This window comes from Cebidichthys violaceus, unplaced genomic scaffold, assembly GCF_023349555.1.
Source record: "Cebidichthys violaceus isolate CVI_PGR_0920_01 unplaced genomic scaffold, fCebVio1.0.p SCAF_5, whole genome shotgun sequence".
In the NCBI taxonomy this organism is placed as follows: Eukaryota; Metazoa; Chordata; class Actinopteri; order Perciformes; family Stichaeidae; genus Cebidichthys; species Cebidichthys violaceus.
The window spans coordinates 19206769-19350947 of NW_027176705.1; the positions used below are offsets into that span (position 1 = coordinate 19206769).

The window sequence follows — 144179 nt, forward strand, 5'->3', positions numbered from 1 at the left end:
GAACCTTGTAAAAGCCCTTGTAGGTGTGAGGTCAGGCCCAGCTAAGTACGTGTGTTTTCCTCTCTGGAGCTGGGTCAGAGGAAAGGAGCGGTGGTTTTGGGGAGCTGTGCTTACTGAGACACACTGTTATGTTCTCCAGACAGAGGGGGAGGAAAAGGAGGAAGGAGGAGGACGAGAGAGGTACAGGCACATTACCCCAGATGAATCCCAGTGAGGAAGCCACGCTCTGGGTAATGCTTCAGTTTCTGACATGAAGTTCTGTCTGGATTTGTGCCTGTCGATCTGGAGTGAATCCATCCTTTGAATCCTCTGCTTGCATCTCCGCTGCAGACACGGTCTGAAAGACAGCATGATCGACTACGGTGAGTAGGACTTCCACTCCAAACGCTGACGGCTTTTTAACAGGGATGTTTATCAGTGTTTTTAATTATTGGAACCGTGTGTCTCTCAGACTGGTATCCAAGTTATCCATTAATGACTGTAAAGCTGTATGACAGCAAAGTAAGAGAATGTCTGAGCAGAGCAGGGAAGTGTAGTGAGGCGTTTTTTGGCCTGAGGGCTGTGTGAGTGTAATAAGTGTGTGTGTGTGTGTGTGTGTGTGTGTGTGTGTGTGTGTATGTGTGTGTGGATTGTACGGGCTCACTTGCACACAGAGGTCCTTTATGAAAACACAAATTACATAACATTGTGTAGGTTCATTCCAAGGCGACCTTTAGAGCACAAATAGCTCAGTGAGGCCAGCAGTGCATGGGCAGGGCTTCCTTTCTGCTCTCCCCGCAGCCACACAGAGGCCCACTGGGCCAGCTGACATACAACCACATGGCCCTGGAGAGGGAGATCCTTCGCGTAACAAGAATTCAAGATCTTCGTTATTGACTCAGCCCACAGATGATCTCAGTGATTGTACACGTTGTGAAAGTGGTGGATTATTCGTAGAATGACTCGCTTCAGGTGGCTCTCTTGGCTGTCCTCTGAAGGCCCTGCTCCGCCTCACAGACTGGAAAGAAGAGTCCTCAGTGAAAACTCAGAAACAGCACTCACGTTGTTCAGCTGAGCAGCCGCCCCGCCCCCTGCTTTCTCTCAATCAGGGTCTGTTCCGTCAGGCTGGTCCTGAGTCACCGCCTTTCTAATGCTACAGGCAGTCAGTGTTTCTGTGAGGATGTGTACACACACACACACACACACACACACACACACACACACACACACACATGATTATGCAAACACGTGTTTATTCAGCCTATCCTAAACACACCTTTCAACGTGATTCCCCCCCCCCCCCCCCCCCCCCTTCCTCTTAGTCCAAGTTTTGATTCTAAACAATATTACTATTGTGTGCCATCACATCAATAGAATAGAGAGTGTGTCAAAGGGAACTTGGACTCTTTCTGTACTTCTGTTGACGTCACAGGAGGCAGTCAACACCTTCAAGGCTCTTTTGGTGAAACTTTAATTATACACACCAACACAAAGCCTACATGGAAGGGGCTTTGAAGAACTCTTACTTTCTGGATAACAGTGGCTGTCCTGGTTGGACAGGCCCCAATGAGTCTTGACCTCTGCAGCCCGGGTTCAGGTCCAACACGCAGCCCATTGCTGCATGGAATGAACGGGTCGTACTTGCGGGCAGTGCTTTTTACCCCTTCACCCCCCCCCCCCCCCCCACCAGTTTCAGTGCCAGCCCTAAATCTGCAGCTCCAAAACTTTAAATTTGTAATTTCATACTTTTCATATTACTTTTCAAGTATTTTCATACTTTGTCAGTGAATTTACCGCATTCAAAGTAGTAAATATATGGGGTCACCTTGTGTGATGTTTACAATGCAGTTCATTGACATTAGGTTTGGGAATATGAGTCATTTAGTGCTCCTAAACCTAGTCCACACATGTACAATGCAATTGTGTTGGTGTGATGTCAAAGTTTGAACCTGATCCAAATCTTATCCCCTTATTGTCCTGGTGATTATTTTGCAGCTAAAAAAAGAGAAAAATGAATGGCTCTGATCTGACATCTGACAGTCTGTGCATATCCAGTCTGGTGGCTTTTGACCTGTGACCATCTTGGGCCTGGGGGGGGGGGGGGGGGGGGGGGGGGGGGGGTGATATTGAATAAGGCTGCTTGAAAAAATTAAAAGAAATTGCATTACATTGTTTTATAAAATGTACTATTATCTTACGCTGTAGGGATCAATTGTGTCATTACAAATGTAGACTGTGTTTACATGGACATGAATAACTCGTTCATGAGGATTATCCAGGTTATGATCAGACTCAGAATATGATGTTTACATGAGCACAGAGAAACCGGGTTATTCATATACCCATAAACATCATAAATACTAGTAACCCGGTTGCTGGTTACTGGTTACTGGTTACTGATGACTGCGTTGTATTCATGCAGGTGATGTGATGTTCACTAAAACAAATATTAACACACTGTACATTTACTACCACTTGATGAGTTAACTGCTAATGTCTTCTCATTGTAACCTATTTGAATCACCAACAGCTGTCTGCTCTGAGCACATCCTCCCTCTCTCTCTCTCTCTCTCTATGGACTGAGCTAGTCCTGAAAGCAGAGCAGCTAAGTTTCTCTGATAACTCAGTCCTCCACGGCGGAGTCAGACTGTCACTGTCACGTAGGACAGGGAGCAGCTTCTTTCATTACAGAAAGACAAAGTCAGTTTCTTCGTCGCTCCAGAAGTGAGACGCTTTATCTGCAGCCATTGTTTGTGTTTCTGATACGTCACTTATCTGATGCTGCGCCTGCAGATAGCCGATGGCGCTCAATAACGTGCAACGGTATCCCAGTTTCTATCAGAGTTCTTCAGCTAGCATATTCAGGTTTCTCATAAACGGGATGAGGGATACCTTAAAACCCGATCATGAACCGGTCACTCTTCTTCATGTAAACAGACTCAATGTGATTTTGAATAAGGTTTCCTTTCAGGAACAGGACCATTAATGTCCAGCATGGACAACTATCGAATAGTACACAAGATTATTGGTAAATATTATTTACATCCCGCAGCTGCTAATTGGGGCAGTTGATGTGAAATATTTACCAGGGAAAGACGTTGGAGTTAGTCAGTCCTGATGGGCAGGTGGCACCTTGCATGGTAGCCCTGTCATCAGTGAATGGATGAATGATGACATGTAGTGTAAAAGCGCTTTGAGTGGTCCGAAGACTCGAAAAGCGCTATACATGTAAATCCATTTACCATTCAGATGAATGCATTGAAATATAAGGGTGTACAAGTGTGAGGTCTCCCAAAATGGTAACACTCTTCTACGTGTTTTGTCATTTAGTGTGGCGGAGACCCTCAAACATCTCCTTAAAGGTGTTTTGGGTGTAATTCGTTTTTTTTGAGGTTTATATATCATTCTGTAGCTTCCCAGTGGTGTTCCTTATGTATTCAAATCAGAACATTCAGCACCAAAATGCTATTTTCCAGCGGCCGACTAAAAACGTTTTCCAACGCGACCTGACATATCTTCATTATGATGCTACTACATGTAATATATACATATATACATATGTGTTTATGTAGAAATATCTGACATGCTCCCAGTTTGGAGAGGCAGGCAGGTTAACACAGAAGAGAACGCTATAACGGCTTCAGTTCCCCGACAGTCCGACGGCAAGATCAAGCTGTGAAAATCTTCCTACTACAGCGAACACTTAGGCGGCTAAAACGTGTTTTCCCTCAGCTCCAGTCCAGCCGTTTCACCTCTCTGTCAGAAAACCATCTTCAAATTGGAGAACTGAAGCTGTTATATCTCTTCAAAGCCACCGGACTTTATTGGGAAAAAAACTAATTTTACCTTTGAAAAATACATAAAAACCCCACTTTAAAAAATCCAAACTAACCCTTTAAGTTATTTCCAAACTTAGCACAGTTAAATGTTGCTCAGCTAGTGCTTGCGTTCACATGATTCATAACCGTATTGATTAGCTTACTTTGGTAACCTTTTTGCCGAGCATTTCCATTTGAAAAACACTGTAAAAGAATACTGATAGAGGAGAACTGTGCATCAGTAAATGTACCTCTCAAACTAAGATGCACTTTTAGAAGCGTGCAACTTCTAGTTGGCTGCTCCAACATAACATGTGTGCTAGACATTCGATACTCAGCTCCAGCTCCAGAGCTTTTCCTCCAAATTCAAAGACCAGAACCGAGAACACAGACGGTTGCTATGGTGCTGCAGATTTGACCTGCCTTTATCTAAATGCACATTTGCATTCATACTCAACTAATGCACACAATGAATATAATGTTTGAATATTTGGAGATTGATTTGAGTCCTACTGCTGTGTGTGTGTGTTCCCACTGTGCTGGCCGTCATCCAGGAGTGTGTATGAAAAGGGAGGAGAGAGGGAGATCCATGTCTCTGTTTCCTGTATGTCTGGTCAACACATAAGCAGACTAATGCGCCTTAATTGCTAACACACTTCCAGGATCAGAGCCACCGATTCACCAGAAAAGAGAGTCGGCCTTCAATACTCACAGAACCTGTGGATTTTACTGGTTCATTTATTTATTCAGCAAGTTAGATATGTATCTGATTAACTGTTTGATCAGGTATTAAAGATAAACTAATGTAAAGGTAAAACTAACGTAACTAATAACTAATAAACTTAATAACCTTTTTTTTTTTTTCCATCAAATCATCTATTTTTGAACAATAATGAATCATTTGCTTTTTCTTTAGTTTTAGTGGCTGAGCTGAAGATAAAACTGAGACTCCAACTCACTGCCTTGTGGTCAGCACATCATATAGAGTACATTTACTGTTTGAAGAGCTCTGTTATATTCCAGCAGTTTATGCTGGAATATTCACAGCACAGAGAGGCATTTGTCAGCAGGCTGCTCCATCGCTGAAACATATACATTCATTCAGCTCAAGCTCGAACCAGTCTCTTCCTCCACTAAACTGGGTGAGATTTACAGACAAAGTAGTACTTTTAGCACATGGCAGAAGTTTTCCTTCAGGGCTTTCAGGAACCGGTTTAGGCAACAAGCTTACCTGGTTAGGTTTAGGAAAAGATCATGTTTTCGGTTAATGTAAACCCTGAAGACAAACTCGTCCTGTGTATTTCGGATGATATGGATACCATAGCACACTGTACACGTAAAGGCCTTTTATGGCTCCTACCTCCACTCATGCAGACTCCGGTATGGACCGCAGGCTGAGACCTGAACCAGAGTAAGACCCAACCTCACTGAGCTCAATCGCTGTTGCAAAATGTGACATCCGAACCAAACCTGGAACAAGGCTGTATTTGACTTTCATTTTCTTTATCTCACTTTATCTCACTTTTCCTTGACCTCTATGGAAAACGTCATGGGGTCAAGGAAAGCAACCGTGGTGTTCAGAGAGTCCGACTCCACTTTCACTAAGCTACGTCATTGTGATGCGATGGCGGATGTCACTGACGGAGATCTGCCATAGAGAAACTACGACACAAAGCACAACTAAGACATGACCCCATGAAATGTGTGGCTCAGCACCATGCAGGCTTTATAAAGAGCTTCTTCTGTGAGACGCTGCTTCACTCGTGGTGTGAAGGAGAGAAACCGGAGCTCCTTCCTTCCTGCTGCTGTCACACAGCAATCAACATGCTTCAGTAGAAACAATTCACTCGTGTCAGTGAAACTGTTCAATATCAATGTTTCCTTTGTGCAATAATGTAGTTTCAACATTATATTTTGCTTTTTAACAGTTTAATAATTTATCATAGGCCTAGCTTGTTTTGTTTTTTACTTATTTGTTACATGTTCAAAGTAAATAAATACATATGAAATGAAACTAAAGGACTGTCGCTGTCTGTTCATATTCCTCAACATGAATCCCATTACTTTATGACTGTATGAGTATGATTGTTAAACCTGTGTAAGATAAACACATCGTTTGTTTTCATGGACGGCCGAATGGTGCGTCACTTTAAATGTTGCCGCCGCAAGGAATTGTGGGGCGGAATTATCTTCTTTCCCTTCTTTAAAGGAAGGTCCAGTGTTTCCTATGCTAAAGGAACTAATAAAGGAAGCATTGAAGCACCTTTCCTTAGAATTTAGAGAATTCAAACAGCTGTTATCATGGCGGCCGCTTAGATACTTCCGGGTCATTTCACTCAGTTAGGAACCTTCCTAAGCAAAAAGGACTATTCGACTGCAGCCTAAGAGAGCAGAAACAGCACTGGTTCCCAATGTGGGTGCTGCGGCGGCCTTGAGGACAGGCCAAGATGTATCGTATCATTGTTCATTTAATGTGCTTTTCACAACAAAATTCCATCACATTAAACAAACACCAAAGCAAGAAATATCAAAGTTCAATACAGCATTATGCCGCAACAAGTGACAACCAACGTCTGCTGGAACTAACATGCTTTCAGGCTCTGGAGCTCAGTGCTCAGAAAACTAGTGACGGTTTTAAAGCAAGCTGTGGAAAGATTTGAGACGGTAAACAGAGCTCAAAGAAATGCTGAACCTTCTCAGCCCTCACACAGTCTGAGACACCTGGATCTGAGTCCACCAACAAAACTCAAATCTGACTCGAAACTACCCGACAAACGGCTTAGCGGACAGGTGTTGGCTGCTAGTGGAAGACCAATATATATCATTGTAATCTGTCTCCTTGCATTAGAGAGTGTGTGCATCAGTAGGCTCACATGCCACATTAAAATACATGCTTCCTTTTCATCTTTTGTTTGTGTGGCCTTGTTCTGGGGTATATTTAGTCTGTTCAAATATCAAATTTTTTTGGCGAATGAAATATTTTCCTAGTAGCAAATCTTCCATAGTCAAAGAGAAGTGCATCAACATTAATATGTTGAAGAGACTTGCTTAGATCCAAAATGTTTGTGATCTAAAATCCCCACATGAGTAGATCTGAAAGACGAGGACACTTCACAACATAACCTTCTGTTGCCTACTTCGACAATTTCTAAACCTTGACATTCACCACATGATGTTGTTGGTTGTGTCAAGCGAGAACCATAAAGTCGTTTTTTACCTCCTTCCCGATCACCTATGCATTTGTACAAATGTTAAAAGAGGGCGAGCTACGACTGATCAGGGTCCAACATGTAGCCTGCTGTCTCTCTCTGCCAAGCCACTGCGAGAAATTGTGACTCCATGATCTCTTAATCTGAGACGGTGACCATCGCTAAAACTTTTGATCGTTGACTCAGTTTATGAGGGGCCTATTACACATAATCACTAAAAACGAATGCTACAGCAGTCACAACGGTTGAGCTAATTAGTATTCAGGTAAGGTGAAATGATACCAAGCAAATATGTCTAGGGCAATCCAAGCACTAACATGCAGCTGAAGAGCTGCTCAAACTTTCTGAGCCAGTCGGGCCCCGACTGTGAGGGGAAGAGCAAGATGGTGATGTCAGACCAAAGTCCGTATGGGTTTCAGTGAAAGAGCCTCTGCACATTGTTTACTAAGTGTTCAAGGCAAATGGGAGAGGCCATCTCCACTAGAATGTATAATGCATACGAGGGTCTTCCTATAGTGCACTCTAGAACGTGAAGCGTTGATGCGTACAGACCGTTACTCGCTCCAGCTCATTGATGGGACCAGTACAACATGACTAACACCATTTTCTGCTTTCACCCAGTAGATTGAGTAATTTAAAACATTAATTATTGGCAGTGAGCCTCTACTCCTCACCAGCTGCTCTTATTGTGTTCATGTTCCATGTGCTTTAGTCATTTCACACTTTGCATGCCATTGTGTGTGTGTCTGTGTGTATGTGTGTGTCTGTTTACACAGTCACATTGTGGGGACATGCCTTCCTTTTGGGGACAAAATGCATGTCCCCTTAATGTATATATAGCATTATATATTAGGGTGAAGACTTGGGTTACGGTCAGGTCACTCTTGAAATGAATGTACGTCTGTATGTACTAATGTCCTCTAAGTGAGAGAACATGACTGTGTGTGTGTGTGTGTGTGTGTGTGTGTGGAGTGTGCTTCTCTCAACACGTCTGAGCCTGATTAAGCTGAAGTCACGAGGACTGAGGAAAACATTGCTATTTTTTCAAAGCAGGGAAAGAAAAGCGTTTTTTTTTTTGTATCTCCACTAGTCTCCTCAAATGCCTCAGCTGTTTCTCAGAACACTTACACACACGGATGCAGTCAGACTGTCCTAACTCAGTTTTCTAATTGCCCTCCAGAGCGTCCCTCTCCATTAGGCTTCGGGCCGGCTGGGAGGAGTGTGATGGTTCCCGAGCTCCCGCCGCACACACATACACACACGCTGACGGCCATGCCTCAGAGATACTCCCACCAGAGGAGGAGAGCCAGCACAGCAGCTGCTAGGAGGATGGAAAGGAGACGCAGGGACCAGGAGGAACGCCGCAACAACCCAACCAGCAGCCACAACCACCGCTCCAAGAAACTGGCCATGCTCTCCAGGTACCAGCACCACTCAAAGGCTTACAACCAGGGCTGCACAGTTAGGTTACCCTTTTTATTGGCAGAGTATGTGACCTTCTTTCCAGGCTGGAGTCAATCTTTATGATGAAAAGAGATAGTTTGCTTTTCTTTTGTTATTTCTTTGTGTGAATTATATGTTTCTCCAGAACAAAAATACATTTACATACGACAAACAGCATGAATGCATTCGTACAGACAACATGTGTGTTATTGTGATAATATGTCTTTTCAACACATTCTCACTGCCGTCTCGTCAAACAGCGACCGCCAGCAGCCCTATGCTTCAAACTATGATGCTCTGTAGAGCTAGCTTCAGTTTTGGAGTGCCACTTGTTACATGCATACAGTTTATTTTCAAAATAAACTTCCAAAGTAGGTTAACTTAGTCTTGAAGTTTACTTTGTTTGGATTGTGGTTTGGGTAAAAATAAGTCTGTTAGATACGTAAAATAAGTATGCTAGTACTTAACTAACGTTGCTTAGTTACATAACAGCGTAACGTAACAAAACCAAGGTAAAATAAGTCAACATTGACTTAGTTTCACATGGGACATGAACAGCTGCCTCCTGGGTGACAGCCTGTGTTTGACTCAACCATCCACCCAAAGGACTTTCCTGCTCTTTATACTTCGTTAGTTGTTCTGAGTGTCTAATAATTACATGGATGGATTTACAGTACATTGGAGTTAGCTGAAAGCCTGGTGCATCTCATACAGACACTAAATGGTGCCTTGTTGGCATTTGACAAGTTGTGAGAATGGGTTGGCCTTTTTCCATCTAAGTGTCCTGTATCAAGAGTAGAGTGAAAAACGGGTCGACAGGGAGGTCAGGGTCATGTGCTGCATGCAAGTGATAGCTCGTGGTTGAATCACTCCAGTTGTATAGTCTTGCTATCAATTCAATCCAATTTTTAATTCAATTTATGTAATTTAATGCCGAAAATTAACGTTGTGACTTTCACCGACTCTGTCCAGGTCCCTGATCCTGTGTCACTCTAAAACTAATGACGACTGTCCAGAAGAGAGGCATGCCGTGTCAGATGGGCGCAGGACATGGGGCCCAGGCTGCAGGGCAGACGTGACTGGTGGGGATCAAACGCGGTGCAGAGATACAGGGAACGGACACTGGAGGACAACCCAGCAGTCAGCTCTGGAGAAGAGAGGAGGCACTGAGTCAGATAACCAGCTGCATCATACCGCCACACTCAGGGAGAACAAAAAGAGCATAAGGAGGGCTTTCAGCATCAAGGTACGGCAGCAGCCATTTGTGCTAGTGATCATTTGCTTATAAAAATAATCAAAGCATATTCTGAGACTGATGAACTTTCTCACCCATCTTCTCTAAACTGAGGAAGATCCTTGTTGTTGCCTGTGCTCATTGTAATTATTTGGCCATACTAGCGGCGCTACTCTTGTACTCTTGGGATGACAATAGGCCGGTCGGTCAGTCCACCACTATGGTCCAGACAGAAATAACTCTTGATTGGGTTGAAACTTTGTACAGCGATTCATGGTCCCAAGAGGATGAATTCAGTTGACCTTGGTGATCCCCTGACTTCACCTCTAGCGCCATCGGCAGGTTGACTCACAGGTCCAGAATCCAGTACGGAGGGCTTTATAGAGGGTGGATTGGTAGCTGAGGAGGTGCCAGTTCGCCTTCGGCCACGGAATTGATCAAGGCACCATTGTGTGAACGCACTGATGAATCTGCGAAGATTGGGTGGAGATGGGGAGGTGGAGGGGTGCATAACAGCAGCAGAACGTACTGAAGGTAGAGTGACAATCATATCTAAAAGAGACAGCAGCAAGATGATAGGCTAACAATTAAATTGTTTCATTCTGCTATTGGATAGAAGAGCTGATCTAAACAGCTGATATCATGACTGACAGCCTCAAACAATGACAGCAAGGAAATAATGAGTGAGCATGCGAGAAGAAAGAATGGCAGATGTATGAGAAATAAACTATAAGCCTAAGCGTACAAGAGGATAGTCTTCCTGACTGAACTTACGCTAGAGCTTCATTAGTAACAGTAGTAGCAGACTTACTGTAGTAAAGCAGTTGTAGTAGTAGAAGTAGTAGTGAAAGCAGTAGCAGCATTTGCAGTAGTGGTAGTAGGAGTTGTACTAGCAGTAGTAGAAGTAATAGCAGTTGTAGTAGAAGCAGTTGTATTACTATTAGTAGTAGTAGTAGAAGTAATAGCAGTTGTAGTAGTAGAAGCAGTAGTATCAGTTGCACTAGTAGTAAGAGTGGCAGCAGTAGTAGTAGCAGTTGTACTACTATTAGTAATAGCAGTAGCAGTAGTAGCAGTATTAGCAGTATTAGCAGTTGTACTAGTGGTAGTAGTAGTAGTAGTTGTAGTACTAGAAATAGTAGCAGCAGTAGTAGTAGTAGTAGTAGTAGATCTAGCAGTTGTACTAGTAGTTGTGGTAGCAGTTGTACTTGTAGTAGTAGCAGTGGTAGCAACAGTAGCAGTAGTAGCAGGAGTACTAGTAATAGTAGTGGTGGCAGGTGTACTAGTAGTAGTAGTAGCAGTTGTACTAGTAGTAGTAGAAATGGTAGCAGCATTAGTAGCAGTTGTACTAGTTGTAGTAGTTGTAGCAGTAGTATGACCAGTAGTAGTAATAGTAGTAGCAGTAGTAGCAGTTGTATTAGCGGTAGTAGTAGTAGCAGCAGTTGTACTATTATTAGCAGTAATAGTAGCAATGTTAGTAGCAGTTGTAGTAGCAGTGGTAGTAGCAGTGGTAGTAGCAGTAGTAGTAGCAGTAGCAGCAGTTGTATTAATAGGCTCGTTGGAGACGAGCCAGTCCTGATCAGAATCGATCAACGGCCATCGGCACACAATGCATGCTGGTTAGATTTGTGTCTGACTTGATCCCGACTTGTCTGACGTCATGAAAACGTGGTCAACGATAACCTCACGAGATCGAGGCGGCCACAGATTTTAGAGCCAGGCGCCGCAGTTGCTCACAACCGACTACATGACCGAGGGCATCATGGGAAATGCCTGGCTGTTGCCGGATCAAAGAGCTGATTGGCTCTTAGATTTGACAACAAAAACCACGTTTTGTTGAAAATCCTATTTTTCTGTGTAATTGCAATATTTAATGCTAGATTGTTGGCTATTAGTCTCATGTTGTGTAACTAAGGTTTATTCTAAAAACATATGCTGTTTTATTAATAGTAATTTATACAACACAACATATCAAAATGAGCAGCAACGTGTTTCACAGGCAGACATAAAAAGAACAAAGGATAACATACAATGCAGATACACGTACATTTCCATATAAATATATATTTACAAACACACATGAATAAATCCAAACGAGGTCTGTAAACTACAAGTAGCCTACAGATCGGATCAAACAGGTTTCTTTTACTTCCTGTTTATTGTTTGAAGGCAGCTGGAAACTGTCTGACTTGACCACAGTTTTTTGTCAACGCCCCCTGCTGCTCATCTCGAACAAGCCTATTAGTAGTAGCACTTGTACTAGTAGTAGTAGTTGTAGCAGTAGTTATACAAGTACTAATAGTAGGAGCTTAAGTAGTAGTAGCAGTAACAGTAGTAGCAGTTGTACTAGTAGTAGTTGTAGTAGAAATGTTAGAAGCTCTAGAAGTATTAGCAACAGTTGTAATTGTAGTAGTAGTAATGGTAGCAGTTGTACTAGTAATATTAATGGTGGTAGTAGTAGTCGCAGTTGTAGTAGTTGTACTAATACTAGTTGTAGTAGTAGTAGTAGCAGTAGTTTTACAAGTAGTATAAGTAGCAGTAGTAGTGGCAGAAGCAGAAGTAGTATAAGTAGCAGTAGTAGTGGCAGAAGCAGAAGTAACAGTTGTACTAGTAGTAGTAGCAGTAGCAGAAGTAACAGTTGTACTAGTAGTAGTAGCAGTAGCAATATTAGTAGCATTTTGTAGTTGCCCAGCAAAAGGTAATTCATATTGTCTAATGACCTGAAACATCTATTTAACACACATGTATAAGTCAACTCACATATTTACCAATTGTCATTTTTGACAGAATAATATGTACAAATGAGCGTTTGTTGTTTGTCTGTGCCAAGCCTGACCACACAGTAGTGTAATGCTGTGCTGTGTGTTGGTGGTGTGGTAGGTTGAGAGCTGTGACTGACCTGAATGTCAAACATTCAGACAAAGACAGGGTTTGTTTTACTGTGCTGTTTATACAACATACATCAGTACTGAGCTCATACTAATATTTATTTATTTAATTTAGTGTAATTATGTTTCTAATAAATTGTTACGCAGTTTTAAACGGATTTCTGAAAAATCTAAATAAACATTAAATTTGCCCGTAAGCTCGTTCAGGCAGTCCACCCCTAGACACATACCTTTTTACTGCAGCATAGATCTAGCGCACCCATTTTCATTAGGACTTTACATTGTAGAACTCTCAGTATAAAGTTTAAGAATTTTTTTCCAAAGTATCACAATCGATGCAGGACAATTAGCGATATCGTCTTTGTTATTCCACGCATTGAAGAAGATACAGCTTACGTCTTTTTTTAACACCAGTAAACCTGATACATCAGGGCGTTACTTTGCTGCTTCCCACCTAAGATTGCTTTAGACCAGTTTAGTGAATGGATAAGTATAAGTATATATAAGTAATAAGTATATTAAATGTCTGTTTCGATGAAATCAACTGTCTTTAATGTATATAACTCGTCGGTTTTGTCAACATAAATAAAGTAATGGCGTCTTGACTGATTTTACTTTACAACGCTCTCGGAATTGAAAATGTATGGATCACTTGAGTTGGAAACAATCCTACACAGCCACCACTGAAATCTAATTCTACACATAGTATAAAGTATAATGCTAATAATAGTAGAGTAAACAGGCCGCCATTGTAAATAACAATGTATTCGTAATGACTTGTCTGGTTAAATAAAGCTTAAGTAAAATTAGACACTGTGCACAAATGTCTTTTAACAGAACATGACCTACTAAGGAACCACTATTTTTGGGTGAGGACTGGAAACTATATATTGTGAAATACCTTCATATAAAGACTTTTGTATAAATTATCCAGTAAGTGTGTTAATAAGATTTTAGTTATACATGTGAAACTCTTATATACATTAGCCAACCTCAGAGCAGACAAATCCTAACCCACCCCCTGTGATCATTGGTGCCCCTTTGAGGGGGGCCCTGACCCAGGTTTGGAACCACTGCCCTACAGCATCTCAACTTGTTGGAGTAGTAAAGACGCCTTTATTCCAAAGTTAACAATGATTGTGCCAACAGACAAAGTCACACAGCTGAAGAGCATACTGTCCTAGATATGGGAATAAATGAGCCATGCTGATCTCCTGGCCATGTTGGAAGTGTAATTAGTCATTCTATGTTGTGTGGTTATGACAACACACTCCAAAGGAACCTTGGAACAATGTCATAGTAATGTATGTTTTCTATTACTATTAACAAGAACATATGCTGTACAGCTGTAAAGCAGCATTACATACACATCTGTTTAATTTATTTTCTATATTGCTTGCCATTTTTAAATGAGGTAGCTAAAAGTTAGACACTTTATATTTCCAGATTGGACATTAAATGCATTGTGTTATCTACATTTGCTCATTCAGTCTAGAGATAGTCATTTACTTAATTCAATTCTTAAGACATTTGTATTTATATCAAGCAATCTCCTATTGAAATTCATGATTTTTGTGCATGTTGTCCTCCCAAGAAGCTGTGGGTTTTGGACTTAGTGTTATGGTTTGCTTATGATAATTAATTGTATCAATGGATTATAATAATAAACAAATTTAAGTGACTGCCTGCTACTTAAAAAAAAAAGTTACCAACTCTGTTAAAGCATCCACAAATTGACATGCTAACATGCTCACAATGACATTGTTCACATAACAACCTAACCTGCTAAACAACCCTGACATGGAGCAGTGCCCCTCTGGGGCTGATTCCTAAACATCAATCATTCTTAATCACCTACCAGACAGAAACTATACCAGAGCCATGTCCATTTGAAACCTCCTCCTTTACACTACATAGAGCCATGTTGTCATACAGAGATTCATTTCAAGAACTCATGCATGCTCATCATTTATTGGTTTACTTTGTTTCACATGGTTACATGTTCACATTGATTGATTGAAGTAATTGACATAAAGGAAATACATGTATACCCATTTAATAATCACAGCCATTCTGTCTGTATTATATCATTTAATAATCACAGACTGTCCCGTCCCCAGGCCATTTAATGGCTGGCTTTCTACCTGCCTGTATAGAGGTTCCCTTATGCTTGTTCACTGTGTATCTCTGTGTGTGTATATGTGTGTGTGTGTCTGTAGGAGAGTAGTATCTGGAGGATGTGTGTAGCCACAGGGCCCGCTGAGGATGTGTGTGGACCACAAATGGCTGATAACAGCATCCAGACAGAGGAAAACGACTCTAAAGTGGAGCCAGGAAATGAAGGGAACCTACACAGGTAAAAAAAAAAAAAAAAACAGTACCACAACTCTAAGTGCTGGAAAATAATGGTGAAATCTGAATTTGTGTAAATATACAAAAATACATGTGTCTTATCAGGATAAATGATAAAGTGTAGCAAGAAAGAAGAGAATGCAATCATCACTAAGAGAGAAAGCATTGATTGACATTTCCTCCTGCTCTTAACAATAATCTGCATCTGGATATCCTATGTAGATCAGGAAAAAATGCATTCACATAGAGAACATTGTGCACTCAGAATGGCCAGACCTCATCTAAAAGGTTTAGAGGTCTCTGTGTAAATGAGATCTATACAGTTTGTCTCCTCAGAGAAGGAAAAGGAGTAGAGTTACGTGATGGACAGGGTCCAGGTGAACCAGCATCCGCACTGGAACTGATCACTGTCTGTCCAGGCGTCCCAAACCTGAAAACAGGTTGCTCAGAGAACAAACAGAAACCAGAGCGCTTCTGAAAACTAAAATCTAGTCCCATTGCCTTTGGTCTATTTATAGAGATTACTGAAACACTGGTATTCTACTGAAATACTGAAACCTGCTTTCACACAGCCAAACTTAAAGGTGCCATTGGGAGCTTTCATTTAAACAAAGTAAATTTATATTCACTTCCAAGGTTACCAAAACGCACTTAGTGTATCCTTGAGGTCTAATAAATGTGTTAAGTGCATTTGCTTCCTCAAATAGTACCTGTAAAACAGATTTTTTTTTAAATATTCTATTTTGTGCATTAAATAAACTCTGTCTCTGGTGATACCTTTAATCTGATAAGTCAGTAAAAAGACCTTCAGTAATGTGGGCTTTAGTGTTCCACCAAAAACAAATGTGCAAATATATTTGATTTTTAGATAGTTTTGGCGTAAATAGGGACTTCTAAATCCCGTGTCGGTCTAACTGTAATAGTTATATCATGTTTATCTGAATGAGTCACGCAGTGAGGTTTGACCCTCCGGTATCTTTTCTCTCCAGAGGCTGCAGCTTCATGAGCCCAGACAAGCTGGCACCCTTTAACGGACAGTTTCTAGACGGCGGTACTTGGATGGCAGGGGAGAGGATGAGGAGCGTTCACATTAAAGCCTACAGTGAGGTAACAGCAGCTGACGCATGAAACGGTTCCTCTTTTCCTGGTTCTTTCAGAGAACACAGCCCTGCTGTCTTCTGTCCAATAAAGCAGAACACTGCTGTACCATGACGACGATCAGCAGACACCGTTGACCTGTTGATGCGAATAGATGCATGTTGTGTGTTACATGTTGGTTAATGTGTCTTGAATTTCACTATGTCATAGTGCAACCTCTACTTCCTCATATCCTCAACTTACTTTTGGGGCACATGATTTTTCATACATTTGATTTGCTCCATTATTATCAATATTGTGTATTATGAGAAATTTTCCAAATTAAAGATGCAAAAAGGTGAATAGTCTTATTTTGACACATAATCACAGTATTCTAGTAGGAAGTAATAAAGACATGAATAAGTTTCACTATCCTGAGTACTCATGAGCTCATTGAATGAATTTAAATATATGAATTGAAAAATTCAGATGAACGTCTCAATGAGCAGATGCATGCCCGACATGGCTGAGCACCCTGAGACTACATGTTTCTCGTGCTGCAACCTCCAAGTCTTCCCACACACACACACACACACACACACACACACACACACACACACACACACTCAGACACAAGGCTCTATGGAGCTCAGTCAGAACAAAAAAACACAAACACAAAAAGGAATGTAAAGAATTTGGTCAACAAGAAGCATAATGTGAGAAGAAGAAAATGTAGTCACATGTATGTCATGTGGAGGCTTCACTGTGCTCGTGGATTTCTGTAATAACAGACACGGAGTTCGCTACATTCTGACATCATTGACAGGAACAGCAAAGTTTCTCTTCAGCCAGTCATGGAGAGTTGATGAAACGTTTTGTGATTTCACATCAAGTCCTCTGTAAAATCTTTAAAAAAGTTGTGAGAAAACAAATGTATTCTTTATGTCATATCTTTAATCATATATAAAGAGTGTTAGCTTTACTCCTGGAATTGCGTCAACGAGAAAACGAGGAGTCCACGCTCACGGATGGATGTGTCACTTTGGAGCAGAGGTGTTGTACTGAGCTGAGCATGCTGTGTTTCATCGCTCCTCGGGAGCCACAGAGGCAGTAGCCTAGGCGACGAGGTTTTAATATTGTTGTCGCTGTGGGAGCCATCCTGCTGGGTAGTGAACGCATCATCACGCTGCCAAATCTACTTGAGTCACTTTTAGGAGGCTGGAAAAAGCTGAAGGAGAAAAGGAGAAAAGGAGCAGCAGGAAAGAATGTCTAATCTGTGACGACTGGGCTCAGCTGATTCTGTTTTCAATACTGTCTCTGTTTGATTTGGATTTTTTTCATAATGGCTCCCTTCAGTAATGAAACGCCCCCTTTCACGTGGTCCCAAAGACTAGTTCATGATAATCCAGATGACATATAGACTGTGTTGTCACGGATAGATGGACCTTTAAAGTTTGGGGATTTACTTAAAAATGTCAGCTATACAACTCCACCCATATAAAGTGTGCTAACATAAACCACCATGCAGTGAGCCACTGGTTAAACAGGCCAACTCGGTACGGAGCAGTAAAAGATCTGACTGTATAGAACTGCACTGTTTAGCTGCTTATGAATTAAACTACACTGTACTCTACTACCTAAACTATATTATACTACTCCATTCTATACTGTACTATACTACTGGTTACTACACTGTACTCTACTACCTAAACTATATTATACTACTCCATTCTATACTGTACTATACTACTGGTTACTACACTGTACTCTACTACCTAAACTATATTATACTACTCCATTCTATACTGTACTATACTACTGGTTACTACACTGTACTCTACTACCTAAACTATATTATACTACTCCATTCTATACTGTACTATACTACTGGTTACTACACTGTACTCTACTACCTAAACTATATTATACTACTGCATTATATAATGTACTATACTACTGGTTACTACTCTGTACTCTACTACCTAAACTATATTATACTACTCCATTCTATACTGTACTATACTACTGGTTACTACACTGTACTCTACTACCTAAACTATATTATACTACTCCATTCTATACTGTACTATACTACTGGTTACTACACTGTACTCTACTACCTAAACTATATTATACTACTCCATTCTATACTGTACTTTACTACTGGTTACTACACTGTACTCTACTACCTAAACTATATTATACTACTCCATTCTATACTGTACTATACTACTGGTTACTACACTGTACTCTACTACCTAAACTATATTATACTACTCCATTATATAATGTACTATACTACTGGTTATTACACTGTACTCTAATAGTTATACTATGTTATACTACTGGTTCATCAGTCAGTATGTATTATGAACAGCTGGATAACATTTTTGTAACTGGGCCCCTCCTCCCCGCCCACTTTAGGTCATCTAGTTTCATATGGTACCATTATCTTCACTCTAGCTATAAAACAGAGCCCCCAAGAGCAGCTGTTATTGGCTGGTCTCACCTGTCATACCTGGTGCTTCTCCACACTTCTTTTGGACAGAAATGTCCCAGTGCCTCTCTGCTCCTCTGGGTTCCTTCGTCTCTATGTCCCAGATTGCACATCTGTCCACTTTCAACCGCACCATTGTCACAAAAACAGATGACAAGTTGAAATGTGTTTTAATGATAACATTACATTTATGTATCATGTAAACACTTAGAACTTGTATGGTCAGTGATATAAGTCAGTAAATTGTTTGTCAACCATAGACCTTTGCATGCCTGGACTCTACTCTACCTTTACTCTGCTCTACTTTACTATACTAGTAAACTACTTCTATCATACTATATGATACTACCCTGATTTATATTATATCACACTAAACTACCGTATACTATACCGTACAACTCTACCATACTTCTTAATATTACATTAAACTTCACTTGACTCTACTACTTTACTATACTACTACCCAATATACTATCAACACACTAATGAGCTACATTACATAGCTCTGTATTAAACAATACTGCTACTACTATAACTACACTATCATACTACTCTACATGATACTCTCTTATACTACCCCATGCTAGAGTTTACTATAACACAGGTTTAAATGATCGATGGCCTTGTCTTGCCTTCTATCAGCTGAGAGCAGTTAAAGTGTCCTGATAAATGAAGTTGTGATTATAGCTACGGTTCAGGAACAAGACCACGCTTCTCCACCACTAATCTGATGACCCATGTCGTGTTGATACCTCCACCTGTGCCTCATTAAGTCAATCACCTGTGCAGACCTCTTTATGTGAGTCCAACCCCTTTCACCTCCGTTTTACTAAGTTCTCCTGACCGGGTCCTCTCGTTCAGACTGACATGCTAACTCTTACTCCAGTTGTTGTCTAACAGTTAGATTGCTTACCGCACTAGGGACTACCAGCTGAACCCCAGACGCTCCCGCCACAACGAAGACCTCGTCCATCCCTCTCCTCGACCCACCGTCATCAAACCAAACATGACCCTTAAGCAGTCTTTCCTGCGTCGTCCAGCCATTTCAAATTGTTCCTTACCGATGGCGTGACCTTTGTAGTACAGCAGGGTTTAGAATTGCACTGCTTTGCACTGTACAAGCAGAATGTGTATAGAGGACCATGGGAATTAATTAATGAATGGCTGAAGTGGACTTTAAAGATACATTCTGCCATTGACATGCCTCATGACTGGTGTTTTTGTGTACTTACAGGACACTTCCACATGTGAGGACACTCTACATTCACAAAGTCTGGCTGCAAACCCAGCACATCCGGCTCTCATTTCCCCATCTGATCCTCAGTCATTGCCCGGATACACAGATGAAGAACTTCTTGCCAACAACAACCACCTCAAGGTAAACTGATCTGACCCACTGTTATATTTATATGTATGCCATCATTTAAAAAATAATCTCATTTCACATTGCAATTTTTTTCTGTCTCTTTGACATAAGTGTGTGTCCATATGTGTGTGTGCTTGTGTGTGTTTAGTTCTCCATCCCAGAGGTGAATGAAGAGAGGTGCTGGGACGCAATGGAGACTGAGCAGAGCCCACCAGGACAGGTGGTCAGCAATAGGACACGCTCCAACTCAACCAGTGTGTATCATACAGTTTTCAGTCAAAAGTACAATTAACAATCACCTCTCATCCACCAAAGAGGAGCGAGAACCGTTAACTCGACCGTGAGCCGGTCGGATCTGTGTGGGAAGCTGCACAAACAGGAGGAGGCTGCTGTTCTGCAGCTGAAGCTTTTAGAGTGTAAAGTAAAGACAGATGATGTAAGGAGAGGGACGGTGATGGGAAAATTGGTTCTAATATGTTTATTGTCTTCAGGGAGGTGTGGGGCCAGGGAGTAATATCCTTTTAGAACCAGGAAGCCACACCGCTTATGGGAAATGTGGTCCTAATTGTGAGAAATGCATGCACTTACAGTTCCAACGGCGTGAGATTGGAATAAACGGATTGTAAATCTCAGTGTGTATTTATCATCATACAAAGTATAACATATACTCTCGGAAATCAGGAAAACCCCTCTACGTTGTAATCCACTCCAATAGATCGCTTCACTTTTGATGGCCACACAACCACAGTCGGAAGATTTTGTTTTCATCTGCGGCATGGACAAAAGCATTTGGTACTCAATGTCAGCAATGGGCAGGCATAACATATCAAACAATTCATAATAATCTCAGGATTCCTAGAGGTGAACAGTGGGGAGCTGCATGTATTCCAATGCAACATGCAAGAATTTGAAATTAGGAGGCAGAGTTCAGAGTTCTTATTGTAGCAGGACAAAGACTGTTGTTGAAACAGGTGTTTCAACAACAACATGTAATGCCTTCCAGAGAAACAGATAGTGAGCAGTGGCGACTGTGGCTCAGTGTTTGAGCAGTTGAGTGGTTCGACCCCCGGCTCAACTAGTCCATGTTGATATGACCTTGCATGGTAGCCTCTTCCATCAGTGTGTGAATGGGTGAATAATGACATGTAGAGTTAATGCGCTTTGAGTGGCCGGAAGACTAGAAAAGAGATATACAAGTACAATCCGTTTACCAGTGTGGGACGGGTCGGATGTTATTGTTATCGCATTAACCAGCAGCGACGGTGAGTGGCTGGTATTGTTTTCATCTTGGGAGTCATCATGACAAATTGTGGTCCTGAACATGGGAACTACCTCAGAGGCAGTTTCAGGTAATTGTCTGTCTGTCTGCGCTGGATGTAGGGGGGGTAGGAAGTGGAAAAGGGGTCATTGCCCCCCCCCCACTTGATTTGACGTTGTAGCTGGTGTGATCCCAATATCTGTCAACAGGCAGAGAGAGTTCCTGTGTTCCTGTGGTAGTTCCCGCTAGAGGAATTTCAACATGACAACACGCACACAGACTCACAAGGTGAAAACAATACCAGCATAACCGTCATGGCTGGTAACTAAACTCTTTTGAGAGTCATAATGAAGACCTGGGTCAACGTCAATGCTGGTCTAAATGCTGCTTTTGCTTCTTTTCTAACCTCTAACTTGATGTTCATCCTGATGACACTGTGTATAACCAGGTGTCCATCCTTACTGGATTGGGGATCTGGACAGCATCATCATGAAGACCCCAGAGCTGTATACTACTCAACCTCATGGGAATGGGGGTTTCTATGGAAACAGGAAGTCTCTGTCCCAGCAGCTGGAGTTTCCTCATACCACTACACAAGTATTTGATTTTTCTAATATTCTCAACAGAATGCATGAAAGATCACACCTGACGACCACACATAAATATTGTTCACTTGTGCTCGTCCTATGAAGAAGAGAAAACCTGCAAGGCTAAAGTCAAGGCAGGTGCAGAAAATCATAAACTGACACAAACAAAGTTTTATATATTCGTCCATTTTAGTTTGGTTAAAGAAGTTGGTATTTTATAGAATTAACCCACAGCAAATCTGGGGCCAGTCGCTATTCCAGAAAAACGGAGAGTAGGAGGAGTCTGAAGTTTCTGTAATATGGAGCCGCTAATAATCCAGCCATGACTGACTGGAGCAGGAAACTCACAGCAGTCAGTCTGATCAGTTTGGTTAAAGAGAACAGTCAACAGGACGGACAGCAGCCTATAATAAAAAGGTTCTCTCACTCATTAAGGACCATCTGGGATTCTTACAGTGGGGTGTCGGTCAAAGGTCGGGTGTCAAAGGTCAAAGTGCCACTACTTCCTGGGAGTAAAGAAAAAAAAATGACATAATCCCCTGCTGTGTGTGTGTGTGTGTGTGTGTGTGTGTGTGTGTGTGTGTGTGTGTCCAGCCTGTTCAGCGTCCCTCCCGCTCTCTCAGCTCTGCCCAGCTGGTACACTCCTGCAGCAACATGCAAGCCTTCATAATCTGTAATGTTGTGCTGATGAAGGGCCATGGCAAGGTAGGAGCCACCCACCGCCACCACAACTTGAATTCATCTCTGAATTTTCTATCATATTGTGAGCAAAAGTGTTCCCACCGGTCTTCTCTCCCTTCTGCTCCTCAACACCTGTATTATACTCCTTGCATGCTCTTTAACCGTTAACTCTACCTATACCCACCACCCGAGTCCCATACCTCACGTGTAATTTTACATGTAATTATTATTTATTACATTTTATTCATTGCTCTTGATTCATCAACTGGCTCACTTCATTTGTAATTCAGCAATACACTTTGATTGTAATAATTTGTATGGGATGCAAATAGTGCCTCTGGTCTTTATTTCATTTTGTTATTAGTTTGTGTCTACATTGTAGGTTGTTGATAGCGCTGTTGCTCATACACACAACAACTTAAATGTCTTCACACTACTTAGTGTGATTGTGAGCAAACTCCATCATCTTCTATTCATTACACAAACTACTGTTTCCCAGGTCAAGAATGAACTTTCACACTCAACGAGTGTTCTAGTCTTAGTTTACTAAGACTAGAACACTAGTTTACAATGTGAAACTGTTCCTACTTTTATGACTATGATTCCAATTATGATTGTGATTATATTGCTGTTGATGTGAATCATTGCTAATGCTATTGATAATATTTCTGCTGCTGTTCCCAGGGTCTGGGCTTCAGTATAGTGGGTGGGAGGGACAGTATGTATGGACCAATGGGGATCTATGTCAAGACCATTTTCCCTGGAGGGGCAGCAGCTGCTGATGGAAGGCTGCAGGAGGGTAAGGGACCACATTCTGTCCATGAAGCGCATACACTCACTTTAGGACAAGTGTTTGTGTAATTTCTCACAGTATTTTTTTCTATAATTGTCACCCGGGCGCTCTCTATTACTAATTATTGTAAAACACCTATTTCTTCTGACTTATTTCCAGACATGTACGGAAGCCCTGAGAGTGAACGGAGATGATAAAGCTCACCTGGTAGAAAACATGAACGCTTTTAGTCCTCTTTAGAACATGGGATAGTGGTGCTCTTCAGCCTCTTGTGGCAAAAAATTAGTATTACAACAAACAACACTTAATTCTTAAAATTTAGAAAGATTATCTTGGCAAAACATTTTTTTTCTTAACTTATCATTACATGAGAGAAACATATTTCGGTCAGACATAGAATATGGATCCCCAGAACTTTTTTTCTCTCACTTCTCTCTCAGGGCTTCTGTACCCAGCAGTAAATAAAAGCAGTTTAACTGTCTACTGAGAAATGCTAGTTGAAAGGTAACCAGACGTTAATGAAAGTGTAATAACAGCTGTTGAAATCTCTGTTGAAGTGGAAGCTCTAGAAGTTGAGGAGCAGGAAATAAAAGCAGTTAAGATTTAGATTAATCTATTAATAAGTAAATTAGTAACAATGCTGTTGTAATGAAATCTTACAGAGTGTAAATGTATTAGAAATGATGGGAACTCTTTTCCATAAGTCTTATCCAGTTCAGATGTCTAATCTGTGTCAGTTGGCATGTCACTGAGAAGATGTACGGACCTTAATGCTCTGAGATCTTCTGTCGTCTGCACAGGTGATGAGATCCTGGAGCTGAATGGAGAGTCACTACATGGTCTGACTCATGATGAAGCCCTGTACAAGTTCAAAGTAAGACATTATGATCTTAATAACACTACTGCCTTTATCTGTATTTTGTTTTAATTTTCTGCATCCCCAAACCAATTGCCTAAAAGTAACCATTTTTGCCATTGTTTTCTGCCATATCAGATCTTGCTATACAATATCGTCAAATCAAGGATAGCATTATCAAACGTATTACGATTATCCTGAGACTCTTTAGCACTTCGTTGAGGTGAAGATCACGTTCTGCTTTAATGAAGTCCAGACTTTGAATGATAACGGAGGAAGTTGTACAACCAAAACACAGAGGTGTAAGTCCAGCAGCACTCTTCAGTGAAAACACATGCGTGGGTGAACTATGGCTGTGCAGGGCCTTTAAGATTATACATTACACAAAAACACAAATGATCAAATATCTTTATGAAATATGAAATATGATGCATTGATTAAATGAACACGATGATATGTGTTTGACATTCGCTCCAACCCCACCAGCTCCAACAGTAAAATGCTCATGCTCACCATGCATACTAAATACTTTTACTTACAAGTACACTTTTCTAATAATATGTATGTAGTAATGTTTTAAATGCAGAACTTTTACTTGCAACAAACTATTTTTACGCTGAGGTATTACTATTTTGACTTAAATAAGGCATGTAAATACTAATTCTGCCACTGTTACATATACAGTATATGAGTGCGTGCATGTGGAGGGCACACAAGTGGAAAGACAATACAAACAAACAAGTGAAGGGAAATGAATGAATGAATGCATGAAAAGAAAATCATGTAGGTAGTAAAATATAAAGAGAGTTGTGAGTTTTGCTATTCCACTAGCATAAAATGTTTCTTTTACCAATAGTTATTACCTAATAACTATGACTTTGGTTTAAAATGTCTTTCTGTTTAAATGATAAAATTACTGAGTTTATTAGGACGACACACAAAATGTATTGTTACAGATTAAATTATCAACTCATCATATTCAGTTTTTGGCGGGGGGTTAATAGGGGCTCAGAGATCAAACTCAGCCAGCAAAACATTTCTACAAGCATTTAGCATTGATTTGAAATATTCACTGTCTTTGTGCAGCAAATCAAAAAGGGCCTGCTGACTGTGGTGGTGAGGACAAGCCTGCGTGTGGGGGCCCTGTGCGGTCAGTCGCAGGTAGCTCAGCTGTGCAGGTCACGCTCCCTCAGCTCCACCACAGGCATGGCCAGGGCCAGCGCTGACATGGGAGACTACAACTACCTGAACAACGCGTGCAGTAACACATTGAGTGTCCCGGGTCAGCCTGCTAAGCCCAGAGACCGCATCATGATGGAGATCATCCTGCAGAAAGGTCAGACGCAGGGTGACGGGGGGGGCTGCTACAGGGGCTGGACTCTGTCCTAGCATTCAGAGAACCCACATTGGAACGCTCTAGCGAGTGTGCCGTGTGCAGAAGAAATGGACCTTTTTTTTTTTTTTTTTACTTAATTAGAATAATTCAGGACATTATCGGACATATCGGACATTACAGGACATAATTCAGTCCTCGGTAGAATTGGAAGGACCCTTGACATTAGAGCAGTTCTTCGGGGGATTCAATGGCGTGCCGTGTTTGAAAACTGTTGAAGGATCCTTCTACGAGCTTGAGAAACACCCATTAATTAATCGTTGACATCTTTTTGGTATTTTATACTTTTATAGTTTTTATGATGGGAAGAGTTGCTTGCTTTTCTGGGTTTCATCTGACAAAAGAACATTTAGGAGGTTTATTATTACAGGTTTTGTTTTTGTTACTGCGGAAAAAAGAAGCAATTTTAAGATTTTACAAAAAATGGTCAAAAGATGGATCCTGCATTTGCCGGATCCGCAACCAATAGCATCTTTTGGGTATACCGTCCTGGTAAATAACCACATCTTTCAAAGACCAAACTGCCAGGTTGTGATTCAGGCTTTCTGTTGCACACAAGTCAGTCTTCACAAAGGTCACGATGGTAAACTGCATGTAGTGGTAAAATCAATTGTGTTCCATTTTTAGACATCACTCCAGGCTCTGGTAACTTATGATAGCCATTACTCATTGTTGATTTTGCATTTTACAGACTAAATGATTGATTGATCGATCAATAATGAAAGCATGTATTAGTTTCAGCTCTAAAAGACGGATTTCCAAGGCTCTGATGTGGTTTGTTGGGGTGTAAATGCTAAATCTCTTTTGAAATCAAACCTTTAATTATAGACAGTATTATCATTATACATGTTTATATATGCATGTGTAATTTCCTAGAGGCTGGTGTTGGTCTGGGTATTGGACTGTGCTGTGTTCCATCTGGTGACGGGTGCCCAGGGATCTACATCCTCACCCTCTCTCCAGGATCGGTGGCTCACATGGACGGTAGACTGCGGTAAGCATTCATTACTGCAGCGCAAACATGTCTCTACTGTAATGGAGTGTGTACAGTAAGTTGGTCAGTAACGCACAGCGTAAGAGTTCTCCGGTTCCCAGTGAAAAGGAAAATGTGTGCGGTGTGCAGTGAATCAAATCCTTTGCATTCGATTGGGCTGCTAAAAAGTGGGCGGGTTTAGAATAGAGGGCGATACGGAGCTGCAGAGGATCACCGTCGATGCTAAAAGTTGCAGATTGATTGATGGATGGATGTCATGATCGTATTGGTTGGAATTGTTTGGTACTAGCTTACATAAGCACACTATTCATATTAACATAGTTTTACAGGGAGAAAAGATGATGAAGGTAGAGAGATTGGATATTTTGATATAAAAATACAAAGAAAGGTTTTTTTTATATATATTTTTTATATTTTTTTAAAATATTTGTTTTGTGTGACTTCAATTCAATTAGGAGTATGTTTTTAAATAATGTACTGTATATGTCATTTGTCAAATCTTCAGTGCTTAACAGATCATTAGGTTAACACCCATTGCTACTAAGTAACAAGCTGAGTTTCACAGCGGCCCTCTGGTAGCACCCGGCAGCAGAGGAAGCGTAGGTGTGTGTGAACCGTGTGTGTGTCCTCAGCGGGCGACCTGCTGCTGGGAGGTCCATGCTGGCCCTGGAGAGCCAGTGTGGTGGTATGATGAGCTGATCCTCGAGAGTGCCGCATCCAAAACTAGAGGGTGTTTTTTTTCCTGACATTTTATAGACCAAACGTTTAATAAGTGCACATGCATTCACTTTAAGGTAGCAGTTTTCCTCACTTGGGCTTCAATGATGTGTCCACAATAGTTTTGTGCCATTACAATGGAATTACATTTTCTATTTCCAAAATATACTAAAAAGATTTTGTGTTCTTCTTTGTTTCTTTCGACATATTTTCCTGAACTTTCCCTCCCTTCCTTCAGATGCGGGGATGAGATCATGGAGATCGACGACACTGTGGTTTACAACATGGTGCTGAATGACGTCTACACAGTACTGAGCCAGTGCACACCAGGTCGAGTCCACGTCATCATCAGTCGACACCCCGACCCCAAAGTACGCAACGCATATCCACCTCATTCACCTCAACCAGCCTGTGCTGCCTCAGTGTTGATGTGGCTTCATGGCTTACACTGCAGGCCTCTGTGCTGTCAGCATGGATTGTAAAGAAATCACCTTTAAAAAGTGCAATACAAATATTGAACAAAAATTCAAGCTGACTTATTCATTCTAATCTTCTGTGTGTCACAGGTATCAGAGCAGCAGCTGAATGATGCTATCGCTCAGGCTGTGGAAATCAGCAAACTGAGAAAGGATAAGAGCCAGTGGAGCATTGATGGTGAAATATGTATTTGGTTATTATTAATGTTCCACAGTCACATAGGACCATGGCATGGCTGGGTCGTCAGCTGCCCCATGTTTATCTGAACTCGTTGCCTTTCTCCTGTTGCCTTGCACACTTATTAGCTTTCTTTTTTAGCTCAACTGTGATTTAATAAATGTTTATGCTACACGTACTGCACATTACAATTATGCAGCTATTTGATTACATTTTTTATAAAATGTATCTTACAACTTACGTGCTACAGAAATATTCACATGTCAAATAGTGCATACATCTTTGTATGCACTATTCTTTTCTTAGAAATAACTCTTGCACTTACTATACTATACTATAACTTTAATGATTTGATTTTGTTGCACTTCCATAAAGTAGAGGGACACACCATAAACGGATTGAAAAATGGTCAAAATGTATCCAGCAGAAACCGAGATGTGGTGAATTTTAGATCCTTATGGGGTCTATACTCCAAAAACTTTGGATCCTACACTTCCCATAATGCAACTCAATCGAGACATTTAGCAACTTATTCAAACCATCAGGGAAAAGGTTAGAGATACATTCAAATAGTCTTTATTTAATTGTACTTAACTCCCAGTGGTGCTCACAGTAATCTCAGTCTTTTCTGCCAACAGTATGGAGACAATGACTAAGCTTTAAGCTAATCACCAATATGCAAATGAACACATGACGCCACCTGGCTACCTTTAGCAACTTTTGCTACTGCTAGCTACTTCTTTGGAAAAGAGTTGGCAGCACTTCTGCAGGACACTGCATTTGGTTGTTCCACTGTCCACCATTACTTTTGTATAGTAACTATAAAACTCACATTAATACTCTTTGGTAACTGGGGATAGTTATCGCTAGCTTCAGGGGAAAACAAAAGTACTATCTTGTTTTGGTTGGACAATAGTCCAATAGACGCGCTTCCTTTGTGCAGTGATTGGAGCCTTCATTTTCCCTGAGATCAGAGCAGGCAGACAGAACTGCACAGTGAAAGCAATGCTTAAAGGGAACCAATCCAAACGCCGATGGTGAAGTTCACTTCTGAATGAGAAGTTTAAGAAAAAAAACTTAAGCCACATTAATCAGCATCACACACATTTTTCTCAAAGAATGGGTGTCTAGTTTCAGAATTGTATAATAACTTTATTTCTTTTTTTTAATTATAATTTTGTATTGAATCCCAGGGCTGCGTAGACCGGAGTCTTGCTCTCACAGCCGGCACAGATGTGAACGTTGTCTGGAGAGGAGTTTCAGTCAGCTGATGGTTCGACGAGCCCAGAAGACCATGACCCGCTCCTGCAGCGACAACACCAACGGTCCCAACCACAACCACTGCCTCACCATACACAGCCTTCACAACAAACAACATAACCCATCAGCCCGCGTCCACAGCCTAGACACACCCAAGGTAACCACATATGCGGCAGGACGTATTGAGAGGGTTCCTATTCAAGTTTCTGGGATCAAATGAATTCTGGGAAATCTATCAGAATCCAAGTTATCTCCTGTTTTGAAATGATGTTTTTCTCATCTTATCCCTGTCCCGTTCTTGTTGTATAGTCTATGAGAGAGACATGGTCTGACAAAAGACTGTCAGCGCCTGTGTATCCTGATGAAGACTATAACCTCCCGTACAACTCTGCTGCTGCCAACCTGTCCAGTCAGCAGGTCCTGGATCTGGCCTCAAGGGGCTTTAAGGTAGCCCATCCATCCATCCATCCATCCATCCATGAATCTATCCATCATCCATCCATCCATGCATCCATCCACCATCTATCCACCCATGCATCCATCCATGCATCAATCCATCCATCCATGCATCCATGCATCCATCCATCATCTATCCATCCATGCATCCACTCATAGAATCATCCATCAATCCATCCATCCATGCATCCATCCATCCATGCATCCATCCATCATCTATCCACTCATAGAGTCATCCATCCATCCATCAATCCATCCATCCATTCATCTTTCCTTGCCTCCATCCACTCATGCATCCATGCATCCATCCTTACATTCACTCATCCATCCATGCATCCATCCATCATCTATCCATCCATGCTTCATCCATCCACCATCTATCCATCAATCCATCCATCCATTCATCCTTCCTTGCCCCCATCCAAAATCCGTCACATATCACACAGCATTATGTCAGCACTACTTCTTGAAATTCTTTTAATACATGGTTACATTTCTGAATGTTTAAATAGAAATTCTGGCCAGATACTGCATGCTGCATATTTAATGCCTGTAATAGAGCTGTTGTGTCTGTAGTCCACCTGCAGGGTGCGTGCTACTCCACGTCGGTACTGCTGGCCTCAGGATGTGACCAGTGAAGAGGGTTATAATGGAGACTCCAGTGGCTCCAGTAGAGAATCCCCGGTTAGAGATGGAGGACTGGAGTCCTCATCACACACCAGCTGCCAGGTACACCACTCTAAATACAGCTGCCCTACACTCTTGTTCTTTTTGCATATTTGCTAGTATTTACTCTTGATGATTTTATTGTTTAAAAGCTTTCATTTTTCTACGATTGTACACTTATCTACTATGTCACACATTTTCAATTGTCCCTTGACTAGTCAGGCATTGCTTTGAGGGTAAACTGTGGAAATTTGACAAAACAAATTTGTTTTCATCCATTTTGCTAACTAGCAACTTGCTGTTGCATTGCTACATTTCTTTGCTGTTAATCAGTGGGCATTGTAACATGTGCATGGACGCAGCCATCTTTCAAAGTTAGGGACTGAAAAAGAGAAATTAAATATTAGATTTGAAAATATCCCAAACCAATCCAGATCCAGATCCTTCGTCTGGATCTGTCAGGTGTAGGTCGGATAGCAAAACTTTTGTGTTATTCCAATGTTTGCCATTTCAGTGTCAAGATGTACAAAACACATCTGAAGAAAATACAAATCACTATCACCCTTCCATCATTTTCCAATATGTAGACATAAATATATAAAACTTGCATCTACTGGATTGGAGAGCTGGACAAGATGCTGCTCCAATCAGGATCCTTCGGATGCTAATCAGGAAGTGGGATGGGCATATGGTAACCAATCTAGAATGTTCTACATTTAAAAGAAACTAAGAGGGCGAGACACTGAGGGCATTGGCTGTGGCTGTAACATTTCTTTCATCAATCAGTATCTCAGTTCAGTGACCATAACAAGATTTTAAAATGATGTCTGAGACCATCTGCATCAGTTTTTTTTTTCACTTCCACGCTGAAAGATGACAGGAGGAGGGATTCTGCTATACTTTCTCGATGTACTGATCCCCCATATATTAATCGTGTTTCCATCAATGTATCGTGCTTTTTCTGAAAAGAGTGACATGTAACACGCTGCTCTCCTTCCACTGCCGGCAGTTCTTCAGCAGTATGTACAAGGCCTTGAGAAAGATCTGGAGGTTACTCTCAAGGAATGTATGTTAAGTGATGTGGCTTCCAGTGTGTTGGTGGTGAATGCATGCTGAGCACCTTTGGCTTTTTTAGGATTTAATGAAACGTAAAGCTGTCAGCCTAGTGTGTGAGCGTTAAACTGGCAATACTCTAAAAAAAAAAGCACCCCTTTTATTGGTTTATGAATTGGATCCAAGGGCTTTAAAAAGGATAAATGCTTTATAAATCAGTCATAAACCATTTGGAAAACAAATTATTACTTACTATCTTGTGGAAAGCTCACAATTACACGTGGTTGTACAACCCTATCAGAAAAGAACATTGGGCCTCCCAGTGAGTACCAACCAGAATTTCAACGGTGATTGTTTAAAACTGGGTTGCATAAGGTCTGAAGCACTCTCTTATTTTACATTAATGTAAAGAACTGCTCCTGTACGATGTCCTGAAAGCTTCTTGTTGGCAGCACACAGTCTACATAGTTTCATGTTTATGCAATTTTATAACAAAAACATGTAATGCTTCTTCATGTAGACCACATTTTGCTGACCAGTATAATATAACGTTGGAGGAATACGTTGGAGTGCAAACATGTACACAACACTTCTGGCCGTGAAGTACAAGTGTGTGTGCATCTCTGTATACAACCGGCTTTGAAAATTCAGGTGTTAGAATATAATATGCTTTCCTAAAATACCCATTTTATGTTTCAGTCGTGCTTTTCATGCATGCATATGTCTGTGTGTGTGTGTGTGTGTGTGTGTGTGTGTGTGCATGTCAGCATGAAAGCAGTGCATGTCATGTGCTCTGCCTCCTGACATTCAGCGTTGCAGCTTTGCCAACTCTCACATTTGTTTGTTTGTTCTGCCGTGTCAAGTGGATTACCACAGGGAGATTTCACTTTTACCACTTTAATGCAATTATATTTGCAGCTGTCCATCACATTCAATAAAAATGTTTGCTTCATCTACGTGACCAATAAATAAAACAATTACAAATTTGAATATTCTCGCTTCACCTTAGTGGCATCTGGTCATTTAGATAGTTGCATTCGATTTGAGATATCTCTCTCCTGAATTCCACCAATACAATGGTGCTGAATGGAATTTATTTTGTGGTACAGCTTTAACAAAAAAATCTCTTTCTAAAAACGGTGCCATTGATACACTAGACAAAGCAAAAAGGCTACAGTTTTCATTGGAACAACTTCCTACTGACGCAATAGTCCCCATTAAAACCCACCTTGACTAAATCCCCCAGTCTCATTGGACAAGGCCTCCCACTCCTCAAAAAAAGCTCATTTTGACCGCTGGTTGTATGCATCACGCTTGTTGCTTTCTTTATGGGCCTGTTGCTCACTCAATCAAAGCAGTAGCAGTTCTGCGGATGAATGTCTGAGCGGAAGCAGGGTACGTTATTGCACCTCTCTGTGGTCGATACAAGAGAAGCTGTTGTGACACACATACTTCCTGTTTGTGTAGCAGGAAGGAGAACGAATAAGAGAAGAGTCAGAAGGGATCAAGGAAGATTTCACTCAACCTGTAGCCTGCACCAACGACAGATTACACACAGGTAGGAGACGTACTATTATCTTACATTTCAGCACCTGAATGCAACTTCAGAACTAGCAGATATTGGTGCTGTGGTTATCAGTATTTCAGTGGAGAACAACTGAGGTTCTACTTCCTGTTTGAGGCCGGGTTTTTACGTGTCAGTACATAGAATTCAATCAGACGACAGAGCCCAACACACACACAGTGTACGTTTCAGCAAACCATGGATGCATTGAATGTGGCCATTTCTGCATTTGCTAATAGCAAGGGACGTAGGTTGTTGTACTATGTTGTAGTTGGTGCAGGCTGCAGTGTCGGGATGAGTTGTACTAAGGCGTAGTACAACGATAAGTGGTATAATACAGAGTAAAAAAAAGCCCACTATAGGCGGGTGGGAGTGGTGGTGGATTGGTCAAACAAACCCAAAAAGTAAATGTGGACCATTATATGCCAACAGCTGCTGTTATTTATTAATGGTAATTATATTATTATGTTATTACATCATAATTTGAACACAAACTTTTTCTTTTTCTTTTATTTCAAACCTGATTCAAGTAGTAAACCTAACCAATCGTTTCACAACATTAACCACTTGATATTATATGTTTCCACAAGCGTGATACAAGGCTGATATAAAACGTATTTATGGAACATATTTTTGGTTCAGAAACGTCATAAGGGTACAACGCCAACATTTTTGCCGACTCGGTTGGCAGCAATGTTGACGATAACTTGCTTTGGTTAGACCAAAGTTGTCTGGACTTAAACATGGCTGGTGACTAGTGATACTAGTATTGTATTGTTTTACTTCCATGATAACCTGTTTTGTTCTAATTTGGTTTTTAATGGTTTGATACCTTCATTAATACAAGCAGAGGCCTGGATGATGACTATTTCAACTACCATGAAGTTCACAGACAGTAATATCTATTCGTAAGTTTGAGACATGAACATGTTTGAAACACACCTCTCAGACTTTTCTACTTCCCTCTGTGTTGCGTGGACAGGTGATTCATCAACTGTGCTCTGCTCACAGCCGAAGAGAGCAGCTCTGAGGAGGCAGGATCGTATCGACCGACACGCCCAAGAACAGCTTCAGGATCCTTGGGTTCGCCTTTCAGACAGCTCCCCTGAAGAGCTGACCAAGACCCACCATCATCACCACCACTGTGCTGCAGAAAGAACACAGCCTATCAACGTCCACAGCAAGCCCGCCACCATGAGTGACGAAGAGAACATGTCCAAGCTCAATAGCTCAGCCGCTGATGGAACTTCAGATCCTCCGTCCGACATGACCCCTGAAAACACATCAGAAACTCCTTCAGCAGCAAAGTCGGGGCCCCCGGTGGCACCCAAACCTGTCTGGTTTCGCAAGAGTCTGAGGAAAATTCGGGATGAGCAGGACCAGAAGATGCAAGCGAAACCCGCAGAGCAGAGATCCTCTGTGGGCTTCAACAGAAGCTTCGGAGTCAGATCTGCCTCTTCTGCAGCCAACCTGTCAATCAAACAAAAGATCCACTCGTTTGAGACTTTTTCCAGTCCAGAGGGTGCAGAAAAGGGGGGTAACAGGAGACCTATGGCCCCTTCCAACTCTCTTACTCTGGAAACGGAGTCCAAGAGCCACCCTGACTCACATGGAGATTATGGGAAGGTCAAACATGAAATCCCAGAAGAGATCCAGGCAAACCAGTCTGCATCTGTTAGGGAGACAAACAACACAAAGGAGTCTGCTACACCCTCTGCTATCACCTTCTCCTCTTCTGTAGCTTGTAGTCAAATACCAGCCAAGTCCTCTGATGATGAACCTCCCTCCATCCAATCCCCCACAGATCTTCCATTTTCTGACACCATCAGCATTGATCTGGACTCAGAGACACATGATTCTCATTCAGCTCAAGTCCACGATGACAGGAATGTCTTTCCAACAAAGCAGTCTGAGTCTGAGCTAGAAAGAGTGGATCTTACCAGGCCCACAGAGTGCAAAGTCCTGCCCCCTGCGACACCTATGAGAGCCAATAAAGTCGAGGGGGAAAGTCCTCCAGAGGGGACAGAGGAAGATGGAGCAGAGAGCCAAGGAACGCTGCAGAGCACAACTCTGAGTGCTGTTACCCCCACAGACAGTAACCCTCTGGGAGGTCTGGAGGGAGAGAGTATAGGGAAAATCCTCGCCTTCAGTAACCAGGTAATCTGTCATGTGAGGAACTATAGATAGTCATGTCCTTATGTGACATGTGAACATTATTTAAATGTATTTATTGGACTTATTTTAATATAGTTTTGTGTACAATTTCCAGGAACATGGCAATATAACAAAGCCTAATGGGTCAAGAAACACAATTTGTGAAATCACAAGGTTGTAAAAGTAACAATTGATCCAGATTATGTAGACCACTGTATGTGGAGGTAAACTCACTGACATACAGGCAGAACCTCTGCTTCTGAAAAGTGAAGCTAATGCTTCATGTCTTAAACCCGCATTCCCTCTAATGTCCATCACTTCTCTCTTGATTTATTACCTCAGTAAACATTGTAAACATGTGTTTATGGTCTCAATCTCTAGTTGGTTTGGTTGGATTGACACGTCTGTACCACGGCGTTGTCTGGTCTGAAAGTTTTCCTCTTACAACTTGAATCATTTCACGCTGTGTTTTCACTTTCAATTTTTTAACAACGTAACTAGCGTAAATAAATAACAATTGCCCTTCGTGGACTTTCTAGGGTAACAGGCATAACCACTTTCAGTAACAAGCGTAAAGTAAATGTCAAGTGGACTGGAGACAGCTGTTCATGTCCCACGTCCCAGTCTCCAGTCTCCAGTCCTGTGATTGTTTGACCATCGATCCATCATTTGTGGACTTAGATAAAACCGTAGTCTACCCACCAACGGGTGATGTCACGGAGACTACGTCCCCTTCTGTCATACAGGCCATGCTGCAATATGATTCTATATTTTCATAATCCCAGTGAGTCAGTGAGTAGTCAGTCTGTAAACTGTTCTGGATGTTTACAGTGGACAGCTTGGCTTATAGTTGAACCTTAATTTCATTACTTGATGAGCCCAATGTTAATATTGCTGGTAGAAGTGAGAGCAAAAACTACAAAAATAAGATTTGAATTGTATCTTTCTCCATTCTATGTTGTTTTTGTTTTAGGTCTCAGAAGCGCTGATGCGCTCTCTACCCACGCAGCCCTGCCACGGAACGCCTCACTCCCCAAACCTGCAGGACTCCTCTGCCGGGGATATGACTAACTGTCAGTGGTCTGAGCTGGCCCTGGACAGCCCCAACGGAGGGTTCTCTGTCAGGTAAGACCTGCACTAAGAGGTCTGGCTTAACATGACATGCTTCATTATTTAAACAGGGACTCACTACCAGAAGGCATCCGGGACCTGTTTTTGCATTCATAAGGAAGTGGTTCAGGTTGATAAAAAAAAAATTTAAAAAAATCACTTCCTGTTTTACCAGAGAAGCAGTTACAAAGTTTTGAACCGTCAGAAGAGATGTTGAACGCGGCTCAGTTAAACACTTACTGGCATGCACAATGATCAGAGGTGTGTAACTTCTCTGATGTGTTTTCATCACGTCGCACACAGCTTGGCCACACTGAGGGAGTGTACCATTGAGCGAGGGGAGGGGGGGTGTCAAGACGACGCAGCAGTCACTTCCGCTCGTGCTCACTCTGTCATCTCAGCCATCCCGTCAGACGAAATAAAGAGGATGATCCAGGAAGTCAAAGGTCTGGACGAAGAGACGCTGAAGGTAAGAAACCTCACGGAACTTCAACTTGTTATGAGACGGCTTCACCAACGTTCTACACAGGTTATACAACTGGATATGTATGTTTATGTACAAATCCCCCAATTTTAAACATACAACCTCATCATCGCACACACATCACATGTATTATATTTGATGGTATTTAGGATTATAGAGATCAAACATATTTTATATATATATATATATATATATATATATATATATATAACACACACACAATACAAATAAATAGTGACATATAGTATATAGATTGAATGACATTTATTATATACACACAAACCCACTCATGATATGACATGCAAGAGAATGTCCTTAATGATATCATAATTTGCTTATATATTATATTATTAAGATTATAGCAGTTGGATTGGATGCAGCCTACAGTTCAGATAAAATCAAAGTGATATCAGGTGAATGCCATGAAGGAATGCTGTTAAAGCTTTGATGAGGAGCTACACAAACTGGCAGAACGTTTGATTTAAAGTTTAGATGTAGTGAAATATTTAAACATGTAGATGTGAACAATGCTTGGTGGTAAAAAGAGAGTTAATCTGAGCGGATCACATAAAGAATGAATACACTGCAGTAGTAACTGTGCCTCTTTTTCCTTAGCAACTGGTGAACATCCATGTTGTGATCCTACATAAAGAGGAGGGAGCTGGTCTGGGCTTCAGCATCGCTGGAGGGTCTGACCTGGAGAGCAAAGCTCCCACAGTGAGCAGCACTCTCTACAGACTCACACTCATACTAGTGATCATTCATTCAAGATTGCACTAATAGCAAGGACACACACACACACACACACACACACACACACACACACACACGTGCAATTCATGCACAAGTTAGGATCTGAAATGGTTTTAGAATGAGAATTCCTTTTGAACGCAGAGCTGCACAAATAATAGCAGTTGTAGTCCATCGGTGCCACACAAGGACAATTTGGCAAATTAAAACCATTTTAGTTATTGAATATATTGTGGTTTTACTGATTTTCAGCTGATCAGGAAGAAGCCTGAGATCCAGTTCTCAACCACAGAACACATAAATATTTACTTTGATCTCACGAGAGCCTGTCCACTGAAAAAAAAAAGTTCTCTTAATAATAAATAATAAAAGGCCTCTTTAAAAATAAGGAAATGTGAAAAATGGAGGGTTTCAATAAAAATAAACCAATAAGCTAAATGAAGGCATAAACCCAGTGAGCATTTAAAAAAAGATTGTGTACTATTATATATGGATATTACACATGTATATTTTTGGGATCTTTATTCCTGCTGCAGATGTTTAAGGTGGAGCTCAACTCCTTTATACATTGTTGTTCAGTTTGGGTAGTTAGGAAGGGTTTAGTAGCTAGTAACTAAAGCTGCCAGACAAATGTAGTGGAGTAAAAAGTACAATATTTCTCTCTGACATGTAGTGGGGAGTGGAAGTACAAAGTTGAATAAATACTCAAGTAAAATACCTTGAATTTGTACTTAAGTACAGTACTTTAGCAAAACTACTTAGTTATATTCCACCACTGATCATAATATTTACTCTTACCACTCACAGCTTATCAAAACCATACTGCTTTTTATAAAGAAGTGGAATAATATTGAGCAGGATTGGGTTCAGTGTACTGTATATGTCGAGGGATTTGATTGTAAAAGGTGAGCACATAAGGTGTGGATCTGGTCTGCGCTGCCTTTGTGGGTCTGCTGGGGCCTCCACGTTGTTGTTTTACTGATTAAGTTAAACTCAACTCGTTCCTTGCCTGATTTGACGCCTTTATTCACGGTGCAAAACTCAGAAACAAAAAAATATCCCTCTTTTTCACCGTGTAATATGTGCGTTTTGTGTAAAAGTATACAGGTCAAAAAACAACAGTTCAAAGTATAATCACGAGCATATTCATCACACAACAAAACCCGTAACCGGTGTATAAAGGCACAAGTTGTTTACCGTTCAACCATTGCTTTTCTGGTAAATATGAGAAGGCTGGAAGTTAATTTCTTAATACTGAGTTCACTCTTTACAGTCAGCTCAACAGCAGTCTGTGTGGACTAAACGGTGAATCACTTTCCCTGCTTTTATACAAAATACATTCAACGACCACATCTTTCAAAAAAACAGTTTCCTTTCTCAAACTCAACTCAAAGAGGGTATTTACACTCCATTTTGGTTTTGTGAAAACTGTAAAATGTATGTTGAATACATATCACAAAATGACGTTCAGCCTCGCTGCCTCTTTTCTGCATGTCATATTGTTCATTCTTTACTGTTTTACGGTCTTGCGATCGTATTCCTTTTCATTCTTTTAAAGCACTTTGTGATCCTGCCGTTTGAAAGGTGCTATACTAAAATAAACTTCACTTAGGGACAGACACTGTGCACACTCTCTCTGCATCTCTCTGTGTGAGACACTCATTGTCTTCGTCCAGGTCCACAGGGTGTTTCCCAGCGGCCTGGCAGCTCAGGAGGGCACCATTGAGAAAGGAGATGAGGTGTTGTCTATAAACGGACAGACGCTGCGCAGCGTCACGCACGCCGACGCCACCGCAGCGCTGCGTCAGGCCCGCTGTCTGAAGCAGGCTGTGGTGGTCGTCTGCAAGAGAGCAGAGGAGGAAGGAAGAGAGGGAGGAAGCTGCAGGAGCCAAGAGACCAACCCTGCAGGTGAGTCCCAACCACTTTGCTTTCTCAGGTCGAAAATAAGTCCGGTGGCTCGTCACGTAGGCCTAAAAAGGTTCCACGTTGAGGTTGTAAGTTGTGTTTTGCTTCGCAGCGGAGGAGCAGGGAGCTCCGCTGAGTGTGGAGCTGGAGAAAGGAGCTGGAGGAGTCGGCTTTACTCTCGAGGGAGGGAAAGGCTCAATCCACGGAGACAGACCTTTAGTCATCAACAGGATCTTTACAGGTACACTCATGATGTCATCTGATTTCATTCGATTTACAATCAACACATCCCCCATACATTCAAACGGAACCAGCTTTACTCAGACATCTGGGGTTTTAAAAGGTGCTTCTGTTTATTTACTGAAGGGGACAGAAAGTTGAAGTCGAAGTCACAGACAGGAGAGACAATTCCAATACATTGATTCTCGCAAAAGGTCGAGAGGATGTGATTCATTACTGGGGTGAAATTATTTTCAAAACTGGGAATGGAGCCTGAGGAATGGAAGCTGCTTCAGGCATGAGTACTAGTTCACGTCTGTAGCAGCAACTAAACAACTGTAAATTAACAGTCTTATCCTCTGCTTTGTTTGGCTTTTTGTGAAATAAAAAAAACAAACAGGTCTGTAGAATTTTTTTTTTTTGTGTGTGTGTGTTTCAGGTGGAGCGGCAGAGCAGATCGGTCTGCAGCACGGAGATGAACTGCTGCAGGTCCAGGGAATCGGTCTACAGGACATGACTCGTTTCGAGGCCTGGAACATGATCAAGGCCTTACCTGAAGGACTCATCACCGTAGTCATCAGGGGGAGGCAGGGCGGAGTTGAATGACAGCCGGGAGCTGCTCGCAAACGAAGAGGCCAAAGAAATGAAAAGCCACAATAGCACTTGGGGCACACAGATGTTGGCCTTTTATTTAAGGCAGTCAGTGTGATCCACCTTTGACATGGTGGACAACTTCCAAATACATTTTTATTATATTTAGATAACATTTAAAATAGTCAATTCACCTAAATCCTCCCAAAGCCCACTTACTTTACCATGCCATGTCCTAAATATGGAGAACAATCAGAGGGGAGGGGGGGGGAGGGGGGGGGGGGGGGGCTTCGGAGACTACGTCCAAGTTGTATTCACTCAACAGTTAGCATATCAGTTGGATTCTATGCTACGCTAGCTACTGAAGGTATACTGAATGTATTTGAATGATTGTAGCAGTGAATAAAGATCTACCCAGCTTTACAGGAACACCGTTGATCCTTTTTTTATTGTCTTCTGTCTCGATCGTCTGGTGATGTGGCGGCTCACTGATGTGGTGGCTCTGACAGCTTGAAGGAGTAGCAGTGTGGGGGGGGGGGGGCCGCCTTAGCCAAGGCACAATTAGATGCCAGTGGTGACTGCTAGGATTGTTTGTGATCCAAAACTTTTCCCAATAACTCCAGAGCGTTGTTAAGTCCAAAAGTCAAGATTTACTGAAACAATATAGATTGAATCACTTATCACCCTGGATGGATGTAAAATGTCTGTCTGACTCAGTTCAGACATTTTGCACTCATCTGAAGGAGAAGGAAAGGACTACAGGAGACCAGGCTCAATAACACACACACCCGTCCAGAGCAATGCAACCCACCACACCTGTGCTGCTGTTGGACATCTGTTTATTAGGTGTTGTTTTTAGTGCTCCTTTAAGTTTAGTCTACAATGGTACGAAAAAGAAAAAGAAAAATGCGCCATCACTCGTAAAAGAAGAGAAGTGTGTACACCGGAGTAAACGTCTATTTTCCCAGCAGCATGTCAGAAGAATCAGAAGATCAAACAGTGACACACTTCTGCTGACTCGGCTTCGACTTTCACCCTTCTCTTATCTGTCAAACCAAACTCGACTGGATTGTATTCGTGTTTCAATTCTGAGCGTGCGATAGGGCATCTTGAGCACAGAAGACGTTTTTGCATATTTATTATCCTTTTGTACAAATGAAATGAACCATTTGCACAAACATGACCTATCCTGGTACATGATTAAATCAAGCTAATGGTCAGTGTGGGTGTGGCCTGTGCCATTACCCTTTTTTTGTCACTTCCGTTTATTTGAGTCAAAGGGTGTTGGGGATATCAGCTGTTCAGTAACGTTAGTCTAGTTGGAGGAATGGAAGGAGAGGGAGGGAGCCTTGTTTTTTTTTTATTGACCGCTATTTCCACGTTAATCACATCGTTATTGTCGTCGTTGTTTGACGATCGCCTGTGTGCACCAAAGGGGAAAGCGAGTTTGAACACGTATGTCGCCAAAGTCTGTTTGTCGTCCACAAATAAACACTCAAAACTCAGCCACTGGATCCGTAAATCATTTACAGCCACAGGTTTAGTCTCCCCTACTCAGCCTCTCGGTGACCAATTGAAAGCTGCTGATGGTCACCTACAGTCAGTGTGGACGGGCTCCTGTCCAGGTACTATATGTGTCTTAGTGGAAGTACAGTCATTATATACAATCCCACTTCAAGTTCCACAAGTACTTCTCCCATTTCTTGTTCCCCCAATATACAACTAGTAGCATTCATTTGTACTTCATGGTACGCGTCAGTGTAATTCTACTTTCCACCACTGGGATCTGAGTTGAGAAACCTCAAAATTCACGAATGCTAGCTAGTTTAGTGAGCATTACATATACAGTATCAGAGGTCTCCTCCATCACTGGGCCCATAGAACAAGCGCACTGGCGTTTCCTTTAACCCCGCCTCCCAGCCCTCAGGCTCATTCACATGGACAGAGGCAGGGACATAACTCTGCATTTTACAACTTTTAGAACCCAATCATTTAAACAAGGGCCATTCAAGTGTTCACACTGGGATGTCGATTCACCTCAAAGACAATTATCCTCTGAGTTACAGGTGTCTCTTTTCTGAGTTACAGGTGTCTCTTTTCTGAGTTACAGGTGTCTCTTTTCTGAGTTACAGGTGTCTCTTTTCTGAGTTACAGGTGTCTCTTTTCTGAGTTACAGGTGTCTCTTTTCCGATGTAAGGCCACAAATGAAAAGCATGAGTTTTATTTTGTACAGAAAGTGTTGCCAAACACACTTTCTGTACAAAATAAAACTTGTGCTTGTCCCATTGCACACTCAGGATTAAGACGTACATATATATTGCCAGGATGTTTTTGTATCCTGGCTTTTGCACAAATATTATCAATTATGGTACACAAATATATCAATTAATAAACTGTTTATAGTCACTAATATCTGCCTTAAGAATTCTAAACAACTGTTAAACTGAGTGTGTGTGAAGTGTCATTCTGCTAGTTTGTAGGTGGCGTATGAATACTTTGAAGTGTGAAAATGAATCTGTTCTATAAAGAATAAGAGCAGTGGTGGACAACAAGATCTTAATTATTTTAATGCTGGTGAAATACAAAACCAACAGGGTGCAGAACAGTACAAGATAAACATTTTCATGTGTTCTGACTAGACATGTACAAAAGTAAAGAGTAGCCGCTGTCGCTTTCAGTGAGAGGAGTAGATTAGAAACAGCTGACGCGTGTCATTTCACATATATTCTGTTACGCCAGTCCATAAATTGCCTAGGATGTTGTGTAACACGGGAGACAAATCATGACTAAAGTGACTGTTGGACCACAAATGCAAAACTTTGGAACCTTGGGACACTTTGGACTCTGTCTCTGAACCTCAACCACAGAAGAGTAAATCTACTCTGGCTATCTGGTCTCATTGGTGGTCTTCACAGTCACCATTTAAAGGGTTTAACTGGGACTATTGCCACAGTTGCTCTTTGACCACTTTGTCAATCTAAACGCGGTGAAACGTTTGTAGGTCAAAGTTCACAGAGCTGACTCACGTGCCGCTGCACTGGTCCGTCCGAGTTCAGAATGGGATGCATGTTTCATTGTTCGCTGTTTGCATTTTAACAAACAAATATAGAGCAAATTTATTTTTTAGTTTTAAAGCAAAACATATTACCCAAACGATGAAACGTTGTGTTTCCTTAACTAGAAACTACTGGAGGTAAAACATCTAATGAAACAAGCTACTGGTGAGATACAAGTTCAAACTGAAGACGTCCAGCAGGTGATCCCAACGGCTCCGTTTGTGTCGATTCTACTTCAGCAGCTACCTGTGTGTACATCGAGATCATTTCACACACGAAAAAAACAAAAAAACACACGTTCCATTTCATAAACGCAGACATGAAAAAGCCTTTGGACCCACGAGCCACCTCAAGCACACGTGACCCGGAAAAAGGTGGTCTTTCATTAACACGACCGTCTCCACTGCGAGGTAAAAAGATGTTGCAGGTAAAGTGACAAAACCCCGTTCAAAGGAAGCTCGATTCTCCCGAAGAAAGACTTCAACACGTCACTCTGTGTGTCTATCGGACACATGGAGGCTACAACAGTTCACCACACAAAGCAGATCCTCCCTCCAGCCTTCCCCCGACTCAGGTGCACGTCTTTATTCATACATTTCATAAAGAGGGACGCATAACTTAAGGGACCTTAATGAAGAGGGGATCAAGGGAAGGCTTACCTGGTGTCTTTTCACACCACGGCCAAAGTGAGTCTGAGCCTATGAGGATTCAAATGAATACAGTACATGTATGGTCTATTTTATTCTCAATACCTGAAGAACTTACTGGCAGTTGTGGAAAAACCTACATGTGTATATTTTGTACATGTATGATTATAAATACAATAGCAACTTATATATTGTTGAGTTATTAAATACGGACATGATTCGAGCTGTAAGCTTTGATTTTGGTGTGCAGTAGTTCACGCCGTCTGTCTGACCTGAACACGAGTCCTCGCGTTAAATGACAGGAACACGCGATTGAAATCCGGCTGATGGTCAGTGTGGACGGGCTCCTGTCTGGGTTCTACACATGTCTTAGTGGAAGTACAGTCATTATATACAATCCCACTTCAAGTTCCACAAGTACTTCTCCCATTTCTTGTTCCCCCAATACACAACTATCATGAACTACAATGTGTAGACAGTGAGTTGGCCTGAAGAGAACCTGGACTGATAAATACCGTACTGGTCCTGGTCTTTGACAATTTACAGGCGTCTCTTTTCCAATGTAAGGCTGCGGTAGAAAAGTCCAAAAAATGACCCCCTAACGTCTATCCTAACCACTTTTCCTTGACCTCTATGGAATTTACTGACGCTTGTTATTGAGAACAATAATTTCTTCGACAGTTCTCTATATTTACTGTTCATTTTATGTTGTGTTCTGTTTTATTCTTATTTGTTACATGTTCAAAGTAAATAAATACATATGAAATGAAACTAAAGGACTGTCACTGTCTGTTCATATTCCTCAACATGAATCCCATTACTTTATGACTGTATGAGTATGATTGTTAAACCTGTGTAAGATAAACACATCGTTTGTTTTCATGGACGGCCGAATGGTGCGTCACTTTAAATGTTGCCGCCGCAAGGAATTGTGGGGCGGAATTATCTTCTTTCCCTTCTTTAAAGGAAGGTCCAGTGTTACCTATGCTAAAGGAGCTAATAAAGGAAGCATTGAAGCACCTTTCCTTAGCATTTAGAGAATTCAAACAGCTGTTATCATGGCGGCCGCTTAGATACTTCCGGGTCATTTCACTCAGTTAGGAACCTTCCTAAGCAAAAAGGACTTTTTCGACCGCAGCCATAGGCTATGAGGAAAAGTCACGTGACCGACCCAGAAGTTGTAATTCCACCGTTGGCCACTATGTCAGGTTTGCCACAAAGCCTGGCGCTTTTCCTGGGGACTTGGTCCAAAGGTGACAAGAGCAGCAAGATTAATGCACGCTACCAAAATAAAAGCTTACCTCAAGTTTGATAGACACATTCGCCGAGGAGTTAACTGCTCAATAAAGATACTTGTCTCTACATAACGTACGCTAAACTACCTATAAACACACTTGAAAATATAATAAGTCTGTTTTTTCAATGTACTCTAAAGGGTTCTGATATTATTGAGACATCTCTATACAATAATCAAGTCTCCTTTACATCACTCTGCCAGGTTACTTTTGACTTATGTATGTCTGATCTTGACTCCTCGCATTGCTCATAATTATGCCTTGGAATAGTGTCATTTTAGTGATAATACTGACTTTTACAGTACAAGCTACTGAAAGCAGCCTGACGTCTTGGAAAAAAAATCAGCTTATAGTGTAGTTTTATTTGTTCTTCTTGTGTCTTAAAACATGTGACTACACCACATGTTTTTCATTAGGAAAGTTCTGGTGACCACCTTTGTGAGCCCAGTTAGTCAGCTGGTGGGGTTCTAATCTTGAATCTGCGCGAGGAGTTTCAGGGACTGTATATGAAGAAAAAAGAAGAAAAAAAAAGCTACTTGGAAACTGATGCCATGGAAGAAAAAAAAAAAAAAAAAGGACACTTTTCTGCTCAATAGAGCAGCATAAAACATGCCCTATTCACCCACCTGTGCTCCAGTGTGACGGATTAAAGAGGCAGATAATCACGGTTTACAGGTGAGCTGGAGATGAGCAAACGGCAGTTCAAGTACAACAGAAACAACTAAACATGAGGTATGAGCCAAAACTCCAAACCAACAACCTGATACCAGCATAGGGTAAATAAGGTCCATGCAACATGCATGCTTACAGTACACACTGAAGTATGCGATAAGAAGAAGAGGAAATGTCTAGTGTCTCATCAGCGAGGTAAAAAGCACACGTGTTCTGTCACTAAACACATGTACAAATATAGATTATTACTTCTATATTCATTCTTCAGACTGAAGGAAATGAATTCATCCCACTGACGGGGATGTAAAGAGACTGGAGTTTGAAATGCAGGGTTAGTCAAATGCAAGCCCTCATTCTGATTTTGGGACATCTCAGTACGTAAACTGCTTTCAATAGGAGGGTTGACTGTTGGAAGATTCACTGGATTCCTCCTGTAGCGACACGGGACTATAGGAATGTACTAATAAAAATCGTGGGTTGGTTCAATTTGAAGTCAGCGGTGGATAATCTCAGTGTGCTGATTGCTGTTGAGTTTGGACTATTTCAAAATACAACAAACCTGACCAGGAGTAGGGCTCAGGTTTGAAGGTCCATGTCTCAACTCTTAGTGTCAAAAGTCCTTGAGGGATTTGACAACCTTGGCCAGGTTGCTGTAGAACTCAGCCATGCTGGAGGGGAAGAAGGAGTCGACCACGGAGCGAGGGAGGAGGCCACCCAGGTCCGTCTGGAAGAAGCTGAACACCTGGGTTTTGTTGGGCTCTCTAGAAGAAACAAAGAGAAGGTGTGTCCTACAGGGGGGAGAGGAACTTCCTCACAAACCACACACTGGACTTGCTTGCTGTCACTCACCCTGAGATGGGGACGCAGATGCAACCACATGGATGGTTGAACCCTCTCACGTAGCCAGACTGGGGCGGACAGCCCGTGTGAGTCACGTTGGTGGCTGTTGGAGAGGACGCAGAACACACACACATTTGTCTACATTATGCTGATATTGTGAGATATGTGGCTCTGAACCATGAGAGCGCCAAAACTAAACAAGAGTGGCGGTAGAATGCATTCAAATGAGACGCTCCAGAAACAAACTAAATGTATGCACAGATCAAATGTTGAGACTTTGGGCTATTTGGCTGCTTTCAGACTAGTGGAAAGAAAACATCCAAAATACATGTCTATGTGAGTATTTAAACAGAAAAGTTGTAATACAAAAAAATAACTGTCTTAATGCAAATAATCAACTGAGGAAGTTTCATGGTGAGATGTATTAGTTAACATGTGGTTTGAACTGTAATGAATGTTTATAACGGGACACAATTTTACACTTTCTCTTTAAAATAAGTGTGGTTTACCTCTTCCTCTCATCAGCTTTTCTTTTATAAATCCATCCATATATTTCATATTTACTCTAAATCAGCATTCCCAATTAACTTATTGCTCATCAGCACAGCTCATCAGGGGCAGTAGTGGTTCATCAGTCACCACAACCGATCACACCATGTGATCCAGCCGTTAACACTCACCAACCGTTACGGGAAGCCGTACAATAATAGGTGGACATTTGATAACACCTTATTTACAGTTAATATATATTATTGCCTTGATCAAGTTGCCATGTTACGTACATTACATGTCTGCACATGGCTAATTATAGCCACGCTTTTACCAAAATCATTTTGGAGCAACACCAAATGAACTCACTCTGTAGCAGAGCTTTACTCAGATTTATTTTTATTATATATATATATATATATATATATATATATATATATATATATATATTTTTTTTTATCGGTGTATAACATGGTGGTGGTAAACCCTAGTTCATTTAGTACGGAAGACTTATCAATAGGTACTAACTTAAGACTTGAACCAGGTTCCTACAGTGTGAATGCAGGTTCAATTCTTGAGTTCCTATTAATCTGTCCATCCTTAATGTGTGACATTGAATTGATTCTGCTCATGTTTGTAGTGGATCTGCAACATAGCTAAACCTCATGCAGCCTCGTCACGGTCACTTCCACAGGTGAAACAGTCTGTGCAGTCCTCTGCTGCTGCACGGCGCAATGAAGCTCAGCAAGCAACAAAGGAAACAAACACAGGAAGTAGAGGAGACGGGAATGAGTCGCTACGCACCATTGGATGAAATGGTGCCATCTTCGTATTGCTTCACTAAAATAACATCTACAAAGTCTCGTGGAGCGATGATACCCATCGCTGCTGAGGGCGTGACTGTTCGGCAGATAGAGATGTCCTGGAGAGAGAGAGAGAGAGAGAGGGGGAGAGACAAGGGAACGGTCTCAAAGACTGGGTCGAGCAAAGCAAAAGCAAATGAATAACAACTCGAGTATCACATGTATGCATTTAAAGCTGGACCGGGCTACATGTTCTGTCTTTTCTTCTTATTGAGTGGATCTGTTTGGAGCTGTAGCTGTTGGGTTAACAGCAAAGCTGATGTAGTCACCGTGACACCAAGGTCCACAAGAAGACAACATCCAGCATTTCACTGACTGTGCCACAGTCAGTGAAACTCCCCCCCCCCCCCCCCCCCCCCCGGGCATCCCTCTGAGGCGGGCCATGTAAGAGGAGAACACGCTCTGCAGAGGCTCCACCCCCGTGGCACCGTTTGCTTCTGTGACGGAGTCTCGCAGCCAGCGAGACAGACGCCGTTTGGACTGAGCCACCGCCACGCCGTCTCCGATTGAAAGGCGGGGTGAACTTCGGCAAAGCGCTTTGGCGAGCGGCGTTTTGCCCCCATTCTTTACTCATCGCAGCGAAAAATAACGTGGAGCTAGAAACTGTCATCTCACTCAAATGAACATGATTGTGACTGGTTGTGGGATGAACCTCCATGACACGTCACATGTCTGCAGAGTGGAAGACATCTCACATGACGGTAGAGTAGGCGTCTGTGAGAGCCACCACAGCAGCAGGCTCCTGGCTGTTTCCGGCAGCCATGCTGGAACACCTGCACCGTTTGTTGATATGTGCTGCCGCTGTCATATTTCCTGTCCTCACCATGTCCGTTTCAAACAAAGTGGTTCTGCACTTTCAGCACTGTGGACAGCTCCAGACAGTGTACATGGAGGGATGGAGGACTCCACATCGAGACATATCCCATCCGTCCAGAGAGGGACCCGTCTTGCGCACACCGATGTGTGTGTGTGTGTGTGTGACGTCACCGTCCCAAGGGGAAAACCACAGAGTGCCAGGTCTGAGTGCGTTCAGGGAGGGACAGTCACCATTCACCTTTTGTGCCAAACCGGACTGAGGCGCAGGGGCCCCCGAACGACCACATCTTTCTTGTTTGGAGGAGTCCCAGGGGTCAACCGATACGGTTTGTGGACATCATGCCTAGAGGGGGAATCACTAACAGCACCGTCACCACTCTGTGGGACAACAGAGAGTTTAGCGCATCCCGCTTGGCTGGATACAGCTCTGCCCTCATGGCGACCAAACGCATATCCACACCCAGGTGAATCAATGACCCCTTCTGCCAGTTCATGGCTGGACACCGTGTTTGCAGAGTAGTAGGACTTCCGCTGCACCCTTTTCTGGAACTAAGTACGTTTACTCAAGTACCGTACTTTCCTACATTTTTAGATGCTACTTTCTACTCCATTGCATTTCAGAAGGAAATATGTTTTACTTCACTACATTTATTATAGTGAGTAAATGAAAAACAATGCTTTGTTTCACCGTATATTACGCCAGCCAACAGTACAAAAATGAATACAATTTGCATCTTACATGTTGCATCAATAATAATGATAATAATAATAATCTATTATAATCATACATCTTTGATTCAAATCAAAAGAAACCTGGGTTAACATATACAGAATGGTCATGACAAAGAGAGAACTTAGTAACACACCTCTGTGATTTGTTCCAAAAGCTCAAACCTTTTGACATTATTGTCCCACTTGACTCGGAGTCCATTGGGTACTGGTTTGAGACACTCCCACACTTTCTCTGGGCTGCCACCGACGACCCCCTCCCCCTTATAACTGCAGAGGAAGACAGACGAGGACACGGTCAGGAGAGCGCTCTATCTGCTGCAAACGAGATCCATACGTTATTGGACAGGCACAGGATTTGGACCACACCTTCCTCAAACATAACACGGTCAACTGATAGCTAATTCAACTTAAACAATGACATTCTAACTCATGTTTACCAATTCAAAAAGATTTAGAAAAAAACTATAGAAACGCTATACATTGTGTTATTTTAACATTAGCTTGTGAAATAATGACTTTATAAATGATGTATTGTATCTAAGCTGATAAACGAAAAACAATTACGCTTGAAATTTACCAATTTACTGTTAATGATTACAAAATGAGGTGTAAAGTCTAAACATACACAGATATGAACTACTGCCAAGGTATTAACTATATAAATAATGTTTATAGATGCTTTACAAAGCATTTATTCACCATTTTACCAGGCGGTTGAATCATTAGTTGCTATTTTATGGTAGCCATCCAATTTATAAACGACTTACAAACCATTCATTAGCAATAACTGGGAGGCAAACAGCTGGTCCATAGTGTTAGATATTTTACAATCGATTTCTTAAAGGGTTACAAATCATTTAGTAATTATACAAAAATACTTAATACAGTCTATACAATGCTGTGTGCAACAATAGACTGTTTAAAATAACATTAGTAAACATTCATTATAATAATAATACATTAACTATTAATTACACAGTTAATAGTTTGTATAACAATGTTATAATAAAGTGTTACCAGAAAAAATAGCTACATAATAAAACATGATTTACTGTGACGCCATGAATACAAGAGCATGGGTCTGTCATCCAACTACCCGTCTAGATATTATAGAAACCACCGATGTTCTTTTGAGCCGTTCTTTAATGCTATTTGATGTTTCCTTGGATTTCTAATGACCGAGTTCAAACTTTGAGTTGGCTTATCTCTTGTGGGATTAAAAGGTGTTTATGGAAGAGTTATGGTTCATTAGCACAGCCACTGCTGTTTGAATGTTTATGATCAGTGGATCTATAGCCTGTCCTGTATCAGAGGTGGTGAAGTTAACGTTTGTGTAGACAATCAGACACATGATGGTGAGAGCTATGCCTAATCACAAGTGTTTCCTGATAGCTGGTTTTATGAGGCAGGGTGATTTATTTATTACGACTTTAGACTTCATTCTCAGAAAACATTTTTGAATATGAGCAGAAATCTTGCTGACACACATAAGAGCTACTAAAGTCCAGGGATAATAAATAAATTACAAGGTATCCATTGAGGTGAAGAAGCGTCACATATACATTTAAATGTCATTGATCTGATAGACAGATCTGTAAAACATGGTTTTCTCCATAAAGTTTCTTACAAAAGTAATAATTGATAACATTCTGAATGGAAAAAGACTTGTTGGTGAGCTGATGATGGAGCCCTCTTCTTCCTTCTCAACAGCAGAGCCAAAGACTAACCCGGTTAGTCAGGGGGTTGTGGGAAAATAATATAGAAGCAGAACTTGTAAGGCAATGCTGCGAGCATGGATACTTTTGAATCAAAAAGGAAAACCAGGTTATTACAAAAAAAAAAACCTTCATCAGTTATAGATGAATGTAGCTTTTAAGATTAAATAATGCAATAACAGATGAAGGACTATTCATCAGTTTGTTTCCACCCTTGAAGAGGAAACATACAGTTGCACTCAAAATGATTCAACCCTCATAGCAAATGAGGTTTATCAGCTGTTTTCAATGAAAAACTCAAAACAAGAACAATTTAAATAGCTCAACACAACCAATACTACGAATGGTTTCTCCTAATTTAACACAAAGCAAAATGACTCTAATGACTACTGCGGTCTCAAAATGATTCAACTTCTTCGTGACGAGCATCTTCAGTACTTACAGCGACCTTTCTGCTGTGATGACCTGATGCAGAGACAGACTCCCAGGTTCTGACAGCGTTCCTGATGGATTCTCAGCCCACACCTCATGGGCAACGGCCTCCAGCTCTCCAACACTCTTGGGTGTGCGTACTTCCTTCTCCAAATCCCACCAGAGATGTTCTATGGGCTTCAAGGCTGTGATGGCCACTCTAGAATCTTCCAGGACTTTTTTTCTGAAACCAAGCCTTGGTGGACTTTGAAGTACGCTTTTGGATCATCGTCTTGTTGGAAGGTCCAATGACGCCCAAGCTTTTTTTATTTTTGTTCTCCTAGGATTTCCTGATACTTGATGGAATCCATCCTGCCCTCCACACACACACTGCAGGTTTCCAGACGAAGCAAAGCAGCCCCAGAGCATCACCGAGCCACCGCCATGCTTCACTGTAGGCAGGGTGTTCTTCTCAGCTTCGTTCCTCCTCCTCCAGACATTACCGCTGATCCACAGAACAGAATCCCAAAACCTCTGTGGCTTATTAATATGGTTATGAGCATATTGGAGCCGACGTTTCTTGTGCTTTTGGGTCAGTAGTGGTGTACGTCTTGGAGTTCGGGCCTGGAGACCTTCAGCGTTTAACTGAGGACACTGAAACCTTGAAACACCTGAAGTCTTGCTGCAGGTCTTTTGCAGTCACTCAAGGGGGTTTTGGCTTCCTGCCTCCTCAGACAATCTGGTGGCAGTTGTTGATAGCTCTTTTTAGACAATTCTCTTGACTTACCCATATTTCTAATATGCAAACAAACGTCACTGCCAGTCCAGGTATTTGATGTGTTCCATCTCAAGCACACCTGATGCAAATAATGAGGCCCTTGATCAGGTTTGCGTGAGACAACACCCAATAAGGGATTCTATGAAAGGGATTTTAATAATTTTAAGTCATTAAAAGTGGCATTTTGTGTTGAATTTGGAGGAACCACTTGTAACATTAGTTGCATTGAGCTATTTAAATTGTCATTGTTTGAGTTGTGTATTGAAAACAGCTGAAAGTTTGTACATTTTGCGCCAATAAACCTCATTTTTAATGGGGGTTGAATCATTTTTGAATGCAACTGTATGCTCCAACAATACAACAGTGGTTTCATAGTTCAGATTAGAACTCGTTCCCTGTATCTCAGAAGTCCACTTATGGCTAAAGAAGTTCAGTTCAGAATGATGAACGAGATCTACCCGGCAACGACTTCTTCCATCAAAAGGTTAAACTTAGATTTGAATGTTTGTGCTTTCTGTAATCACTTCCATTATTAATTGTTAAACATTTTCATCACTTTTTTTTTTTTTTTTTACTCTCACCCTTGAGGCCACTTTTTTAAATGCTAAATTATAATTTTGTGTTGTGAATGATGAATGTAAGACAGGGAAAATTATGAAACATGGCTGTGTTCATCATATCACTCTTTTTTTAATTCACAACCATTTTTTTATGGTTGATTTTTTTTAAAACATGCATTTTTATCATCTCTACTTTTACCAGTGAATTTATGTTTCTTTCACCCGTCATACGTTCTCTCACAACTCTGCGACAATTGGAACTTGAAATTGTGCGTTTGTTCAAACCACATTTGACAATCTAAGTATCTTGAAAAGTGGTATTAAAGTATCTTCTGGTAGCATCTAATAATATCTTTTGAATATCATGTAAAAGAATAAGTAGCATGGTGATTTTAAACCGTCTGCAGGTTTAGTTATCATACTATGAAGGAAAGGTAGCTTTGCAAACACAAGCCCCGACTGATGTCCTGATTCTTGTGTTTACCCTCACAAGAACAAAGTGTTCTTCTAAAATGTTCCATCTACAGATGTGACGCATTATGTTCAACCGTTGATGAAATCTAAACGCGACGAGAAAGAAAAAAAGTTGAGGTTTCTCACACATTCCCTGGGAACTCCGACGAGGGACGCCAAGACACAACCACGTCGTTCTGCCAAAGAAAACAGATTTACAGTGATAAACATACAACATATTTGAAAAAAGGCAAAAGAGGTCATAGGTCATCTCGAGGAGCGCGAGTGTGACAGAGGCCAGTATGAGGTGATGCACCGTTGTCAGAATGTTAAGTGGTGCTGGCACTGTAAAGGGTCAGTGTTGAAAAAAAATATGGACGGCAAACAGCAAAACGTGCACCCCGGAATGAATTAAATATTGATATTTGTTGCAGTAGTGATGTTTTAAATATTGTAACAGTCAGAGGTGGAACAGATGACGCAAGATGTCCGTTTGTTGTTGAGGACTTTGTCCTCATCTCCTGTAGAGAGAGCATCACACCTTTAAGTTTAGCTCCGTTAAACTGACAATACATGTGCTGAATATCGATAACCTGGAACTAATTCACCATCTCATGTATTGTGAACTGGAAACAGAGGGTCTTCGTAACTGAAACGGGAAAAAGTTGTGTAACTGAAACTAAAGTGGGAACAGCTAGGCTAAAACCAACATCAAGAGTTCCTTTAAAGTGACACGTGCAGAATGAAGAGCTGATTCTAAAGTTCCGTCACGTGACCCAAACTAACCTAATCGGTGAGCAAAGAATCAAAAGAACGTTAACACCGAACAATGTTCTCTGGTATAATCACGCTGATGCTGTGACCATACCAGAGAACCGCATGCATCAGTGCACAGTGGATATTAACGTTACATGTTGTACGATTCCATATCAGACATTAATAACAGAAAACATTTACCGATTTCTTGCAGACTTTCCAGCCAGACTCATCCCTCTTGTATCCCAGCAAGCAGTCACCCACTGCCTTCGCTTTATGTTCATAATCCATAGTAGTTGGTGTAAATTAACGTTACCTTGCTAACCTAGCGTTAATTCAATTGGCAGACTAACGTTAGCTAACGGCTAATGGTGGATACACGATAACCTGTTATCTTTTAATTCAACAATAACTCAAAGCGACACTGTTGCTGAGCTGTGTGACTCAAATGCAGCAGCGACAAATGAAGTTACTTAACATGAGCACGTAGAACCGCTACTACAGAGCTAGCGTTAGCCAAAATGAATGAAATGTGCTATGCAATGCCCGCATCGTTCACTAACAAGCAGCTAGCTCGCGTGTCTAACGGATGTGACAACTCTGCCAGTTGCTGTTCACTGTAAACCGTTTAAGGCCGTGCGACAGCCCACACCTGTCTCGGTCAGAACGTTGCAATTCGAAACTATTTGAATGAATTCCCTGAAATGTAAGAATGGTTACAGCGGTGTCAAATCATTCAGAGAAAAAATACTTCCGGTATAGCTTTCAAAATAAAACTCCATCTCACATACGTAAGCATTTATGAAAATGTACCATGCGCTATTACAAAGCCTTCATTACATTTTCAATGTGTTCAGTGATTTATTCAAGAATGTTGATATTGTTTTTTTTACACAGCAAAACATTTACGTAAGCGAAAAGTATTATGTATTTTATTTTGAAGGCAAACGTGCCCGACTCTTTCTCGTAATCTTGACGGCATCACGCACCTGCAGCTGGAGCCCTCGTATGTTGCAGCAGAGCAAGCTGGGAATTGTAGTGTTCACTTCATTCCATCCGAAATGCTGCTTATTCAATGTGCAGGACAGATCAATCGAAACATTATGATCGATTCTGTTGTGATCGGATGGGAAGCAGGTGTTATTATGTAAACTGTGTGTTATAGCTTCAGTGCAGTATAGTTTGATTGTTATACACAATGCTACAATAACCCATTTAATTATCTGATGTACATGTACACTCATCAGAGAAAAAAAAAAAATCACATTTATGATAATATTCTCGTTGTGCTTTCAAATCATTGTACCCTTTTAACCACTAGTAGTGTATATATCTTAGATTTTTCTGAGACACATTTTAACCGAATAGATCATTTTAGCAAAGATGTCATACATTTGAGCAGACAAGGTCATTTGATTCAATGACATTTAGATCAAAGCTGGTTTTGGACTTCTTTTTGGCCAGCTTCCCTTGCCCGGCATCGGTCTTGAGATGGTGCTCCTTGTTGTGGATGACCTGAATGTACTGGTCAGTGCTGCTGTTTTGCTGGTCGCTGCTGGAGGCCAGGGAAGCTGAGTCTGACTCGGTCAGAGGGGTCTCTAGCTTTGGTCTCGTCTTGGACTTCACAAAAGACTCCATGTGCCTGGTCCTGGCCGGGGACTGACAATGTCTTCCTGGGGAATGGATGTGACGCCTGGTTCGTACGAGGACCGAGTCTGCTCCTCTCACATTGGCCTGGGCCCGGGAGTTTGACTCTAAATCTCCCCAGTCCATTTCTCCTTCACCATCCTCCCCTTCATCCTCTCCTTGCGCTCCATATCTGCCCCGAGCTCGAGTGTGACCGCCTTTAACCACAGACACGTGGCTCTCTACACGGTCCCCGATGTAGAAGTGCGGCGGCTGGTGAAGGTCAGAGAGGGACCGGGGCCGATGAGCCTTTCCCGACGTCATCCTTCTCCTGCCTTTTCCCTCTTCCTCCTCCTCTTCCTCTTCACTCAGATGCTGATGTGATGGGTGGGACCGGTGAGGATGCGGTTGGTGGTGAGCGGAGCGGGGGGTGTAGCGTTTGATGTTGCGTGGGTACAACTCGAGGATCTCCGCGGGCTCCTCCATGAGGTAATGGCGTGGGATCCGTGTGGATGAGCGCAGCAGTTTCTTCCTGGGCTCGTGCTCATTGACGATCACATAGCGGGTGGTGTGACCACGCCGTCCTCCATAACTCTGTGCAGTGATGATCCCGGCAGCCTCGACTGGATGTATGGAGCGTATGGCCTTCCTGTACAGGGGGTCAGAGTGGATCTTGTCAGAATAGCGAGCTGGTGGATTATACGCCACTTGGTGGTAGGATTTGGACCTGCAGGTACCACTAGGGCCACCAAGAAAGTGTGGGGGCCTGTAACAAGAGAGGACAACACATAAGAATGAACTTAGAGGACTATGATGTAATATTATTGTTGGTATGTTATCATTGCATAATGCTTTATCAAATGTTTGCAATGCAATTTTTACAAAATGTAAGGGGACATATTGTTCACTGTAATGGATAATTAAACATGGTTGAAAACGGCAAAGCAAGCTTGAATAAACACTTAAAAAACAACTTTGGTATGATTTGTATATTGGTCAGCAGTGATATACTGTATATGCTATTTAGTCAAAAATGTTTTTAAACATGCAAAAACACTGGTATGTTCCTTTAAAGCCAATATTCAGCAGGTTTAAATTGGACCTTTTTCATGCCAAAAAACATTCCCGTAACTTACAAGTATTCAGCGCTTCCCACAGAATATTTTTCTTCAGAATGAAAGAAGGAACCGAGACAGCATTTAGAAAACCCAGGTTTGCTACTAAGGTAGGACTGAACAATGAATCGTTTTTATATAAAAATCGCAGCATCTCTTCAAATCACAGGAGTCACAATTTTAATTATAAATTGGATAAACATTATCTACAATCTACGCAAGAGCATTAGAGACACGTGAAAAATTAGACACGTGGAAAAACGTCAGAATTCTAAATTCAAAGTCAGATTTTCTTTTTTTCAAATATTAAAAAAAATGTATTTGACTTCTGAATTTAAACTCAGAACTCTGACTTTTCTCAGATTTCTAACTTTAAATAACTCAAATACATTTTTCTCGTTGCCCTAAACCTGTTCTGTAACAATCCTAACAATTAAGAAGCACTAACATTTTGATGTTTGAAAAGCTTTAAGCTGTTCAAAACGATCAACCAAGAGGTAGGTATTTCTGTAATACCACATTATGTTACATAACTACAGAAATGTAGCAAGCTGCTATAGCTTGAGCTACAGTGTCAATGACCAGTAGCTGGAGGATATTCAGCTTTTGGCCAGGGCCTTGTTTCCCTAAAGCATCTTAAGGCCAAGATGATTAATTAACAAAACGGGATTGGACGAGTAATGCTAAAAGTAAATTGCAAAATAACATTAAAACTATTCATACCAGCAGCACTAAGACACTGTTTCAATAAAAGCTTTTAGTACATTTGGGCAGACAGAGGACCACCAACCGGGATCCTATTGACCCAGAGCAGCTTCTGGCTGTCTGAGGAAAATTGTTGTATAGTTCAAGCTCCTGTAAGTTAATGTACTGAGCTTCCTGCTGAGTGAATTTGAGTTCCTTCTGTTAAACAGCAATCTTCGAACCCATCAGTTATCGTTGCGACGACAATAAGCTTGGGTCGAGGATCTATATTTCTGGGTTCTGGTGTAACCGGTTCACAGATTACATTTCTGCCAAAGCGTTCCGCCTCTTTTTCTCTCCACACAGACTATTTACCTGCATTCAAACAAAGCTTGCTCAAAGTGATCAGTCAATACTAAACAGACTACAATCGGACACCAGAATGCTTCCGTTGCCAATTCTTGTCTCGTTGCCTAGAGATTATACATGTGAATGCAGAATTTGCTTATAGAGAACAAATGGTTACGCAGTGTATATGTCTAGCTTTTATTGTAAAAGGTATGATCTGAAGGAGCGGATCTGGTCTGCGCTGCCTTTGCCAAGGTTGAAAGGATTAATAAAGTTTGTTGTTGTCTTGGTACAGAGCCTCTGTGTTGTTACACGTTATAGTGCATCTTTTTAATATGTACGTTTCGCACAACATGATTGATTGATGCCTTTATTTGAGGTACGTGAGCTCAGAAAAATCAGCCTTGTTCCGGGAAAAAAATGACGTCACTTTTTCCTTCTTCTTCTGCATTCTATATGAAAGTACTCACTAAAATAAAATATACATTAACAGGCTAATTATTTGCAGGAAAAAACCCAGACCAAGCCCCACTTAGGGTTCAATTTTAACAGCTTTCAAACCAGCCCAAAGGAACCGTATCCGGACAAACAGAGTTTGTTTTAACCCAACCAAACAGGTTAGGTTGTGAAAGAACCCTAAAACTACAATCTAGTTTAAGATATCCCCATTGGCTATATCTTCACCATTTATCAATTCTACAATACATTCTTAATATCAATGAAATTGTATAGATCCATCATATAAGAGGTTGCCTGTTGTCTTTAGACAATCTGATTGGCTAAACCAAAATATCAGTGTGTGTCAGACCTGTTGGGTATGTGCTCCGGCCTGTGTTTGGGCAGTATGGTCACTGTTGGACTTCTGACTGATCCAGCCACACTTCCTCTGTTCAGGTCCGCCCTAGAAGCTGATTGGGTGATGGTGCGGATGCTGTTTCCATGACGAACAGGAGAACTAAAATTTGTAACGCTGCCGTTGCGTCGGGGAGATGGAGTGTGAATGGAGGCCTCCTGGCTCGTGATGTCACTCTCCTGCTGATCCGGCTTTTGGTCAGCCGCAGCCTCTGGAGCCTGTAATCTCGCTAAGATAGGGTAAATGTTACAGGGTGAGGGTCACGACACTACAAGAAATATCGGAACACATTCAGGACACGTGAAAAAAACTCCAGAGATACCTGCAGCCATCTGGAAGACTTTCTTCTTGTCCTCAGTCCGCTCCTAAAAAGATTAAAGGAAAATTCCACCTTAAATATTTTCTACATTTTAGCTTAAAATTACTTAAAGCTACTACAAGCCACTTTCCTTTTTTCGTTTTGTGTTGAATTTGGCGGTCCCTTTGGACAAAAGTGGTAGTGTTTTTACGAGCACCAGAGTCCCTTTAGAAAACCTTTCATAGTGTCTTTTCTATTCATACACTGATGTCAGGGGCTCTGCAAGGCGGCACTATCTATTACTATTCATATCTAAGCATCAACACGGCCTTCGGGAGCAATTTGGGGTTAAGTGTCTTGCCCAAGGAAACGTCGACATGGACTGTAAGTGCCAGGGATCAAGCCGATCTTCTGATTGAAAGACGACCTGGTCTATCAGCAGCATTGGCGGATTTGGGTCAATTGGCAGTGGGCTGGTCTCTGCTGGAGGCCCTGCTGGAGTCTGAGCTGTAAGAGCTTTTGGTGAATCTGCTTGATTTCATCTGATTTCTTGTTCTAAAATATTGATATCCTATCGCCATCAAAAATCCAGTATCATTCTGCCTTTATTGTTTTGTACCCACAAAACTAAAGTTTAAGAAGCTCGTTGAAGACAGCTCGAATGAATTATCACTGGTCAATATAATTGGTCATATTCCTGTTGTATTCTTCCTTTCATATGGGGCAACCAAATCTGCTAAATGCAAATGTGCTACGATTGAGAGGGATGTAGACATTATCATATTATGTCTTACAATTCTTATACATGTTGAAAATAAATATGGCATGGTAGCCCCTGCCATCAGTTTATGAATGGTTGTGAATGGGTGAATGTTGACATGTAGTATGAAAGCACTTTGAGTGGTCGGAAGACTAGAAAAGAGATATACAAGTACGATCCATTTACCCACTCTGCGATTGATTCGTCAGAAACTTACAGTCTGGAGCTGCATCCTCAGCTGGTTGTTGGTGAATTTGAGGGATCTGGCAATGGCCTGGAGATAGTATATCAGCATGCTGAAACACACAGGGACACATGATAAGATGACATGTTAATATGAAAGGTGTGTGTGTGTGTGTGTGTGTGTGTGTGTGTGTGTGTGTGTGTGTGTGTGTGTGTGTGTGTGTGTGTGTGTTTGTGTGCAACAGAGGACATTTTGGAAGTCCCCTCTTGGTCATGCTTTAAATCACCCTAAACTCCTGTCTAAAACCCTTTGATTTAATTTGCAGTAATTCTGTGGGAAAAGACTTTACAAGTAAAATTTCTATTCTATTTTTGTTTTGTCAAAAAGACCAGAAACAGGAGTCCACACTTGGTTGGAGTACTGTCATAATCCACTGTTGGTAATGTAGGAATGTATGTGTGTGTGTGTGTGTATGTGTGTGTGTGTGTGTGTGTGTGTGTGTGTGTGTGTGTGTGTGCGTGTGTGCGTGTGTGTGTCTTACAACAGTAGCAGCAGTGCTGGCAGCACTACGACAGGGCTAGTGACGTAACTCATCACTTTACTGAACCACAGTGGGAAGTCACTGGCCACTGTCTCAGAGATGATGTCATATATCTTCTCTTGACCACTGAAACACACATTTAAGTACTTTTATGTAGTTAACATGTAGAAACAATATAAACACAATACCACACCTCAGGGTTCAGGGAGCAGATGTAATGACCTCCTCATATTGTACAAACACAGCAGACTCGAGCAAGTACTTTAGCTTCTTTTCCCCCCTTGGCATCCCTGTCATCTGCTGCACCCTTTACCACCAATGTGTGGACATAACCCAGGGTGCAAAATGCAAACAGGCAACCTGCATTCATATCCAAGCTGAGGGACAGCATCAGCTACAGTATATGGCAACATTGTGGTTTAACATTCTGTTGATCTGACCTTGCTACAAATTACATTGATTTGTACATGTCGTGACTATACAGATCAGTTACAAATTACTGTGTGTAATTAAGCTACTCTTTGGAAAACACAGAGGAAAGTGAAATGTCGTCACAAGGACCTTACATATTACTTAGGCTGCAAAAAAAATTAAATATATATATATATATATATATATATATATATATATATATATACTAGTGCTGGGCAACAATTCATCGCGATTAATCGCATGATTTTCTGAGATTAATCGCATTATTCAAAGTTCAATAATGAATTCAAAAGTAGTGTATCGCGCACTTCTATTTTAAAAGTACTGCTATATGAACAAAAGTGCAATAACATTTGGTTTGCAAACACTTTAAATATATAAGGTGCTTTTTAACAGCAGTATTCCCTTTACACAGTAGTAGTTATATTTCTTCACAATCTGTGCTCAGTGTGCTGACTTTGTTTGAAACGTTCCACTGCTGTGCAACATGAATAAAATGTTCTGCGCACGTTTCAGCAAAATGATTGTCTTCTGTTTTCATTCCAGTCAGACCATGTGAATGCAGCTCCCACTGTTCATCAATATAATGCATCGTAACTCTGAGGTGATGATGGTTACCCAGCAATGTCCAGTAGTCTCCAGTGAGAGCAACAGCTGGTGACGTTGTAACGCCGTCACTTTTGTAGTCCTCTCCTTTTCATACAACTCGTGTGTTCTTTTTGTGATTGTGATGCGTCTTGAGGGAGGCTCAAACGTGCCGTCATTCGATGCGATCCTAAAGGTACGTTCACACCAAACGCGACGCGAACGCACCTTGAGAATGTTCTTCAGACCGACATCTTCCACAATACCAATGGGCCTGCAGTTTGTAGCTATCCACTTCACTGTGGCATTTGTTAGCTTGTCTTGCGATAATAACGCGTTAACTTGCCCAGCACTAATACATATATGTTTTTTTGTGTGTTTTTTTTCAAGAATAGGAGGAGGCAGACAGCCTTTACAGGACGTCCATCCTTCTATTGATAGGGAATATAAATCACAGCAGTTCCTTTCAATAACACACATCTTTTGACACTATAAACTATGTTTTTACCTGAATGGTCCACAGTGCTGTGACGGTCTGTATCTCACTATGGCAAAGACGGTGGGCAGCATACACAGAAACAGCATAAAAAGCAGCATAGCCAAGTAGAAATTGTTTGATCTGAACAAAAAAAGCAAATCAGAGACAACATTGGTGTTTTAACATGTTCACATTCCCATTGTTTTCATACCTCTTCTCTACTGTTGCTTTTAGAGCAATCTGTCAAACAATTCAGCAAAATGCAAGTAATTGTTGGAAAATTAGAATAGGCTACTGCATGCTGGGTCACTATTGTTCTTACAAGACAGGTCATACTTTGTACTGAGCAGAGCTGACATCATATATCACTCACCTCAGCTTTACATGACTTTTACATCCAATTAAAATAGCATGGACTTGAGTTCTATAAAACATGTTGGGTTTGCATGAGCAGAACATAATGAATTAACTTGCATCAAATAATGAAATTCAAATGTAGTTTCAAAATGACAGCAAATCTTTAGAAGTGTGGTACATGTAGCTGACAATTGCTTCTTGGAACAGACATAAATGAACGGATTTTAAACCCAAAGCAGCTGTGCTCATTAGAACTGTTCAGCTCTTCATTCTGGTACACACTTTGAAAGACAACAGAAATGACTCCACTTCCTTTAACAGCCAGTGAGTGTGATCACAATGTCTCCTGATTGCACTGTCATGAGTGCAGCAGCTGAAGGATGATATGGGACTCCATTGTTTCAGCGACTATCCTGACCAGCATTTCACCAGCCACAATAACCTACACTGCCGTCTGCGGTCGACTTGATGTCGGGGGCTACAAATTTAAACAGATATAAATACACAGACGTAATGGCTCCTGGTGGCGGCACACCATATGTTAAAATGATGTGCCAGCACGACTTAAACAATACCAATGGAAAGTCATTTAGGATCCTTTGTCGAGGTAGACACACATTTTTAGGTCCAACAGAATAAGGTCTTAATCAAAGTCTATGAGGTGAGATGGTCCAAGTTGACAGATGGGTCAATCACAGGACTTTCACCCAGGAGACCTGTGTTTGTGTCCCACTCAGAGTAACTGAGTTTACTTACTCTAAATCAGTTAAAGTTACGTAGCAAACATACTTATTTTACCCCAAAATATGATATTGTCTTTCCTAAACCCAACGCTAAATTGTTTCTGTGTTGGCGATACGTAATTTTAAGACACATTAATACACTGTTAAGAGGTCGCAGTCATTTCACATAGATCACGTTGATTTTTGAACTGGACGGAACCAGATTAGCTGTTTCCCAATGCTTCTAATCTTTATGCTAAGCTAGGCTAATTACGCCCTTACTCCAGCTCCATGTTTAACCCACAAAACCTTCGGGAAATACATATTTTAGCTGTGCATGTTAAACATTTTCTGAATTACCCTTCCATTTCTTTAAAGCCAGTTCTCTAAACACTCACAAAACTATCTCTGTGAATAAAGACCTGTTGCTGTATGTTTTCACTGACATGGCGACAAACTTCATTGTTTGCACAGTAATATACTGCCAGGTGTGGTGCTCCTTTGAGTGTTATAAACTTTCGACAGTATTCAGCTTTGATTATACATTAGCACCTGTGAAGGCCAACTGACAAACACATCGCCATTGTAGTTGCATTGTCCCTGCATTTCTTGTTTGCGGCCAGAAACACAAGACTACTTCAAGGATGCTAGAACTAAATCCATATTATCACCAACAGACATGTTGTCAGTGTTACAGTGTTCCCAGCGCTCCACTATCAAGAGCAGGGTTAGTACAACACCTAATTTACTATCAGCAACGTTTCACTATCAGTCTCTCTCATCCAGCACAACTGCATCCAATGGCTTACATTATATGTTCACTCAGCTGTATGGAGTGTGTGTGTGTGTGTGTGTGTGTGTGTGTGTGTGTGTGTGTGTGTGTGTGTGTGTGTGTGGCTGCTCGGTTTTTCCACCACATCTGGGAGTGACTGATAAGGACTGAAAGAGGCCATGACAGCCTTGTTACATAAATCCAGAGTAGGCTGATTGCCTCAGGCCTGTGTGTGTGTGTGTGTGTGTGTGTGTGTGTGTGTGTGTATGTATAGGTACATGCATGTGTGTGTGTGTGTGTGTGTGTGTGTGTGTGTGTGTGTGTGTGTGTGTGTGTGTGTGTGAGTACTGTAGACACTGTACACACTGATTTGTCACTACCACGGCAGAGCTGGATAATTAAACCATTAGGGATAATAAATAATGAGAGTGTTGATCAGTGTGTAAAATTCCCCGGAGGTCCCGTCTCCAAACTCCGCCCTGCAGCAGAATGCGCATAGTACACTCGCCTCTCTCACTCTGACCCGACACACATGCACAGGCTCGAACCCAACACACACACACCGTGGCTCTGTTCCTTTTTGTTGCCGTCCTGGTATCCAAAAAGAGGAGAGATGATAATCTGCTTTAATTCAGATTCTCACGAAAGGCACTGGATCACATTTGTCCAAAGGGGGTCCGTTTAGGTCCACAAACAGACATAAAGACAGGTTCATTTCTGCAACCTGCTGCTGCTCTGTGTCATTTCAGGCAGAAAATCTTCTCTCGTACTCATATTTGTGAAACATTTTTTGTCAGTTTGATTGATAAAATCTGCTGGACATTACTAGGCTTTTAAAACACATTTGAGTGACAATTGCAAGTGACAAATAATTGTCTTATGATTTAAGAGACCCCACCAGTGGGGCTTTCAGGGGGTCTGAAGTGTCAATCAAGGAGTCTCGGACTCCTGAGACTCCCCGTGTTTCTGTGGTGCTGATGCTGTTTCATCTTTATCGAAGAGAAGATCACAGGAGTGTGTGATTGCAGAGCAAATATGGACATGAAGTCGTGTCCTTTAGTTCACCGAGTGTGTGAGATGAAATACTTCTCTACCTTCTACTGTGCATGTGTGTATGATGTGTGTAGACCTAAAGTCAGTGTTATATGAACTACAACATACTGTCTCAGCCAAGAGAAAAGAGTTTGAGAATAAACTCATAATATTTTGGAAAAAAAGTAATTGTCACGGTCACGGCTGTGATTCTAGTTTCCTTGTGTTCTTCCCCTCCCCGGTGTCTCTTGTGTGTTCCCTGCTGACCAGGTGCAACGCAGTTTTGTGTTTTCATCATGGAACATGCTCCGTACAAATGGTTCTGTGCCACTTTCCATTTTTGTTTTACTGGTAAACTGCTCAAAATGAGACCTTAACAACATAAAGCTGTTGCTGTTGTTACTATAGTGAAAGGAGCCTCTCCCAGCTGTTAGCAGACTAGCTAACGGTCTAGCTAGCGAGCTGTACCCAGCATGCCATTTGACGGTGAAATTTTATAAATGTACAAATGTTACAAATTGTTTGTGTCACAAATTGTTTTGTCACAAACTGTTGTGTCGTGGTGTTTTGCCCTGTTAAAGAGAGTTAGTGTGGGTTATTAATTGTTGTGTTAGAATTCCCTCTCAATACACTTACAACTAGCTCCGACCGTAACGCTCATAGCGGTGTAAAGTATATTTTGCTACCCGTTGAAGAGTGACAGCAGTTGTTTCAGCTATGCACCGGAATGACGGCGTGTGAAAAATCCATTTCATATGGGAAATTCAAACCGGTATACGCCAAGCACTAGCTTGCATCATGAGACTTGTGGTCCATGCAGCAGCTGGCTGCCTGCACCCATATCCTCTTCTTCGCACCTCTTATACTTTACTACCATGGCCTGCACGGCCTGAAACAGGATGTTCCAGTACACAGGCCCCCACCCTTGATAAGTCTTGTGTATAACTCTGTGTAATGACTTGTATTTTATTTGAAGCAATCACCACCACCTAGTGTTACGTTTTTTCGCCAGTTTTCGCCCACACTGTCGCCTAGTGTTAAGTGTAGATGATGCAGTGTTCACCTGCTATATATGTGGCACATGTGACAGGAAGTAACGTATTCCCTTTACTGGTTTTGTGACAACGTGGCTCTGTTGTACTAGAGTGACTGTGCAATAGTATCTTCATCCATCCTGCATCTTCTGGCCCTCTGAGTGGCAACGCCAGTGAGTATGATTTACTTTTATAGTTTTAGGTATTTCTGAGGGTTTATTTTGTTAGTTTGTTGTAATTAGAAAGAGTTTGATGACATGTGCAACATGTAACTGATTGAATATATGTAGATGGCACAGCAATGTATGTTTCCATTATTATTATTATTATTATTATACACAGTATTTAAGTTTGATCAAAACTAATATGTGATTGTATGTTTTTTGTCTGTTTTGTAGTTTCACACTTCTTCATATTAAACCTGTCCAAATACAACACGCAGGTCTGTTCCTGGTCTGTTTGGAGGAAGAGTATGATGAAGAGTTTAGCTGACTGCAAAGCCCGATACAGGACACAGAGTCGACATTAGGTCCGAGCAGAACACTCTGTATGATTTTTACTTCTGTAGTGCACACTTCTACAGACTCTGAGTGACTCTGTGTAACTGTGCCTCTTCTCTGGCCAGAGAATAAATACTTTTAAAAAACAAGTTTTGTTTGACAATATTCTTCACTTCAGCTTAAAAAGACTCAACAGCGGGTGAAATCATTTTTCCACCACAAGGGACCTCCAACCTTTAAATAATCTGCTGCCAGGGTTCAACAGTTGGATCACTGTTAAACTGCTTGACTTCAGTCCAATCACCAATGTTTATGTTATCCTAGCTAAGAGGCTACTGTAAATACTGATAGAGTACTGTAAATAAGTGGGAATTAGATTGGACATGGTTGTTTCTCAGATAATCAGCAGTTTCTGTTGGCAAAGTGTGTATCTTTGTCTGTTTAGATGCCCCATTAGTTGAGACTAATACTATGTCCAGTATGTATGTCTTATTCATCTGCAAAGCTTATCATTGCAGATGCAGTTTGATGTTAGTAATACTAGGATGTCAGTGTGGTGACATCAACACATTTGATTGTTCAAAATGTTATTCTTGATATTAGCAAAGATAAATTATACACCCAGTTATATACAGCATATTAACAGAACCCACATACAAGCACAAACGTGTGTGTGTGTGTGTGTGTGTGTATACGTGTAAGTCAAACCTGGAGGCTCGGAACACCTGCTGATGGGGAACATTACAGGTGAGGACGGCCCAGCTCCTGAGATACATCAGACCAATCAGCTTCAACACGTTGAAGGCAGGAAGACAGGGAGAAAAAAACGCTCCCATCCTGGAGGATAGAAAGAGAAAAGTCAGTAACACACACACACACACACACACACACACACACACACACACACACACACACACACACACACAACCACTGGGGTCACACCTCATACAACACACATTACATCCTGTGGCTCATGGTTTTGCTTCATTATGTTTATTGCTGCAAGGCAACATTTCTGAAATGAGTTGAGGAAATACAGTGGAGCCAGACACAGAGGTGTAATGGAGAGATCATAGAGGGCCACATTCTTTTAAATAGGGTCACGGAGACTGGTCAGCACCGGCCAGACTATTAACTCTGAATTACATCTTCTATTACACACACACAGTGAGGGCCAAGGTATATGAGAGAAAGATATCCTCTATATTTCATTTTCAGTTCATGATTTTAGAGACATTTTCGGACTTACCAGATCATCCCTTGGTTATAAATCAGATGCAAAACATTCTCTGCTATTTTGAATTCTCCATATTCAGGCTGAGAAAAGACAGAAAAAAATCATTAATGTGTTGTTGTGTTTTTTACCTTTTCAATTTTTGAACCATAGAGTCCTTAAGTGATGCATTCAATGTTAACTCAAGGTTAAACAGGCTGTAATATTTTTACACTGTATCATGTTAAATGTCAATAATTTGTGCCACAAAGAATTGTATTTAAAGTCTCCCTCCACTCAAACATGTGTTTGACACTAGAAAGCTGTTTTCACATTCATCCGCTCTGTGCTCACCTTAAATCTCAACATGTTCTCACTCCCAACTCGTCAAATACCAACGCTTGGTCAGTGGCCCTACGCTTTAAACTATGACGCTCTAGGTTCCCCTCTAGCATCAGTTTTTCATGTGTTAGAGACGGCGTGTCAACTAGTACAAACAGAATTGTTCTCAAGTGGCGTACAAATGATTAAAAAAAAATGTATTACACCAATTCACCAGTTTTCTAGTACTTAGAATTTCCTCTTTAGTATAGGAACAAAAAGTGTTCCAGTTGTTCGAGTCATGAACTCGTGATGTAATTTATATATTCTAACTCCCTCCACTGGGGGAAAACACTGACCTGAAATCATAATGCTATAATCTTAATGAATTTGGATTCAAACAAAATATATATTAATAAAACTATAATTAGAGGATGAAGAAAATACATTTTCTGTTCACCATATTGTAACAGTTTTAATTCAATGTTTACAACTTCAAACTCATCTGGACAGCTGGGGCAGAACATATGCGCGCATATTTTTGACGACGTCGGCTGTACAAGGGTCTATAGCTGCCTCATGGTCTTTCTGCAGGTCATGACACATCGTTTGCATGTATTTTGCTGTATTCTTCATATTTCTAATAGTTTTGTGTCCTCTAGTATCACTGCTGAAACTCTTTCACTTATCTTTTTGGTCTGCAGCCTTGTCAATTGATAGTTTAGGCGCATCAATTATGTTAATGATGATGAAATTGAAACCATACAACCGTGCACCTACTCAAGAGTCTTAACGTTTACATATTTCGCTCAGAATAAACAACACATCATGTAGCTTGGCTTCGACAAAATATTGGAACGAGCTCAACAGAATAAACTGTACGAAAGCTTAAGTTTACTTCCTGCTTTGCTACAGTGCAACGGCTCTTTTTGCTCTTGCTCTCATTTCATTTTGATTTTATTTTGGGTGCATTACTACTTTTTTAATTACACTGTTTATAAGGTGGCTCTCTGCCAAAATCACCTTAATCATTTTAATGATTGAAACTCTGGGTCACAATCATCATTCAACTGCCTTTAGTTCCCAAACAGCAACTTACTGGTCTTCTGACAGCCCTGCCTTAAACAACATGCCTCTGAGCAAGGATAATTGCAGCTGGAGAAGACTCTGAACTCCATGACACTCTGCCGGTGTCTCCCGCCGGTGAGTTAGTGATTTCAATGGACAGCTGACTCTAAATGACTCCATAAATCTCCCCAGCTTCACTGAAGCTAAACCAGTGTCTGCTGTGACTAGTATTTCTACCTGCTGGGATCTGGCTGCCAAACCTAAAGATAACTGCAGGAATGTACTCCCACAGGGCAACATTTACAGCATTAACTCAGCCAACTCCAGCCAAGGACATCTGACAGACAGACAAAGGTGAGCATAAACAACAAACTGCGGTCATCAAGCCTCTCCTGAAAAAAAGAGTAGTCAGGACACATCTGTGATTACCAACTACGTAGCCTACAGACCAATGTCAAACCTTCCCTTTGTAAGTAAAACAATTGAAAATGATGTCTACCGCTAACTAAGTATATTTTTAACCTAAAATGGTTACTTTGACATGTCTCAATATAGATTTTGGCCCCACCGCAGTACTGAGAGCCCGTTCTCACTCCCAAGGCATCAAATACAGCAGCTTGGCCAGTGGCCAGTGACCCTCAAGGTGGCCAAGTCAGCGGACGTAGTATTAAGAGCAGGAAGGAGGTCGGAATAGATTTTACGTAACACACTTAACCTTTTGGACCCTAGCCCTATTTTTAGGCCCTTAGCTCGAAAATAGCATACCCATACGATAATGAGTGTAGCGTTGCAACTGTAAGGGCTATTTTAATACTTTTGGTATAAAATAACCCTAACACTTGTGAGATGTGTTGATATGTGTAAATATCAGTATATATGTTACTGGTTAAGAGTAAATTAAGATGGCACACAGCACAAATTGAAAATTTTCAATTTTTGACTGAAAAAAAAAGCAATTTCAGGATATTTCTTTTTAGAAATCATGTAGATACGAGCTTTCAAGCTCTCCCAGCTTTCGTTATGTGACTAACATAACATACTTATTAACACACTTAACTACATAACAAATGTAGGGCTAGTTATTTTAACTTAAACACCTCAATCTTTTTCTAAACCTTACCAAGTCATTTTGTTGCCAAAACCAAACCAATTTGTTTCCTGTAAACAGAGATGTTTATTTTGAAAAGTAAATAAGTAATTGATTGCATGTGTCTAATCTCTCTCTATCTATTTACAGACAAAAGTGAGATTAATAGGCTCTTTCACAGCAGCCATTTTGACATGTCATTGCAGGGTGAACCCGTGATATTCATAACGTTATTCATGGCACTGTTCCATTTAGTTTGCTGCTGCTAGAGTTCTAACAAAACCCAAGAAAAGTGAACACTCATTCTCCGGTCTCTGCGCTGGCCTCCAGTGTGCCAAAGAAAAGAGTGTAAAGTACTACTGCTTGTCTAGGAATCTGTCAATGCCTTCAGACTGAAACACATCCCTGATGTCTTCAACAATATGAACCCTCTCAGCCCCTCAAGTCATCAGATAGAGGGTCCATGTTAAACACGGAGAACCACTTCCTGTGCACCACAGAGCTGGAGCAAACTTCCGGTGGGTATTAGACTTGCACCGACGTTAATCACCTTTAAACCCATGTTAAAAAAAGTGTATGTTCTGCACTGCTTCTGAATGAAGCTCAAATACTCCTATCCTGTATTTATGTTCTTCAAAAGCACAGCATATCGTTTTTGCCGCTAGGGGTCTCTCAATCATAACAATCACAAAAGATGTACTTTGATGATGTTGTGAAGTCGGGAGTTGTTTTTTTTCTTGTTAAAAAGTTTTGTAGCTGAGGGTTATAGGTTGCGTCTGAAGATCCTACTTTTTGTAAAAGTTTTATGCAGAAGGAAATGCCTTCAACACATTTGATAGCTCTCAAGGATACATAATTATTAATTACATGACAGTCATTTGGCAGATGCTTTTATCCAAAGCGACTTACAATTTAGTACTATATACCGTAGGCACAGCTACGGGAGCAATTTGGGGTTTTTTTGGGGTTAAGTGTCTTGCTCAAGGACACATTGACATGAGACTAGTGGAGCAGGAGCTGGGGATCGAACCTCTGACCCTCTGATTGAAAGACAGCCCTGCTCTCCACTTAGCCACGGTCACCCAAAATCAATAGCTCTCTCCTATCTGTCCAAGGCTACGGACAGGAGATGGTTGGCTTAGGAACAGGGGGAACAGCTAGCCAGGCTGTGTCCAAAGGTAACAAAATGTGCCTACCAGCTCCTCCATTGCTCACTGATTAACACGTGAAATCTTGTTTGCTTAGTCCATACAAAAAGTATAAAAATGACAATTCTGCATTTATGTGCGGGACTATTTCTTGGCTACAAGTAGTAACTTCCTGAAGTCTTCACTGATTGCCAGCAATTGGTCAAAGTAAATAACTTTAAAGTTTTATAACACAAAAACCCAAATTGTGTACAACTTACAAACTTGCTCTCTAAATCCCAGCAGCAGCAGTCACTCAGGTAGCGAACCACCAAACCTCTGATGAAGTCAATGAGCAGGATGCTAGCCACCGTGAAGATCATGTCAATGATGGACAGCTTCAGCATCTCCTGGGGACACACCACATGCACACTGTGTGTACATTATGTCAATATACAAACATTGACATACAGTTTGATACATTTTCCACCACTCAACAGGCAAAAACTGCTCAGTATTGTCTTTTGCTGTTTGTTTAAGCACTCGGATGTCTGCACAGTCAGGACTTGCATGAGGAGAATACATTTTAATTCTTCTCGTCAGTATAATGCATCTCAATCGGAGCCAAACGCCTATCAGTCTGACGGCGATTTAGCCTCTGGGGACAACGGCTATATTTCTGGGGTTACAAAATAAGTACATGAACACATAAACGACTTAAAAAATTACACAAAGTAAGACAAAGACAAAAAACAAAAGAAGGGGACAAATGCAAACTAGACTGATGGTATAAGAGTGAAAAACGGAGGTCTGGCAAAATGTATAGAGATGGATGCGTGTGTGTGCATGTGTGTTCATCGGGTGTTGAATGAGGCTAAGTGGTAATATAGGATGAATATATATCAACAAAAAATACAAATACTGTACATATACACAAATATCTCCATAAATATACAAATATATATACACACATGAACAAAAATACAAGTAAGATAAAAGGAGCAAGACAAGAGGAGGGAAGAGAAAAAGGAAGAAAACAAAGAGTATCAAATAATAAAAGAATAATAAAAACAATTAAAGTAGAAGTAAAATAAATTAATAAATAATCAAATAAAACGCAAGTCATTGTTTACAGTTTGAGACTTGAAACGAGCGAATGGAGTTGGAGTTTAGAGACGACATTTACAACCGGATTCTTTTACAAGGAGCCAATTAGCCAACTAATAAAAAGCTAAATCATGGTTGTTGGGATCCCAGATTTCTATTTGGCCTCCACACTGGTTGTTTACCTGCATTAAACCAAAACCTGCTCAAATGTGATTGGTCAATACTATGTGGACTACAAGCATGTCAGAAACGTCTTTTGGCAGTTATCTCGTAGGTACTGTACAAAGAGAATGACATATAGAGCAATACTGCTTAATGATGTATACATCAACAGAAGGCAGAGAAAGCCTTCATGAACTGTATTTATTTTGCGTATGTCGGCTACTTTGGGCCAGTCTGAAATGCTTAAAAAATGGATGGATGGATTGCCATGGAATTGTTAAAAATGCATGAATTTGAAAGCATTGTAATAACTTCCAGATATTTCCTCCACTGCCATCCTCAAAAGAATCGTCAAAATTTCATCTTGTCCAAATGTGGTTTTATGACTACAATAACTGCTATGCTAATGTCATTCCCTTCAGCCTCAGCTGTAATTTGTGTTTATTGCTAATTAGCAAATGTTTTTATTTTGTATTCTGATTGAGAGCAACAGCATATTTTGTGCCAGTATTCTATATCTCTAATTCTAACAAATGTATTGCCCTTAAATAAAAAAAAATCATATTCAATGTTTTAAAAACATTTTTAGTGTAAGGGAACACCTTCAGATAACTAGTAAACGTGACCACAATCTAGTTTTAGACAGTCATTAGAAAAGTGTGACTTGCCTCACAGTATTTCTCTGGACCTACTTTCAACTGTAGAAAAGAAGAAAGATGCCGTATGAATATGAGTGTAGTGTATGGTAATCAGAAGAGAGTACCTGTCCAACATAGGTCTCCCAGCATTGCTCCTGCTGAGAGCGGGTGTTCTTCTCAAACAGAGCTGTCCGGTTGAAGATGGTCCCTGAGCTGCTTGGGCTGGTGTTCCTAACGTCCAGCAGCGTGGCAATGGTCGCTATGGTGCTGTTGCGATGCTCAGAGACAGAGATCTCAGAAACCAGGGTGGAGAGGCTGTCTACCTCAGGCTGAGAGATGGTGGCCAGGAAGGAGCTGGAGTCAGACCAGTTAACTGGACTCACTGGGACCTGGAAGACAAAAAAAAGTAGGATCCATTACCAGTTACATGCTATGTCACTTATATGGGTAATTAATTATGAGATAGCTACTTAGTGGTGTGAAAGTAATAGTTCATAATAGTTATTACTTAGAACTGCACACAACAGAAAATCCAAACACAAAGAGAAATGTAGTTCACTATCAACTGTCCAATAAAGGCAAACAGAAGCCTGCATGCTAACTCCAAAAATTAAGAAAGAAATACAATATATTGTTTCTCAGCGCGTCACACTGAGGCACCCTTTAGAGTCTGTATGAGACGCTCCGGGCTTTCGACTGACTCCGATGATAACACATCCATGTAATTATGAGATGGTCAGAACAACTGAAGGCGTATAAAGAGTGAGGAAGTTCATGTGTGGCTGGGAGGTGAGGTTGAATGGGTCAAACAAAGACAGGACTTCCACCCGGGAGACCGTTGTTCATGTCCTCTGTTAAACCAAGTCAAGGCTGTATTCTTTTACCTTTACAATTATGTACTCAATGTACATTTACTAAATGGCCACTAACATAAATTGACAGCACTCAACCTATCTATGTTACCTTAGCAATGTCAAAGTATTAGCAGGATCAGCCAATTTTCATATTTACTAAGTAAAGAGAAATATAATTTTTTATTTTGTTGGGGGTCTGTTTGTCTCAGTGATACATTATTCCACTTGCAACTGCTGATAATGTACCATGTAGAAAGTTTTTGTACTAACTGCCAAATAAATAATCCCACTTTACAGTAAGCTAACTGGGACACTCTATTTGAAAGGACATGTTGCCATGTAATGTTTTTCAAATGGAGCAAGTTTCAAAGATGATATCTCAAAAACTTGACAACATGACACACTTTGAAACTTCATTATTGAATTATATACCATTAATGAGAGATGACGATAAAAGTCAGACTATCAGGATGTTGCTTTTTATTGAAATGTAAACTGCTACAACATACGCAAAAATAATAACATAAAATAAATTATAGTCATAGCCCGCATGAAAAAAGAAACAGTGCCCTTGTCACTGTAGACCTATTAGAATCTTAATCAAATAATACAATTTCAGATTTAGGAATTATCAAATAAAACAAAATAAATACACATCAAAAAACATCCAAATATTGTATTGGATGTCTTCCCACTCAAACTAAATTAGCATACAGCCCCAGCCAATCAAAATGAAATCCCGGGATAGAGCATAAAATATAGGTCTGTCAAAGTCTGTAGGTCAGAGGAAAACTAAGGCCTACTTATAAATACAGCTCCTGTGGTCCACTAAGCCTTCACATCTGGAGCCTGATACATGGACCTCTTACTGCTCAATCAGCTTTAGCTCGTGTGACAGGAAGACCAATGAGTACACATTCTTTGGCAACACAGAATTTTGAGTTCTGCTCACAATAAAGCCATCTTACAAGATATGCACTCTGAAGAGGTTGTTGAGACAGATGCAAAGGAGGTGCATTGCTACCCGCCGCGGATAACGGCCCCTAATTGGTCTTTACTGCTCAAGAGGTATGAGGTCTCGATCTGTCTTTTTGAAAGTCAAGGTTACAAAGTTATAAGTTTTTCATTCAACAGAGATGGGAAACAAAATGTGGTTTGTAGTCCCATTTTGCTACATAAGAAAATACACAAATGAAACAAACTATATTATATACGGATGGTGGAGGATGAATTATGGAGTCTAACAGCCGGAGGAAAGAGTCTAGAGGTTCAGCAGCGGATACTTCTGTATCTCTTGTCAGACGGCAGCAGGGTGAACAGGCTGTGGCTGGGTGGGTTTTGTCTTTTCATATCCTTTGAGCTCTTCAGAGGCTCCTCTTCTCACCAATATCACTGATGCTCAGTAGATGGAACCAATGACCTTCTGGTTTCAATCCCCCGCTGTAGAGCCTCCTGTCCTGAGTTGTACACATCCCATCTCAGTTTGCAGTGTGTCCAGTCAAGATGCTTTCTATTGCTCCTCTGTAAAAGTTAACAAGTCATGTTTATAGCCATGTATGACCTTTTTTCGCCAGGATGTGATGTCAGGTTGTTTGTGATGCTAATTTCTGGGAACTTCCTCACTGAGACAGCCACTTCTTCTTTGGATGCTTCATCGTCCATGGATAGGAGGAGCTCCATTTATCACTTTTTCTGAGAATTTTGCTTCTTTTTTTGAAAGGTCTTCTTCTTCAGTGCCTCCACTGGTCCCCTTGTTGTACTTGAAGCAAAGATCAATGACTGTGATGAAGACACTGGCCTCATTTGTGTCTGACACACACCGCCTCCTTTCACTTTTGTGGTTAGCTGACAACAGGTTAACTTTCAGTGTTCTGGTTGCTTTGCTGTCATTCTCTTGCACTCTGAGGTGCCATTTTGGTGATTTGGTGATAAAAAGGCTGAAGGATAGTAGCAGTTTCCTCCGTTATGGCCCACTGGTCTGCTTGTCAGGTCTAGTGTTCGGCCATTCTTTGTAAAGCAAAGCTGGAGTGAGTGTTAAGCACAGTGCATGTTCACAACTCTCCCCTATGAGGCCTCTTGCTGTAGCCTCTCCGTGCACAGGGTGAATGTTTCGCTGCATTGTTGAGCACACTCACAACTCTTTTCTCAGCAGGAATGGACGAAGCATCTGCCACTTCTTTGAGTCTCATGTGTTGAGTCTGTGTGACTCTCATCCATTGATTTAGTCTCCATTTTTTAGGCAAGGCAAGGCAAGTTTATTTGTGTAGCACATTTCAACAACGAGGCAATTCAAAGTGCTTCACTTAAAACCAAATCAATCAAGCATCAAAACACAAGGCAAAAGAAAATAAGAATTAAAAATAATTAAGGACATTGATTGAAACATTAAAAACAGTCATTAAAACACTAAAAAGCTAGAAATAGAATAAAAGTTGCAGTGCACTTTAAGAAATAAAATACAGTAGTAAAATGCAGAAATGCAGGAAATTGATTAATATCCTTGAATCTGGTTCAATTAAAGGCAGCAGCAAAGTCTTCAATCTTGATTTAAAGGAGCTGAGGCTCTCAGCAGACCTGCAGCCTTTTAGTCAATGTTAATCCAATGAGCCGTCACCGTCATGTATGCCTCCCTTTGTTGACTGGGCCACATGTCCGCTGGCTGAGGGCCGAACATTTTAGGAGAACGCTGCATAATTTGACCTTTTGCTGTCACTGCACAAGAAATACAGCAAATACAATTTAACTTGGGCAGAGTGTAGCCTGGTTCCAGTGTTTTCATTACTTGTTTGAATCCTTTCCCTTCCACAATATTAAGGGGCCTCATGTCTTGAACAATGAGTGACACTACAGCATCAGTTATGACTCTCTTTCTCTTCTCTGGAATGGGTTTTACCGCCATAGAGTCTAGTTGTGAGGGGCCGGGGAAACATTAGTCTTCAGTAGATGAACCAACAATAACGCGACAAGAATTAGCTATCACTGCTCACCAATAGGAATTGCAAAAAAACCGAAGGTGTTACTTACAGTTTTCAGGTGAATTGCCAAAGTCGTTGTAGATTTGTGATATGCAATTTTCCCTCGGCATATCTGGCTTTTGGCTTTTTTGGGGGTCATCTTTGCAAATTGTGAAATTATTTCAGACGCATGACTTCTGAGATGACAGCTCAAACCAGGATGAAGTGAAATACAAGCAGGCTAACATGTTGTTCGGTCTGTCTGTCTCCATTTACCCCGTTTCAGTACCTGGGACAGTGCTGCACTTGTACACACACATGCAGTACCTCTATACACAAATAACTATTAATAATATAGTTATATATAGTTATATACGTATATATATATATAATAGTAAAAAAACGGCATTTTAATACAAATTTGGATGGCGATTACCATGGCAATGGTCGAAACTTCAAAGCGTTGAAGCATTTGGGTCAGTCCTAATGAGATTTATGTGAAGAAGTCACAGTTTTGACATTATGCCAGATATCTCAATGTATTGTGCTGCAGAGATCCCTACTGCCAATCAGCAAGGTGTCCTGAAATGCAACTTGTTCTTTGAAAGGCGATAGTGAGTCAATATAGAATCCAATCTACCCCCAGTCCAGATAGATAGATAGATAGTAGAGCTGCTCCGAGGGCTTGTCATTAACATATCCATGGTCTGAGTGAGTTTTGATTGTTTATTGGATTAAATCCATATGGCAAAAAACGAGACCCTTGCCTCGTCCTTCCCTGCTGCCAGGTGACTACTTCTCCGGGAGGAGAGCGTGCAGCAGCTCCAGGTGACACACCCCCAGCTTGCAGTTAGCTCAAATTCAGCCAGCCCTAACCCGAGCACCGGGGGTCTGATCCTGAGGGACTGCCCCGACTCCCCTCCAGATCACCAAACTTTCTGTTTCCTCCGTTACACAGGTTACACAGGTTACAGCACTCAGCGCTCCACCAGCCCGCTGTGACTTCTGATGCTGTGGTTTGTGCTGGCTGGATTCGAGCTGCTGCGGCTGCTGACTGGGCGTCCGATCCCGGAACTCCCAGCAGGGTGGTCTCCTGGCAGCGGTGAGGACCATTTCTCCTGAAGGTGTGGGTCGTTTTCTCATTTCTTTGGATTTGATCCAATTAACAAACTACCAAAGTGAACACAGACTGTAAACACACAGACGGGCCGACGACTTACCTGAAGATTCTAAGGCAGCGTGCTAATTTGACCGTCTCCCAGAGTTTTCAGCAGTTAGTAATTGTACACAGTAGAGGTGAAATGCAAAGTATGTGGTCAGGTGTAACACAAACAACAACAAAAATTCTATATTTTCTATACTCACAGCAGAGCTCATAATGTTGACCTTATCAAGGAGGGCAATAATTAGGCTGTAGAGATTCCCCAGGTACAAAACAAGCACTCTGTAAACACATAGACACATGATCAATGTTAGTGTGCTGTAAGCCCTGGGATGTACAACGTGTAATCAGAGCTGCAGTCGGCAGCAGCAATGTAGTGACGGAGTACCTGGCCAGCTGGAAACGCAGCGAGGTTCGTGGGTGGTACATCTCGAGCTGAGACACCAGCTCAAAGGCAGACGGAGCGATCATGGTGATGAGAGAAACCACCACACTCACCTGGAGAGAGGAAGAACAAGGAGACTATATTCTTATTTCTGCTTTTGAGAAGTAAGATTTCACCTGAAAAGTGATTGTACATATATATGCAGATAGACACTTTACTCTGTCTCGCCTTTATCAGCAGAGATGTAACATTAGGCAAAAACATTGACACATGTTTGATCCAAGCACACAACTAAATTACAGCAAACTTAACACTGTCTAACTCCCATTATTTTAAGTGGAGTTACAAATATGTGAGGCTAAATTTGGGAGAGAGAATGAAATATTTGTAATATTTTGATTTGGTGGAATTCAATTCAATTTATTTTTGGATAACCCAAAATCACAAATCACAAATTTGCCTCAGAGGGCTTTATAATCTGTACACAAGTGACATCCTCTGTCCTGAGACCCTCACATCAGAACAGGAAAAACTCCCCAAAAAACCCCTTTAACGGGGAGAAAAGAGGAAGAGACCTTAGAGAGAGCAACAGAGGAGGATCCTCTACCAGGATGTGTGACAGATGTCATGTGTACAGAATGAACAACATAACAGAGGTACAACACATTCAATGTGACATAAATGATTCATATAATGACAGTAGAAAGCAGAATAATGATGGACAAATGTAGCAGAAGTGAATATAGTAGAATAACAATGAATGATGTATGTACTATAAAAAAAACGTGTATTTGAATATTTCATTTCATGTAATTATCATAAAACTTCAATATAATGAAAGAAGCAGAAACAGAATAAATTATAATCTCATTACATGTAAAGAATTAAAAACAAATTCTAAATGAATCAAAACTTAACGGCAAATACATGTTTTAGCCACAGTTGTCACAACTTCAGCCAGGCTTTAGTTTTTCATTTGTCTATCTCCTGTTTTGCCACACTAACTCTCATGTCATTTCAGAATCTGCCACTCCCCCCCGCTCTGCACTAATTGCTGATTTCATTTCACCTGGCCTGCCCCACCTCCATACTCACCTGCTCCTCATCAGCAATCAGCCCCTCAGTGTATATGTACCGGTTCATTTCCCTCAGTTCTCTGCCAGATTGTCTAGTGTGTTTCCCTTGCTATCCAGCAACCTGTCATTCCGATTCTGATCCTGATTATTCGTGTATTGACCTGCCTTTTTGGACTTTGGACCTTCCCTTTTGCCTGCTCCCACTGGATTTGTTTGCCACGCGGGTTACTACCTGGTTTGACATCTGCTGGTTATTAAACCCGGTTTCTACACCTGAACTGTTTTCTGTGTCGTGCTATTGGGTTCTTGTCTGTCGTTTTGTGATACCTGACAGTACAATCTGGCCAAAAATGAACCCAGCCGACATGGAGAAAATAAGGCAGGAAATGGCAGCACAAGCTGCCGCCCTACACCATCATGAGAAGCAATTCACCGCTATGGCGACGGCTCTCCAGGAGACTTCTGCACGCCACAACCAACATTTGGAGGCTCTGAGCAATCAGCTTCAGCAGCTCATACAGCCCAGACAAACGCCAGCGGTTTCACCACCCACCAGTCCTTCTGTTCCCACTGTTCTGGGTTCAGAACCCCGCTTAAGTGCTCTGGAGCGCTTTTCTGGAGCTCCAGGTACCTGCCGCTCTTTTCTGACTTTGTGCAAATTGACTTTTGAACTTCAGCCTCTCACATATCGCCACTGAGAGGTCAAGAGTGGCTTTCATGATCACCCAGCTTACTGGGCGGGCTCGGGACTGGGGCACCGCTGAGTGGGAGAAGCAGTCGGCTTTCTGTTCTTCTGTGACTGCCTTCTCTGAGGGTCTTCGGAAGGTGTTCGATCATGCTACCCCGTTATACCTGGTTCAGGGGAACCGGAGAGTGACTGATTATTCCATTGAGTTCCGGACACTTGCTGCGGAGAGTGACTGGAACGCTTCCTCCCTGACTGACGCTTTCTACAACGGCCTTTCTGATGTCGTCAAGGATGAGCTGGCGGCTCGGGATCCTCCGACTGATTTGGACACGCTCCTCGCCACGGCCATCCGCATTGACGGGCGTCTCCAAGAAAGGAGACGAGAGAGAGCGCTGATCAGTACTCCCCGGAGCCTTCCACGTCCTCCATCGTCGCCTCCCACTTCAATGTTTTCTCCTCCCGCCGGTGCCTCTGGAGACCCGGTTGAACCCATGCAACTTGGCCGGACCAGGCTGTCAGCGGCTGAACAACAGCGGCGCCAAAGGGAGAACTGCTGCACGTACTGTGGGCAGGGAGGTCATTATGTGTCTTCCTGTCCAGTAAAAGACAGGGCTCACCAGGAATCCAGAGGGCGCTGGTGAGCCATATCATGAACTCTGAAATGCCCTCTCGTCCACTACTTCACGCCCAGCTCAACTGTAATGGACAATCACACGCTGTCTCTGTCCTCATTGACTCCGGGGCCGATGCCAACCTTATGGATCGTGGTCTTGCCATGCAACTGGGTATTAACCAGGAACCCTTGGTCGAGCCTATCAAGGCGACTGCTCTGGATGGGTGCCTCCTCTGCACAGTAACCCACCGCACTGTTCCTCTTCATCTGGGCATATCGGGTAACCACACTGAATCACTTACCTTTCACCTGATAAATACTCCTCAGCACCCAATCATCCTGGGGTTTCCTTGGTTAATAAAACATAATCCACATATTGACTGGGGGACTGGTTCCATTCTACAATGGAGTGAACATTGTCATGCGGTCTGTCTGAAATCTGCTTTGCTACCTGCCTTCAACACCTCTTCCTCTAATGAGCTCCCAGATCTCTCAGGTGTCCCATCCGAGTACTATGACTTAAGGGAGGTGTTAAACAAAGTACGGGCCACATCGCTTCCCCCACACCGCCCGTACGATTGTGCCATTGACCTCCTCCCTGGCTCATCACCGCCAAGGGGGAGACTCTTTTCTCTGTCAGCCCCTGAAACCAAGGCCATGGACGACTACATTAACAACTCACTGGCAGCAGGCATCATCCGTCCCTCTTCATCCCCTGCTGGAGCCGGATTTTTCTTTGTGGATAAGAAGGACAAATCCCTCCGACCCTGCATCGATTACCGCGGTCTGAATGATGTCACCATTAAAAACCGGTACCCCCTCCCACTCATCTCTTCTGCATTTGAACTGTTACAAGGGTCTTCTGTGTTTACCAAGCTTGATCTCAGGAATGCCTATCACCTTGTTCGCATCCGGGAGGGGGATGAGTGGAAGACGGCGTTCAACACCCCTAGAGGCCACTATGAGTACCTGGTTATGCCTTTCGGACTCATTAATGCTCCTACAATATTCCAAGCCTTAGTGAACGATGTGCTCCGGGATTTTCTCAATGTGTTTGTGTTTGTATATCTTGACGATATCCTCATCTTTTCAAAGACTGAACGGGAACATGTGCAGCATGTCCGCAGTGTTCTCCAGAGACTCCTAGAGAAGCAGCTGTTTGTGAAAGTGGAGAAGTCAGAGTTCCATGCCACTGAGGTGTCGTTCCTGGGATACATCATTTCAGTTGGACGTATTCATATGGATCCCACCAAGGTTAAAGCAGTGGCGGATTGGCCGGTTCCCACCACTCGGAAGAAGCTTCAACAGTTCCTTGGGTTTACCAATTTCTATCGTAGGTTTATCCGCAACTATAGTTCTGTGGCAGCTCCCCTGACAGCCCTCACCTCCCAGAAGATAGCCTTCCAATGGTCCCCTGCTGCAGAAAGGAGGTTCAAGGAGTTAAAATCACGGTTCTCTTCTGCTCCCATTCTCATCTTTCCAGATCCTGAACACCAGTTTGTTGTGGAAGTGGATGCGTCAGACTCCGGGGTGGGGGCAGTCCTGTCTCAGCGGTCAGCTGAGGACCAAAAGTTACACCCATGTGCTTTTTTCTCCCGCAAGTTGTCCCCAGCAGAAAGGAATTACGACGTCGGAAACCGGGAGTTACTGGCTCTCGAGGAGTGGAGGCACTGGTTGGAGGGGGCAAAGCATCCGTTTGTGGTGTGGACAGACCACAAAAACCTGGAGTACATCCGGTCAGCCAAACGGTTGAACTCCCGTCAGGCCAGATGGGCATTATTCTTTAATCGTTTTGATTTTACCCTGTCTTATCGCCCAGGTACAAGGAACGTCAAACCAGATGCCCTGTCCCGTCAGTTCCAGTCAGACAATTGTCCCACACAGCCTGAGATTATCCTCCCCACTAAGGTGGTCATCGGCGCAGTTACCTGGGACATTGTGGACAAGGTAAAACAGTCCCAGGCCGACCACTCGGCTCCCAGTGCCTGCCCTGATGATCGTCTGTATGTGCCTGTGAGTCTCCGCTCTCAGGTCCTCCAGTGGGGACATTCTTCTCGCCTTGCCTGTCACCCAGGGGTTAGGCGCACCCTAGCTCTGCTAAAGCAACGTTTCTGGTGGGCTTCTATTGAAGAGGACACCAAGGAGTTTATCGCCGCTTGCCAGATTTGTGCTCAGCACAAGACTGCTCGCCATGCCCCTTCTGGTCTTCTTCAGCCACTGCCTATTCCTCATCGTCCATGGTCCCATGTCTCACTTGACTTTGTCACCGGACTGCCTCCCTCAGAGGGTAACACCACCATTCTGACTATTGTGGACAGATTTTCTAAGTCTGCTCAGTTTGTTCCGTTGCCTAAATTACCATCTGCCAAAGAAACAGCTGAACTTATGTTACATCATGTTTTCCGTCTGCACGGCCTCCCCTGTGATATTGTCTCAGACCGGGGGCCACAGTTCACTTCTCGTTTCTGGACAGAGTTTTGCCAGCTGTTGGGGGCCACGGTCAGCCTATCCTCTGGGTTCCATCCTCAATCCAACGGACAGACGGAACGGATGAACCAGGAAATGGAGACTGCCTTGCATTGCATCCCAGACACCGACCTCCTGGTCCAAACAGCTTCTGTGGGTGGAGTATGCTCACAATACGCTTCCAAGCTCAGCAACAAGGCTTTCTCCTTTCCAGTGCTCTCGGGGATATCAACCTCCACTGTTCCCGGAGCAGGAGCGAGAGGCCAGGGTCCCATCTGTCCAGGCGTTCATCCAGCGCTGTCGGCGCACCTGGTGGCGGGCCCGTTCTGCTCTCCTGCGTTCGTCCAACCGGTACCAGAGAAATGCCAACCGCCGTCGGATCCCTGCACCCCGTTACACTCCTGGTCAGAAGGTTTGGCTGTCCACACATGACCTCCCACTCCGGGTAGAGTCTAGGAAGTTGGCCCCAAGGTTTGTGGGCCCGTTCTCCATCACTAAGGTCATCAACCCTGCTGCAGTCCGTCTCCGCCTTCCTCGCTCCATGAGAATTCATCCCACCTTTCATGTCTCCAAGATCAAACCCGTAAAGGAGAGCCAGCTCCAGCCCTCCTCCAGACCCCCGCCACCCCCCCTGCTCATTGACGGGGGTCCTGCTTACTCTGTCCATCATCTCATCAAGTCACGACCGCGGGGAAGGGGTTTTCAATACCTGGTCGATTGGGAGGGTTATGGCCCTGAGGAGCGCTCATGGGTTCCAGCTCGTAACATCTTGGACCCTGACCTCATATCAGCTTTCCATAGGGACCATCCTGACCAGCCCGGTGGGACGTCAGGAGCCGTCCCTAGAAGGGGGGGTTCTGTCACAACTTCAGCCAGGCTTTAGTTTTTCATTTGTCTATCTCCTGTTTTGCCACACTAACTCTCATGTCATTTCAGAATCTGCCACTCCCCCCCGCTCTGCACTAATTGCTGATTTCATTTCACCTGGCCTGCCCCACCTCCATACTCACCTGCTCCTCATCAGCAATCAGCCCCTCAGTGTATATGTACCGGTCCATTTCCCTCAGTTCTCTGCCAGATTGTCTAGTGTGTTTCCCTTGCTATCCAGCAACCTGTCATTCCGATTCTGATCCTGATTATTCGTGTATTGACCTGCCTTTTTGGACTTTGGACCTTCCCTTTTGCCTGCTCCCACTGGATTTGTTTGCCACGCGGGTTACTACCTGGTTTGACATCTGCTGGTTATTAAACCCGGTTTCTACACCTGAACTGTTTTCTGTGTCGTGCTATTGGGTTCTTGTCTGTCGTTTTGTGATACCTGACAACAGTCCCTTTTGTCCAAATGAGAGCTGATATGTTTGCCTCGTAAAATCACAGAACATACTGTTCCTCCCTATTCGGTATGTTTGACATCACTATAAGGAACTTGTCAGGCATACAGTGTAAAAGCCTAATTCACCATGTAGCTTTACATTTGGCAAATTCTTAAAGACTTTGATGCTGAGACCAGGCCCTCCTCCTGCTAAGCAGTGAATCCATTCATAATCTGTTTTCCTTGCACACAAATCTAAAGAACCCAACAAGCAACCGATGAGTAGCTGCATCAATAAAATGAGGACCATACGCATGGTCACTTTAAGCTCTACACGTGTGAGAATTTGTTGTTTTTCTACGGTATCATACTCTACCACAAACTAAGTCATTGCAGTATCATTGTCGATTGCATATCTTTGGGGTTTTGACCTTTGTTGAGACTAAATGTGCAATGATTAAACAGAATATAAATAAATGATGAATCACAAATAACAATATTTGTTAGTTGCAACAGTTCTCTAAATTCTAAAACATCACGTGTTTGATATTTGAAGATTAAATTAGACCTATCAGAAGTGGATTTTTTGCCATCATGGTTACAATACATGACTTGTAGACTATATATACGTATATATATTAATATATATATTAATATATATATATATATATATATTTTCATGCAGAACTGAATACTGATCTGGAGAAGCCCTGTGAGGCAAGTGAGAGAAACAAAAAAACATTTTTCTAAGTTTAATCTTTCTAAATTAAAAAAATTTACAAACAGACAGGAAGTGTTAGTCATTTCAGCGCTAAGAGGCTGAAGAGCACTACCTTCTAAATAGGATGCAAAGCCTTCATGTTTTCTTCAAGGTGACCTTTAATTTACATAATCTTGTGTTTAAAGTGATTGGAGAAATTATCACAACAACAAACGCTTACAAAAATGATCCTTTTGTTTAAACTGTTCTTAAGTCATGAACACAGGAAAGAAAACATAAGATTTAGAAATTGGATCACCAGAATCTTCTTCTCACGTGCCTCTCAGGGCTTCCGTGCTGATCTGACGAACTGATCATCTAACTATTTGGCTGGTAGAACAGCAGCCTCTCTGAAGGGAATGAAATGATGAATCAATCTCTGTTATCCACTGTCATCGATTCCTTGGAACAGGATTGTATGTTGAATAATCGAATCAAACTAATGATGTCTGTTACCTCATTCTTCTCCCAAAGCGTCAGCTCCGGCTTCTCCTGCTCTAGCTTCTGAGATCGGTCCACCACAAAGTAGATGATGTAGATGCTGCCAGCCAGAGACAGCAGCACCAGGATGTTGGCTAAGATACGCAGACTGATCAGAACTGCCCTGAAGAAACACACAAATACAGAGAAATACGTGGATCAGTGGAGGAGCTCAAGTTTTATCTCCCAAAATTCTGGAAGTTCACGGTTTTTCTTCAAAATGTTTTGAAGAAAAACTGTATGTGGAGTCCAGAGTGCGGAGTGCTTTCCTAGAATTTGGTTCAACACGTTAAATATGAATAACCTTTGATAAACACACACACACACAGCACTTTGTGCAGCAGTAGGGGCGGGGCTTCATGGCTCCGCAGACTGAGTCCAGCAGCTCATTGACGTAAATCCACTTTACAACCAGACTCTTCTTTACTTCTAAATCAAGTCAAGTCAAATTGAGTAGATAGCCAACTGAAAGCAGAATCGACTAAGAGTGTATTTCACTGGTGTGACCTTGACTTGGGTGTGTTCTTCCACTGTGAGTAAGAATGTCTTTCCTCGCTGTAAGAGTTAATACTAATTTATTACACTAATATTTTAATATTGCCAGCAAAATGCCTTCCGCTAATTAAATCCATGATCTTCTTCATAGCTGGTTTTGGCGAAGTAAGAGACCGAAGCCTATTTGGAAAGTGTATTTTCATTGAGCAATCCCGACCTCTGTGTATTTTTCAAGGCCAGATTTAGTGATTTGGGGCTCCTGGTGTAACAGGCCAAATTAACCCCCGCCCAGATTAAACCTGGGTATACATTGGCCCAGGCCAGAGTATACCCAGGGGATAAACTGTCCGTTTCAGGACGTTATGACTTTTATTACATTATGTTACATTTGAATTATGTTTTGGGTGTGTGCTTTTATTTTAATGTGTAACACTACTGAGAAGTGCGGTAGTAATCTTTGATCTTTGTGGATGTTTTGATGTTGTTATCAGTGTTTAACTTTGAACATTTATTTTGTAGCGAGGACTTGCTAGTCTTAGAAGTTGAAGTTTCAGGACGTAGTAATCTTTGATCTTTGTGGAAGTCTAATATTTTTTCTGTTTTTATGGTTGAAGTAATAAAAGTCTATGTTTTAGAGTTTTAAGATTTAAGGCAGTTAGCTTTCTCACTTAACTTACCTGACAAAGCTGAACTCCCAATAAAATGTTGAAAAATTAAGTAATTCTTGTGTATATCACTCAACACCACTGATATCATGGGGGTATAATCTGGCCTGAGGGGTATGAATTAGCCTAGGCCAATTTATACCCCGGAGAATAAATTGGTTTAGGCCATAATATACCCGGGGTATAATCTAGCCTAGGCCCCTTTAACCCCAGCTATAGTCCGGACTGGGGGTATACTATGGCCTGTTACACCGGCAAACGCTGTCCTGCTTTACTTTTCACCCTTTCTTTAACTTGTAATGTTGCTATTGGCAATGCTAAAATAAGTTCTCAAAACCCTTTTTTCTGAAATAAAGTTATTAACTATTAATAGTGAAACTATTAATACTGGACATTCAGATGTTTACTTGAAGAGAAGAGAAGATAGAGAGGAATTATCAGCACAATGTGCTTAAATAGACTTAACTCTGTTCAAGGTGCTTCTTCAATTCTAATATGATGCCGGATCCTTTCATGAATAATAATGCATCATATTTTAATTGTTATATTTTATGAATCAAATCTAAATCTGCAATGTAACCAGTAACATATCTCTGTCAATATAAATGTAAATGTAGTAGTGCAATGTTTTCCTCTCAATTAGAAGTACATAGTAAGTAATATACAGATGAGTTGCATACTATATTTTTTGAAGAGATTTGGGAGCTTAGAGTTAGAATAGTAACACAATTCAATATTTTTCATATCTAAATCACAATAAATCTAAAGCTGCTGGACCAGGTTGCTATTTTTCCTAACGGTAAAGTCTGTCCCTGCTGTTTTTTCTTTTAACCAGAATGTATTGTTTCTGACTGTGAATAGCCAAGACATGGGTGTGTGATGGAACTATCTCATGTCAGGTGTGTTGCTGAGGACCAGAGGAAGCTCAGCGTGAAGTTGTTTGTATGAGCGATTCTCCAGAAAGCTGCAAGTAGCAACACCACAGGACAACCATTTAGCCCATTCTGCACAGGCATGTTTGCAACGGCCACTGCACTAGTAATGATCAATTTGCTTAAAAATATTGGTTAAAATGACTTTTTACGAGGATAACATCTAATGTGATGGCTGAGGTAGAGAGGGACATACAGGACATTATGATATATTGTCTCTCCAGTCAAGTCTTTTTTGTGATTTACTGTCAGTTTCTTAAAAATAATCCAGGATGCACATCAGTAGGGATTTCACACAGAGGGTGCTGCAAATCAGCAGGGTTTGAAAATGATTCAAAGGGGGAAAGAGGAGGAGGAACAAGAACAAGAACACAAACAAGAACACGACAGACAACATGCAGAAACAAGAAACAAATAACAGACACCTACAGACTGATATCCTTCTTCTTTTCCTGCTCCTCAACGATGGCTTCCTGTGCAGAGAAACATTTGATAACATGTTGTGATGACCTTTGCTGTTATTAGTTTAAGGGTAAATCACAGTGAGTCACAATTTCTGATTCAAAGTGTTCTGTGCAGGAAAAGTGTTGTGAGATGCATCAACGCAGAAATACAAGACAGGGGTGTTGTTGCTTGTGCGTATGTACGTGTTACTGGATATGTACAATCTGAGTGTGCAGTGTGTCCAAGTGTGCCTCTGACCCTGATGTTGTTGACAATGGCAGCCCCTTTGCTCTCTGCAGCCTCTGGGTTTCCTATCAGGTAATCCCAGGCACAGAAAACTCTCCAGCAGAACGTGAAGTTCTCATCGGAGGCACTGGCTAGGCTCAGACGAGAGTTCTTGGCCATTCTGCAGGAGTTTATCCACGGCATGTTATCAAACCATACAATACATTATCAACGCTATCATTTTAGGACGCCGATGCTAGTCGGGTGATCAGTCAGTCGTCTAGTCCCAACACTTTGGTTCACAGTGAGATTCTTGACAAACTTACATTTACATACATATTTGGATATTTTTGATTCCTAGAGAATTAATGATTTTGTGAATCTTTTCACTGGCGCCACCCTCAGGATATATTTACATTTGAGACCTTCGCAAAATGTATCACACCTCCCTGGATTCAAATGCCTCTTCTTATGGGGACTCCCTCAGATCAAACCAACTACTCTTAAAGGTTTACTTTGCTATTTTTCAACCTGGACCCTATTTCCACAATTATTAAAGCTCTAAAAATCATATTATGAATGTATCATTCTTAGATATGTTGGTCAGTCTAGTCCACTACATCTTTAGTCTGGGGTGTAATGAACGTTGCCCTTCTCATTCAGTCTTAGCACTTACACCTACAAAAAGGAATGCACCACAATCCATATACAACCCACATTATCTTGAGCCAGATTGAGTTTTTTTTATTTGAGAGCATGACTTGTTGATTTCACTTCAAATTTCGTAAAGCTCTCCTGTTCCAGCTTCAGCTCTTCAGGCTGCTTCTAGGTGCTCGTGAAACATCTACTCTCAGATTTCTCATATGCTCTTGGATTGTTTCCCCAACCAATGGAATGCCAGGTTTAGTGTTGACCAATGAAATGATCCCCTGCCTCATTGTGGATGTGTTCACTTTTCTTCTTATGGTGTTCCTGATGGGTGGTTACTCTTTAACCTGGCCCTCCACAGCATCAGTAGGTACTTCCCTTGCTTTCTTTACAACTTTTGAAATAAAATGAGAGTACACCCATGCATGTATTTTTTCCTTTACGATATACTAAATACACCGAACTATTGAACCAGTTCAGTACTGATGTATGAACTGGCCAACATGGACCCAGCAGACTCGGATTCTGTGTGAGCCGTGCTGTAGGCTCAAAGAAGGCACATTCACCAGCACGAGGAGGGACTTATCCGGTTCTTCCAGGATACTGCACCGGGACGAGAGGCAGCCAGGGCACTCAATGGTCTGCATCAGGGGAAGAGGAGAGTCTCTGACTACACAATCGAGTTCCGCAACATTGCAGCTGAGAGTGACTGGAACTCTTTTGCCCGGTTTGACACCTTTCTCCATGGTTTGTCTCACTCTTCAAAGGACCAGTAGCTACCCTTGAATTACCAGCTGACTTGGATTCCCTAATCTCTTTAGTCATCAAGATATTATTGGAGAGAAAGAGATCCAGGTCGTGCATTCAAATGACATGTCTCCTGAGTCTGTTTTTGAGTTCCTTTGCCCGTTGGTTCAGTACTCATACATGTTGGACTGGTTCCTCTCCCCACAGGCATGAAGAGATGCTCACTAGCATATTCGGTGGCTACCTTTGACAGTAACTCTAACTATGCCGGCACCACTATTTGTTCCTCTCTAGCACATCGACAGGAGGCCGATGTAGCTGTTATAGTAAAAAAAAAAAAAAAAAAAGTACTGGTTTATATATAACTGTACTTTTATTCCAAAAGTGGTAAAGAGAGCAATAAAATACAGCCTTGAAGGGCGGAAGTGGATAAACCAGGTCAAAGAGTAATCTAGTGAAGCAAACTCACCCACAATGAGGCAGGGATCATTTAATTGGTCAACACTACACCTGCAATGGCATTTTATTGGTTGGGGAATATTGATAGGGTTGTTGTCAGACGGCAACCTCCTGTTCTGTCGAGTGAAGCCAATGCAGAAGTGTCTTAAAACTTGCATTCTCTCTACTAACCAGCAAGAGGCGACTTCTCTGGTTGCAAAAAGAAGTCCTCCTCACTTGATTTATTCCCTCAGTAAACATTGTAAACTTGGGTTTATGGTCTCAATCACAAGTCTTCTTCAATACAGCATGATGTTCATTTAGTAAATTATGGTCCATTTAGAGTAAAATAGACCATAAAGCGGAGAATGCTTTAGGGTGACTTACTGTGTGATTGACAGGTCGCTGCCACCAAAAGTCTCTTCTCCGCATTCCAAATATGGTAACTTCCAATCATTGGTTGCAAGAAAAACAACATGGCTGTAATCCATGATGGCGACGCCGAAATTGCCAAACTGAAGCGGGGGCTATTTGAGTGTGAGTACAGGGATTCAAGGGATTGCATTGGTTCTGATTCTGATTACAAAATCCGAATGTGAAAAAAAATAAAGATAGGATGAAAACTCCATGAATGAACAGGTCAAACAAACAAAAAACGTTCACCCATGAGACCGCTGCAAATGAGCTTCTTTCAACACAAACCACAACTTTTTCCTAACCAAGTAGTTGTGTTGCCTAATCAAAACACAGAGCCAGTTGGGAACATGCTAGTTCTAGAAAGTCTCAAGGGATTTAACAGCCTCCTCTGTTTCAGACTCTCCAACACTCCGTCTCCTCAAATGTCTGCACTGTCTAGATGGCTTGCTGTTGGTCAACAACACAAATTTACATGACAAAGTTCCCTCAAGTTGAACTCTCAGCACGAGATTTTTGTTTATTTAGTTCCCCCTTGTGAGCTAATCAGCTGATTGCAGCTCCATTCAAATTGAATTACATTTGCTCCTTAACTTTGCAGTTTTAAATGCTGGTGACCAGGCCATTGCTATCATCAAATCATTATCATGTCAGTATGAGTTGGAAAGAGCTTAATGATTACTTTCTTAAAAGGATGATGAAACTGTAGGCAAAGACAGCCATCCCAACCAGGAAGTAGGCGAGGGGCAACCGGTACCCTGCACTGCCAATTTTCCTCAGCCTGCCATAGTAACCATAGAATAACACAGAGTACTGCAGGTAGCCCTGTGGAGATCAAACACACACACAACACATGTTGACAAGAAAACAACAAGACAGTACAGCACATCTACATCTACTCAGTATACAACTACATCTAGAGCATGAAGTATGCGGTCTAACATTAACAGTTAGGCAAACAGAGAATCATTAGAGATCATCATGAATGCTAAATCTGTTTGCTGGATCTCATCAGATACATAGTTTTATTGCTTGAAGCTAATTTAATAATTAATAATTAATTAATATAAAATGTGTAAAGGTTAATAACTCAATTATGAATCATAAACCAATTCATTTGTATAAAAAATAATGAATGATGATACTCAGCGTTTGCCATAAGACACCATTAGTGTAAGCAACATAATTTAACAATAGATTAAATTTAGGAAGCCAACCAATTTTGGAAAAATAGAGACAACTTTGAAACATTTGATATTAATCAATTAAATCTCAAACTCAGGGTTGATAAGGAGTTCTTGTCATGGTTTACAAGGACCTATTATTTCATATACACAAGAATCAAATGATCAAGTTCTTCATAAATGAAATATTTATTGGGCCAACTACATAATTAAACAACTAAACAGAAAAAACCCCAGAAAAAAATTAATAAACCACAAAATATATGAATGAATAAAGAATATGATGAAGAGAACAATGAATTACGATGAACCAAAAATAAAGGAAAAGGATTGCATGTGACCAGGTAGAATCAGTGACTCATATTATTGATTGATGTCTATCAATTAAATTTGTCATTTGACATTTATACATTTCATTTATGCACCGTTCAGCAGTTGCGAGTTTTAAAAGCACTAGGGACAATTGTGAAGCAATTACATATGACTTCAAATTTTAGGGAGATCCTTATTTAGGTCTAGACAAACGGGAGAAAACAAATAAAGCTTTTAGGGTTAAATGGTAAATGGACTGGAGTTGTATAGTTCTTTTCTAGTCTCTCGACCACTCAAAGTGCTTTAACACTACATGTCCTCATTCACCCATTAACACCAATTCATACACTGATGACAGGGGCTACCATTCACACATCATAGGAACAGCTACGGGAGCAACTCGGGATTAAGTGTCTTGCCCAAGGACACATCGACATGGACTAGCGGAGCCGGGGATCGAACCACCAATCATCTGATTGAAGGACAACGCTGCTCTACCTTTAATTGACATAAAAATGATTTATGTCATTATTTAATGTTTGTTTACATATGATTATTTGTACAACTAGTTTTCATGAATATGGATTTTTGTTTAGTTCTATACTTGATAGGAACTATTTTGACATCCTATGTTGTGCTGGGACACATTTAGTTGTTGCAAAGCTCTAAAAAGAAGACGTGAAGCAGCAGAAGATTCCGCTCAAAGATTTCAGTTTAAGTGTTAAAGTGTTAAAGGGCTTGTTTTTGAAGATTCATGTTTTTCAAGTGGACTCATTTGTCTCTCAGTTGTGTGCAGCCAGTGAGGTATGATATTTATGTTAATAATGCATATATTGTTGCATATTTGCGTGCAAACTGTTTTTTTGTGTAATGTTAACACCAGCTTATTTTGTATGTTGAAATGTATTTGAACAGGTCGACGGTGGATTGATGACGGTGGTGTTGACTGAGATGAACTAAGGTGTTGTGTATTTCCTGGAGGGAGTGATACTACCACTGAGACATAGTTGCCCCGGTAGGAAACTCTTTCAAAAAAGGTGACTGATCACACCAGCTTAATGCACAGGGAACCTTGATTCATTGTTGCCTTTAAATAAAATGTATATAATAATGCTAACAGGTCTTTACAAGCTCAGTCTACTAACATAAAAGGTTGGGTGGCCTTGGAGTAGAGGTCAGGGAGGCAGTAAAGTAATGTTTGAACAATGGTCCATTGTATCTATAATGTGCTATTGACAGAACAGTAAAAGGAAAGAGAGGCTTACTCCAAGAGACCAGATGGTGTCCAGGTCCTGGGCTGAAGCCAGATGCTCCTTGGGGATAGTTTTACTCCTTGTTGTTCCAAAAGGAGCTCCAGCCAGCAGCTAGTATAAACAAACACAGACCAATACAATATGATATTAATACAGACATTTGAAATACTGTATTATTATAGTGTTATATACTGTTATAGTGATAACACGCGCATGTCTTATTGTAGTTAGTTGATTTCAACTTTTTACCTTGTAAAACATTTGGTTATAAGCTGGCAAAAGTGGAACAAAATACATTTGCAGTTCATTGTGATGACTGACAATAGTTAGGTCAGTAGCTCCATGCAAGTTGAAAGGAATCATTCAACACCTTCCTTTTTTCTGAGACTGAGATGAGAGAATTGATATCAATGTAATGTCTATGCTTTAAGTACAGAGCTGGAGTCAGGACATGGTTAGCTTAGCTTAGCATAAAAACTGGAGGCAGGCGGAAACAGCTAGCTTGGCTCTGTCCTACCAACACTTCTAAAAACCTAACTGACTGTATCTGGCAACCCATGGTATGCTACACAGAACTGCTGAAGGATAAACTGTCATTTAATAATAACAGCCAAAACACGCAACTCATCCAAAGACCATGACCTGTTCTTTTTACATTTCTGATTAAAACCAACAATGTGTAGTACGGCTACACCGACATGACACTGATATTAATCTTCTCATATCAGTCTTGGAGAGAAGCCGGATCTGGTTCTGTCCGTTTTTGGAGTGAGAACTTGCATATAGACACATATGCATTCTGAAAAGAACTTGACATAGAACCTCTGAATGTCCTGTGTGCTTCAGCAAAATGAAAGAGCGTAGTGTGTCTTTAGTGTTACACTTAAAAAGAGGCAAACTTCAGAAATAAAAAGTGAGTAATAACTCTCCATTCCATCCGTGGACACATCATTTACAGCAGGAAACAATTACACACATCAATGTGACAGAACATCCATGATGTGTGATGTTGGACGATATGACTCACTAAGCAGAGGTGAGACAAAGGGCGGATGTGTCAGAGCAGACAGTGGTAGCTTAGCTCCAACACGGAGAGGCAGATGAAATAAACGGGCATAGGGAATGATAGGATGAGTAATGTGTGGGGAAATTGCTTGTATCTGGATGACAGTGACAACCATAAATCAGCAGCATTTTGTTCCTCTGTCATTCGATCTTGTCCACAGTTTGTACTTTAACTGGTTGAGCTGTAGCTGCTGGAGAATCACCAGCCTACAAACTCTAGCTAGAGGATTCTCTGATCTGTGCTCAAGCACAAATGAACACAACATTTACAGAGTTGGAGAAGTCAGCACACAGTCTAAGGATTAAATACAATACGACATGAATAACCTAAAAGAAAGTTAAAAATGTAAGATAAATCAGAACTGGAGTGTGTGTTTTTCTATTTCACCAAACAATTGAGTAATGCTACGAATCAATTTGTTTTTATATACCATTTGTTAGCTGTATGGAGAGTTTTACTATGATACATTGGTAACACTTTATAATAACTACACACTATGAAGCATTAGTTAAGTGTAAGTTAACATTTAATTCACCATTTATAAAGCATTGGTCCTACATTAACAATCATTAGTATGCAATTCATAACAACAGTTATAATGCTTTATTGTTGATTAATAAGCTTGTATATTATGTGTGTCATGATTGTGTTTTCATACTTTATAAATGATGGATTCCCCATTTGTAAATTAAGTATTATATATATATATATATATTACAAACCAATTATTAAGGAGTTGTAGATGATTAATAAGATCAGTTATAAAGTGTAAGTAAATGATTAAGGACTTATTTAGATGTACATTATTCATGCATTTATATATATAATGATTTAGATATGCACTAATGGTTAGGGACTATGTTAATATATGCTTTATAAACACGTATTAATACTGCAATTCATGATTAATTCAGATGGTTACTAGTCGTTAGTAAAGTATTTTGTGTGACCTCATTTAATAAAGTGAGAACTATCTAGCGCAGGGGTCGGCAACCTTTACTATCCAAAGAGTCATTCTGCCTACACCAAATAAAATTCACCTGGAGCCGCAAAAGCTATTTGATATCACGGCATATAAAGTTTCATATAGTTATATTATATATACAAAAACTATAGTTTGTTGTATTTATGAAATTATAGAACAAGAATAAAGACAATTCTTGACATTGTATTGCTATTTTACCTGTTATAACAATATCAGACTCTTATGAAGAGGAGAAAATAAACTTGCTTGGGTCTGAAAATCATGATGAGCCACCTGCAGGGAAAGGCACTTGACAGCGATGTAATAGAATATGACGCACATTTTAGTTGACAAAATATAAAAAAATATATATATATATTTTCAGTGACACAGTATCACCTCAAACTCGAAGAGGTGTTCCCTTTGAAATATTGTCTACTGGGCAAAAAATTTAATACAAATAACTGTTATTTATTTCCATGATATTTTTTGTCAAAGCCTGAGGCCAGCTGTTATTGTAGCGATGAGACAGCAGCGTGTCCAGCGGCATCATCAGACCTATGGAGCGGCGGCGGCCATCTGAAGTCACGGTTAGCGGCTTTGAGGACGATGGACACAAACGGAGGACTTTCCTGTCCTTATTGATGATTATTTTGTTCTGCACAACTATTGTGAAGTCCACAGATAAAATGTAAAGGAACAAAACATTGATTGCTCTCCAGTAGGACAGAGACTTTGGACACCAGCAGAGCTACGAGTGAGAACAGACAACAACAAAACCGAGAGGGAACGGGTGAGAGACGTGTGTTTACCACATTTATGGAGCCATAATCTAGTAAACCATTATGTGTAAGTGTTCATTTTAAAGTATATTTGATGTGTGAGAGAGAGATAGAGCAAGACCCGCGGCGTTATACAAATAAAACTTCTAAAACTTGTCTAATGTGTCTATTTGAGTTTATAGGGGAGAGCCCAGACTAAGAGCGGTTCAAAATAACCCTGATGAATAGCAGCCCACGGTCTTCAGCCACCTCGCCCTGACCAGGGAAACCGGGGAACCTTCCCGGAGCCAGACCCAGGAGGGCAGCTCGTCGGCGAGCGTCTGGTGGCCGGGCCTTCGCCCATGGGGTCCGGTCGGGCTCAGCCCGAAGAAACAACATGGAGCAGCCACCCTGTGGACCCACCACCCGCAGGGACAAGCATCGGGGTCGGGTGCAATGCAGACCGGGCGGCGGGCCAGGCTGGAGGCCTGGGTGAGCCGATCGTCGGCAGCATAGACTAGCTCTAGGGGCGTGGAATGTCACCTCGCTAGCGGGGAAAGAACCGGAGCTGGTGCAGGAGGTGAAACGATAACAGCTAGATACTGTATAGTTGGACTCACCACCACACACAGCACTGGCTCTGGAACCAAGCTCCTGGAGAGGGGTTGGACTTTTGTCCTTTTCTGGAGTTGCCCAAGGTGAGAGGCGCCAGGCGGGAGTGGGGATACTCACGAGCCCCTGGCTGAGCGCCGCTGTGTTGGAGTTCTCCCCAGAGAACAAGAGGATCGCCTCCATGCGCCTATGGGTTGCGGGGAGCAAGGCTCTGACTGTTGTTTGTGCTTATGCACCAAACAGCAGTTCGGAGTATCCGGCCTTCTTGGAGTCGGTGGGAGGGGTCCTGGAAAGGGCACAATCTGCCGACTCCATAGTTCTCCTGGGGGACTTCAACGTTCACGTGGGCAATGACGGAGAAACCTGGTGGGGGGTGATTGGGAGGAACGGCTTGCCCGATCTGAACCCGAGTGGAGTCTTGTTATTGGACTTCTGTGCTAGCCACGGTTTGGCTATAACGAACACCATGTTCGAACATAAGGTGGCTCATAAGTGTACCTGGTACCAGAACACCTTAGGCCGGAGATCTATGATCAAGTTTGTAATCATCTGATCTTGGACAGACGGGTGAAGAGAGGAGCAGAGTTGTCAACTGATCACCACCTGGCGGTGAGTTGGATTAGATGGCAGAGGAACCGGCTGGAAAGACCCGGCAAGCCCAAACGTATAGTGAGGGTGAACTGGGAACGTCTGGCAAAGGATCCTGTCCGGGAGGTCTTTAACTCCCACCACCGGAAGAACTTCTCACACATCCCGAGGGAGGTTGGGCACATGGAATCCGAATGGACCATGTTCAAAGTCTCTATTGTGGACGCGGCCGCTAGGAGCTGTGGCCGGAAGGTCATCAGTGCCTGTTGTGGTGGCAACCCGAGAACCCGGTGGTGGACACCAGAGGTGAGGGAAGCCGTCAAGCTGAAGAAGAAGGCCTTTAGGGCTTGGTTGGCTCAGGGGTCTCCTGAAGCAGCTGAGAGGTACTGGCAAGCCAGAAGGGCTGCAGCTGTGGTGGTCGCGGATGCTAAAACTCAGGCATGGGAGGAGTTCGGGGAGGCCATGGAGAAGGACTTTCGTTTGGCCGATGATGTGGTCCTGTTGGCCTCCTCAGATCGTGACCTCCAGCATTCACTGGGGCGGTTTGCAGCCGAGTGTGAAGCGGCGGGAATGAGAGTTAGCACCTCCAAATCTGAGGCCATGGTGCTCTGCCGGAAACCGGTGGATTGTTCCCTCCAGGTGGGGACGGAGTGCCTACCTCAAGCGAAGGAGTTCAAGTATCTCAGGGTCTTGTTCACGAGTGAGGGTAAGATGGAGCGGGAGATCGACAGGCGGATTGGTGTGGCTGCAGCAGTAAAGCAGGTGCTGCACCGGACCGTCTTGGTGAAGAGGGAGCTGAGCCGGAAGGCGAAGCTCTTAATTTACTGGTCGGTCTACATTCCTATCCTCACCTATGGTCACAAACTCTGGGTCGTGACCGAAAGGACAAGGTCACGGCTACAAGTGGCCAAAATGAGTTTCCTCCGTAGGGTGGCCGGGCTCAGCCTTAGAGATAGGGTAAGGAGCTCGGACATCAGGAGGGAACGTGGAGTTGAGCCGCTACTCCTTCGCGTCGAAAGGAGTCTGCTGAGGTGGTTCGGGCATCTAATTAGGATACCTCCTGGGCGCCTCCCACTGGAGGTTTTCCGGGCACACCCAACTGGGAGGAGACCCCGGGGAAGACCCAGAACATGCTGGAGGGATTATATCTCCCAGCTGGCCTGGGAACGCCTCGGGATACCCCAGTATGAGCTGGAAAATGTTGCAGGGGAGAGGGAAGTCTGGGTCAGCCTGCTTGGCCTGCTGCCACCGCGACCTGACCCCAAATAAGCGAAGGAAAATGGATGGATGGATGGAGTTTATAGAGGAGGATCTATAAAATCTAAAGTAAAATCTTAAGTATCAAGCACGACCTTTCATTATTAAAGACTACTTTATTACTCTGTCGTATTTTTTTAACTTGGCAACCAATCTACTTCCTGTTCATACCAAGCATATCTTCTTCAGTTGCATGTCCCGATGGCAGCCGGCCGAATCTGCTCATTGTTTGAGTAATGCTTTCATTACTTTCAATACGTCTTCAATGTGGGACAAAGTAAAAGTCAGATTAATACGTCATCAACGTGGGACAAATGTTTCGCTCAGGAACTGATATGGAAGTGCACTTACGCTATGGAAAATTCCGACCTAAGTTGAAAGGGTGTGCAGACCCGGGCCAAAAAAATCACTGCTGACGGGCCTCCAATGCCCATCAGTATGTTTCTTAGTTTGCTGGCACGTAACGTTACACATTATAGAGGATGAGTATCTAGCTAGCATTCCAGCTAGCAAGTCACTAACTAGAGGTCCTGAGACAGGCCGTTGTAAATAGAGCAATTCAGGTGACAGTTGACCATTTTTCTGTTTATATGAGTGGAGTTGTTTTACATGAATGAATGGCTGAGAGGTATGTATTAAAGAGTATATTGTTTGCATCTTGCAATAATTATGAATATGTTCTTTATCACTTTGTGTTGTCTATTTGCCTTTTCTGTTGAATAACTATGGGTTTTGAGGCACTGTTGGCCATTCATTTATATGTACAAATGCTTTGTAAGGCATAGATAGTTCTCACTTTAGATGAGGTCACACAAAATACTTTACTAACGTAATACCTGAAATAATCATGAATTAATCATGAATTGCAGTATTAATATGCATTTATAAAGCATATATTAACTCATATATGATATGGAGTATTGTGCAATATATGAAAATTGTAAAGTGAAAGAGCCTTGCTGACCTCTGGTAAGACGATGAAGGCTCCAGTCATGATGGTGAGGACGATGTTGATCCCAAACAACCAGCGAAGGAAGATAAAGTAGGAGGCCACGCCCGACCCAAAGTGACCTCAACAAGACACAGGAAACATCTGACTGAGACATGTTGACATGTCACACATTCTACTTTATGTTTCTGTGCCCTAAAAAGGACTAACACCAAAAAGTATGACCATACTGAGGGACTGTCCAGAAAAAAAGGAATTTAGGTCTAGGTGAGTCAAGAATTAAAATGTTATGTCAACTGTCATTACAGCCTTGGATATAAAACAAAAGAAAAGATCGCATTACTGTTATTCATTCTGAAGAAAAAAAAGATGACTCACTTTCAATTTTCTTGATCCTGACTTCCCAGGGAATGAACAGAACCACAATGTTGTAAAGGACACGTGAAAGTTTCTTCAGCAGCTGCAGGAGGAGAAACCAGCTTTCAGGAGCACTTTAAAGACACTTAGAAGTGAAAGAGACCTCTGAGTAACACACACCTCCACAAAATAGCTGTAAAATGATTTGACCATTTAGCAAGGATTCAAAATAAACTCTTTTGCTGTCCATATCTGATCATTTTGGTTGATAGAAAACCCTTTATAATAATAATGATTTTTTTAATGATGTTTTTTTTACATGGAAAACTAGACAGGTGCAGATCTCCGGCAGGTGTGTCTGCAATGAAGTATGATGAATTAAATCAACCAATGTGAGAATGTGAGATAAGCTGTGGACTAACACAGAGATGCAAACTAAAACAGAATACGAATGCATAATTGAGCAGGACATAAATCATATCTATTATGTGAATCATATCTAATAGCAATATGAGCATGCAGCGATGATAAAAGCCATGGTAATAGATTAACAACACATATTGTAGTACTGTGTCTTCCATAATAACTTTGTAACAATTCCTCCAAACTTAATGACAAAATACATGATTTTTATCGCCTATCTTAATATATGAACATTTTCTGATCTGTGCAACTATCTTCTGAGTTCTGAGATGCATAAGACTATCCTAAAAAACATTTTTTGGTCTTCTAAGTGTTATATTTTTCAGATCTGTTGTTATGGATGATTGTAGCCGGATCTCTTAATCTGGCATTTGTTTTCAGATGTGTATCGATCAAAGTGTTTTGTGAACTCACACCTCTGTGGTTGGGGTTAAGCAAAAGGCCCTGGTCAAGGATAAAATAATCTAGCAATAACTGTTGGCTTGAAACAGAGGTTTCGAAGAGGTATGAACTACTTCTGCCTTTGTTTCTGAAGCATAAAATTTGGCAAGTAAATGTGAATCATAGGTGCTTCAGGTTAAAACCAGCTGTTTTCTGTTTCTGGAGAGGACAGTCTTTGGTGTAACAGCTGTCTCAGATCAATGTCAAGTGTTCACACATTCTCACATAGTTAGCATTATTTAGGATGTCATTTTGTTGCACATATGTATCCATATTGTCCACATAAGAACTGACTCTGTGAAGCTCTTCACCTCATGTAAAATCAGAACTGAGATGATAATTATTAGCTGGACCAATAATTCTCATTTTCAATTATCTGGAAGCCAAACTGTAAAATAAATAAGTCATCATCAGACTGCTCACTAAAACTCAATTTATTTTAATGGGGCCTGAACATTTTAATTAAACAGAGCTTTTACAACGGGCTATAAATTCACTCATGCTGCTGTGCTACAGCTGCAAAGCTCTCTTTTTCCTCTCTGGATATGAATGCATGAAATACAGAGACAGACACAGTATATAAAGTTATCCACAGTATGTGTGTGTTCAGCTCACAGGAAATCCAGCATGTTTTATAATCATCTAGTTACTGCAGTGCAGTAAAATAACAGAAAGAAGCTCCTCTCAGCATACAGTCAGACAAAATAAATGGAGTTGCGTGTCGAGCACATATTTTACTAAAGCGGCCCACACTGGATGAAAGAGGATGTTAGGTCAGCCAGAGCAGAGCCATCTTTGGTGTTTTCAATGTCATATTCCTGCAGACCCATTGTTACAACGGTGTTTGTATTTTGTATGTGTTAAGGACAAGATCTGTTCGATTCTCATCCACCTTCACAACATCGTAAATAAACACACAAGTCCTTAGAACAATCTTTCTCTGTGGCTGCTTTGATCACCACTTGACGATTATAACCACCATGCTCCATGGATCTACAAAAACGATGTATCCTCACACAACGCTTCATAGGACATCTTTAAGAAAAGTTATTTTTGTTATTTTCTGTGCGTTCTCCTGCGAATGTCCAGCAACATGAGCGATCATTGCACCTGCACACGCCCCGAGAGGTTGGGAAACAAAACTACTTGTTTAGGTTTAGTTAGGTGACAAATAAGTCAAAGTTGACTTCTGGTTTCACATGGGACACAAGGAGCGGTCTCCAGGGTCATGAGACCCATCCGTCCACCCCGACCTCCTCCATTTCTTTATGCTACGTCATCGGTCCTGCCTGATGATTACATGGATCACATCAGATGGATTACATGGGTTATATAGTGCATTACTGAACTGTGTATGAGAACAACCTGACCAAAAGGATCCTTGAGAATACAATAAATATTCTAAACCAGAAGCATTGAAGGAACAATTTGGAGTCATCCTCAGATTTGCTAGTATTATTATTTTAACCAATCAGTGGTGGTATAAATCACTTTGGTTCTTTTGTTCCTACACACACAGAGAACCCTTGAAGTTTAACATTGTGCAACATTTTACAAGTGTAAAGTCTAATAGTGGACTACAAACTGTTTTTAATTCTCTACAAACTGCATTTAATGCTATGGGATGAAAAACATACTGTGAGTATGAATGACATACATACATCAGCTCCTGCAGTCTGGTAACCTCTGGTTCTGGTGAGTCGGCCCTCATACTTCAGAACGATCTCTCTGGCCTGCCTGGGACAAAAAGACACACAGGTGGTAGTGCAAGTACTCACAAACTGAATGGACTTGTTGTATTCTTTACTCAAATACTTCCATTGTGTGTACATTTATACTTCTTGTACTACACTAGATTTGTGAGGGAAATATTGTACTTTCTGATCCAAGACCTCCATCTGAGGGATGAGATTATTAACTGTTAGAAACACGGTTTTTTTAAATCAATGATCGGTGGTGATTGCACATGCGGGGGTGTCCTGGTGAAGATGATAGTGGATGAGTGAGAGTTCAGGACAACCTCAATGTGAAAGTGAATGGTTGCCATTTCAAAAACACATAGGGGAATCATAAAAAACGCAACAACGGAAACACGCAGCAAATACAGAAACGATGCAAGCTTGTCCCAGTGGGAATGTTTTGCGCTCGTCGGCCACCGTTCAAACCCGTCCTAAAACCAAGATCCTTCTAAAACCAGTAGAGCAGCAGACTGGTTCCATTGAAATAAACTGTCTAAAATGATTGTGTAGCTATACAGTCGATTAGACAAAGAAACAGCTTATCCAGCACTGGGGACATCTAGGAGGGCTATGAGCCGTGTATGAATCGATGGACACTCAACATGCACTTTACACACTCTCCAAGGGAATGCAACTGTAGTTTTTACAATTGTGGCATACATGGGTTTTATTTTGTTATATTATATTTTTATGTTTTATTGTTACGGTGAGGGTTGTCAGAAAAAGTAAAAAAAAAAAACGAGATGTGATATATATGAGCAGTCATGGCAGTGGGAGTAATCGCAGACATTCAGCCTGAGATTAAAGAGGGTGTAAAAGCGCAGACTTGCATCCCATCCCTGATGATGGTAATAAAACCTCTGCAGTAATAACAAACTGCCCATATAAAACCTGTTATCCATGGCACATACTCAGCACATCTTGAGCTCTCTATCTACTCTGGTTTCCTCTTGCTCAGCCTGTTCTCTATCTACTGGTCTAATTATATTCGGTCAACTGTTAGAACAGCCTTCGCAGTTGTGCGTCTGATCACACAGCACTTATGGAGGCGCTTCCTTAGACATGTGGACATTCACAAGGTTCATATAGCAGAATGTTCACACATGTTGAACCATTTTCCTGTCAATGTTATTAAACAAGGTAGTAAGTACAGTATATTTATATATTTAAAAAATGATGTTCAGTTCAAATGCTGCTGTACAACATTTACAAAAATCATTTCATACAGATGTCTTCTGCAAATGACCATTCACGTACATGCTTATATGTCTTCAGCCTAATCGCTAATTAAGCTCCGTGACTGCCAGTAGGACTGAGCATTTAAAGGAGGAACAAATGAATCAGCCAATCAATATGTACAAAAACAATTCTTCAGTGGGCCTCTGAGCTGTAAACAGAGTTGAGAGCCTCTAGAACCAACCCTGTCTCCTCAAAATGACATCCATGTACTATTAGTCTGCAACAGCAAATAATAGTTTTTTTATTAACATAATGAGGACACTGTTTTATTGAATATATCTGCAAAATATTTACTGACAATATACACATGTAGCAACTAAGGCATGATGAACATCCATATAGTTATGTGGAGGCAACTCAAGGTTGGGAAAATATTAATCTTGAAAAAAAAAAAGTCAACAGTGACTTTTGGGTGCAACGTGTTAGATCTAGTCATAATTTTAGTTTAAAAGCAAAAAATGTACTCATATTATGAACAGAATGTGAACAGTGTTTACATCTGTGTACTGTGTTGCAGAGATATCTAGTGAAAAAGCATGCTAACCAGCTAGCCCCCGGATTTAATCCAATACACAATCTATCAGAGTGAACACAGACCGTACAGTTATTGTCACAGTAAACACACAGATGTCTGACGTAGCCTACAGACCGACGTTTTAAGACAGCGTGTTACTTTGACCGTCTCTCAGAGTTTCTGAAGTTTGGTTGATTCTTGCTTATTCTTGTCCTGCTGTTAGTTAGCAGTCGGCTTTTTTTATAACTGATGACTGTAAATGTAGATTGTATTGAGGTGAAATGCTGCCCCCTATTTCTTTGCAGTATGTGGTCAGGTGTTGCCTTTTTACTTTTTCAGTATTTAACCCAAATGACCATATTTCCCCGAACCAAAGTGCCTCAGTAGCCTAAACTTAATCACTTGCTCCTGTGGATGGAAACCTTGGTCTGTGGTGTTACAATCCAGCGCTTGGTACCCCCCCTCCCCTCGTTCACCCCACACAGCACTTTGTGCAATGGAGGAACTGCTGCCAGGGAACATAATACACACAGCAATTACTTTCTGTCCAAAATGCATTTGGCAAAGCATTTAGCATTCAAGTATATATTTGTAGGAGACAGGGTTGCTGTAAGAGTAATTGATGCTGTTGTCTTGTCACACTCATGCAGCACAAAGAGGCAAACTAATACGGAAGAGATCAGTTAATTAGCTTAGTATCAGATAGCTGTTGATCTTTGGATGAATTTCAGTAACACAGCAAGATACACGGTCATCATACCTCCGGAGGTTTCGGTGAGTGAGCTGCTGAGTCATACTTGCTTTCAATTCAGTGACATTAACATATATACAGCACTTTCATTGAGAAAAGCCTCGTGAGTGTGTGTTTGTGTGTGTTAAGAGCAGAAGAGGAGGGAAAGAGTGAACTATCACAGCACAGATCCAGAGGGAACAATCACACTTGGGGGTACTTTAAGACTTTGAGCTTGCGTCTCATTGGCCAGGGCCTGGTCCGAATGTTGGCGATGATCTCCTTCTGGTACTGAATGTTCTGGAACATCTCCTCTGGGTCGTTGCTGTCCACCCGCTCATCCTCTTTATCTTCATCATCTGAGGAGCTGCAAAAGAAGACACAGGGGCGCAATGAAAAAGGGGGCCGGTCTGCTAATATTTGAAAGAAAAACCAATAAAGAATGTTATCTCAGCGACTGCTTTGGTCTGACCATTGTGTTTCACTAAATAAAAGAGGATTACGTTACTGTTATTACTGACAGTTTGTCTACCTTTTCCAACAAAGAACAATAAATCTGAATTAGAAAAATGATCCTGTAGCCTGAAATGTTTGGGATCAGATCAAACCAATTTGATACTCAGAGGGGACAGCTATCCCAAACAGTGCAGTAAATAGTAGAAAACTGTTCTGTCTGTTAAACTCTCGGCTGCCGGTAAACTTCTTTTATGCACCACTGATTTGGTTTGTGATTAAGTCAAGAGTGTCTTAGTTTACGGTTCAGTTGACTGTGGAAACAGAAAAGTTAAAGTGTCCTCATACCGCTCATGGACTGAAGAATATGTGTGTGCATCACAGAAGTGATCATATTAGAAACGTTTCAAAAAAAGAACTGTGACTGTCAATGTGTTTTATTTAATCTGACCAATTAGTAGTTAATTAGATTAACATGTCAGGCTAACTTTATATGATTTTAATTTGACTGTAGGTGTGCTTTCAGCCTAATTGATGAACATTCTTAAAATACCGTTTCACTAATCATAACAACATCCCAATGTTGCTGATTTCCATTCTGTCAAAAATCCTGATCCATGCTCCAATTGCTGGCAAGGTCCTAGATCTCTGGTGAATGGGATAACTACCATTAGTGCTGATCAATACTGTATCCCCTTGTCAAGTGGCTAATGAACAAAGATGTAGATTTACAAAATGATGCATTCAGCGGGTAGGGGGGGGGGGTCTCATAGTAAAGTGGGTGTGTTATTCAGCCTGCTGGACTGCAGATACACCCTTCTCTAGCTGTTTGAAAACACATCATTCAAAGTTGGCCCCTCCCCCCTGGCTCAGCCACACCAGAAGCGAACGTCCCCTGATCGCGGTGGCCAGAGGAGAGCCCAGTGTACCACCAAAACCCCAGATTCACTCTTGTTTTGCAGTTTCACCTCGCAATATTTGTCTTTTTTGGTCCTGTGTCCACCATTTTCGTAGCTTCCTCTTAAATGCGTGCTTGAGCATGCAGAAATGTCCCGAATAATAATAACAAAATAAGAAGTAAATCAGAAGAAACAGGCTGAGGGCAGGGTTGCTGCAGATACAGACACCCCCACACACTTAATGGGTCAGAAGGGATGATTAAGAGGGAGAATTTTGGTATATCAGTCTATATTTTCTTTTTTTATGGGAAATAACATTTCACCACCTTTCATCTTGTGTATCATCGTCTTCAAAGGTATAATATATCCTGTGCAGCATCTCACAATAATTAAATCGTATATTATTTTGTGTTTATGAGCTTTGAGAAAGAAAGTCTGTATGTCCAGTGCACTTCTTCAATCGCATTGTCCCTCCTTTTGTAATGCTTTTGTAATACATGTGTACATTTTAGAAACAGTCTCTGGACATGAAGACAGCTGTTTTAGTGTATGCTGAGTAGATTGACTTAATCTGATGAAAATATCTATGGAAATGATAAAAGATTGCAATCTCCAAAATAAACGCGATATATCAATAACCTCCGTAGCGAGCCGTCATTTAAATGCATCAACAATGCAAATAGAGAAACAGGATTTTGGCTGGTTGTGAGTATCTCCAAATCCAAACAAGGTTTACAATCACTGGAATAACTTGAATAACATATGAACTCCACCATCACCAGGTTATTATCAGAATTAAACCAAATGGTTGATGTTACATTCATGACAAAGTAAAGTGGTTGCACTCTGTTTTGACATTTAATTCATAACTGATCAATATATCTATCGTATGAATAATTCACAGAATCAAACTCTTTGATAATCTCGTGTGATTAATAAACTAAATACGCATAACGTTTGATGACCAACAGGTCAGAATGTCCCTGGATGTCAGTCGACGGTAACACAGCAGACAGGAAACTCTTTGTATTTTCTCTGATGATTAGATTTAGAAAAAGACTAATTGTATAAGCTACAGGAAGTCATTTAAGGCTAATAGAGATGACAGTCATAAAGCGTGAGACAGACAGAGACAGAAAAAGCTTGGAGAAATCCTGATAGAAATACGATCAATCAAATGAATAACAAGAGTGAGCAGAGCAAACTCACCCCTGCTGGTGGTCCTGGTAGGCTGAATAAATCCTTCTGGAGTTCTTCCTGATACTTTTGTGCCTCTTGGCTGCAGACAGAGACCTGCTGCTGCCAACCAGAGGATCAGACACTGTACTCATGCTGTTTCTGCTCAGAGTGTGTGTGTGTGTGTGTGTGTGTGTGTGTGTGTGTGTGCAGGTCAGTGTGGGAGCAGACACTGCATGCTGCTCAGCTGACTGGACTGGGATGACTGTAGTGGAGCTACCTGCTGCTCTGGACCCCACTGGAGCATCACATACTACAGCAGTCCAGGCTGAAACACACTCACTCATCAGGCCAATCACAGCAATACTGACTGCTTAAAGGGACAGCACCAAAGAGGCCAGACATCATGTTAGATTCCTCTAACTACTACTTCAGTTTAACTCACAAGTTATACGTGTGTATTACAAGGAGATCAGTACTTACAGTATGATTCAACAAAAAAAAAGAAAAATATATATATATATTAGTCCAATGTAAAAATGAAAAACAATACTGGGAAAGTGTTACCTCATTAGAATATTTTTTTCTCATTTGAAAAGAAGTGCTGAGCTGAGGGCAACTGCACTCTCTCTAAAAACTAGAGTAATGTATTGAGCTTTGTTCATGCGCAAACACATGTATTTTGGATGAACTGGAGTACGGTTGATTTAAAACCATCAGTGGCCCTGAATTCACCAATATGTATTACCCACCACAATGCAAAAATGTTGACTAGAACACACAGGTTACTAATGCTTTTTCTCATCTTAAGCATGCGGCTGATGTTCCTTAAAGCTGCATTCTATCTAGTGTCCACCAGGGGGCGACTCCTCTGGTTGTGTAGAAGTCTATGAGAAACTGATTCTACTTCTCTCTTGATTTATTCCCTCAGTAAACATTGTAAACATAAGTTTATGGTCTCAATCTCTAGTTTCAAGTCTTCTTCAATACAGCATGATGTTCATTTAGTACATTATGGTCCATTTAGAGTCACACAGACCATAAAGCAGGGTGTGGTTCATGGTGTTGTCCGGTCTGGAGTATTTTTGTCTTATAACTTCAACCCTTTCACAGTGTGTTTTCACTTGATAAAAGTTAATTGTAACATTTAGGTTGCCTCAAAATTCGTTCAGCATTCAGTTGTACTTAGCTCCACCCTTTCGAGTCACTGGTTGGACCTTCAGGATGAGCAACTTTAACTTTTTCTCAGACATATTCCTTTCTGAATATTGGTATGGGTTCATTCATATGCTTATATTCAACAAATTTAAGTCTGCATGAGTCCTTTTTTTGCAACAGTAATAATGTAATATACCTTATGTTCACTTGGCTCCTGCTCTGAGGGACAGGGGTATCATAGAGCTGAATGAAGGACTGACAGATGTCTCTTGTAATTGGTGGCTGCGTGACTCTACTCAGAGGAGTACTTCTGACCAATGTGTCGTTGTCCACGGGGACCAGTCACAACTTAGAACTTCAGATAAAAAACTCAGTCAGGCCCTTGAGTGATCCTGCAGAGAATTTAGGCATAAAGCTTGTTGGAGCTCAAAGCCTGAGGAATTGACATTAACAACTGATGTGGGGTATTGCCTTTTACTGTCAGTGTTGTCTCTACATCGTTGTTATGATCTCTGAAAAACGGATCTACTCATTTTTACAATGCCTTTATCCTGTAAAGCAGGGGTCGGGAACCTTTTTGACTGGGAGAGCCATAAAGGCCAAATATTTCGAAATATATTTCATTGAGAGCCATATAGTATTTTTAACTTATAATAAATTAAATATGTCTTACTTTTAATGCGACTCCTGGTGCTGCATGGTTTTGCTGATGGCCTTGTAGTCTGGTTCCGCTGGATATTTCGATGCAAATGAAGCATGGTGCGTATCGAAGTGCCGCTTTATATTTGACCGTTTCATCGATGCAATTTTATCATTGCACAAATGCAAATTCCTCTGTCCACGCAGCCTGGAATGCACGGTAATCATCGTCTTTTTTTCTTTTCGCCATCTTTTCCGTTACAAGGGTTGAAGCGGATAAACTAGTTGGCTATCTGATAAAATAGATTTCTTCACCTTTACAATGACCCGGACATGCTCGCGAGCCATTGGTTCCCTACCCGACCCACGGGTGACCCGTGACCCGTGAAATTTATCTTCAAAACTAATTTCTGTTTACTTTAAAATGACACAGTATTATTAAGAAATATCACAAGTATTTTAAAATCAGTTCCAAACTGATTTTTTTTTTTTCAACTCAAAATTGTCTGGGAGCCATATGCCGTCACATATATGGCTCACGAGCCATAGGTTCCCGACCGCTGCTGTAAAGGGTAACAGGAGTGGAAGCGTCAAAGCCCCCAGGTCATCACAGGACTTAAGGTGCGTTCACACCAAACACAAAGCAAATTATTCGCGCTGCGTTACTCGCCGGGGACCATTTGTGGTCATTCCCGTGAATTGCGCCGTTCACGCTAGACGTGCCGGAGAGGGGGGCGTGGCTTATTGCCCCGGAAGCCGTTCAACTGCCCGCCATTTATTTCCGCCATCAACCATGGAAAAAATAACCTCTATTTCTGCTTAGTACTTGTTGTGGGAGTCCCAGATATCCCGGGAAACTAAACGCCTTCTTGTCTGGGTTCATAACATCGTCCGGAGAAGCTCCGTGGATTTTATCGAGCTGTATTCACTGTGTCTAGCCACACGTCTGCTGGTTTACTACAGCTGTATGAACACAAAATAAACAGATTTTGCTGTGATTTAACTGCAATAAATGGACAAATAGGGATGCCGAAATAACTACGTAATGATGCCGATTTGTAAATAGTCTGAATTCTTGTTTTGTTAGTTCTCTCCGCAAGACGACAAGCAAATAACTTTTAAAAGTTTCTCAATGGAGCTCGGATCGATCAGTGCTATTCTATGCTAACATTGTAGCAGCTCCATCAACACTCAAAAAAACATCATATAGACGTAAATACGGCAGCATCTTTTTCATTGTTTGTACCATATGGTTTACACACACACATTTATACACATAGTTTGGTCCGGTCTCTACTAATGTGAGGTATCATAGAGCTCTGGGTGAACACAGACGGCTACAGTATTTGTTTCCTGATTCGACAGGACGTCAGTGATGACGGGAGGAGCATCTCAACGCTGATAGGCTATCGCGCCGCAGCGTCATGCCTTTTTTTCGTCAACGTTTCAGACGCGCCATGCCATCGCAAATTCGCGGCACTGCAGTCTCATCGCGTCTGTGCATAGACTTTGTATGTAATCTACGAATAATGCACACTTTCTTCTGTGAGGTGATACAGTTGGAGGGTGTACTTTAGTAGAAAGGAAATAGTTCCTACCCAAAACCAAGTCAGGATTTCTGGAAAGCAACATTGTTGTTGACATTTTCAAATGTATTTTTTGTCACATTACAAATACATTTTTGGCATTGGGAGTGGTAAACTAACTAACTAAACAAGTGACATCCCTCTCTTGCGTTATTTGCATTAACAGTGTTGGTTTTTGCTGTAATTGTGATTCAACTTCTGTGACCATCTATGAACTCAGTAGGGTGAAATAATGCCGCTTGTGAAGTCAAGCACAGCCTGTGAAGCCGTTTCTGACACTGCATGTCCTCACTTTTTCGTTAAAATATGTACTTCACATCAATGTGGAAGTCGCTGGACACTGGGGTTACTCAGTCAGCTAGACTTTCAGTAGTACTGTAATGAAGGACCAGTGGTTTAAAATATACATAATCTAATTGCATAAATTGTTAATTAGGTGAAGATTATAGGATGTTATTGGAGATCATAGCCATCTAGTTCCAGTCAAAGAAACCTAGCAGGAAAGACAATTACCACACAGTTTTGACGAATAACAGAAGTGAGGAACATATCTATAGATCTTACTGTAATCTAGAATCTTACTTTAAAACAATATTTATTTGTTTTAAAGTAAGTAGATTGGGATCAACAATACTAAACCGTGCTGAATTTCCAGTCAGGTGCTGCTGCTTCATTTCTCTCAGCTTTATGATTCAGTTTGGCTTTGCTTGATTGCGTCTCAGAGTTACAGTTCTAAACCACACATGTAAGCTAAGCCTCTCGCTACAGATGACCACATCTGTCTCCGTAGCGCTCTGGGGACCAACAAGAGGAGACCAACATCTTTGACCTTGCTGAGAAGTAGAGGTTGTTCAACCAATCACACTCAACAGTCCCGTCAGCTGATTTGTTTTTCATCTTTGGGTATTATTGTAAAAGAGCCACATTTGGATTTATATGAAACAGTGATATATTTGTTCCATTCTGCAGATATTTGTGTATCCATCAGTGTGGCGATCGTCAGCCATTATGGTTAAAAATGGATTATTAACCACGTTTGCGGTAAATCCTACAGTTGTATGTCAACACAACCTGCCCTCCATCCCCCTGAGAGAAGAACAATCATTTTAAAGTGCATTTTGCTTGTGAAAGTGATATGAGAGATTTGAGATCTGTGAGTGCACTCTGAATTTCTAAAATAGTATGGCAGCATCATATTGACCAGTGGAAATGAGATTGTAGCTGCTGCCACTCTCTCTCCTGTTTGATCATACAGGAAATGTGATACATGAAAACTGATTATATTTTATACATTTGACAAAGAAAAATATAAAATATGTACATATTATAATATTTTTTATACCTATTTCTATTCACTATTTACTTCTTCAGAGTGGTGCCGGTAACGTATTTAGCATACCATGCACACATGTGATGTGCTGCTTGTGCTGGAAATGAATTTAGAAACAAAAGCACAAAAATCAAATGTTGCTGCATACTGTCAGGTAGGTCTACTAAATAGCATGCACTCTATAAAATATATAATATTCACCTGCACTCTTGAAGTTGCATGAAACATAAAACGTCCCTCACACCCTCACTGACAATATTCTGTACACCCACACAACTTGTGTTCAAGCAGGCTACAGGTGATTTTGACTTCCTATTTAGCAAAATCCTAGATGAAGCACCGTTTCACACCACATGTTCTTCCCTTTGACTTGCAACACTCCAATACAAATCTCATATTTGTGCGTTACTCTTACACATTCATTATACATGTGTCACTACTTTCTTTTCATCACTTTTGCTCCCCTAGAAATAAGCATATCAATCAAACATCAACCTACTATTATTATCCATGTCCATTAATATTCCAGTGCCTATCAATACGCTCAACATTACTGTGGGTCCCACAATACAATCCATCTGTGAAAATCTTGGATAAAAGCAGACTAATTGTACATGACTCCTACGACGGGTCTGGACCACTATTAAATTGTGTTCACACCTAACAGAAACTTCTAAATATGACAACATTGACGTGTCATGTCCCCTTTTCTATGAGTCTAGGTCAGGGGTCGGCAACCAAGTGGCTCCGGAGTCTCTTCAGCCCCTCTGTGGCGGCTCCCTGAGGCTACATCCACACTAATACGTTTTCCTTTGAAAACAGAGTTTTATCAAACAAAAACGATCTCGATTTCGAAATGATCTCCGTCCACACTAAAACGCCTGAAAACGAATATCACGTACACTGGGCATGCAGGTGGGTGCCGGTGTAAACAGGAAGTAGATTGGCTGCTAAGTTAAAGAAATACGACTAAAGTAATGAAGTAGTCTTTAATAATGAAAGGTCGTGTTTGATACGTGTAAGATCTTCTCTAAAATCTTCCTCTATAAACTCAAATAGACACATTTCGTGGAACGATTTTAGAAGTTTTATCTTTCAGACGTAACGTTAGTTACAGCGCTGCGGGTCTCGCTCTCTCTCACACATCAAAATTGACTTTAAAATCAACACTTACACATAATAGTTTACTAGATAGTTTACTAGATTAAATTAGTGATCAACACACGTCTCTCACTCGTTCCCTCGGTTTCGTTGTTGTCTGTTCAGCTCTGCTGGTGGCTGAACTCTCTGTCCTACTGGAGAGCAATCAATGTTTTGTTCCTTTACATTTTATCTGTGGACTTCACAATAGTTGTGCAGAACAAAATAATCATTAATAAGGACAGGAAAGTCCTCCGTTTTGTGTCCATTGTCCTCAAAGCCGCTAACCGTGACTTCAGACGGCCGCTCCGTAGGGCTGATAACGCCGCTGGACACGCCGCTCGCTAATCGCTCCAATAACAGCTTCCTCCGTAATAATGCAGACTTTAAGTGGACAACAGCTGCTAGAAAACTCTGGCGTAGTGTGGACGCTCAGTGTAAACGTAGCAAAACATATGCGTTTCCAAATGGAAACGTAGTAGTGTGGACATGGCCTCAGGCTTTGACAAAAAATATCATGGAAATAAATAAATCAGCAAACTGAGCAAGTTTATTTCTCCTCTTCATAAGAGTTTGATCTTGTTATAACAGGTAAAAAATAGGTAAATAAAATGTCAAGAATTGTCTTTATTCTTGTTCTATAATTTCATAAATACAACAAACTATAGTTTTTGTATAAATAATATAACTATATATAAAACGTTATAAGCTGTGATATCAAATAGCTTTTGCGGCTCCAGATGAATTTTATTTGGTGGAAAATAGGGCAAAATGTCTTTTTGGATAGTAAAGGTTGCCGACCCCTGGTCTAGGGAATAACTAGGGACGAACACACGACAATCAAAGAATGTCAAATAGTCAAAAGTAGGAAGTAACAACTTAACAATATTTATTCAAACTCAGGTATTTTCAAACAAAAGGTTCTCTAACAAAGTGGGAGAAGATATGTGGTCACATGTGGTCGTGCCAAACAAATAGAAATCAATACAACCAAACTAGACTTGGCTATCTCAGAAAACAAAAACAAAATGGCTTTACATCCATGTGGTTTGCACTTGATATAGAGCAACATAACATGTTTGGGCGTGTTCTGTAGCGCCACACAGAGGATACAGAGAGCGGTGGAGTACAGTGACGTGCGGTGAGGTTCGTGGCTGGTGAGGCACTGACACTACATGAGTCAGATTTACAAATATATGAACCCAATAGAGTACACACACATAGGTAAAGTACATATGTGATTCCACCGGGAGCGTTTCAGAAGCGGAGCGCTCGCGGGCGCCACCCGCGAAAATTGTGAGATTCCGCGATAATCTGCGTAACAACCCCGGATGTATAAAGAGAACAACAAATACATAAAAGGTTACTTTACCTGTCCAACGTTGAATTGCTGTTGATTTAGTCATATTTCCCTGGTTTTTTAGACATTTTTAAGCTTGGATATAGAATCTTACATGTTTGTGGTCAAAGCAAAATATAAGAAGAAGAAGAGAAGTGTAGAAGAAGAGCAACGACACAACAAGCATGAACCCGACCCGTGGGCTCTCGCTCGCCCCCTTCAGTGAGGCAGAGGTACTGTTTGACCCTCTATGCTTTTTCACTGCGGTTTAATGTCAGATCAGCAACACTAAATATGTTCTACACACACGTGAAATACATTATTCTATGTAAAGAAAGGACATATAATAAAAGTGTCTACAAATATTACAATGGTGACAAACAATGAGACAGAAAAAGACGCGCTCAACCCAGTTAGTGAGGATTCACAGTCTGAGGTGAGGAACACCTCACGTGTCTCCTCTCTGTTTGAACAGAGATGCGCTAATTCAGCGATTTGATTATAAAAATGATTGGAATTATACAGAAATTACATTTATAGCACAGATCAGTAGAGAAATATTAATATTTATTTCAGCATTATTTGTTTTTTTACTTTTCATGATGACAGGTGAGGCTCTGCCTCCCGTGCCTCCCCTGACCGCACGTCCCTGGTGGAGTATTTGCAAAGCGTAACTTCCAGCGGCAGGCGGTCCACATAGGAAAAAAATGTCAAACTTGCATACGCGTTGTCCGACTGTCGCAGACGTTCCCGGCCGCGCTGGCCGGAGTCCCGCTGGCACCCCCAACGTATACTAAAAGTGGTACAGCGGAAGATAGACTTAGGCTATGTATGAAATAAATTGAAGATTGATGAAGATGAAAGCATGAAAGACATTTTCTCTATAATTCTATTTTATTTTAGTTAGTTTTGCAAAGACATAATACAGTTTCAGTTAGTTATCGTTTTTTTAATAAAGCCTTGTTTTTATTTTTATTTCAGTTAACAAAAAAAAAATTCACACCAAGTTTTAGTTTTTTCGTTAGTTTTCGTTAACGATAATAACTTTGGCTTGCACAGGTGGAAACCAATCACCTTATTGCCCTTGAAGAGGAAACAAGGGACGGAGAGAGAAAGAAGGGGACAAAGCACAAAACACATAACACCCCCACCATATAAGCTCAAACATAATGTTTGAAACTACATAGCACGTGACAAAGCATCTGCAAGAACATTTTTATGGCCGATTTCAAGGTTGTAGTTTTGATCGATCAGAGACCAACGCAAAAGTCATTGGTTGTAGTTATACATTCTGGATATAAACACAAGAGGGTTGTAATTTGTGAAACTTTAATAGGCCTAACACTTGACCCAAGGTAAACCTTAAAATGTTGTAGGGCGAACAATATTGCAAGAGCTTCCTTCTCTATTGTGGAATATCTAAGTTGATGTTTGTGAGAGAGTGAGGGAAGAGAGGGTGAGGAGAAGGACCCAAAAGCAGGATTGCTTAATGTTGTGGTACGGTTCGAAGGTGAGGAGGGAGTAAAGAAAGTTGATCCGCTGAAGTTAACTCAAAGTTAAATCTCTCTCAGAATGAGAAACATTTCTGAGATTTAGAGTAGCAAATTTAAAACATCCTCTAAATCTTTAAACCCTACTAGAGGTATCTCATCTTCTGTTCAGGCTTTTCATCCTTTGTCATTATAGCTTAGGTCTTAGGCCCTCGAAATGCAAAAGTGAGTGCTCTGTTATCGTGGCTCGCACAGACTCTATTGTTGCCCCTTTAAATGCACAATTATCTACTTACAAATAGGACCTACTACTTGTTCCATCCTCCGTTATTTTACCCCAGGTAACCTTCCTTTGACTAGATCTTGGTTTAGTTATCATTTTGAGCTAATCCTTACTAAAAACAACATTTATCCTGAACATTATTCAGGCCATTATGTTACAATAAGGATTCCACTCAATTCTCTTGTCTAACGAGACCGTTTCTTTTCTTTGGTGTAACGTGACCCTCTAATTTCTCTGGTCTAACGGGAAACTACTCATTTCATTGGTATAACATGAACTCTCTCATTGTTTTGGTACTATGTGACCCATCTCATTTCTCTGGTATTACGTGACCCCTCTCAACGTGACCCTCTCATATCTCTGGTTTAACATGACCCCACTCATATACTGTATCTGGTCTAACACGATGGATTTAATTTCTCCAGTCTAACGTGACCCCTAAAATTTGACTGGTGTAACAGGATCATCTCATTTCTCTGGTCTCACCTGACCCCTTTCATTTCTGTGGTCTAAAGTGACCCCAGTCATTTCTCTGGTCTAATGTGATTAGATTAGAAAGCTTTACAAATCCCCAGTAGGGAAACTCATTTGCCACCAACTCATACAGACACTAGACTAGTTTCCACAGTGCACAACAGACAGAAAACACATTATTATCATACATAATAATTATACATAAATAACACCATAAAATGTCATTTGAGAGATGAATAACATCAGAAAGATGCTAAATCTAAAAACTTTATCCAAAAGTGTTCATTAAAAAAATCTGATTGCCCCCCCCCAGCAGAGCAGAGCATAGAAGAGGACACTAGCTAAGATTCCCTAATGAAAAACATGAAAAAGGTTTATCTTTATATTATAGGATCTAAGCTTCCGCAAGAGGATAAGGCTTGATTGATCCCACCTTTTTCACTGGTCTAACATGACCCCTCTCATTTCTCTGGTCTACTGTGACCCGCTCATTTCTCTGGTCCAACATGACCCCTCTCATTTCTCTGGTCTAACATGACCGCTCTCATTTCTCTGGTCTAACATGACCCCGCTCATTTCTCTGGTCTACTGTGACCTCTCTCGTTTCTCTGGTCTAACATGACCCCTCTCATTTCTCTGGTTTAACATGACCCCTCTCATTTCTCTGGTCTAACATGACCCCTCTCATTTCTCTGGTCTACTGTGACCCCTCTCATTTCTCTGGTCTAACATGACCCCGCTCATTTCTCTGGTCTAACATGACCCCTCTCATTTCTCTGGTCTACTGTGACCCCTCTCATTTCTCTGGTCTAACATGACCCCTCTCATTTCTCTGGTCTACTGTGACCCCTCTCATTTCTCTGGTCTAACATGACCCCTCTCATTTCTCTGGTCTAACATGACCCGCTCATTTCTCTGGTCTAACATGACCCCTCTCATTTCTCTGGTCTACTGTGACCCCTCTCATTTCTCTGGTCTAACATGACCCACTCATTTCTCTGGTCTAACATGACCCCTCTCATTTCTCTGGTCTACTGTGACCCCTCTCATTTCTCTGGTCTAACATGACCCCTCTCATTTCTCTGGTCTAACATGACCCCTCTCATTTCTCAGGTCTAACATGACCCGCTCATTTCTCTGGTCTAACATGACCCCTCTCATTTCTCTGGTCTACTGTGACCCCTCTCATTTCTCTGGTCTAACATGACCCCTCTCATTTCTCTGGTCTAACATGACCCCTCTCATTTCTCAGGTCTAACATGACCCCTCTCATTTCTCTGGTCTACTGTGACCCCTCTCATTTCTCTGGTCTAACATGACCCCTCTCATTTCTCTGGTCTAACATGACCCCGCTCATTTCTCTGGTCTAACATGACCCCTCTCATTTCTCTGGTCTAACATGACCTCTCTCATTTCTCTGGTCTACTGTGACCCCTCTCGTTTCTCTGGTCTAACATGACCCACTCATTTCTCTGGTCTAACATGACCCCTCTCATTTCTCTGGTCTAACATGACCCCTCTCATTTCTCTGGTCTAACATGACCCGCTCATTTCTCTGGTCTAACATGACCCCTCTCATTTCTCTGGTCTAACATGACCCCTCTCATTTCTCTGGTCTAACATGACCCACTCATTTCTCTGGTCTAACATGACCCCTCTCATTTCTCTGGTCTAACATGACCCCTCTCATTTCTCTGGTCTAACATGACCCGCTCATTTCTCTGGTCTAACATGACCCCTCTCATTTCTCTGGTCTACTGTGACCCCTCTCATTTCTCTGGTCTAACATGACCCCTCTCATTTCTCTGGTCTACTGTGACCCCTCTCATTTCTCTGGTCTAACATGACCCCTCTCATTTCTCTGGTCTACTGTGACCCCTCTCATTTCTCTGGTCTAACATGACCCCTCTCATTTCTCTGGTCTAACATGACCCGCTCATTTCTCTGGTCTAACATGACCCCTCTCATTTCTCTGGTCTACTGTGACCCCTCTCATTTCTCTGGTCTAACATGACCCCTCTCATTTCTCTGGTCTACTGTGACCCCTCTCATTTCTCTGGTCTAACATGACCCCTCTCATTTCTCTGGTCTACTGTGACCCCTCTCATTTCTCTGGTCTAACATGACCCCTCTCATTTCTCTGGTCTAACATGACCCCGCTCATTTCTCTGATCTAACATGACCCCTCTCATTTCTCTGGTCTACTGTGACCCGCTCATTTCTCTGGTCTAACATGACCCCTCTCATTTCTCTGGTCTAACATGACCCCTCTCATTTCTCTGGTCTAACATGACCCCTCTCATTTCTCTGGTCCAACATGACCCCGCTCATTTCTCTGGTCTAACATGACCCCTCTCATTTCTCTGGTCTAACATGACCTCTCTCATTTCTCTGGTCTACTGTGACCCCTCTCGTTTCTCTGGTCTAACATGACCCCTCTCATTTCTCTGGTCTAACATGACCCACTCATTTCTCTGGTCTAACATGACCCCTCTCATTTCTCTGGTCTAACATGACCCCTCTCATTTCTCTGGTCCAACATGACCCCGCTCATTTCTCTGGTCTAACATGACCCCGCTCATTTCTCTGGTCTAACATGACCCCTCTCATTTCTCTGGTCTACTGTGACCCCTCTCATTTCTCTGGTCTAACATGACCCCGCTCATTTCTCTGGTCTACTGTGACCCCTCTCATTTCTCTGGTCTAACATGACCCCGCTCATTTCTCTGGTCTAACATGACCCCTCTCATTTCTCTGGTCTACTGTGACCCCTCTCATTTCTCTGGTCTAACATGACCCCTCTCATTTCTCTGGTCTAACATGACCCCTCTCATTTCTCAGGTCTAACATGACCCGCTCATTTCTCTGGTCTAACATGACCCCTCTCATTTCTCTGGTCTACTGTGACCCCTCTCATTTCTCTGGTCTAACATGACCCCTCTCATTTCTCTGGTCTAACATGACCCCTCTCATTTCTCAGGTATAACATGACCCGCTCATTTCTCTGGTCTAACATGACCCCTCTCATTTCTCTGGTCTAACATGACCTCTCTCATTTCTCTGGTCTACTGTGACCCCTCTCGTTTCTCTGGTCTAACATGACCCACTCATTTCTCTGGTCTAACATGACCCCTCTCATTTCTCTGGTCTAACATGACCCCTCTCATTTCTCTGGTCTAACATGACCCGCTCATTTCTCTGGTCTAACATGACCCCTCTCATTTCTCTGGTCTACTGTGACCCCTCTCATTTCTCTGGTCTAACATGACCCCGCTCATTTCTCTGGTCTACTGTGACCCCTCTCATTTCTCTGGTCTAACATGACCCCGCTCATTTCTCTGGTCTAACATGACCCCTCTCATTTCTCTGGTCTACTGTGACCCCTCTCATTTCTCTGGTCTAACATGACCCCTCTCATTTCTCTGGTCTAACATAACCCCTCTCATTTCTCTGGTCTAACATGACCCCTCTCATTTCTCTGGTCTAACATGACCCGCTCGTTTCTCTGGTCTAACATGACCCCTCTCATTTCTCTGGTCTACTGTGACCCCTCTCATTTCTCTGGTCTAACATGACCCCTCTCATTTCTCTGGTCTACTGTGACCCCTCTCATTTCTCTGGTCTAACATGACCCCTCTCATTTCTCTGGTCTAACATGACCCGCTCATTTCTCTGGTCTAACATGACCCCTCTCATTTCTCTGGTCTACTGTGACCCGCTCATTTCTCTGGTCTAACATGACCCCTCTCATTTCTCTGGTCTAACATGACCCCTCTCATTTCTCTGGTCTAACATGACCCCTCTCATTGCTCTGGTCCAACATGACCCCGCTCATTTCTCTGGTCTAACATGACCCCTCTCATTTCTCTGGTCTAACATGACCTCTCTCATTTCTCTGGTCTACTGTGACCCCTCTCGTTTCTCTGGTCTAACATGACCCCTCTCATTTCTCTGGTCTAACATGACCCACTCATTTCTCTGGTCTAACATGACCCCTCTCATTTCTCTGGTCTAACATGACCCCTCTCATTTCTCTGGTCCAACATGACCCCGCTCATTTCTCTGGTCTAACATGACCCCGCTCATTTCTCTAGTCTAACATGACCCCTCTCATTTCTCTGGTCTACTGTGACCCCTCTCATTTCTCTGGTCTAACATGACCCCGCTCATTTCTCTGGTCTACTGTGACCCCTCTCATTTCTCTGGCCTAACATGACCCCGCTCATTTCTCTGGTCTAACATGACCCCTCTCATTTCTCTGGTCTACTGTGACCCCTCTCATTTCTCTGGTCTAACATGACCCCTCTCATTTCTCTGGTCTAACATGACCCCTCTCATTTCTCTGGTCTAACATGACCCCTCTCATTTCTCAGGTCTAACATGACCCGCTCATTTCTCTGGTCTAACATGACCCCTCTCATTTCTCTGGTCTAACATGACCCCTCTCATTTCTCTGGTCTAACATGACCCCTCTCATTTCTCTGGTCTAACATGACCCCTCTCATTTCTCAGGTCTAACATGACCCGCTCATTTCTCTGGTCTAACATGACCCCTCTCATTTCTCTGGTCTAACATGACCCCTCTCATTTCTCTGGTCTAACATGACCCGCTCATTTCTCTGGTCTAACATGACCCCTCTCATTTCTCTGGTCTAACATGACCCACTCATTTCTCTGGTCTAACATGACCCCTCTCATTTCTCTGGTCTAACATGACCCCTCTCATTTCTCTGGTCTAACATGACCCGCTCATTTCTCTGGTCTAACATGACCCCTCTCATTTCTCTGGTCTACTGTGACCCCTCTCATTTCTCTGGTCTACTGTGACCCCTCTCATTTCTCTGGTCTAACATGACCCGCTCATTTCTCTGGTCTAACATGACCCCTCTCATTTCTCTGGTCTAACATGACCTCTCTCAATTGTCTGGTCTACTGTGACCCCTCTCGTTTCTCTGGTCTAACATGACCCCTCTCATTTCTCTGGTCTAACATGACCCACTCATTTCTCTGGTCTAACATGACCCCTCTCATTTCTCTGGTCTAACATGACCCCTCTCATTTCTCTGGTCCAACATGACCCCGCTCATTTCTCTGGTCTAACATGACCCCTCTCATTTCTCTGGTCTAACATGACCTCTCTCATTTCTCTGGTCTACTGTGACCCCTCTCGTTTCTCTGGTCTACCATGACCCCGCTCATTTCTCTGGTCTAACATGACCCCTCTCATTTCTCTGGTCTAACATGACCCCTCTCATTTCTCTGGTCTAACATGACCCCTCTCATTTCTCTGGTCCAACATGACCCCGCTCATTTCTCTGGTCTAACATGACCCCGCTCATTTCTCTGGTCTAACATGACCCCTCTCATTTCTCTGGTCTACTGTGACCCCTCTCATTTCTCTGGTCTAACATGACCCCGCTCATTTCTCTGGTCTACTGTGACCCCTCTCATTTCTCTGGTCTAACATGACCCCGCTCATTTCTCTGGTCTAACATGACCCCTCTCATTTCTCTGGTCTACTGTGACCCCTCTCATTTCTCTGGTCTAACATGACCCCTCTCATTTCTCTGGTCTAACATGACCCCTCTCATTTCTCAGGTCTAACATGACCCGCTCATTTCTCTGGTCTAACATGACCCCTCTCATTTCTCTGGTCTACTGTGACCCCTCTCATTTCTCTGGTCTAACATGACCCCTCTCATTTCTCTGGTCTAACATGACCCCTCTCATTTCTCAGGTCTAACATGACCCGCTCATTTCTCTGGTCTAACATGACCCCTCTCATTTCTCTGGTCCAACATGACCCCGCTCATTTCTCTGGTCTAACATGACCCCGCTCATTTCTCTGGTCTAACATGACCCCTCTCATTTCTCTGGTCTACTGTGACCCCTCTCATTTCTCTGGTCTAACATGACCCCGCTCATTTCTCTGGTCTAACATGACCCCTCTCATTTCTCTGGTCTACTGTGACCCCTCTCATTTCTCTGGTCTAACATGACCCCTCTCAATTCTCTGGTCTAACATGACCCACTCATTTCTCTGGTCGAACATAACCCCTCTCATTTCTCTGGTCTAACATGACCCCTCTCATTTCTCTGGTCTAACATGACCCGCTCATTTCTCTGGTCTAACATGACCCCTCTCATTTCTCTGGTCTACTGTGACCCCTCTCATTTCTCTGGTCTAACATGACCCCTCTCATTTTTCTGGTCTACTGTGACCCCTCTCATTTCTCTGGTCTAACATGACCCCTCTCATTTCTCTGGTCTAACATGACCCGCTCATTTCTCTGGTCTAACATGACCCCTCTCATTTCTCTGGTCTACTGTGACCCCTCTCATTTCTCTGATCTAACATGACCCCTCTCATTTTTCTGGTCTACTGTGACCCCTCTCATTTCTCTGGTCTAACATGACCCCTCTCATTTCTCTGGTCTAACATGACCCGCTCATTTCTCTGGTCTAACATGACCCCTCTCATTTCTCTGGTCTACTGTGACCCGCTCATTTCTCTGGTCTAACATGACCCCTCTCATTTCTCTGGTCTAACATGACCCCTCTCATTTCTCTGGTCTAACATGACCCCTCTCATTTCTCTGGTCCAACATGACCCCGCTCATTTCTCTGGTCTAACATGACCCCTCTCTTTTCTCTGGTCTAACATGACCTCTCTCATTTCTCTGGTCTACTGTGACCCCTCTCGTTTCTCTGGTCTAACATGACCCCTCTCATTTCTCTGGTCTAACATGACCCACTCATTTCTCTGGTCTAACATGACCCCTCTCATTTCTCTGGTCTAACATGACCCCTCTCATTTCTCTGGTCCAACATGAACCCGCTCATTTCTCTGGTCTAACATGACCCCGCTCATTTCTCTGGTCTAACATGACCCCTCTCATTTCTCTGGTCTACTGTGACCCCTCTCATTTCTCTGGTCTAACATGACCCCGCTCATTTCTCTGGTCTACTGTGACCCCTCTCATTTCTCTGGTCTAACATGACCCCGCTCATTTCTCTGGTCTAACATGACCCCTCTCATTTCTCTGGTCTACTGTGACCCCTCTCATTTCTCTGGTCTAACATGACCCCTCTCATTTCTCTGGTCTAACATGACCCCTCTCATTTCTCAGGTCTAACATGACCCGCTCATTTCTCTGGTCTAACATGACCCCTCTCATTTCTCTGGTCTACTGTGACACCTCTCATTTCTCTGGTCTAACATGACCCCTCTCATTTCTCAGGTCTAACATGACCCGCTCATTTCTCTGGTCTAACATGACCCTTCTCATTTCTCTGGTCTAACATGACCTCTCTCATTTCTCTGGTCTACTGTGACCCCTCTCGTTTCTCTGGTCTAACATGACCCGCTCATTTCTCTGGTCTAACATGACCCCTCTCATTTCTCTGGTCTAACATGACCCCTCTCATTTCTCTGGTCTAACATGGCCCACTCATTTCTCTGGTCTAACATGACCCCTCTCATTTCTCTGGTCTACTGTGACCCCTCTCATTTCTCTGGTCTAACATGACCCCTCTCATTTCTCTGGTCTACTGTGACCCCTCTCATTTCTCTGGTCTAACATGACCCCTCTCATTTCTCTGGTCTAACATGACCCGCTCATTTCTCTGATCTAACATGACCCCTCTCATTTCTCTGGTCTACTGTGACCCGCTCATTTCTCTGGTCTAACATGACCCCTCTCATTTCTCTGGTCTAACATGACCCCTCTCATTTCTCTGGTCTAACATGACCCCTCTCATTTCTCTGGTCCAACATGACCCCGCTCATTTCTCTGGTCTAACATGACCCCTCTCATTTCTCTGGTCTAACATGACCCCTCTCATTTCTCTGGTCTACTGTGACCCCTCTCATTTCTCTGGTCTAACATGACCCCGCTCATTTCTCTGGTCTACTGTGACCCCTCTCATTTCTCTGGTCTAACATGACCCCGCTCATTTCTCTGGTCTAACATGACCCCTCTCATTTCTCTGGTCTACTGTGACCCCTCTCATTTCTCTGGTCTAACATGACCCCTCTCATTTCTCTGGTCTAACATGACCCCTCTCATTTCTCAGGTCTAACATGACCCGCTCATTTCTCTGGTCTAACATGACCCCTCTCATTTCTCTGGTCTACTGTGACCCCTCTCATTTCTCTGGTCTAACATGACCCCTCTCATTTCTCTGGTCTAACATGACCCCTCTCATTTCTCAGGTATAACATGACCCGCTCATTTCTCTGGTCTAACATGACCCCTCTCATTTCTCTGGTCTAACATGACCTCTCTCATTTCTCTGGTCTACTGTGACCCCTCTCGTTTCTCTGGTCTAACATGACCCACTCATTTCTCTGGTCTAACATGACCCCTCTCATTTCTCTGGTCTAACATGACCCCTCTCATTTCTCTGGTCTAACATGACCCGCTCATTTCTCTGGTCTAACATGACCCCTCTCATTTCTCTGGTCTACTGTGACCCCTCTCATTTCTCTGGTCTAACATGACCCCGCTCATTTCTCTGGTCTACTGTGACCCCTCTCATTTCTCTGGTCTAACATGACCCCGCTCATTTCTCTGGTCTAACATGACCCCTCTCATTTCTCTGGTCTACTGTGACCCCTCTCATTTCTCTGGTCTAACATGACCCCTCTCATTTCTCTGGTCTAACATAACCCCTCTCATTTCTCTGGTCTAACATGACCCCTCTCATTTCTCTGGTCTAACATGACCCGCTCGTTTCTCTGGTCTAACATGACCCCTCTCATTTCTCTGGTCTACTGTGACCCCTCTCATTTCTCTGGTCTAACATGACCCCTCTCATTTCTCTGGTCTACTGTGACCCCTCTCATTTCTCTGGTCTAACATGACCCCTCTCATTTCTCTGGTCTAACATGACCCGCTCATTTCTCTGGTCTAACATGACCCCTCTCATTTCTCTGGTCTACTGTGACCCGCTCATTTCTCTGGTCTAACATGACCCCTCTCATTTCTCTGGTCTAACATGACCCCTCTCATTTCTCTGGTCTAACATGACCCCTCTCATTGCTCTGGTCCAACATGACCCCGCTCATTTCTCTGGTCTAACATGACCCCTCTCATTTCTCTGGTCTAACATGACCTCTCTCATTTCTCTGGTCTACTGTGACCCCTCTCGTTTCTCTGGTCTAACATGACCCCTCTCATTTCTCTGGTCTAACATGACCCACTCATTTCTCTGGTCTAACATGACCCCTCTCATTTCTCTGGTCTAACATGACCCCTCTCATTTCTCTGGTCCAACATGACCCCGCTCATTTCTCTGGTCTAACATGACCCCGCTCATTTCTCTAGTCTAACATGACCCCTCTCATTTCTCTGGTCTACTGTGACCCCTCTCATTTCTCTGGTCTAACATGACCCCGCTCATTTCTCTGGTCTACTGTGACCCCTCTCATTTCTCTGGTCTAACATGACCCCGCTCATTTCTCTGGTCTAACATGACCCCTCTCATTTCTCTGGTCTACTGTGACCCCTCTCATTTCTCTGGTCTAACATGACCCCTCTCATTTCTCTGGTCTAACATGACCCCTCTCATTTCTCTGGTCTAACATGACCCCTCTCATTTCTCAGGTCTAACATGACCCGCTCATTTCTCTGGTCTAACATGACCCCTCTCATTTCTCTGGTCTAACATGACCCCTCTCATTTCTCTGGTCTAACATGACCCCTCTCATTTCTCTGGTCTAACATGACCCCTCTCATTTCTCAGGTCTAACATGACCCGCTCATTTCTCTGGTCTAACATGACCCCTCTCATTTCTCTGGTCTAACATGACCCCTCTCATTTCTCTGGTCTAACATGACCCGCTCATTTCTCTGGTCTAACATGACCCCTCTCATTTCTCTGGTCTAACATGACCCACTCATTTCTCTGGTCTAACATGACCCCTCTCATTTCTCTGGTCTAACATGACCCCTCTCATTTCTCTGGTCTAACATGACCCGCTCATTTCTCTGGTCTAACATGACCCCTCTCATTTCTCTGGTCTACTGTGACCCCTCTCATTTCTCTGGTCTACTGTGACCCCTCTCATTTCTCTGGTCTAACATGACCCGCTCATTTCTCTGGTCTAACATGACCCCTCTCATTTCTCTGGTCTAACATGACCTCTCTCAATTGTCTGGTCTACTGTGACCCCTCTCGTTTCTCTGGTCTAACATGACCCCTCTCATTTCTCTGGTCTAACATGACCCACTCATTTCTCTGGTCTAACATGACCCCTCTCATTTCTCTGGTCTAACATGACCCCTCTCATTTCTCTGGTCCAACATGACCCCGCTCATTTCTCTGGTCTAACATGACCCCTCTCATTTCTCTGGTCTAACATGACCTCTCTCATTTCTCTGGTCTACTGTGACCCCTCTCGTTTCTCTGGTCTACCATGACCCCGCTCATTTCTCTGGTCTAACATGACCCCTCTCATTTCTCTGGTCTAACATGACCCCTCTCATTTCTCTGGTCTAACATGACCCCTCTCATTTCTCTGGTCCAACATGACCCCGCTCATTTCTCTGGTCTAACATGACCCCGCTCATTTCTCTGGTCTAACATGACCCCTCTCATTTCTCTGGTCTACTGTGACCCCTCTCATTTCTCTGGTCTAACATGACCCCGCTCATTTCTCTGGTCTACTGTGACCCCTCTCATTTCTCTGGTCTAACATGACCCCGCTCATTTCTCTGGTCTAACATGACCCCTCTCATTTCTCTGGTCTACTGTGACCCCTCTCATTTCTCTGGTCTAACATGACCCCTCTCATTTCTCTGGTCTAACATGACCCGCTCATTTCTCTGGTCTAACATGACCCCTCTCATTTCTCTGGTCTACTGTGACCCCTCTCATTTCTCTGGTCTAACATGACCCCTCTCATTTTTCTGGTCTACTGTGACCCCTCTCATTTCTCTGGTCTAACATGACCCCTCTCATTTCTCTGGTCTAACATGACCCGCTCATTTCTCTGGTCTAACATGACCCCTCTCATTTCTCTGGTCTACTGTGACCCCTCTCATTTCTCTGATCTAACATGACCCCTCTCATTTTTCTGGTCTACTGTGACCCCTCTCATTTCTCTGGTCTAACATGACCCCTCTCATTTCTCTGGTCTAACATGACCCGCTCATTTCTCTGGTCTAACATGACCCCTCTCATTTCTCTGGTCTACTGTGACCCGCTCATTTCTCTGGTCTAACATGACCCCTCTCATTTCTCTGGTCTAACATGACCCCTCTCATTTCTCTGGTCTAACATGACCCCTCTCATTTCTCTGGTCCAACATGACCCCGCTCATTTCTCTGGTCTAACATGACCCCTCTCTTTTCTCTGGTCTAACATGACCTCTCTCATTTCTCTGGTCTACTGTGACCCCTCTCGTTTCTCTGGTCTAACATGACCCCTCTCATTTCTCTGGTCTAACATGACCCACTCATTTCTCTGGTCTAACATGACCCCTCTCATTTCTCTGGTCTAACATGACCCCTCTCATTTCTCTGGTCCAACATGAACCCGCTCATTTCTCTGGTCTAACATGACCCCGCTCATTTCTCTGGTCTAACATGACCCCTCTCATTTCTCTGGTCTACTGTGACCCCTCTCATTTCTCTGGTCTAACATGACCCCGCTCATTTCTCTGGTCTACTGTGACCCCTCTCATTTCTCTGGTCTAACATGACCCCGCTCATTTCTCTGGTCTAACATGACCCCTCTCATTTCTCTGGTCTACTGTGACCCCTCTCATTTCTCTGGTCTAACATGACCCCTCTCATTTCTCTGGTCTAACATGACCCCTCTCATTTCTCAGGTCTAACATGACCCGCTCATTTCTCTGGTCTAACATGACCCCTCTCATTTCTCTGGTCTACTGTGACACCTCTCATTTCTCTGGTCTAACATGACCCCTCTCATTTCTCAGGTCTAACATGACCCGCTCATTTCTCTGGTCTAACATGACCCTTCTCATTTCTCTGGTCTAACATGACCTCTCTCATTTCTCTGGTCTACTGTGACCCCTCTCGTTTCTCTGGTCTAACATGACCCGCTCATTTCTCTGGTCTAACATGACCCCTCTCATTTCTCTGGTCTAACATGACCCCTCTCATTTCTCTGGTCTAACATGGCCCACTCATTTCTCTGGTCTAACATGACCCCTCTCATTTCTCTGGTCTACTGTGACCCCTCTCATTTCTCTGGTCTAACATGACCCCTCTCATTTCTCTGGTCTACTGTGACCCCTCTCATTTCTCTGGTCTAACATGACCCCTCTCATTTCTCTGGTCTAACATGACCCGCTCATTTCTCTGATCTAACATGACCCCTCTCATTTCTCTGGTCTACTGTGACCCGCTCATTTCTCTGGTCTAACATGACCCCTCTCATTTCTCTGGTCTAACATGACCCCTCTCATTTCTCTGGTCTAACATGACCCCTCTCATTTCTCTGGTCCAACATGACCCCGCTCATTTCTCTGGTCTAACATGACCCCTCTCATTTCTCTGGTCTAACATGACCCCTCTCATTTCTCTGGTCTACTGTGACCCCTCTCATTTCTCTGGTCTAACATGACCCCGCTCATTTCTCTGGTCTACTGTGACCCCTCTCATTTCTCTGGTCTAACATGACCCCGCTCATTTCTCTGGTCTAACATGACCCCTCTCATTTCTCTGGTCTACTGTGACCCCTCTCATTTCTCTGGTCTAACATGACCCCTCTCATTTCTCTGGTCTAACATGACCCCTCTCATTTCTCAGGTCTAACATGACCCGCTCATTTCTCTGGTCTAACATGACCCCTCTCATTTCTCTGGTCTACTGTGACCCCTCTCATTTCTCTGGTCTAACATGACCCCTCTCATTTCTCTGGTCTAACATGACCCCTCTCATTTCTCAGGTATAACATGACCCGCTCATTTCTCTGGTCTAACATGACCCCTCTCATTTCTCTGGTCTAACATGACCTCTCTCATTTCTCTGGTCTACTGTGACCCCTCTCGTTTCTCTGGTCTAACATGACCCACTCATTTCTCTGGTCTAACATGACCCCTCTCATTTCTCTGGTCTAACATGACCCCTCTCATTTCTCTGGTCTAACATGACCCGCTCATTTCTCTGGTCTAACATGACCCCTCTCATTTCTCTGGTCTACTGTGACCCCTCTCATTTCTCTGGTCTAACATGACCCCGCTCATTTCTCTGGTCTACTGTGACCCCTCTCATTTCTCTGGTCTAACATGACCCCGCTCATTTCTCTGGTCTAACATGACCCCTCTCATTTCTCTGGTCTACTGTGACCCCTCTCATTTCTCTGGTCTAACATGACCCCTCTCATTTCTCTGGTCTAACATAACCCCTCTCATTTCTCTGGTCTAACATGACCCCTCTCATTTCTCTGGTCTAACATGACCCGCTCGTTTCTCTGGTCTAACATGACCCCTCTCATTTCTCTGGTCTACTGTGACCCCTCTCATTTCTCTGGTCTAACATGACCCCTCTCATTTCTCTGGTCTACTGTGACCCCTCTCATTTCTCTGGTCTAACATGACCCCTCTCATTTCTCTGGTCTAACATGACCCGCTCATTTCTCTGGTCTAACATGACCCCTCTCATTTCTCTGGTCTACTGTGACCCGCTCATTTCTCTGGTCTAACATGACCCCTCTCATTTCTCTGGTCTAACATGACCCCTCTCATTTCTCTGGTCTAACATGACCCCTCTCATTGCTCTGGTCCAACATGACCCCGCTCATTTCTCTGGTCTAACATGACCCCTCTCATTTCTCTGGTCTAACATGACCTCTCTCATTTCTCTGGTCTACTGTGACCCCTCTCGTTTCTCTGGTCTAACATGACCCCTCTCATTTCTCTGGTCTAACATGACCCACTCATTTCTCTGGTCTAACATGACCCCTCTCATTTCTCTGGTCTAACATGACCCCTCTCATTTCTCTGGTCCAACATGACCCCGCTCATTTCTCTGGTCTAACATGACCCCGCTCATTTCTCTAGTCTAACATGACCCCTCTCATTTCTCTGGTCTACTGTGACCCCTCTCATTTCTCTGGTCTAACATGACCCCGCTCATTTCTCTGGTCTACTGTGACCCCTCTCATTTCTCTGGTCTAACATGACCCCGCTCATTTCTCTGGTCTAACATGACCCCTCTCATTTCTCTGGTCTACTGTGACCCCTCTCATTTCTCTGGTCTAACATGACCCCTCTCATTTCTCTGGTCTAACATGACCCCTCTCATTTCTCTGGTCTAACATGACCCCTCTCATTTCTCAGGTCTAACATGACCCGCTCATTTCTCTGGTCTAACATGACCCCTCTCATTTCTCTGGTCTAACATGACCCCTCTCATTTCTCTGGTCTAACATGACCCCTCTCATTTCTCTGGTCTAACATGACCCCTCTCATTTCTCAGGTCTAACATGACCCGCTCATTTCTCTGGTCTAACATGACCCCTCTCATTTCTCTGGTCTAACATGACCCCTCTCATTTCTCTGGTCTAACATGACCCGCTCATTTCTCTGGTCTAACATGACCCCTCTCATTTCTCTGGTCTAACATGACCCACTCATTTCTCTGGTCTAACATGACCCCTCTCATTTCTCTGGTCTAACATGACCCCTCTCATTTCTCTGGTCTAACATGACCCGCTCATTTCTCTGGTCTAACATGACCCCTCTCATTTCTCTGGTCTACTGTGACCCCTCTCATTTCTCTGGTCTACTGTGACCCCTCTCATTTCTCTGGTCTAACATGACCCGCTCATTTCTCTGGTCTAACATGACCCCTCTCATTTCTCTGGTCTAACATGACCTCTCTCAATTGTCTGGTCTACTGTGACCCCTCTCGTTTCTCTGGTCTAACATGACCCCTCTCATTTCTCTGGTCTAACATGACCCACTCATTTCTCTGGTCTAACATGACCCCTCTCATTTCTCTGGTCTAACATGACCCCTCTCATTTCTCTGGTCCAACATGACCCCGCTCATTTCTCTGGTCTAACATGACCCCTCTCATTTCTCTGGTCTAACATGACCTCTCTCATTTCTCTGGTCTACTGTGACCCCTCTCGTTTCTCTGGTCTACCATGACCCCGCTCATTTCTCTGGTCTAACATGACCCCTCTCATTTCTCTGGTCTAACATGACCCCTCTCATTTCTCTGGTCTAACATGACCCCTCTCATTTCTCTGGTCCAACATGACCCCGCTCATTTCTCTGGTCTAACATGACCCCGCTCATTTCTCTGGTCTAACATGACCCCTCTCATTTCTCTGGTCTACTGTGACCCCTCTCATTTCTCTGGTCTAACATGACCCCGCTCATTTCTCTGGTCTACTGTGACCCCTCTCATTTCTCTGGTCTAACATGACCCCGCTCATTTCTCTGGTCTAACATGACCCCTCTCATTTCTCTGGTCTACTGTGACCCCTCTCATTTCTCTGGTCTAACATGACCCCTCTCATTTCTCTGGTCTAACATGACCCCTCTCATTTCTCAGGTCTAACATGACCCGCTCATTTCTCTGGTCTAACATGACCCCTCTCATTTCTCTGGTCTACTGTGACCCCTCTCATTTCTCTGGTCTAACATGACCCCTCTCATTTCTCTGGTCTAACATGACCCCTCTCATTTCTCAGGTCTAACATGACCCGCTCATTTCTCTGGTCTAACATGACCCCTCTCATTTCTCTGGTCCAACATGACCCCGCTCATTTCTCTGGTCTAACATGACCCCGCTCATTTCTCTGGTCTAACATGACCCCTCTCATTTCTCTGGTCTACTGTGACCCCTCTCATTTCTCTGGTCTAACATGACCCCGCTCATTTCTCTGGTCTAACATGACCCCTCTCATTTCTCTGGTCTACTGTGACCCCTCTCATTTCTCTGGTCTAACATGACCCCTCTCAATTCTCTGGTCTAACATGACCCACTCATTTCTCTGGTCGAACATAACCCCTCTCATTTCTCTGGTCTAACATGACCCCTCTCATTTCTCTGGTCTAACATGACCCGCTCATTTCTCTGGTCTAACATGACCCCTCTCATTTCTCTGGTCTACTGTGACCCCTCTCATTTCTCTGGTCTAACATGACCCCTCTCATTTTTCTGGTCTACTGTGACCCCTCTCATTTCTCTGGTCTAACATGACCCCTCTCATTTCTCTGGTATAACATGACCCGCTCATTTCTCTGGTCTAACATGACCCCTCTCATTTCTCTGGTCTACTGTGACCCCTCTCATTTCTCTGATCTAACATGACCCCTCTCATTTTTCTGGTCTACTGTGACCCCTCTCATTTCTCTGGTCTAACATGACCCCTCTCATTTCTCTGGTCTAACATGACCCGCTCATTTCTCTGGTCTAACATGACCCCTCTCATTTCTCTGGTCTACTGTGACCCGCTCATTTCTCTGGTCTAACATGACCCCTCTCATTTCTCTGGTCTAACATGACCCCTCTCATTTCTCTGGTCTAACATGACCCCTCTCATTTCTCTGGTCCAACATGACCCCGCTCATTTCTCTGGTCTAACATGACCCCTCTCTTTTCTCTGGTCTAACATGACCTCTCTCATTTCTCTGGTCTACTGTGACCCCTCTCGTTTCTCTGGTCTAACATGACCCCTCTCATTTCTCTGGTCTAACATGACCCACTCATTTCTCTGGTCTAACATGACCCCTCTCATTTCTCTGGTCTAACATGACCCCTCTCATTTCTCTGGTCCAACATGAACCCGCTCATTTCTCTGGTCTAACATGACCCCGCTCATTTCTCTGGTCTAACATGACCCCTCTCATTTCTCTGGTCTACTGTGACCCCTCTCATTTCTCTGGTCTAACATGACCCCGCTCATTTCTCTGGTCTACTGTGACCCCTCTCATTTCTCTGGTCTAACATGACCCCGCTCATTTCTCTGGTCTAACATGACCCCTCTCATTTCTCTGGTCTACTGTGACCCCTCTCATTTCTCTGGTCTAACATGACCCCTCTCATTTCTCTGGTCTAACATGACCCCTCTCATTTCTCAGGTCTAACATGACCCGCTCATTTCTCTGGTCTAACATGACCCCTCTCATTTCTCTGGTCTACTGTGACACCTCTCATTTCTCTGGTCTAACATGACCCCTCTCATTTCTCAGGTCTAACATGACCCGCTCATTTCTCTGGTCTAACATGACCCTTCTCATTTCTCTGGTCTAACATGACCTCTCTCATTTCTCTGGTCTACTGTGACCCCTCTCGTTTCTCTGGTCTAACATGACCCGCTCATTTCTCTGGTCTAACATGACCCCTCTCATTTCTCTGGTCTAACATGACCCCTCTCATTTCTCTGGTCTAACATGGCCCACTCATTTCTCTGGTCTAACATGACCCCTCTCATTTCTCTGGTCTACTGTGACCCCTCTCATTTCTCTGGTCTAACATGACCCCTCTCATTTCTCTGGTCTACTGTGACCCCTCTCATTTCTCTGGTCTAACATGACCCCTCTCATTTCTCTGGTCTAACATGACCCGCTCATTTCTCTGATCTAACATGACCCCTCTCATTTCTCTGGTCTACTGTGACCCGCTCATTTCTCTGGTCTAACATGACCCCTCTCATTTCTCTGGTCTAACATGACCCCTCTCATTTCTCTGGTCTAACATGACCCCTCTCATTTCTCTGGTCCAACATGACCCCGCTCATTTCTCTGGTCTAACATGACCCCTCTCATTTCTCTGGTCTAACATGACCTCTCTCATTTCTCTGGTCTACTGTGACCCCTCTCGTTTCTCTGGTCTAACATGACCCCTCTCATTTCTCTGGTCTAACATGACCCACTCATTTCTCTGGTCTAACATGACCCCTCTCATTTCTCTGGTCTAACATGACCCCTCTCATTTCTCTGGTCCAACATGACCCCGCTCATTTCTCTGGTCTAACATGACCCCGCTCATTTCTCTGGTCTAACATGACCCCTCTCATTTCTCTGGTCTACTGTGACCCCTCTCATTTCTCTGGTCTAACATGACCCCGCTCATTTCTCTGGTCTACTGTGACCCCTCTCATTTCTCTGGTCTAACATGACCCCTCTCATTTCTCTGGTCTACTGTGACCCCTCTCTTTTCTCTGGTCTAACATGACCCCTCTCATTTCTCTGGTCTAACATGACCCCTCTCATTTCTCAGGTCTAACATGACCCGCTCATTTCTCTGGTCTAACATGACCCCTCTCATTTCTCTGGTCTACTGTGACCCCTCTCATTTCTCTGGTCTAACATGACCCCTCTCATTTCTCTGGTCCAACATGACCCCTCTCATTTCTCTGGTCCAACATGACCCCGGTCATTTCTCTGGTCTAACATGACCCCGCTCATTTCTCTGGTCTAACATGACCCCTCTTATTTCTCTGGTCTACTGTGACCCCTCTCATTTCTCTGGTCTAACATGACCCCGCTCATTTCTCTGGTCTACTGTGACCCCTCTCATTTCTCTGGTCTAACATGACCCCGCTCATTTCTCTGGTCTAACATGACCCCTCTCATTTCTCTGGTCTACTGTGACCCCTCTCATTTCTCTGGTCTAACATGACCCTCTCTCATTTCTCTGGTCTAACATGACCCCTCTCATTTCTCAGGTCTAACATGACCCGCTCATTTCACTGGTCTAACATGACCCCTCTCATTTCTCTGGTCTACTGTGACCCCTCTCATTTCTCTGGTCTAACATGACCCCTCTCATTTCTCTGGTCTAACATGACCCCTCTCATTTCTCAGGTCTAACATGACCCGCTCATTTCTCTGGTCTAACATGACCTCTCTCATTTCTCTGGTCTACTGTGACCCCTCTCGTTTCTCTGGTCTAACATGACCCACTCATTTCTCTGGTCTAACATGACCCCTCTCATTTCTCTGGTCTAACATGACCCCTCTCATTTCTCTGGTCTAACATGACCCCTCTCATTTCTCTGGTCTAACATGACCCGCTCATTTCTGGTATAACATGACCCCTCTCATTTCTCTGGTCTACTGTGACCCCTCTCATTTCTCTGGTCTAACATGACCCCGCTCATTTCTCTGGTCTACTGTGACCCCTCTCATTTCTCTGGTCTAACATGACCCCTCTCATTTCTCTGGTCTAACATGACCCCTCTCATTTCTCTGGTCTAACATGACCCCTCTCATTTCTCTGGTCTAACATGACCCCTCTCATTTCTCTGGTCTAACATAACCCCTCTCATTTCTCTGGTCTAACATGACCCCTCTCATTTCTCTGGTCTAACATGACCCGCTCATTTCTCTGGTCTAACATGACCCCTCTCATTTCTCTGGTCTACTGTGACCCCTCTCATTTCTCTGGTCTAACATGACCCCTCTCATTTCTCTGGTCTAACATGACCCCTCTCATTTCTCTGGTCTAACATGACCCGCTCATTTCTCTGGTCTAATATGACCCCTCTCATTTCTCTGGTCTAACATGACCCCTCTCATTTCTCTGGTCTAACATGACCCACTCATTTCTCTGGTCTAACATGACCCCTCTCATTTCTCTGGTCTAACATGATCCCTCTCATTTCTCTGGTCTAACATGACCCGCTCATTTCTCTGGTCTAACATGACCCTTCTCATTTCTCTGGTCTAACATGACCCCTCTCATTTCTCTGGTCTAACATGACCTCTCTCATTTCTCTGGTCTACTGTGACCCCTCTCGTTTCTCTGGTCTAACATGACCCACTCATTTCTCTGGTCTAACATGACCCCTCTCATTTCTCTGGTCTAACATGACCCCTCTCATTTCTCTGGTCTAACATGACCCGCTCATTTCTCTGGTCTAATATGACCCCTCTCATTTCTCTGGTCTAACATGACCCCTCTCATTTCTCTGGTCTAACATGACCCACTCATTTCTCTGGTCTAACATGACCCCTCTCATTTCTCTGGTCTAACATGACCCCTCTCATTTCTCTGGCCTAACATGACCCCTCTCATTTCTCTTGTCTACTGTGACCCCTCTCATTTCTCTGGTCTAACATGACCCCTCTCATTTCTCTGGTCTACTGTGACCCCTCTCATTTCTCTGGTCTAACATGACCCCTCTCATTTCTCTGGTCTAACATGACCCGCTCATTTCTCTGGTCCAACATGACCCCGCTCATTTCTCTGGTCTAACATGACCCCGCTCATTTCTCTGGTCTAACATGACCCCTCTCATTTCTTTGGTCTACTGTGACCCCTCTCATTTCTCTGGTCTAACATGACCCCGCTCATTTCTCTGGTCTACTGTGACCCCTCTCATTTCTCTGGTCTAACATGACCCCGCTCATTTCTCTGGTCTAACATGACCCCTCTCATTTCTCTGGTCTACTGTGACCCCTCTCATTTCTCTGGTCTAACATGACCCCTCTCATTTCTCTGGTCTAACATGACCCCTCTCATTTCTCTGGTCTAACATGACCTCTCTCATTTCTCTGGTCTACTGTGACCCCTCTCGTTTCTCTGGTCTAACATGACCCACTCATTTCTCTGGTCTAACATGACCCCTCTCATTTCTCTGGTCTAACATGACCCCTCTCATTTCTCTGGTCTAACATGACCCGCTCATTTCTCTGGTCTAATATGACCCCTCTCATTTCTCTGGTCTAACATGACCCCTCTCATTTCTCTGGTCTAACATGACCCACTCATTTCTCTGGTCTAACATGACCCCTCTCATTTCTCTGGTCTACTGTGACCCCTCTCATTTCTCTGGTCTAACATGACCCCTCTCATTTCTCTGGTCTACTGTGACCCCTCTCATTTCTCTGGTCTAACATGACCCCTCTCATTTCTCTGGTCTAACATGACCCGCTCATTTCTCTGGTCTAACATGATCCCTCTCATTTCTCTGGTCTAACATGACCCGCTCATTTCTCTGGTCTAACATGACCCTTCTCATTTCTCTGGTCTAACATGACCCCTCTCATTTCTCTGGTCTAACATGACCTCTCTCATTTCTCTGGTCTACTGTGACCCCTCTCGTTTCTCTGGTCTAACATGACCCACTCATTTCTCTGGTCTAACATGACCCCTCTCATTTCTCTGGTCTAACATGACCCCTCTCATTTCTCTGGTCTAACATGACCCGCTCATTTCTCTGGTCTAATATGACCCCTCTCATTTCTCTGGTCTAACATGACCCCTCTCATTTCTCTGGTCTAACATGACCCACTCATTTCTCTGGTCTAACATGACCCCTCTCATTTCTCTGGTCTAACATGACCCCTCTCATTTCTCTGGTCTAACATGACCCCTCTCATTTCTCTTGTCTACTGTGACCCCTCTCATTTCTCTGGTCTAACATGACCCCTCTCATTTCTCTGGTCTACTGTGACCCCTCTCATTTCTCTGGTCTAACATGACCCCTCTCATTTCTCTGGTCTAACATGACCCGCTCATTTCTCTGGTCCAACATGACCCCGCTCATTTCTCTGGTCTAACATGACCCCGCTCATTTCTCTGGTCTAACATGACCCCTCTCATTTCTTTGGTCTACTGTGACCCCTCTCATTTCTCTGGTCTAACATGACCCCGCTCATTTCTCTGGTCTACTGTGACCCCTCTCATTTCTCTGGTCTAACATGACCCCGCTCATTTCTCTGGTCTAACATGACCCCTCTCATTTCTCTGGTCTACTGTGACCCCTCTCATTTCTCTGGTCTAACATGACCCCTCTCATTTCTCTGGTCTAACATGACCCCTCTCATTTCTCTGGTCTAACATGACCTCTCTCATTTCTCTGGTCTACTGTGACCCCTCTCGTTTCTCTGGTCTAACATGACCCACTCATTTCTCTGGTCTAACATGACCCCTCTCATTTCTCTGGTCTAACATGACCCCTCTCATTTCTCTGGTCTAACATGACCCGCTCATTTCTCTGGTCTAATATGACCCCTCTCATTTCTCTGGTCTAACATGACCCCTCTCATTTCTCTGGTCTAACATGACCCACTCATTTCTCTGGTCTAACATGACCCCTCTCATTTCTCTGGTCTACTGTGACCCCTCTCATTTCTCTGGTCTAACATGACCCCTCTCATTTCTCTGGTCTACTGTGACCCCTCTCATTTCTCTGGTCTAACATGACCCCTCTCATTTCTCTGGTCTAACATGACCCGCTCATTTCTCTGGTCTAACATGACCCCTCTCATTTCTCTGGTCTACTGTGACCCGCTCATTTCTCTGGTCTAACATGACCCCTCTCATTTCTCTGGTCTACTGTGACCCGCTCATTTCTCTGGTCTAACATGACCCCTCTCATTTCTCTGGTCTAACATGACCCCTCTCATTTCTCTGGTCTAACATGACCCCTCTCATTTCTCTGGTCTAACATGACCTCTCTCATTTCTCTGGTCTAACATGACCCCTCTCATTTCTCTGGTCTAACATGACCTCTCTCATTTCTCTGGTCTACTGTGACCCCTCTCGTTTCTCTGGTCTAACATGACCCCTCTCATTTCTCTGGTCTAACATGACCCACTCATTTCTCTGGTCTACTGTGACCCCTCTCGTTTCTCTGGTCTAACATGACCCACTCATTTCTCTGGTCTAACATGACCCCTCTCATTTCTCTGGTCTAACATGACCCCTCTCATTTCTCTGGTCTAACATGACCCGCTCATTTCTCTGGTCTAACATGACCCCTCTCATTTCTCTGGTCTAACATGACCCCTCTCATTTCTCTGGTCTAACATGACCCACTCATTTCTCTGGTCTAACATGACCCCGCTCATTTCTCTGGTCTAACATGACCCCTCTCATTTCTCTGGTCTAACATGACCCGCTCATTTCTCTGGTCTAACATGACCCCTCTCATTTCTCTGGTCTAACATGACCCCTCTCATTTCTCTGGTCTAACATGACCCGCTCATTTCTCTGGTCTAATATGACCCCTCTCATTTCTCTGGTCTAACATGACCCCTCTCATTTCTCTGGTCTAACATGACCCACTCATTTCTCTGGTCTAACATGACCCCTCTCATTTCTCTGGTCTACTGTGACCCCTCTCATTTCTCTGGTCTAACATGACCCCTCTCATTTCTCTGGTCTACTGTGACCCCTCTCATTTCTCTGGTCTAACATGACCCCTCTCATTTCTCTGGTCTAACATGACCCGCTCATTTCTCTGGTCTAACATGACCCCTCTCATTTCTCTGGTCTACTGTGACCCGCTCATTTCTCTGGTCTAACATGACCCCTCTCATTTCTCTGGTCTACTGTGACCCGCTCATTTCTCTGGTCTAACATGACCCCTCTCATTTCTCTGGTCTAACATGACCCCTCTCATTTCTCTGGTCTAACATGACCCCTCTCATTTCTCTGGTCTAACATGACCTCTCTCATTTCTCTGGTCTAACATGACCCCTCTCATTTCTCTGGTCTAACATGACCTCTCTCATTTCTCTGGTCTACTGTGACCCCTCTCGTTTCTCTGGTCTAACATGACCCCTCTCATTTCTCTGGTCTAACATGACCCACTCATTTCTCTGGTCTAACATGACCCCTCTCATTTCTCTGGTCTAACATGACCCCTCTCATTTCTCTGGTCCAACATGACCCCGCTCATTTCTCTGGTCTAACATGACCCCGCTCATTTCTCTGGTCTAACATGACCCCTCTCATTTCTCTGGTCTACTGTGACCCCTCTCATTTCTCTGGTCTAACATGACCCCGCTCATTTCTCTGGTCTACTGTGACCCCTCTCATTTCTCTGGTCTAACATGACCCCGCTCATTTCTCTGGTCTAACATGACCCCTCTCATTTCTCTGGTCTACTGTGACCCCTCTCATTTCTCTGGTCTAACATGACCCCTCTCATTTCTCTGGTCTAACATGACCCCTCTCATTTCTCAGGTCTAACATGACCCCTCTCATTTCTCTGGTCTAACATGACCTCTCTCATTTCTCAGGTCTAACATGACCATCTCATTTCTCTGGTCTAACATGACCCCTCTCATTTCTCTGGTCTAACATGACCTCTCTCATTTCTCTGGTCTAACATGACCCCTCTCATTTCTCTGGTCTAACATGACCTCTCTCATTTCTCTGGTCTACTGTGACCCCTCTCGTTTCTCTGGTCTAACATGACCCCTCTCATTTCTCTGGTCTAACATGACCCACTCATTTCTCTGGTCTACTGTGACCCCTCTCGTTTCTCTGGTCTAACATGACCCACTCATTTCTCTGGTCTAACATGACCCCTCTCATTTCTCTGGTCTAACATGACCCCTCTCATTTCTCTGGTCTAACATGACCCGCTCATTTCTCTGGTCTAACATGACCCCTCTCATTTCTCTGGTCTAACATGACCCCTCTCATTTCTCTGGTCTAACATGACCCACTCATTTCTCTGGTCTAACATGACCCCGCTCATTTCTCTGGTCTAACATGACCCCTCTCATTTCTCTGGTCTAACATGACCCGCTCATTTCTCTGGTCTAACATGACCCCTCTCATTTCTCTGGTCTAACATGACCCCTCTCATTTCTCTGGTCTAACATGACCCGCTCATTTCTCTGGTCTAATATGACCCCTCTCATTTCTCTGGTCTAACATGACCCCTCTCATTTCTCTGGTCTAACATGACCCACTCATTTCTCTGGTCTAACATGACCCCTCTCATTTCTCTGGTCTACTGTGACCCCTCTCATTTCTCTGGTCTAACATGACCCCTCTCATTTCTCTGGTCTACTGTGACCCCTCTCATTTCTCTGGTCTAACATGACCCCTCTCATTTCTCTGGTCTAACATGACCCGCTCATTTCTCTGGTCTAACATGACCCCTCTCATTTCTCTGGTCTACTGTGACCCGCTCATTTCTCTGGTCTAACATGACCCCTCTCATTTCTCTGGTCTACTGTGACCCGCTCATTTCTCTGGTCTAACATGACCCCTCTCATTTCTCTGGTCTAACATGACCCCTCTCATTTCTCTGGTCTAACATGACCCCTCTCATTTCTCTGGTCTAACATGACCTCTCTCATTTCTCTGGTCTAACATGACCCCTCTCATTTCTCTGGTCTAACATGACCTCTCTCATTTCTCTGGTCTACTGTGACCCCTCTCGTTTCTCTGGTCTAACATGACCCCTCTCATTTCTCTGGTCTAACATGACCCACTCATTTCTCTGGTCTAACATGACCCCTCTCATTTCTCTGGTCTAACATGACCCCTCTCATTTCTCTGGTCCAACATGACCCCGCTCATTTCTCTGGTCTAACATGACCCCGCTCATTTCTCTGGTCTAACATGACCCCTCTCATTTCTCTGGTCTACTGTGACCCCTCTCATTTCTCTGGTCTAACATGACCCCGCTCATTTCTCTGGTCTACTGTGACCCCTCTCATTTCTCTGGTCTAACATGACCCCGCTCATTTCTCTGGTCTAACATGACCCCTCTCATTTCTCTGGTCTACTGTGACCCCTCTCATTTCTCTGGTCTAACATGACCCCTCTCATTTCTCTGGTCTAACATGACCCCTCTCATTTCTCAGGTCTAACATGACCCCTCTCATTTCTCTGGTCTAACATGACCTCTCTCATTTCTCAGGTCTAACATGACCATCTCATTTCTCTGGTCTAACATGACCCCTCTCATTTCTCTGGTCTACTGTGACCCCTCTCATTTCTCTGGTCTAACATGACCCCTCTCATTTCTCTGGTCTAACATGACCCCTCTCATTTCTCTGGTCTAACATGACCCGCTCATTTCTCTGGTCTAACATGACCCCTCTCATTTCTCTGGTCCAACATGACCTCTCTCATTTCTCTGGTCTACTGTGACCCCTCTCGTTTCTCTGGTCTAACATGACCCACTCATTTCTCTGGTCTAACATGACCCCTCTCATTTCTCTGGTCTAACATGACCCCTCTCATTTCTCTGGTCTAACATGACCCGCTCATTTCTCTGGTCTAACATGACCCCTCTCATTTCTCTGGTCTAACATGACCCCTCTCATTTCTCTGGTCTAACATGACCCACTCATTTCTCTGGTCGAACATGACCCCTCTCATTTCTCTGGTCTAACATGACCCCTCTCATTTCTCTGGTCTAACATGACCCGCTCATTTCTCTGGTCTAACATGACCCCTCTCATTTCTCTGGTCTACTGTGACCCCTCTCATTTCTCTGGTCTAACATGACCCCTCTCATTTCTCTGGTCTAACATGACCCCTCTCATTTCTCTGGTCTAACATGACCCCTCTCATTTCTCTGGTCTAACATGACCCACTCATTTCTCTGGTCTAACATGACCCCTCTCATTTCTCTGGTCTACTGTGACCTCTCTCATTTCTCTGGTCTAACATGACCCCTCTCATTTCTCTGGTCTACTGTGACCCCTCTCATTTCTCTGGTCTAACATGACCCCTCTCATTTCTCTGGTCTAACATGACCCGCTCACTTCTCTGGTCTAACATGACCCCTCTCATTTCTCTGGTCTAACATGACCTCTCTCATTTCTCTGGTCTACTGTGACCCCTCTCGTTTCTCTGGTCTAACATGACCCCTCTCATTTCTCTGGTCTAACATGACCCACTCATTTCTCTGGTCTAACATGACCCCTCTCATTTCTCTGGTCTAACATGACCCCTCTCATTTCTCTGGTCCAACATGACCCCGCTCATTTCTCTGGTCTAACATGACCCCGCTCATTTCTCTGGTCTAACATGACCCCTCTCATTTCTCTGGTCTACTGTGACCCCTCTCATTTCTCTGGTCTAACATGACCCCGCTCATTTCTCTGGTCTACTGTGACCCCTCTCATTTCTCTGGTCTAACATGACCCCGCTCATTTCTCTGGTCTAACATGACCCCTCTCATTTCTCTGGTCTACTGTGACCCCTCTCATTTCTCTGGTCTAACATGACCCCTCT

The 144179-nt window shown here is 42.5% G+C and overlaps 3 protein-coding genes across 5 annotated transcripts; 1 reads left to right on the forward strand and 2 right to left on the reverse strand.

The window, feature by feature from the left end:
• Positions 1–331: 331 nt before the first annotated feature.
• il16 (interleukin 16) lies at positions 332–40267 on the forward strand. The gene is made up of 28 exons (XM_068730818.1): positions 332–362; positions 8187–8427; positions 9422–9695; positions 14788–14924; positions 15910–16027; positions 19729–19872; positions 20009–20114; positions 20206–20208; positions 21567–21715; positions 22300–22410; positions 23071–23185; positions 23980–24053; positions 25122–25371; positions 26305–26422; positions 27378–27510; positions 27706–27793; positions 28987–29210; positions 29363–29500; positions 30086–30238; positions 31185–31241; positions 32696–32786; positions 33775–34949; positions 35920–36071; positions 36360–36525; positions 37156–37257; positions 38967–39198; positions 39308–39436; positions 39854–40267. The coding sequence occupies exons 1-28, from the start codon at positions 350–352 to the stop codon at positions 40018–40020; spliced, it is 4860 nt and encodes a 1619-aa protein (XP_068586919.1). The 5' UTR covers positions 332–349; the 3' UTR covers positions 40021–40267.
• Positions 40268–42556: 2289 nt separating this feature from the next.
• stard5 (StAR related lipid transfer domain containing 5) lies at positions 42557–54800 on the reverse strand. Of its 3 annotated transcripts, XM_068730982.1 has the most exons (8): positions 54290–54800; positions 53480–53529; positions 49550–49682; positions 47809–47926; positions 46525–46618; positions 46235–46436; positions 45630–45683; positions 42557–43307 (listed from the first exon to the last, which is right to left on the reverse strand). In XM_068730982.1, the coding sequence occupies exons 1-6, from the start codon at positions 54377–54379 to the stop codon at positions 46286–46288; spliced, it is 636 nt and encodes a 211-aa protein (XP_068587083.1). In that variant the 5' UTR covers positions 54380–54800; the 3' UTR covers positions 42557–43307; positions 45630–45683; positions 46235–46285. The 3 variants fall into 3 exon arrangements, with proteins under 3 accessions (XP_068587083.1, XP_068587082.1, XP_068587081.1); XM_068730981.1 differs by lacking the exon at positions 45630–45683; XM_068730980.1 differs by having other exon boundaries at positions 45630–46436.
• Positions 54801–55011: 211 nt separating this feature from the next.
• Positions 55012–107962, reverse strand: LOC137887801 (transmembrane channel-like protein 3). The gene is made up of 22 exons (XM_068731017.1): positions 107841–107962; positions 105500–105646; positions 102719–102794; positions 100215–100296; positions 99852–99958; positions 93652–93750; positions 91573–91715; positions 88677–88824; positions 88404–88447; positions 85859–86006; positions 78491–78600; positions 78306–78384; positions 73258–73521; positions 71507–71635; positions 67659–67726; positions 67118–67246; positions 62023–62133; positions 60498–60623; positions 59990–60068; positions 59037–59079; positions 58670–58943; positions 55012–56480 (listed from the first exon to the last, which is right to left on the reverse strand). Exons 1-22 carry the CDS (start codon positions 107960–107962, stop codon positions 55475–55477), a joined length of 3534 nt encoding a protein of 1177 aa, XP_068587118.1. The 3' UTR covers positions 55012–55474.
• Between the last annotated feature and the right edge of the window lie 36217 nt (positions 107963–144179).

What these genes read in the sequence shown, in the direction of transcription:
- il16 (XM_068730818.1), top strand. An exon ending in TGATGGAAGGCTGCAGGAGG is followed by an intron (nt 23,186 to 23,979) that starts GTAAGGGACCAC and finishes TCGTCTGCACAG; the next exon opens with GTGATGAGATCCTGGAGCTG. An exon ending in TGGACGAAGAGACGCTGAAG is followed by an intron (nt 36,526 to 37,155) that starts GTAAGAAACCTC and finishes CTTTTTCCTTAG; the next exon opens with CAACTGGTGAACATCCATGT.
- stard5 (XM_068730981.1), bottom strand. Translation starts at nt 54,379, where the DNA reads ATGGATTATGAACATAAAGCGAAGGCAGTGGGTGACTGCTTGCTGGGA. An exon ending in GGAAAGTCTGCAAGAAATCG is followed by an intron (nt 53,530 to 54,289) that starts GTAAATGTTTTC and finishes TTTCTTTGGCAG; the next exon opens with AACGACGTGGTTGTGTCTTG. An exon ending in TGGCACCATTTCATCCAATG is followed by an intron (nt 46,619 to 47,808) that starts GTGCGTAGCGAC and finishes CCTCTCCAACAG; the next exon opens with CCACCAACGTGACTCACACG.
- LOC137887801 (XM_068731017.1), bottom strand. Translation starts at nt 107,962, where the DNA reads ATGAGTACAGTGTCTGATCCTCTGGTTGGCAGCAGCAGGTCTCTGTCT. An exon ending in TACCAGGACCACCAGCAGGG is followed by an intron (nt 105,647 to 107,840) that starts GTGAGTTTGCTC and finishes CTTCTTTTGCAG; the next exon opens with CTCCTCAGATGATGAAGATA. An exon ending in CTGCGTTTCCAGCTGGCCAG is followed by an intron (nt 78,385 to 78,490) that starts GTACTCCGTCAC and finishes ATGTGTTTACAG; the next exon opens with AGTGCTTGTTTTGTACCTGG.